The sequence below is a fragment of the Manis pentadactyla genome, chromosome 8 (genome assembly GCF_030020395.1).
Source record: "Manis pentadactyla isolate mManPen7 chromosome 8, mManPen7.hap1, whole genome shotgun sequence".
In the NCBI taxonomy this organism is placed as follows: domain Eukaryota; kingdom Metazoa; phylum Chordata; class Mammalia; order Pholidota; family Manidae; genus Manis; species Manis pentadactyla.
This window is the reverse complement of record NC_080026.1, coordinates 43,423,583-43,562,096: the sequence shown is the minus strand read 5'-3', so window position 1 is coordinate 43,562,096 and position 138,514 is coordinate 43,423,583. Positions and strand designations below refer to the sequence as shown.

Here is a 138,514-nt window from a genome sequence, read left to right as displayed (position 1 = left end):
TTGTCCTTTCGGTCTTTTTAATCAGTAGATTCTCCTTCATATCTTTCTGTTGTTGCAATGTATTCATTGAAGAAACTGTTTTGTCCTGATACTGTTATTTAGGGGCTATAAACCATGACACTGTGCTTCCACAGACAGCTCAGGCTCTTCCCAGGAGCTGTGCTTGTCTCACTCCTTCCTCATGTGACTTGACACTTGCTTGATGTTATTTATAGCTTCGTGTCCGTAAGAGATGAATAGTAGTAATCCAACAGAAATACCTGCCTTTCCCACATCCACATCACTTGTGCTGTATGTGGTTTTCCTTCCCCTACTTCTGGTGGAATGTTCATATTTTCCATCTTCCCATTCTCTGATCCCTTTCTCCTGCCTACCATCCTCACTGATTCCCTGTCTTTAAGGGTTAGCACTGAAGATGTTATAGCTTCCACCCTCCCCATAACCCTTCAGGCGTGAAGGACTGTTTCCTTCCTCCGGGCTTCCATACACCTTGTTTTAAGTACCTCATTTTTGGTACTTATCTTTTCATATGCTACACCCATTAGTATTTGTGTATCTTAAACTGTAGAATTCTTAGTAGGAGGGGATTGTGCCTTATCTTTGAATCTCCCACAGCCCTTGACACAGATCTTTGTTCATAGTGATTGCCCCGTAGCTGCTGGCCAACTGGGTAAAAAATTCATTTGCTTTTACAGTAGGTTGCTTTAGTCCTTTTTGTTTTGTTGCCCCAACAAGGTTGTAGATTTCAGAATAAATACTATTATTTTCCATAATTCCAGGCTTTTACACACCAGTTCAAATCATCAAATGCTTTTTTTTAATACACTTTAGAATGGATATTGGGTAACACTTTTTAATTTGTCCTTAATTTTTTCTTAGGAAAATTGCCAAAATCCTTATATGTAAAGATAGATTTTACTATCAGTTAACCAAACAGTGGACACTGTAGTGGACACTGCTGGGTGTCTCCCCATTTCTTACGAACAGAACCCCAGTTTTGCCCAAGTTTCTCCCCAGGCCCCAGATCCTCACAGCAGGAGATACTGATTAATCTACACCAGTCATGGAATTCCCAATCCTCCTGCCCACAGCTGATGTACTGTTGAGAATGTAACCCATTCTGGCCACAGAGATAATAAGGAAAGGCTTCTGGGGGACCTCTGGAAAAGGCTTCCTCTCTCCTAAGAAAGAGAGGTACATAGATACAGTATCTTTCTCTTTCTGGTCCGGAAGTGTCCCAAAGTGATTCCTTGGAACTTTAGCAGCCATCACAGGTCATGAGGGGCCCTAAGTGTTAAGGTGAAGCTGGTGAGGCGGATAGCAAGAGCAGGGAGATAGGAGCAAGACCCTGGACCCCCAGGGGTGATATCACTTCACCTCTGACTGTTCGATAGCTGGTCCCATTATCTCTTTCTTTTAGCTGAGCATACTCTGATGTACAATTATTTCTAAACACTCAGTACTCAAAGTGTGACCTGTAGCACAGGAGCTTGTCAGAAATGCAGAATGTCAGGTCACCTCAGAACTTCTGAATCAGAATTTGCCCCAGGAGATTCAAAGATACAATAAGTTTGAGAATCATTGAACTGATGCCATACAATTGTTTAGACAATAAACTGTTTTAAAGAATCTATTATTTGATCAATTCATTTATGTATTTTACATTTCTTTCACTCAGAATTTGCAATGAGAAAAATACAAAGGTATCCCAGCCTATGCCAAATTAATGCAGTGAAATGGCACATCAGCTATAAACTATAAGCTTTGGTAGCACTGGGGAAACAGTTCATGTCCTTGCTTAAAAGCTCCTCACTGGCTTCACATTATATAGGAAATACAATTCAAAATCCTTAACACAATTTTAAAGACTGCAGGACCCAACTTCTGGCTTCTCCTTCCACCTTCTGCTCACCCCATTCCACTGTGCCTCTCCTACCCCCACTTTGCCTGGTGTGGTGGGTTAAAGCTGGCTGAAAATTCTTTGGCACTCCTCCCATGGAAAGGTGGGGTCCTTGTGTCTTCCTTTTGAATCTAGGTGGGGCTGTAACTGCTTTAACTGCCCCGTCCAGTCCTGCCCTGGTGTCTGACCCCAAAATTCATGAGAAATAATAAAATGATTGTTGTTTCAAGCCTGCAAGCTTTGAGATAAATGTAGCTGCAGCAATAAATAACCAGAAACTTGGCTAATTCCTACTCAGCCTAAGGATCCCTTTGAGGGGCTTTCCTGTCTTCCTTTTCTGTAACAGGTCCTACTCATTATCCTCTCTCCCAGCACCGGGTTCTCTCCCTTCCATGCTTATCGAGGGTGCAATTTTATGTTTACCTCTTTGATGTCTGTCTTCATGGACTGTAAGTTTAGTGAAGTCTGACTTGTTCATCACTGTGTATTTGATGCCGGGGTTCTTGTTTGTGGAGCCGAAGAATGAGCTTCACAAACAGTCAAGGTAGGAGAGCAAGGTATAGGCTTTTATTTAGAAATAAAGTGAAAGGACAGAGCTCCTGGCTCACGACAGGAGGGGACAAGAGAGCCCATAGTGGTGCATTGTCTAGGGGGCTTTATAGGCAGTTGAGGATGTTGAGAACATGAAAAAACTTAGGGGTGGGGACTTGTTAAGTGGTCCCTGAATATTAAAAATTAACTTAACTGTAAGGAATTTCCTGCCTTGATTTCTCTCTGGGACACCAGTGCCTTGGTCCGGGAGCACAACAAAAGGCTTCCTGCTCAGCCCCCAAAGTGGGCTGAGGTATTGTCTATTTGCTAAAGAATCCTGCCTCTGGAACTTCCTGGGTGTTAAAATGCAATCTTATCTTTAAGATGGAATCCTTCCTGCCTTTTACCATATCATCTACAACTGGGTCTGCATGCTAAGTTAGTTGCTCAGTTTGCAAAATCACATTGTCAGATCTGAAGGAGGAAAGACAGCACATAGGCCTGGGCCTTTTAGCATGCTAAAGTGAATCTTACACATGGTTACAAATGATTAGCATAATAAAACATGTGCTACTCTTCTTTATCTGGGGAACATTAACTGATCTCACTGAAGAATGATTCTAGAGCTCAATGTTTAACATAGAGTTATAGTAGGGGGGTTTCCTTACATGTAGTTATATTGCTCTGACTGCAAATATCCCACCCTGCCCCCTCCGGAGGCCCTCACCCTACTCTGACCACATCTATGGTCCCTGTCTCATATTCATCACCTCATACACTGCCTGGCACAAGAAGGGACCTCCAAAATATTTGTAGAATTAAGCCAATGAATTATGCCATGGGTATATTTGGAATATTGACAATACATTTGTTAGGCTGGAGGAAGGAAAAACAAGGACATGCAAACAGAACAGAGAGATGCCATAGGGGGAGAACAGACCAGAACCCAAGGTCCATGCTTTATATGCAAAGGAGACAGCTTTTCCTGAATTCCATCCTTCTGATGTGCCAACTAAGACCTGGATGTCAGCCTCCTCCCTCTTGGAAGGAAAAAAAAAGTTTCTAGTTATCTATTATGTCATCTTTAGCCAATCATACCTCTCCACACCCCCTAGGATAGCTTGCCCACTCCTCCCCCTCCTAATCTCTTATAAGCCCCCACCTCCCTGACCAGGTGTGACTTCCCCGGCCTGTAGTACCCAGACCGTGGAACATCACCCAGGAGTGGCATTCAAATAAACTACCTGGCCCTTTGTTGCCTCTCTTTGCCTGCTTATTTTGGCTAAAATTTATCTTACATTTGGTGCCAAAACCCAGGAAGGAGCGTGAGTGCGGGGCCCCGACCGGCCATCGGTGGCCCTACCCCCTCCTTCCCTGACCTGGGACCTCAGCCTGCTCTCCGCTACATGGACTATTTTCCGGTGAGTCCCTCAGTTTCCCCCGGTCTCTTTCCCTTCCTAACTCCATTTCACCTGGTCTGTTAGAAATCGTGCATATGTCCAGGTGGGGCATCCGGCCCCTGGGCATTAGGCCCACCTCCTGCAGGCATCCGGCCTGCCCCTGGCCCTGTAGTGGGGGAGACGTCCCTCACCCAGGCTCCCAGGACATCTCCCCTGACTTGGCGCACTTGGGATGCTGGGCGCTCCTCTCAGCGGGATTAGTTGGGGAGTGGCGCAGACAAGGGGAACCAGCCCTCAAAAGCAGAGGCTCAGATCCCACTGTGGTGTCTCATTTCTAATTTGGCTACTCTATATTTGTCCTGGGAAGTTCACAAATAGAAGCTAGTCTTTCTTTGCTCTGAGGCCGGGCCTCAGTATCCCTTGGACAATCAATCTCACTGAACCGCTGAGGGAACTTTCAATTTTAGCCTCCTCACCACCTTGATTAATTATTGCCACTGGAGTGGAGAGTAGAGTGAAAACCCATATGTGCAGGCTTTTTGGACTTTACACTTCCGTCCCGACCTTTATGTTAAATGTTCAATGACCCAGGTTCTCCCAGCCCGATCTCCAATTAAAGATTGTCAGCCTCTTACTCTGCTGAGTCCTTCTTCCTTTTCAGATCCGCCAGAAGACCTCAGTCACCCGCCTCCCTCAGCTTGCGATCCCATCCTCCTCTCTCCACCATCATCTTTAAGTCCTTTGTCTTAACACATGTCACCGCCATCTTAAAGTCCTACATTCTCAACCATGCCGTCGTCCTGCTCTCCCCTTCTGGTGGCTGCACCACCCTTCCCCCTCTCCTTCCACCTTCACCGCCCTCTTCCCCCACCAGAACACACTCCTCCCGCCCTCTGGTTCCAGAAGCCACGGACTAGAAGCTGAAGAGAGGGAAGGCAATTGGATATCAGTGACCCAAGTCTTTATATCGGTTTGTCTGTCTGTGTATATGTTTTTGTGTAGAGGGTGTTGCTGACTGCAGTTGTTGTATCTCAGTTTGTACGTTTATGTGTCTAGGTGTATAGATGAAAAATATTTTATTTAAAAACAAGCGCTTATGAAAATTGGGCATTCTAAAACTTTCAGAAAATCTGATAAAAATGTTAAGCATTAATGCTAATTTAGGTTTAGCTGAGGCAGGCATGTCCTTGTTGTTATCAGCTGCCTAAGTTTACCTAAGGTCATTTAAGTCGATGTTATCTGCTAAATCTTTTAAGAATAAAATGCTTAAAGGCTTGGCTTTGTCTAATATTCAGTAAAGGTTTTGTAAGTAATTTAGCATAATTGCCAAAAATAAGTAAACAAGCCTAGCAAATAAATCTCTTAATAATAATACTGTATTAATATATAACAGTGTATATATATATATATATATATATGCAAACAACCTGAGAATTTTTGTAGTAACCAAAATTCTTAAAGTTTGCTAAGTTATATAGACATATTTTGTGCCTAATAAGAAATTCTGGAAACCACAGGGCTGGATCATGGGAAGATGGCAGCGTGAGTAGTTCAGAGGAAGTCTCCTCCCCAAAACATATATATTTATGAAAATACAATAAATACAACTATTCCTAAAAGAGACACCAGTGGATGCAGTACAACACCCAGGAAACATCTACATCTGTGAGAACTCAGCATCACTCGAAGGGGTTAAGATACAAGCTGTGGCCAGGCGGGACATGAACGCTCCCCCACCCCAAAACCTGGCGGGAAGAAAGGAGTCAGAACGGGGAGGGAGCGAAAGCCCAGGACTTCTAAACAACCAGTTCTAGAAATCCACACCCGGAATGCAGACACAAGGTGCATGGGGTGCTGGATATTAAAAAAACGGAAAAGCAAAACCTGTGGGCAGGTCCCCGCAACTGGAGCCCCTGAGACAAAAGAAAAGTGAGTGCTTTCTACAAGTCTTAAAGAGACAGGGAACCCATAGCTGGATGAAGTTGTCCCAGCAGCTGGGAATACCAGGGAAACTTAGGCACCCTAAAAGGAGGCAGTGCAGCTCTGAAGCCCCTCATGACACTAAGCAGCCTGCCAGTCATTCCTCCAACTGGCGCGGACCCCGACACACAGGCCCAGTAGCAGGAGAGTGGCAGTGCACGCCGGGGACGGCAGCGCCAGAAGGAACCGAGAGCAGATCTGTGCGCTGCAGGAGAGGCTTGTGCTAGCCCACAGTGGCACGACCGAACGGCCCGGGCATGGCTCACGCGCACCGGCGGCAGTGAAGCCAGAGCCCAGTAGAAGCCTGCGCGGAAGAGCCCTGCGCACACCTGCAGCAGAGCCAGAGGAAGCAGGAGCGCTCCCAGCAGCCGACCAGAATCCCAGCCCAATGCACAGCCACCTGGGCCAGACCCAAAGGCTGCTGCTGCCACACAGCTGCCCGGCAGGGTCACTGCTAGCATGGAGGAGCACACCCGGTATGCCTGCCACTTCTGCAGGGCTCTGCGCTGCTCTGACGGACACCCTGCCCACAGCAGCTTAGGGTACTAACCCGGTGGCTGCTCCAGGAGTGCAGGTAACCATCACAGGCAGTGGAGAAGGGCAAGGTATCCAGCAAGTAGGAAAGGACTTTCTTCTCCCAGCTGACACACCTGCCTACAGCCACCACTATCACCATGAAAAGGCAAAAAAGTCTGGTCCAGTGCAAGATAGTTACACCTGAGAAAGGATCTGCAGAGGCAGACCTAACCAGTCTCCCTGAAAAATAATTCAAAATAAAAATCACAAACATGCTGACAGAGCTGCAGAGAAATATGCAAAAGCTAAGGGATGAAGTCCGGAGGGAGATTACAGACATCCAGAGGGAGATTACAGAAGTGAAACAAACTCTGGAAGGATTTATAAGCACAATGGATGAGATGCAAGAGGCCATTGATGGGATAGAAACCAGAGAACAGGAACGCATAGAAGCTGATGCAGAGAGAGATAAAAGGATCTCCAGGAATGAAACAATATTAAGAGAACTGTGTGACCAATCCAAAAGGAACAATATCCGCATTATAGGGGTACCAGAGGAAGAAGAGAAAGAAAAAGGGACAGAAAGTATCTTTGAAGAAATAATTGCTGAAAAGTTCCCCAAACTGGGGGAGGAAATAGTTGCTCAGACTACGGAGGCACACAGAACTAGCGAGAGATGGGAACCAAAGAGGACAACACCAAGACATATAATAATTAAAATGGCAAAGATCAAGGACAAAGACAGAGTATTAAAGGCAGCCAGAGAGAGTAAAAAGGTCACCTACAAAGGAAAACCCATCAGGCTATCATCAGACTTCTCAACAGAAACCATACAGGCCAAAAGAGAATGGCATGATATATTTAATGCAATGAAACAGAAGGGCCTTCAACCAAGGATACTGTATCCAGCACGATTATCATTTAAATATGAAGGAAGGATTAAACAATTCCCAGACAAGCAAAAGTTGAGGGAATTCGCCTCCCACAAACCACCTCTACAGGGTATCTTAGAGGGACTGCTCTAGATGGGAGCACTCCTAAAAAGAGCACAGAACAAAACACCCAACATATGAAGAATGGAGGAGGAGGAAAAAGAAGGGAAAGAAATAATAATCAGACTGTGTTTACAACAGCTCAATAAGCGAGTGAGGTCAGACTATAAGGTAGTAAACAAGCTAACCTTGAACCTTTGGTAACCACAAATCTAAAGCCTGCAATGGCAATAAGTACATATCTTTCAATAATCACCCTAAATGTAAATGGACTGAATGCACCAATCAAAAGACACAGAGTAATAGAATGGATAAAAAAGCAAGACCCATCTATATGCTGCTTACAAGAGACTCACCTTAAACCCAAAGACATGCACAGATTAAAAGTCAAGGGATGGAGAAAGATCTTTCATTCAAACAACAAAGAGAAAAAAGCAGGTGTTGCAATACTAGTATCAGACAAAATAGACCTCAAAATAAAGAAAGTAACAAGAGATAAAGAAGGACAATACATAATGATAAAAGGCTCAGTCCAACAAGAGGATATAACCATTATAAACATGTATGCACCCAATACAGGAGCACTAATATATGTGAAACAAATACTAACAGAATTAAAGGAGGAAATAGAATGCAATGCATTCACTTTGGGAGACTTTAACACGCCACTCACTCCAAAGGACAGATCCACCAGACAGAAAATAAGTAAGGACACAGAGGCACTGAACAACACGCTAGAACAGATGGACCTAATAGACATCTATAGAACTCTGCATCCAAAAGCAACAGGATACACATTCTTCTCAAGTGCACATGGAACATTCTCCAGAATAGACCACTTACTAGGCCACAGAAAGAACCTCAGTAAATTCCAAAAGACTGAAATCCTACCAGCCAACTTTCCAGACCACAAAGGTATAAAACTAGAAATAAATTGTACAAAGAAAGCAAAAAGGCTCACAAACACATGGAGGCTTAACAACATGCTCCTAAATAACCAATGGATCAATGACCAAATTAAAATGGAGATCCAGCAATATATGGAAACAAATGACAACAACAACACAAAGCCCCAACTTCTGTGGGACGCAGCAAAAGCAGTCTTAAGAGGAAAGCATATAGCAATCCAGGCATATTTAAAGAAGGAAGAACAATCCCAAATGAATAGTCTAATGTCACAATTATCAAAATTGGAAAAAGAAGAACAAATGAGGCGTAAGGTCAGCAGACGGAGGAACATAATAAAGATCAGAGAAGAAATAAATAAAATTAAGAAGAATAAAACAATAGAAAAAATCAATGAAACCAAGAGCTGGTTCTTTGAGAAAATAAACAAAACAGATAAGCCTCTAGCCAGACTTATTAAGAGAAAAAGAGAGTCAGCACACATCAACAGAATCAGAAATGAGAAAGGAAAAATCACGACGGATCCCACAGAAATACAAAGAATTATTAGAGAATACTATGAAAACCTATATGCTAACAAGATGGAAAACCTAGGAGAAGTGGACAACTTCCTAGAAAAATACAACCTTCCAAGACTGACCCAGAAAGAAACAGAAAATCTAAACAGATCAATTACCAGCAAAGAAATTGAATCAGTAATCAAAAAACTACCCAAGAACAAAACCCGCGGGCCAGATGGATTTACCTAGGAATTTTATCAGACATACAGAGAAGACATAACACCCATTCTCCTTAAAGTTTTCCAAAAAAGAGAAGAGGAGGGAATACTCCCAAACTCATTCTATGAAGCCAACATCACCCTAATACCAAAACCAGGCAAAGACCCACCAAAAAAGAAAACTACAGACCAATATCCCTGATGAAGATAGATGCAAAAATACTCAACAAAATATTAGCAAACCGAATTCAAAAATACATCAAGAGGATCATACACCATGACCAAGTGGGATTCATCCCAGGGATGCAAGGATAGCACAACATTTGAAAATCCATCAACATCATCGACCACATCAACAAAAAGAAAGAAAAAGACCACATATTCATCTCCACAGATGCTGAAAAAGCAATCGACAAAGTTCAACAAAATTCATGATAAAAACTCTCAACAAAATGGGCAAAGAGGGCAAGTACCTCAACATAATAAAGGCCATATATGATCAACCCACAGCTAACATCATACTGAACAGCAAGAGGCTGAAACCTTTTCCTCTGAGATCGGGAACAAGACAGGGATGCCCACTCTCCCCACTGTTATTCAATGTGGTACTGGAGGTCCTAGCCACAGCAATCAGACAAAACAAAGAAATACAAGGGATCCAGATTGGTAAAAAAGAAGTCAAACTGTCACTATTTGCAGATGACATGATATTGTACATAAAAAACCCTAAAGACTCCACTGCAAAACTGCTAGAACTAATATCAGAATTCAGCAAAGTTGCAGGATACAAAATTAACACACAGAAATCTGTGGCTTTCCTATACACTAACAATGAACTAATAGAAAGAGAGATCAGGAAAAAAATTCCATTCACAATAGCATCATAAAGAATAAAATACCTAGTTATAAACCTAACCAAGGAAGTGAAAGACCTGTACTCTGAAAACTATAAGACACTCTTAAGAGAAATTAACGAGGTCACTAACAAATGGAAACTCATCCCATGCTCCTGGCTAGGAAGAATTAATATCGTCAAAATGGCCATCCTGCCCAAAGCAATATACAGATTCGATGCAATCCCTATCAAATTACCAATAGCATTCTTAAATGAACTGGAACAAATAGTTCAAAAATTCATATGGAACTGTCAAAGACCCTGAATAGCCAAAGCAATCCTGAGAAGGAAGAATAAAGTTGGGGGGATCTCGCTCCCCAACTTCAAGCTCTACTACAAAGCCACAGTAATCAAGAAAATTTGGTACTGGCACAAGAACAGAGCTACAGACCAGTGGAACAGAATGGAGACTCCAGACATTAACCCAAACATATATGGCCAATTAATATTTGATAAAGGAGCCATGGACATACAATGGGGAAATGACAGTCTCTTCAATAGATGGTGCTGGCAAAACTGGACACCTACATGTAAGAGAATGAAACTGGACCACTGTCTAACCCCATACACAAAAGTAAACTCCGAATGGATCAAAGATCTGAATGTAAGTCATGAAACCATAAAACTCTTAGAAAAAAACATAGGCAAAAATCTCATGGACATAAACATGAGTGACTTCTTCATGAACGTATCTCCCCAGGCAAGGGAAATAAAAGCAAAAATGAACAAGTGGGACTATATCAAGCTAAAAGCTTCTGTACAGCAAAGGACACCATCAATAGAACAAAGAGATATCCTACAGTATGGGAGAACATATTCATAAATGACCAATCCGATAAAGGATTGACATCCAAAATATATAAAGAGCTCACGCACCTCAACAAACAAAAAGCAAATAATCCAATTAAAAAATGGGCAGAGAAGCTGAATAGACAGTTCTCTAAAGAAGAAATCCAGATGGCCAACAGGCACATGAAAAGATGCTCCACATCACTAATCATCAGAGAAATGCAGATCAAAACCACAATGAGATATCACCTCACACCAGTAAGGATCGTCATCATCAAAAAGACAAACAACAACAAATGTTGGCGAGGTTGTGGAGAAAGGGGCACCCTCCTACACTGCTGGTGGGAATGTAAACTAGTTCAACCATTGTATGGAGGTTCCTCAGAATGCTCAAAGTAGAAATACCATTTGACTGAGGAATTCCACTTCTAGGAATTTACCCTAAGAATGCAGCACTCCAGTTTGAAAAAGACAGATGCACCCCTATGTTTATCGCTGCACTGTTTACAATAGCCAAGATATGGAAGCAACATAAGTGTCCATCAGTAGATGAATGGATAAAGAAGAAGTGGTACATATACACAATGGAATATTAAGCAGCCATAAGAAAAAAACAGATCCTACCATTCACAACAACATGGATGGAGCTAGAGGGTATTATGCTCAGTGAAATAAGGCAGGTGGGGAAGGACAAGTACCAAATGATTTCACTCATATGTGGAGTATAAGAACAAAGGAAAACTGAAGGAACAAAACAGCAGCAGAATCACAGAACCCAAGAATGGACTAATAGTTGCCAAGGGGAAAGGGACTGGGGACGATGGGTGGGAAGGGAGGGATAAGGGCAGGGAAAAAGGAAGAGGGCATTACGATTAGTGGGTATAATGTGTGGGGGGCACGGGGAGGGCTGTGCAACACAGTGAAGACAAGTAGTGATTTTACAGCATCTTACTATGTTGATGGACAGTGACTGTGAAGGTGTATGTGGCGGGGGACTTGGTGAAGGGGGGAACCTAGTAAACATAATGTTCTTTCTGTAATTGTAGATTAATGATACCAAAAAAAGAAAAGAAATTGTGCTATAAAGCACATTTCCAAAAATGATAATATATGTTCATAGATATATCAATCTGAAGAATGCTAGTGTAACAGTTTACAATAGCCTGCTTCTCAGTGTTCACTAAAAATTTAGGTACCTAATGGTTTTAAGTTCTGATTAAAACTACTTAAAATAAAAAGGAAAACATTTCTGCATACTAAAGAATGTGTCTTTTGATAAAAGAAAGTAACTTTATTCTAAAGTACAGCTGTTTATTTGGAGAAAGAAATCTAAATGTGAAAAGGTTGTAGAAAGTTTGTGGAAGAATTTAATATGGTCATGCTATATAAAATTAAAGCAAAAGAGTCTTGGTATCAAGTACACAGCAAAATTAGAATTTTGTTTTCAATTAAAAAGACAAAGTTTTCTTAACTGTTAGTCTGCTCTTAATATTGAAAAATTGCAAAAAATTCTCTAATTGTTTTATCAAAGCAGTTTCTCATGTTTAAAGTCTCAATGAGTTGTCAGAGTATTTAAGAAAATGAGATCTTAATATTAAAAGGACTAAAAGCTAAAGTTTGCGAACAACTGTGTAACCTTATTTGCCTTTGAGATATTTTATTGTCATTTTAGTTAAATAGATAAGTATTGCTTCGTAGCAACCTATAATCCTATATAAGCAAGTGCCTTAAAACTTTTAACAGCTTCCCAAAATCAAATTCAAAAAGGTACTTTACCTCTAGTTAACTCTGATATTTTCCAGAGGGCCCCTGGAACATGTCAGAAGAACTTTTTTTCATTGGAGAAAGTATTTGGCTAATTTAACTTATTTATCTGATACATAATTACCTGCTTAATTACCTAGAAAGCACTGTCAAAAAGAATAATGCTAAACTTTGTTACTGAATGTTTTGTGTTACAGAAATATCAGAATGTCCTTATGTCAATGGTCTTACAGTAAGCTCTCATCAAATCTTTAGCCATTGTCATTTGTAAGTCTTTTATTATTTATAGTCACTGTTTTATTACTCTTAAGCTAGTAAAGAACTAGATTTCAGTAGAACAAGTATTAATTACATAAGATTAAGTAAACTAAAGAAGATGATTTTGTAGTTTTTTGTTTCAAATGTTGCTGATAAAGTGTTTTAAGCTTTTTCTCTTAAGCTGACAACAGTTTACTAAATGACTGCCTTTATAAGCAGAATTGAAACTTTATCTTTCTCTCTACCTGATCCCTCCAGAATTTAAAAACTCTCAGTGACTATTTTTATATTTCATGGCAGTATGTTTATTTCCACAAGTTCAATAAGAATCTGCTTTCCTTGTAAGAGGACCAATTAAAAACACTAGTTATATTACCAAGGCTTTGGCTGGAACGTGTTACCTGAGAGACACATGTGTAAACTCAGATATGAGCAGACAGCTTTAAGGAACAGGTTGACTTTATAAAGCCAACAAAGCCCCTTAGAAGAACTAGTCTAGTACCTTGCTTACAGAGTTCCCAGCAGCCTTACCAGGTGAGTAAAGAAGGTCACTGCCTGGCAGGTGCAGGAACCTCAAGAATGTCTTGGAAACCTCAGAGAAGAGTGGAATTCACCCCAATGTACAGGTACTGCAGACACAACCTGATAGCAAGTCCGGCTTGGCTTTCTAGCCTCAAGAAGCCTTTAAAAGTCCAATCTGAAATTCCTTATAAAAAGTTCCAGCAAAGCATATTTAAAAGAGCCTATGTAATCAATTGCTATTCTTGCTGCACTTATGCAAATAATCAAGCCAACTGTTAATTATTTTCTTAATCTGGCTACTTCTAATAAAAATAAGGGTGATTTTAGAGAAAAGTATTGTTTCAATAATGCAGTCTTATCTATACTAAATCCTAATACTAGTCATTGAGATGTAAACTCGATCCAGAATTCCAGTTCCCCATAATGACCTGGCTAATGTCCCTACTGGGCCCCTTAATAACAGTTTGTGGTTTACTCTTAGTTGCCCCTGTGTCCTCAGGTTCCTCCAACAGCAGCTTACCCAGATGACCCGGGTCACCACCAACCAGATGTTACTTCACCATTAAGCACCTTTTCCCACTAAACCCCCTCCTTTGGCCTAATACCAGCCTCAAACCCCCACAATGCCCCTTGTCAGCTGGAAGTAGCCAGATCGAGTCATCGCCCATTATGACCAAAAGGCTGGAATGTTAGGCTGGAGGAAGGAAAAACAAGGACATGCAAACAGAACAGAGAGATGCCATAGGGGGAGAACAGACCAGACCCCAAGGTCCATGTTTTATATGCAAAGGAGATGGCTCTTCCTGAATTCCATCCTTCTGATTTGCCAACTAAGACCTGGATGTCAGCCTGAATTCAGGAAGAGCTGTCTCCTTTCCATATAAGGCACAGACCTTGGGGTCTGGTCTGTTCTCCCCCTATGGCATCTCTCTGTTCTGTTTGCATGTCCTTGTTTTTCCTTCCTCCAGCCTAACAAATATATTGTCTATATTCCAAATATACCCATGGTATAACTCATTGGCTTAATTCTACAAATATTTTGGAGGTCCCTTCTTGTGCCAGGCAGTGTATGAGGTGATGAATATGAGACAGGGACCATAGATGTGGTCAGAGTAGGGTGAGGGCCTCCGGAGGGGGCAGGGTGGGATATTTGCAGTCAGAGCAATATAACTACATGTAAGGAAACCCCCCTACTATAACTCTATGTTAAACATTGAGCTCTAGAATCATTCTTCAGTGAGATCAGTTAATGTTCCCCAGATAAAGAAGAGTAGCACATGTTTTATTATGCTATTCATTTGTAACCATGTGTAAGATTCACTTTAGCATGCTAAGACCCGGATGTCAGCCTCCTCCCTCTTGGAAGGAAAAAAAGTTTCTAGTTGTCTGTTATGTCACCTTTAGCCAATCATACCTCTCCACACCCCCTAGGATAGCTTGCCCACTCCTCCCCCTCCTAATCTCTTATAAGCCCCCACCTCCCTGACCAGGTGTGACTTCCCCGGCCTGTAGTACCCAGACCATGGAACATCACCCGGGAGTGGCATTCAAGTAAACTACCTGGCCCTTTGTTGCCTCTCTTCGCCTGCTTATTTCGGCTAAAATTTATCTTACAATATTCATGTGATTGAAAAAATCTCCCTTACCCCTGTCCTTAAGTCACCACATTCCCTTTCTCAGGGATATGTAACCCATGTTACCAGATTCATATTTATCTTTCCAGGGATATGTTATACATATACCAGCAAACATATGTACACTTGTATTTGTAAGAAGTTCACCTCATGTTTAAAAGCCTAAATAGCTCCCTCTTCCATCTCTTCTTTTTTTCACTAAAAAATGTATCTGGGTGATCATTCCATAGCTGTGCATGAAGTACCTCCTCATTCATGTTTATGTCTGCAAATATTCCATAATCATGTAACCAGTCCCTATTGTTGGATATTCCTGATCTTTTGCCATTATAAATACTGTTGTAATGATTTTTACAATGCGTACTATCATTTCTACAAATTTGTATATCCATCTACCTATATGGCTGTGAATGTATCTGTAAGAAAAGTCCTCAAAGTAAAAGTGCCAGGTCAAAGGGTCTATTCCAAATATACCCATGGCATAACTCATTGGCTTAATTCTACAAAATTTCTTTCCCAGCTTGTTATTTGACTTTGCTGTTAAGGTTTTGGCCTTATAGAATTTTACCAAAAAATTTCATCTTGTATTCATTGTGTATTGTTCCATAACAAATTACCCCCAAATTTCATGGCCTATAACAGCTATAATAATTTGCTGTCTCTCAGTTTCTATGGGACAGAAATTCAGGTAGGGTGCAGCAGAGATGGCTTGTTTCTGCTTTGTAATGTCTGGGGCTTCTGGTGGGTTACCTGAAAGCTGGGTGTGGAGCCATCTGAAGGTGTCATGTGCTGACTGATGCTAAAGCTGTGACCCCCAAAATGAGGCTCTCCAACAAAGGACTCACATGTGGCCTGGATTCCAAGGACAAGTGTCCCAAGAGAGAGCCAGGCTTAAGCTGTATTTCCTTTATGACCTAGTCTTGAAAGTTGTACAGCATCACTTCCTCCTCAGTCTGGTGCTTGAGGCCAATTCAGAGATCCACCAGGATATAAGAAGAGGGAATATGGACTCTACCTATCTGTGGAGAAGTGTCAGCATCTTCAGAGAGTACCATATTCTCTGTTCCTGTGGCACTGATTGTAGATGTGTGGCTATGGAACAGCCATAGTCATCTTGCTTCCTGCTTGAGGTTCTCCATCTCTGAGGAAGGCAGAGCCAAGAAAACCATGGCAAATAAAGCCTGAGTTATGCATTAGTCCACCCTGAAGCATGCTCTGTCTCTGGATTCTCAGTCTTGTGAACCAATACTCATCATTACTGCTGCTTCAGCCAGTCTGAGCTCGTTTGTCTATGATCTGCAGTCAAGTACATTTTAATTTATATAGCCAGACAGTTTTTTTTTAAATTAAAGTATCATTGATATACAGTCTTACAAAGGTTTCACATGGGCAACATTGTGGTTTCAACATTCATCCATATTATCAAGTACCCCCCCAACATCCCATTATAAACACTGTCCATGGGCGTAGTAAGATGCTATAGGGTCATTACTTGTCTTCTCCGTGCTATACTGCCTTCCCCATGACTTACTGATATTGTGTATGCTAATTATAATGCCACTTAATGCCCTTCTCCCTCCCTCCCCACCCCCCTTCCCCAACCCTTCCCTTTGATAGCCGCTAGTGCCTTCTTAGACTCTGTGAGTCAGCTGCTGTTTTGTTCTTTCATTGTTATACTCCACAAATGAGTGAAATCATTTGGACTTGCCTTTCTCCGCCTGGCTTATTTCACTGAGCATATTACCCTCTAGCTCCATCCAGGTTGTTGCAAATGGTAGGATTTGTTTTCTTCTTATGGCTGCATTGTGTATATGTACCACCTCTTTATCCATTCATCTACTGATAGACACTTAGATTGCTTCCATATCTTGGCTATTGTACATAGCACTTTGATAAACATAGGGGTGCATATGTCTTTTTGAATCTGGGATTTTTTTCTTCGGATAAATTCCTAGGAGTGGAATTCCTGGTCAAATGGTATTTCTATTTTTAGTTTTTTTGGGAACCTCCATATTGCTTTCCACAATGGTTGAACTAATTTACATTCCCACCAGCAGTGTAGGAGGGTTCCCTTTTCTCTGCATCCTCACCAGCATTTGTTGTTCCTTGTCTTTTGGGTGTTGGCCATGCTACCTGTTGTGAGGTGATAGCTCATTGTGTTTTTGATTTGCATTTCCCTGATAATTAGTAATGTGGAGCATCCTTTCATGTGTCTGTTGGTCATCTGAATTTCTTCTTTTAGCCAGACAGTTTAATTGCACAAATTATTTTCAGCCTCATGGCAATGCTGAAAGATTGGTATTCTTTTCCCCATTATAAGATGAGGATATTGAGGTTTAGAATGCTAAGTAACTTGCCCGAGGTCACATAGCCAAATGATGACTAAGTCAGGATTTGGCTCTGGGTTTGTCTGTTGCCAACATTCTTTTCTGTATGCCAAGTCAAATTGCCTTATCAGACAGAAATGTGGGGAGCCTCTGGGAGGTTGGGGTGTACCTGATCTTTTGTCTGCTCCAAGTGAAGATAAGGCCTTGAAGCACTAGCAACGTTGTCTTGCAGAATGATGTTATTTGCTCTCTTTTATTTAATCTCTTTAAACAATAATATTTCATATAAATATTGAAAACGATGCTGACAAATGGAAGAGGAAAGTAAGAGCCATAAAGGAAAAACTGCTTTCCTGAGAAATCCAGCTCACATTTGTGGAGTGTAAACAGTGAGCCTGGACCATAAACACCTCATTAAAATGTCAGTGTTATTCCTTTGTACTTCAGCACTGAATAGGGAATCATACTTGCCCCATTATTTATGGCTCATCAATAATACATTAGCTTAGCTCCCAGAAAAGCTTACATTCAGGAGAGGACAGACCTCTTTGTTTGGTTTATTGAGCTGCTGAAGGGGTAGGGCAAGTTCATTTCATTGGGATAGTCATTTGGTGGAAGCTTCAGATCTGGACATCCAGGGATAGTCAACCTTCACCCCCAACTCCCAAACCAGCCCCTTTAGCTCAAATGTCACTTTCCAGGGAAGCCTTCCTTAAATGCAAGCCAGGGCTGTTTCTGTTACAAGTGACAGAAATGGATTCAAAAGTTAAAAAAAAATTTTTTTTAATTATCTATCCATGTATCATCTATCAAGAGGGGCCTCACTTACAGCTGCATCTAGGTGCCTAAGGATGGGGCCAGGACTTTGTCTGCCATCCCTTGGTTCTCCCCACTGCATGTAGACTTCATTCTCAGCCAGGATCTCTCCATGATGTGGAAAGGCTGCCGTCTTGCGACTAACTTGAGCATAATGCCGATACACGGGTTTAATGGGGCCACTCCTACTGCCCCAGTTTCAGTCATGTGCCCAACCCTGAACCAGTCAGTGTGATTAGTTGGTGGGGTGCCTCTCCTCACCCAGGCCTGGATCACTTTCTACACCTGGGCTGCTGTTGGTGAAAGCCCTGCCACCCCCAAGTCACGTGGTCTGAGACTGAGGAAGGAAGAGATATTCTTCAGGGATAGAGGCTGGCCAGACACAAACAACCGATGTCTATTGGGTTGAACCTTATAAAATTATCAATATTGAAATGTATCAAAAATGGTGACTGATATGACTTAACACATTAACCCACAAGGCTTGGTCTGGTCCCTTAATATATGCTACCATAGAATTTATCACCATTTACAGTATCATCCACCCCACATCCTACAGTTTTGCTTACTTGAGCCAACCAATAGGTTTGTTAAATGTGTGGCCTTGCAAGCCTCCGAAGTCTTGAGTACCAGCCATAGCCATCTTACCAGGCCTCCTGGGAGGGGATGTGATCATAGCACCCAAAAATTTGTGTATGAGGCTGAGGTTGCCACAGGCAATTTCCCCAGGCCTCTGTCATTCTGGCACAGCACTTGAAACAGAGTATGTGCTCAATAAATATTCATTAAATGAATGTGCTTAATTAGTTCACCAGAAAGTGTATATTGCTATTGGAAAAATGCAAAATAGTAATAAAAATATGATTTCTTGTTGCAGAAGTAATTAAAAATAACATCTCCAGCCAGCCAGGCAAATCTTCTGCACAAAATGAAGGAAAGGATGAAACTGAGTTTCACTACTGAGTAAGCACCAGACTGTGATGTGCATCACTGGCAAGCCTCAAGGAGATGGCAAAGGGCAAGCAGAAATCATACCTTGGTAGAAAGCCAGGCAGGTACCATCCACTACACACATGCTAATTGTCTTTATCCAAAGGAAAAATAAAACTTCTTGTTTCTTCCCAACAAACAGGAAATCACAATTTAGAGCCAAGTGCCTGGATTAATCTCCCAGAGTGACAAGGAAGCAGGGCACCATCTTCTTTTATGTTCACATTTCAAAGAGAAGACTCTGTTGGGGAAGAAAAATGTTCCTCTACCCTTCAGGGTTCTTCTAGCTGGTTTAAGAATTTGGTTGACATGAGATTGATTAACAGGAGAAAAAACAAAGTTTAATTACATGCACATGGATTACATGCACATCAAGGAACTGAGGCCTAAAGAAATGACCAAGGCAGGCAGTTCTTACACTTTTAAACAAAGAGACAGTGAATCTCTGTGGAATTGACAGGACAAAGAAAACTCTTGTCAGGGAGCCTCAGTGATGAGTAAGGAATTCTAAATAGCATTTAGGCTGGGGTAGCAAATTCATAAAAGTAACAGGTTTGTTTATACAGCCTTCTCAGCTCTGAATTCCCTTTCTCTGATAAGGATGCCTCTTTATTTGCTGGTATAAGGGGGTACCTTTCACATGGGAGGCTTATTTCCTGCTTTCTGGAGACAAAAGGGGATCAGGCTGTTCTTGCATCAACTGTTTCTTAAGTAACTTTTAATTCAAAATAATCAAAATGCCAGAGAGGCACATTTTGTGGAAACCTGCCCTTGGACCCTAAAGCAACGAGGTTTTCAAGAAAGACATTCCCAGCATGCAAAAGTGGCAATAGGCTTATTTAGCTTTTTAAAGATTTACATATATCTCAAAGAGACAGAGAAGATTAATAAGTTTTCTAAAGGAAATGCTGAAAGAAATGGAAGTGAAGATCTCTTTCCCTTTTGGTACCAGGGAAATTTTAAACTGTACCATAAAGGAGGAAAAATCTCCCCCATCCCCTACATTCAATGGCTGAAGCTTTTGTATCAATCTGACAAAAGACATTAACAAGAGAAGAAAGTTTTAATTACCACACATGCATGGGAGTTTCTCAAGGAAATGAGATTCAAGGAGGCTGCCAGATGACTGAGACTCATATACCATTTTAGGTTAAACAGTAAATAAGCAGGGTTGGGGCTTGGGTGGGGGAGGCAAGTCACGAGAAAGGGAGGAAATGTATGGCAAACAGGGTTGTCTTGTTATGCATAAAGGTCTCTCAGGTGATAAAAATTGTCATCAGACATAGCTTTCTTCCTGGTACAGAGACTTTTTCTACAAATGGAAATTTCCTTTATCAAAAGGCACATTTATACTTTATTATTACACAGTTAAGGAGGCAAAGAGCTTTCCTTGTGGCTGCTGGTTCTCAGGTGCCTTTAGCTCAGAATAATCCTTATACCAAAGTGACATATTTTAGAGTGACATACTCTGGTACTCTTCAGTATTTACCCTTACATTCTGCCTCACAGGAATGATAAGAATGTCTGTAGGAAACCAATGGAGAACAAATTACCACAGAATCAGATACAGGGTCTCCCATCCCCAGGGTAACTTGCAAATTACTGTTAAGAGAGCGTGAATCTCTTGGGTTTGGGATGGTCCTGCCATAGGTTTCTATGCCCAACTCTACCTCTGCAGTGGTGCCAGAAGAAAGGGATTAGAATCAAGATCTGGAAAGCCCTCAAATTGAAGAGATGGCCCTTCTCTGTCACAACTCACGCAGGTTATAATGAAGTTTACAGGGTGTATAGTAGAGAATTTCCCCATAATTGCTGTAACAGTATTTATGGTCACACATACTCATCCGGAATCTTCTCACTCTCCCATCAAGACATGGAGTTTATGTTGCCGCCCTTTCACCTTGTCCAGGTTTTTGTGATTGCCTTGAAAACAGAAGACAGCAAAAGTAGCACTGTGTCACTTCTGAGGCTGGGTCATAAGTCACAATACAGTTTCTACCTGCTCTTTCTTGGGTTCCACATCTTTGGGACCATAAGCCATTCAGTACAAAGTCCAGGCACCCTGAAGCACCTCATGGAGAGAGCACATAGAGACAGAGGGGCCCCAGCTCTCCAGCCACAGCCATCCAAGTAAGCACATCCTAGAGTGACTCTGATCCTAGCGTGACTCTGATCCTAGCCACTGTCTGATTGCTACCTTTTGAGAGACCCTGAATGAGAACTGCCTGGCTGAGCCCAGAATTATGAAATGATAATAGATCATACTGGGGCTTTCCATCACTACATCTGGATATTATGGGGATAAGGGTGATGGAAATGATTCAGGGCTGGAAATCAAAAGACCTGAGTTTCAAGACCAGCAATCGTACTTCCCAACTGTGAGATATTGAGTTTTCCTCATCAAATCTCCATTTCTCCATCTGGTGAATGGGTGTGAAGTCATATCCAAGTGGGGTTATTCTCCTTTGGCCTCATCCCTCCAAAATCCATTTTCTACCTTCCCCATCCAGGAGATTAAACTCCATGGACAGTTTCTCCCCCATCTGTGTACCTTATCTCTGTGTTTGGGCTGAGGACAGCCAATGAGGGACATCACAAGAGATAGGTGGACAGGAGAAGACAGGTCAAGGTGTTTATCCCAACAGCCAATCCCCTTGCCAGGCCCCAGTGTTGACAGTGGCTGCATTCCTCTATGGTTATGGTCCTCTGGATAGCTCCCCTCTCAAGGATAGCTCTTGCCAGTTCTGGGAACACTGTTTGCCCCTTGTTAAAAAAAAATTATTCTGACACTTGTTAAAATGCAAAGAAAACTTTTTTCAAGACTGTTGCAATGGGTTATTGTGATAGGGGAGAGAGATCAAGCTCAACTTGGAATACAATGAGATCAAGTGGGGATTTATGGCCAAGCAGCAGGGTGAGGGGGCCAGTGGATGGAAGGTTACTAAGAGGGGACATCCAGATAGGGGGATTCTTGCTAAACCAACTAACAGGATTCTTGCTGAAGACAGGCAAGATATCAAAGGTGGGAGATGAGGAACTTGATCAGACATGATAAGATATCAAGAGTCAGTGGGATTCTCACTAAACTGAGGACAGGATTCTTGCTGAGACTGGGCTGGGCTGGCCAAAGACAGATGGGGCCAAGGTTGAGGCCTACCCAAGAAGAAAGCTTAGAAGAGCCTGACTAAAGTTTGGCAATGAGAGAATTTTTGCCATTCTTCAGGCCCTCTGTTGATAATCCCGGGCACTTCACTGTTTCCACTGGTTCCCTTAACCCTGCCTGCACCTTTGCACATAATCCCTTCATTGAACTCTCTTCAATGAGACCATTCGAGCATCAGGTTCTCCCTGTCCTGCCAGGCCATGAGTGCTGGTCCTACTTACCCCACAGAGTTGTTTTGAGCATCAGGTGAAATGATGCATGCAAGAGAGTTTCATCCACATATAAATCAAGTTTAAAAATCAAATGAATATTCATATTTGAACTGACTGTGTATAGTTCATAATGCATGAACAAAACCGAAAGCTTCTGTGATGACTGCCCTTGCACTGTTCACCATGTAACTTATTCACTCTGTAAGAATTTGTACTCCATGTAAGAATTTGTTCGTTATGCATCAGAAGATTGGAGACTGACGAAAATTAGGCTTGGGGTGGATTAATGATTGTGCATTGAGTACTGACCCCCCTATACAGAAATTTATTGTTGTTAACAACTATTTGATCAATAAATATGAGAGATGCCCTCACACACACACACACACAAAATATATATATATATAAACACACTTCCAATTGTAAAATAAATAAGTAACCGGGATGTAATGTATAGCATAAGGAATATAGTCAAAATATTGTAACAACTTGGTATGGTGATAGCTGGTACCTAGAATTATCATGTATATAAATGTTGAATCACTGTGTTGTACACCTGAAACTAATGTAATGTAATACTGTTGTCAACTACCCTTCAATAAAAAAATAAAAATAAATAAATAAATAAAAAAAGAGAGTTTCAGAAGCCCCACAGGCAAGGAAGTTATCTTCATGACGGACAGGAATCTTAGTACAGTGCAAAGGGCACAGGTCATGGGCTTCGGGTTCAGTCTGGGTTAAAATCCTGGCCCCAGCCCTTGTTTGTTGTGTTATTGGGGGCATGTGCTTACCTTCCCTAAGCCTCAATTTCCCATCCTATTAATCAACAGCAAATATCTCTCATATTGTCTTGGAGGATTGGCTACTAACACTCTAATTCCAAAAGACTTCCTAGACATGACAGGTATTAAATATATTGCTAGTTCTCCACCCCTTTAAGAATTTGTTTTCTCAAGCAGGTTTTACAAAGCTACTAATTATATCCATGGCCTGTAAAAGGGCTTCTCACAGACCACTTCAGACCTTTTCCTCAATGCTGTGAGAAGCAGAGCCCCCATTTAAGGAGAGTGACTTGCCACAGGCCAGAAATATATTGAATTGCCCAGAACAAATGCTATTTTGCTTTTTCACTAGAGGTCATGAGGCTCTGGTATTGAGCACAGATTGCATTTTTATATTGTTTTCTTTTTATTTCTTTCCAGCAAAAAGGCAGTACAGACAGTGGTTACAGGAAATATTGAAGCAACATGGAAGTCTACACAGTGAAGATGGCAAAACTTACCTCATGCTCTTGTTGATGCACATTTAGGGCATTGGGTTTGTGGGGCCCAGGAAATAACATTTTTCTTTCCAACCTGAATCTTGAACCCATTGAGAAATAAGATTAAGACAGATGAGGCTGAATATCACTTTCATTAGTGAAAAAGTTGATCTTGGAAAATGTAATTTATACTTGTGGGCAAGTAGGTTTTCTAACACTGAACTCCAAAATTCGATAGATCACCACCCTGCCACTTGCGATACTGAATCAGCAAGGGCAGAGCTTTGACCACCAATGACAATTCAGTTACAGGCTCTTTGCAGGTGGGAGTGCTGTCAAAGGCAGGGGAGAGTTGGGGGGCAGAACCTCAGGGCAGTCCTGATCCCAAATGCATCAGTCATGTAGAGCTTGCCTCGTGTGTGTGTGTGTGTGTGTGTGTGTGTGTGTGTGTGTGTGTGTGTTGGGGGGAGTGGGGATTTAAGGAGGGGGTAGAGAGAGGTCAGGAATATACTAATGATTGCATTCCAGGAGGAAGGAATATCAAAGGTAGGACTAAATGTCCCCCTTCCACGTATGTTATCTCCAGTTTTCTGCCACTGTCATAGTATTTCCACAAACATCCTTACATGCATTTCACGGGGTCTTTGGGTGAATATTTTTGTAGCAAAAGTTCCTAAAATCCAGCTCATGGTTATATATACTTTAGGTTGATATATACTACCTTATCAATAGCCTCTTCAGGCAGGAAGGCTGCTGAGGGCTGGGACATGTCCTGTTAACAGCAGATGTCAATCACAGAGAATCAGGGTCAGCCGCAGAAGTGCAGCAGGCCCAGGCTTTCCCATCTGACCTGAGATACATGTACCTGGAAACATCAGTCCTCCTCCACCTTCGATGCCCTCCTCTGTCAAAGTGGCATCATATTCCACAGGGTTTGGGGGGAATTCATTGAGCTGATGTACTTACAGTGCCTGGGCAAAAGGTCAACATAGAAGGAGAGACAGGAGGGAAGGGAGTGCACATCAGTGCTGAGGAAGAAAAAAACTGGGTCTGTTAGAGCCATCCGGGGGTACCTGGAACTGAGAGGCTATTATAGCACTCAGACGGGTTGAGCAGGCTGCTGGGAGGTCTGCCTGGTTCTACTAGCTTCCAGGGACACCAGGAAGCCCAAAGCCTCCAGGCGGTTCATCTCTAAACGCCTGGTGTGCTGGGTGGTCCTCCTTGGTCTCCCGGATCATCAAGGCTTCCTTGTGTGATGGTGCTCATGGGAGTGAACTTCATGGATCAGGCATTATGATATGGCTTCAATAACACATATAAAGTGAAAATCAGAGACAAAGTTCAAGGCAGCTGTCCCCAGAAGGGATGCAATAGCATCTACCTAGCACTCACTATGTCCTGGGGCACTAGCTCGGCCTTCCTTCAACCCTAAAATGGGTAATCTTAGACGTGTCATTAAAGATGAGAACAGGCTCAAAAGCGCATACGTTGCCCATTGCTTGAAGAAAGATGTAGCAGGGCTGACCCAGAACTCAGGGCTTTTCCCGGCCTTGGGGGAGAGGCAGCGTGGAAAGCTAAGCCAGCTGGCCCTCCCCTGGCCTCCTCCGCCCCAGGGACGAGCCAGCGGGAGCCGGCCAGGTCTTGCGCCTCCCTCCGCTCCTCCCCTGCCAGCTCTGCGCCAGCCCCCTGCCTGCCGGGGCTGGGTGGAGTCGCGCGGATAGCTCCGCGTCCTAATCAACGGGCTGGGCGGCTAGGCGTCCAAGGAGGAGCAGTCCCGGGCCCACCGCGGCGTAGGGTCCAGCCATGGCTCCCCTGGTCGCGGCAGCCGGCGGGGGTCTGGGCCCCCTCGGGACGCGCTGAGCTCCTGAGCCGCAGGTGCACCCGGGCGGGTGCCGTCCAGGCTCCCGCGGAGAGCGCGCGGGGCACCATGCGCCCCAGCCTGCAGCCGCTGGTGCTACTGCTTGCCTGCGCCGCGCATTCCGTGAGTACTGCGCCCCTGGGCGTGAAGGGTTCCTTCGGGTTCCACGCGGGATGGGCTTGGCGGGGGCTCCCAGATCTTCCGCGGAAGAGTGGGAACTCTCACCCCTGTGCCCTCAACAGTGTCTGCCCAGCTTCCCCGAAAAAAAAAAAAAAACAGTGTGTGCGCCAAGCGGAGGCAGCCCTGGTCCTCCAGCCCACACCTTCCTCCGTGCTGCGCCGGGACGAAAATCCTGGAGCCGCGTCTGGCAGTGCCTGTTGTGCTGGGTGGGCACTTTGCCTCCACTGGAACCTCATAATAGCCTATCCAGGCTGATATTCTCACCCTTCTTTATGGACAAGGAAACCAAAGTTCGGAGAGGCCAAAAATCTTGCCCCAGGAGAGGACCGTTGGAACCTGCATCCGTCTGCCCCAAAGCCTTGGTGTTTCCACACACACCCGGTTGCAGATGGGAAACCCCGGACCGCTCTGGCCGGCCTCTGGGTCTGCGATGGAACCGTTTGCAGCTCCCTCCCGCCTCTCTCTTACGGGATTTGGCCCCTAAAGTCTGCGTGTCTGGGGGCTCCTGGGAGCAGCCAGTCCCCGCAAACCAGCTCCGCGCAGGAGTGGGAAAAGAAAAGGGAAGGAGGCAGAAGGGGCGGCTTTTTTCCTTTCCCACAGAAACTCCTGGGAATCCCGGGCCGCTCCCACCGGGATTCGTGAATGAGAATGACTGTAGCCCTTCTGCCTGGACGGAAGGGACAGGGAAGGGTGACCGGAAAGGGAGTGAGGCTCAGGTGCCACTCCTCCTCCTCAGCGTTCCCAAGGGTCCGGAGGCTCTGTCCTAAGAATTCCGGAAAAGCGCTTTGGCACCCAATTCTGAGTTCCAGTCCCTGTCCTGGGCAATTCCTTCCTACTGTCCAGTGGCCTTTGTGTTGTCCTGTCCTGTTTGATTTTAAGAAAAACCTCTTCTGGAGCTGATGGGATGACGCTCAGGAGATGCCCATCCTTCTGGCAGCTAGTGACATTCCAGCTGCAGTAGTCTGAAAGAGTGGAATCTGGGGCTGTCATTCCTGGCTCCTTGTTACCTTGGAGCCCTTCTCAGTGGCAGTGCTGGCGCTGGAAGGTGCTAAAGCAGCAGTACCCACTCATTAGTCTGAACTCCCAATTTGGGAAAATGCCACCTGGGGCACTGGGGACAATTCCAAGCCAAATACAGCTTAGAGGTGTATTGTTGTTCAGTGCCTAGGGATGGGAGAGGCAATAGCTCCCTCCTTCTGACCCTTCTAGCCTCCTTTTTAAGTATTTTCAGTAACCCTGAAGTTATCATCAGAAAGCAACAGGTGTCTGGGTTTCAAGACTGAGGTTCAAGTCCTACATTTTCATCTCAAGGGGATCCCCAGGCTATTTTAGGAAGAAGCAGAAGGGTAAATGAGGGTTCAAGTCTTCAATGTGCCTGGGAAGAATGCTTCATTATACCCTGGTCCAATCCCCTTATTTTACAGGTGAGCAAACTGAGACCTATAGAGAGAAGGGACCTGCCCCAAATCAGCAAGTTAGTCATAGAGCTGGAACCAGAACCCAGACCTCTTGATTCCCAGCCACCAAGACAAAGTTACATCCTTTGTCTTTCGTGTCATTTTCACACTCTCCTGTACTGCCTTCTATTATTACATGATAATTTCCTGTGTATGAGTAGTGGTCCTCTGGTTATTTTATGGGCTCTTCTGGACCTGAGGTCTCACACTTCTTGGCAGAGAACTCCCTTGACAAACAGGAATGAAACTGACCTACTTTGGTTGGAGTGTTTCCAAGGCTATAAAGCTTTCCTTCTGTTTACTTTATTCTGAGAGGTCAGACATTTGATTTAAAATTCAATTCCCTTGAGGGAGATCATAGGCATCTTCCTAATGGGACATTGTTAGGCCAAATTGCTTATTACCATTTCCCATCTTGTCTTTCCATACAGGGAGGTGTCAGAAGGGTCTCTCGCAAGTGAGAATCAAAAAGTGATGATGGTTGATGGGGCCAGTTTCTGAGCCCGCAAAGGAAATACTGACCACACCTTCCTTTGCTACTCCCACCCCCGTGTATCCCATAAGGACTTGTACCTGGAATGATACTGTGATTATTTACTAGTACATCTGTCTTCCCCCTCTCCCCAATGCATACTTTTAGTTTGAATGTCAAGCTTCCATCTTGTCACCCTCTGTCCCTACAGCCAGTCATAGTGTAAAAGGGAGCTCAGTGAAGTGTGTATTGGTTGAATGAATGAATGAATGAAATGATGATGATATCCATAGGGAGTGTCTTGAGCTGCAGTGGTTTCATAGAGCAATGAGTAATTAAGAATGACATCTTGGAAGCAGTCATTGCTTACAAAATTTTACATAAATGTGTCAAGCAAAGGAAAACTAGGGATCTATTCAAAGTAGGGCTTTTTAATCCCTGGCATCTGGCAGACTGCCAACTTGATCACCTTAGTGAGTTAAGCAGGGTATGTGGGCTGCTTTTTCCTTAAAGCAGGGTTTCTTAACTTTGACACCCTTATCCTGGGTATATTAAATTTGAGGTTTCAACAAGGGGTGCCAGGGAGAGAGCTGCGCTCTCCTTTGGCATGGGTGGAAGTGATGGGGTGGGGGGATAATGAGGATGGAGTGAGGGAGGGGAGCTGGATAATTCTTTGTTGTGGGGGCTGCCCTGTGCATTGTATGGTGTCGAGTGTCATCCCTGCCCTCTACCCACTAGAAGCCAGTAGCTTCTCTCCAAGCTGTGCCAACAGAAAATGCCTCCAGAGTTGCCTGGTGTCCTCTGGAAGGAGGGAGGGCAAAACTGCCTATGACTGAGAACCATTGCCTTAAAGCTTGTCATATTTCAAGGGAAATGCATTCACAGGGCTAATCATAGGTGTTCACCACATGATGGGCTTAAGGCAAGGGGGCCAGTGACAGGGAATTTGAGCCTGAAGACAGAGCAAGTGCACCTGATGAAAACCCATTTCCAGACAAGACGACTTCTGCAAGGAATGGCCTCCCTGATCTTCTCACCCTCCCTCCCACTCCCCCTCCTCTCTCCATCCCTCCTCAGACTGCTCAGAAGCATACAAAAGTCCTGGTACAGGGTCTGGCACACAGAAGCACATGGTGGCTCCTACCCATCTCTGAGGTGCACCTGGACCCAGAGGCCAAAAAGCTCCGTGGTGCCTCAGTGAGTGGAATTTTAGGAAGGCCTGCAAGGGTCCCCAGAGGAGCTGACCACTGATAACTCTTCAGAGAAGAGTCCCTGGGATTTATGTATACCTGAAAAATCACTTTCTAATCCTCTGAGGAAGCATTTGTGGGTTTCTTTTGAAATTCTTACTGCCTCTAAGATTAATGTGGTTGATGACAATGATGACGGAGATAGAGGCTTCTCTTCCTGAGTACTTACTTCACACCAGGTGCTCTGTTGAGTCCTGCAGCACTATCTGATTTGATTCTCACACCAACAGTCATTACCCTCGTTGTGCAAATGAAGAAACTGTGGCTCAGAAAGAGGTGAAGCCATCTGTCAAGGTCACCCAGCTGGACATGGCAGTGTGAAGATACAAACCCATGTGTCCTTAACCAGCGCCTGCATCTGCTCCCATAAAGAGACATGCTCTGATTTCTGGTGCCAAATGGGCTGTCCTAAAATCCCTTCCCAAATGTCAAAATGACATTAATTTCAGTTTAATCTAGTTGCTTTATAAAACACAAAACAAATACTGAATTACAGCGTTTTATTGAGGGGCCCAGAAATGAATGTGGGGTCATAAACTCAAATGGGAGATACATTTCCCAGACTGCTTAGGAGACTCCTTTTCTTAGCTTTGCTATCACCTTCGAGCATTCCTGCAGAGCTTGCCTCCCTCTACCTTGTCCCTGTCATCCCCACCCTGTGGTTTCCTCCCATGCCAGGGAGGGTATGGTGGTCTTCCTGGCACCCTTTGCTGAAAGCCCAGATTAGTAATCAGGATTAGAGCTCTACCATCAGAGCAGCCTCCTCCAGTGGCCCCTGATTTGGCCCCTGCCCTTAGTAAGCTGAGGTTCCCCACCACTGACCTTCACTGGGCTCTGGGACAACCTGCTGCCCTAGGTAAACCCACAACACTCAGATCCTATCCACTTGCTTACAGTACAAACAGGACCACTCAGCATTCATGAAGACTTGAGAACATAAGAATGTCCTGAGGTCCACCCAGCTGCAATACTCCGTGTCTGTCAGATTCCAAGGGGCATCTGGGGAAGGGCCGTCCCTGGTTGATCATGTCCTGCAGCTCCAGCCTGTAATGCTGCCAGGGTTCCTGAGTTGCCCAGTCTTCTCCAGAATCCCCAGATGTCTGGTGGCTGTCCCCTCCCTTGTGGCTCTCAGAGGCTCTCTCTAAAGTGTGAGTGTTTTTTCAAATTTCTGATCTTCTCAACACACAGGTTTACTCCCACTTCTTGAGCATCAGGGAAAGAGCCTCCTCTGACCAACATCTTGTCCTTAGGGATGTGTCTAAATTGTACCCTCCTGTTCCCTCCTTCCCAGAGGTCTTAGTCCCCTCAGGTTGCCATAACAAAGCACCACAGACCGGGTGGCTTAAACAGCAGACACTTACTTTCTCACAGTTCTGGAGGCCGGAAGTCCCAGCTCAGGGGCCAGCAGGTCTGGCTCTGGTGGGGTCCCTCTGCCTGGCTCGCTGTGGATGCTTTCCTCACATGGCCTTTGGGCAGCACAGAGAGATGGAGAGTGATCTCTCTGGTTTCTCTTTAAAGGACTCCAGTCCTATCAGATCAAGGCCCCACCCTTATGTCCTCATTTAACCTTAATCACCTCATTATAGGCCCTATTTCTACACATGCCACACTGGGGGCTAGGGCTTCAATACACGAATTTGATGGGGAGGAAAAATTCAGTCCATAATACCAGCTGAGTGGAAGAGAGGCTCTCCTCCTGCCCGTGGCCAGGCCCTACTTGAGATGACACAATGCAGCCATCAGGGCCAGTCTTCACCATTTTCCTCTTGACTGACTTTTCCCACCAGCTGGCTAGCTTTCCATTGTCTGTCCAGCCCAAGCAGTAAAGAGCCCTTCCTCTGCACCTTGGCCATTCTGGCCACAGTCGCACCTCTGAGCCTCCGTGCCCAGTTTCTAGGAAGAAGCATCATGATCATTGCCTCCATTTCCACTCACGTCCCAGCTTGCTGCACCCTGGCTCCTGCCCAGCACCTGCTGAAGTCTGTCCTATGTGTGGCCTTCATTTTGCCACATGCACTGTGCTTTTCAGTCCTGGTTCTACTTGTGGTGACCACATAGTTTGTGAGAGACTAGGTGCTCTGAGTAATGATGTGGAGATAGCAGGCATACCCTCGGACTGTCCTGGGCACAGTGGGCATGGCACCTGGCCTCTTAGAAGCAGTCTGTGCAGGGACACCCCTCCTTTCCACTCTCCCCTCCATTGGTTTCTGCTCTGTACAGACTCCCAAATCCACCCCACCTCCCCTGCTGTTCCTCCTCACATCCCATGAGCCCAGTGAGGGTCACTTCCCCAGGCTCTGACTTCAGCCCTTGCTCTCCTCACTCTGCTCACTTACCCTGTGATTTCCCGGGCAGTCCTCCCATGCCATAGATCCAACCTTCCTAACTTGCCCATGTCGTAGATCCAACCTTCCTAACTCGTCTTACTCCAGCAATCAAGCACCCAAACCAGATGCGCAGGAGCCACACTGTCCCCTGCCCTCACCCCCACACACAGTCCACTGCCTGCCCTTACAGAGTGCTCTGCTCCTGTTACACCTGGGCCCTCTTCCTGTGCAATGAGCAACCCTCACTTCGGCCTGAATGGTAGAGCCACACCCCAGGGCCCTGCAACCACACGGATCCATCGTGGTCTCCAGCCACTGGCCTTGGTGGACTGCCTTGGAGACCACAAACCTTAAGATCAGGAACCGTGTTCCAGAGGCAGGCCTTTCTGGCTGAGCTTCAGGAATGGCTGGTAAACACTTCTTGGCCAGATGGGAGAATGGTTTTTGTAGGAAAATAATACTTAGAAATAAAGGCAAAATCCTTAATTGTGCCACTGCCTCACCCAACACAGATACCCAGAAGATGTTGCTTTAAAGACCTAGAGAGGAAAAGAGTTTTTAAACTTGGAGAGAAGACCTCTGGTGTCCATAGCAAGCTCCCAGTAGCAAAAAAGCAAAGCTGCTCAGATTCCAGCAGGTACAGACCTTCAACGACCATCTCATGTAACCATGCAAGAAATCTGCTATCATCTTTTGGGGCTCCAGGGAGCAGACTCTGAAGTGGAGTTAAATGACAGGACGTCTTATCAGGGAGCACTCATGGAAGCAACGCCTATGGGTGAAAGGGAAGAAGTGAACTGGAGTTGGCAAAGGCCCCAGAGGTGAAGGACTCAGTCCCACATGATGGCCCCTACTTCACACACCACTGCAAGTGGGGCCACCTGTACTGACTGACAGCTATGAACTGGGAGTTCCCACAACCCTGTTCTTGGATTGGATAACTTGCTAGAATGGCTCACAGAACTCAAGAAAGCACTTTACTTACTATTACTGGTTTATTATAAAGGATACAACTCAGGGACAGCCAAATGGAAGGAATGCACAGGGGGAGGAAGGGGGCACATGGAGTTCCCATGCTCCCTGTTGGGTGCATGGCCCCTGCAGCACCTTGATGTGTTCACCAACCTAGACATTCTCCAAACCCTGTTGTTTAGGGTATTTATGGATGTTTCATTACCTAGGCATAACAGACAAAATCATTGTGCATTGGGGATTAACTCAACTCCAGCGTCTCTCTCCTCTCCAGTGGTCAGAAGGGTTGTGCTGGAAGTTCCAACTTCCTGGTGACCAGTCCCCACACTAAAGCTGTTCAGGGGTCTCCAGCCAACACTCATCATATTAGCATATTTAAAAAGTCACTCATAATTTTGGAGATTCCAAGAGTCTTAGAGGTTCTTGTCTTAGGAACAGGGAACTAAGACCAAATACTATAATGGAAGAGGATCCTCTTCCCTCTATCACTCAGGAAATGATGAAGGTTTTAGGAGTACTGTGCCAGGAACTAGACATGAAGACTAAATATGTCCATCTTATTATTATCATGGCATTACATTAAGACATACAGTTAAAAATGGCAGATTAACCACATGTGTTTACCTACTTTGTCCGAAAACTCCTTTAAAATGACCTTAAACAAATCAAAAGTGTATAAACTCACCAAGTCAAAGAAAACAAGATAAGAGACAACAATGAAATGGAGAATTCAAGAAATCTTTTGGGAATGGAAGGCAAATGAAGCAGAGGTAGCAGAGCAGGAAAAATAACAACCTGAATGCCTAGAATGGGTGGAGGAGGCCTTGATGAGAAACTGTCCAGTTGGCCTGCAGCACCATGGAGAGGTCCAAACTGGCCTGCAGCACCATGGAAAAGCCCAAACACAGAGGAGAAACTCCCAGGGATACTGACTATGGATCTGTCAGCTTGATTATTTTACGGTGAAGGCCACCAGTCAACAAACCGTTCAGGCCCACAGCAGGTTCAAGGACTACTTTTGGGCTTCAAGTTTAGATATGGCATGAGGATGGCTTCCAGTGGGGAAGCAAACCTGCAGGAGAAAGAAACTTCAGGGAAACACAGACCATGCAGAGAGGAGAAAAAAAATTAAAAGACATGACTGCAACTAATGTCCTGAAATACAGAGCTTTAAGAAAGATGCCAGGGCCAAAAAGAGGAAGTGTGGGTAAGAGGATGCAATGGAAAAAGAATCATCAGAGAATAAAAAAGGCTGTTTGGAAACTAAGTGAGTGATGACAAAACATTCATTAGAAAACCCAACAGATAGTGTCAAGAACACACCCCAAGAAGATCATGGAGACAGAGTGGCTGAAGAAGAGTAGAGAAAGGCAAAAACCTTAGGAGATGGATCCAGGTTGTCCATTATTCAACTAACATGAGTTCCAGGAAGACAAAATAGAGAAGATAAAGGGAGGAAATAATAAGATAAGTGACATAAGAATTTTAAATTCCCAGAAATGAAGAACACAAATCTTCAGAGAGAAATGACACTGAGTATCTAACCAATGAATTAAAAAAGAACCATTTCCTCAAGGAATTGAAAAATAACTAAAAACACAAAAATCATAAATATTTGTAGAGAGAACACAGAAAGACTGTGCAAAAGGTTTGGAATCACAATTGGATTTCTTATCAATAGGAAGAGAGAAGGAGAAACACCTTCAAAATTTGGAAGGAAAATTATTTTTCACCTAGAGTTCTCTACCCCAATTATTAATTAATTTGATAATTAGTAGAATAAATAGAAGCTTTCTCATGTATGCTTTCTTAGGAAGTTACTAGGGAATGCACTTCTGCAAAACAAGGAAGGAACTAAAGCTAGGAAAAAGATATGGAACCTAGGAAACAGAACTCTAGCCAGGAGAGCTGGGGAGAGGGTAACCGGAACTTCAGTGGACATCAGGCCCAGATTGGAGCAAGAGGAAGGAGGACTGTGGCAAAGAGTCTCCAATGGCAAAACAAATAGAACTGGTGATAGATGTCTAACAGCTGTTGGAGCACTTAGAAAAATTAGCCATATGTACACAGTAAATTAATCAAATGAGAAAACAAAGTAATTACTGACTTCAGGAGAAACAAAATGTACAAGAGACATAATCATTTTGTATGACTAGACTAAGCGGTGAGCAATATTTCATAGTCAAAATAAGTCATTATAAATACAGACCATTCATTTAACTAAAAAGTCAAAAGAAGTATATGTGACATATAGGGTTGGGGGAGAAGTATATGCAGGGAGATTTAAAAACATCTAAATCTTTATCATCCATATAATAGAGAATGTATATGATAGATAATGTCTAAAATTAACAAACCAACAGGGAGCGTTATAAGAATATAATTTTAAAATACGGAGATAAAAATGAAAATAAACAGATAAAAAGAATTGAAAGTGCTTGCCCTGGAGAGCAAATAAAGGTTAGGCATGGGAACTGATGTTTTTCATTATAAACTCTTTGGTATTAGTACAAGTAAAAGAAAATAACCCATGTTTCTCTTTCTTCAATCCCACAGTGCAAATCGCCACCAATCTGGGGGAAACTTCCCTCCCTATGGGCACATTGATGCTGCTCTAGAATCTGTTTTCTATGCTGTGTCAGCTATGCTGCATAACAGTTGCAAAAATCTCAGTGGCATGCAGCAGAAAGTACTTCTTTCTTTCTTAGTGTTTGCAAGTGAGCTAGGGTTTGACTGATCCAGGCTGGGATCCAGGCTTGGCTCCAGCCTCTGGGTCAGATTTGGGTCTGCTACACATGCTATTCATTCTTCTAAGACCAGCAGGATAACACAGGTGGCAAAAAAGCAAGAGAGTAAGCACAGCTGTGCAAGTGTATTCCAAGTCTCTCTTCATAGAAATCTACTAATACTTTGCTGACCAGTCACATGGCCAACCCCAAGCAAGGAGTACACTCTATTCACCATGAGGTCATAGGTATAAACTCCAATAAGGAATTGGTACCAATAATTCTAACTGCAATATGTCCTTTTCTCTTTTGTTGGTAGTAAATCTCCTGAATCTGAGTTCCTTTGTCTATGTTAACATCAAAAAAATGTGATGGAATGGGGAAGTTCAGAAGCACAATCCAGGATGGGTTTTGTCCTCTGAATCCAGCAGAAGTCAAGCCTGACGTGTTGCCCTCATCCCCATGATTGAATGTGGCTCATTATCATATCCACACATGGAAGAGGAAGACATGTCCCTTTCTTTATATGGGCATAAGATAGCATTTGCACATGTGTCTTTTGCTCCAGTACATTGCTAGAACCTAGTTACCTAGGCACACTTCAGTTGCAGGGAAATTAGAAGCTCTAGTCTCCAGATGGGCAACCATATATGCTCAGCTGAATTTGATTACAAAAGAAGGGATGAATGATTATTGCAGAGACAAAGAGAAGTCTCTGCTAGAAGAGGTTATCACTGGAGGTAAGAATGGAAACAAGGAGATGGAATGAGGACTTATATTTCATACATTATGCTTGTAGCAAATCTGACTCAGTTCATTAACCTTTAAAGATGAAAAGAAATAGTGTCTTTTTTACACTAATAAATTAACTCCCTCTGAGACCCAACCCCCCTTTACTAGTGACTCTCATTGATACTTTCTTCTGTTTCCCAAACAAGTGGCAACTCTTTTGACATGCTCACTTAGTGATAGCTGGGATATGTACACATTGGTTAAGTAGGCTACCTTCCTATATATATTTACATATTATTTTTGAAGCTTAGTATAATTTTCATAATACTTTCATATATTCTCTTCCAAATTTTTCTCTAAAAATATGGTACATTTTATATCATCACAATCATACATATACAATTCTGTGCCTTGCTTTTCTCATTTAATATCATGTGGCTGAAAATATTTCATCAAGTATTATTTCAACATTATAGTATTATATATTACTTTAAATGTTAACTGAGTATTCCCTTAGATATTTTAATTGCCTTTTTAAAATTTAAACTTTCAATTTTTACATAATTGTAGATTGTAAGAAACAATGCAAAGATCCTGCATATACTTTTCCCAGTTTCTCCCAATGATAAAGTCTTACACAACTATGTATAGTACAATATTACAACCATGATATTAATATTGATACAGTCAAGGTACAGAACATTTCAGTTACTCCAAAGACATGGTGCCCTGTTATAGTTACCACTTCTCCCCAAGCCCACCCTTTCTTTAACTCTTGACAGCCACTAATCTGTTCTCCATTTCTATAATTTTGTCATTTGTCTCATTGTTCTATCAACTCTTGAGAATGGGGTGAGAGGCCTCCAACTATAGTTGCAGATTTGTCTATTTCTCCTGTCAGTTCTATTAGTTTTTGCTTAGCCTATTTTGCAACTTTGTTGTCTGGTGTATACATATTTAGGATTGATATGTCTTTTTTGATGGATGTCCCTTTTATTATTATGTAATGTCCCTCTCTTTCTCTAGTCATTGTTTTTACTTTACAGTCTGCTTTATCTTATATTAATATAATCACTTGTTAAATTAATCTTTGCATGATATATCTTTTCCATCTTTTTAACTTTCAATTTGCCCAAATCATTATATTTAAAGTGAGTTTCTTATAGACAGCCTATGGTTTAGTTGTGTTTTAAAATACAATACACCAAAATCTATTTTAATTGGTATTTTAGACCACTTACATTTAATGAAATTTTTGGTACATGACTACTTAAGTCTGTCATTTTATTTCCTCTTTTCTAGTTGCTCAGTTTTCATTTCTATGTTTACTTTTTTCTGTCTTTCTGTAGGTTACTTGAACAATTTTTAAAATTCCATTTTTGTTAATCTTAGTGTTTTTTGAATAAATCCCTTTAAACAGCTTTTTCAGTGGTTGCTCTAGGTATTATATTATCTATACATAACCTATCAAAGTCTACTGGTGTTGTTATTTTACCAGTTCAGGTGACATACAGACATCTTAACTTCCTACTCTATATGTTCCTTTACCATCCACCATTTATAATAATTGTCTTAAATATTTCCTCTGCATTCATTTAGAACCACATCAAATTGTGCTACAATTTTTGCTTTAACCATTCACATTATTTAGAAAACAGAGGAAAGGAAAGCCTACTGTATCTACCCACATTTTCCTATGTTTTCTTCCTTCTCAATATTCCAAGTCTCTTTTTATTTTTTCCTTTCTGTTTAAAGAATTTCCTTTAGGTATTATTTTAAAGCAAAAATTCTTTTGGTTTTTCTTCTCTGAGAATGTCTCAATTTCCCTTTCATTTTGGTAAGCTATCATTTCAGTATAGGATTCTGGGTTGACAGTTCTTTCATCACCTGAAAGATATTGTACAACTTTCTTCTGGCTTCCACAGTTTCTGGTGAGAAATCAGTTGCCATTATAATAGTTTTTCCCTAGTAGGTAAAATGTAGTTTTTATCTGTTTTTCAGATTCTTTTGCCTTCAGCTTTCAAAAATGTGTTATGATATATCTAGGTGAGGATTTCCTTAGATCTCTCCTTCTTGGGATTTGTTCATCTTCTTGGATTTATAAGTGCATGTCTCTTGTCAAAGTTGGGAAGTTTTCAGCCCCAACTTCTTTCTTTTCTGAAACTCCTATAAAATGAATGTGGATATTTGGTATAGCCTCACAGGTTCCTGAAGTTCTGTTCATTTTCATTTTCAGCTTACTTTATGTCTGTTCTTCAGATTGAGTAATTTTTACTCTATCTTCTAGCTCACTGATTCTTTCCTCTACCCCTCCCACTACACCAGCACCATTCTACTGTTGAGCCTTCCCACTGAACTTTTTATTTCAGTCCTTGTCTTTTCCATTCTTATGGGTAAAATTGTAACATTTCCAGAGTATCTCGCCTGGCTTTAGTGCATTTGCACATCCTCAGGGGTGGAGAGAAGTTTATCTCCATGTTAATGGAAAATTACTTGGACAACCGAGAGCATGTCCGAAACTGAGACTTTAAAGGGAGGGACCTGCTTGATTGCTTGCTTCTTCCAGAGCAGGGGAGAGAAACGGCCCTGGAGTGCAGTTTGTAAGCAATAAACAGGTTTTAAACTTTATTTCTCCCTTTGACTGATTTTGGATTTTAGAAGTATTTTGCCCCAGGATTTCTTCTCCCTGGACTTACAATTCTAAAATATACATTTAATTTTTCTTAAGTTTTCTTTTTCTTTGTGGAGGCCTTATTTTTTGCTGATGATTGTATTTCCATATTTGTTTCAAACATATTCATAATTGTTTATTTTATGATGCCTACTTTAAAATCTTTGTCAGATCATTCCAACATCTTTACCTTCTCAGTGTTGGCATTTATTGATTATATTTTTTTATTTAGTTGATGTCTCCTTGGTTCTCAGTATGATGAGTGATGGTTAATTGAAAGTTGGACATTTTTGTTTTGCTATAAGACTTTCTTTTTCAGTTTTCTTTTTTTCTGATGGAGGGCAAGGGGTGAGTGTTGTCTCATTTCTGTCAGTTAAAAGTAGAAGCCCAGCTTCCCCACTCCACCTTATTTGACACTGGCAAAGGGTAGAGGGTCCACTCCATACTGATGAGTTAGGGGTGGGAGTATCTGGCCTCTGCCAACACTGCAGTGTCAGTGGCTGCATTACCAGTAGGTGACAGTGAAAGTCCTCAGTCTCCATTAGGCCTTCTTTCTGTTGAGGGAAATTCCTGTAGTTATTCTTTTACAGTAGGACCACTGGCAACAAATTCTTTTAGTTTATCTTACCTGAGAATGTCTTGATATCCCTTTCATTACTTGAAGATTTTTTTTACTAAGCATAGGATTCTGGATTGACAATTCTTTTATTTCAGCACTTCTGATACCTCTCCAGTAGGCAAACAGAGGAGCACCTCATTACTTCTGCGTTGGGGTGGAAGTCGAGTCTCTACAGATGTCATGCGCTAGCGGAATTTTTGTTACCATGTAGCAGGGATGAAAGTTCCAGACCTCTACTTTGCCTTCTCTGATACCACCCTGGCAGGGAGGTTGGGGTGCTGTGCTAGAGCCTGGAGAATGTGGAAGTGTAGGCTCCCCACTTGATATTTCCTGGGGTGGGGGTGGGGCCACAGTGTTTCCTGCAGTGTTTGGCTGTAGTGGAGTGGTTACTCTGTATAAGTTTTCTGTCTAAACTTCCTCTTTCCTGGTCCTTGACTAAAGAGAGCAGGTTATTGTTGGGGCTTTTTGATCTGCATCTGGTTGCATTTCCTTATTGCTGACTTCTTCAGCTCCAGTAACGGAATATATGAGGTGAAAAGAAACTCTGGGGGAGGAGCCAAGATGGCTGTGTGAGTAGGGCAGTGGAAATCTTCTCCCAAAACCATATTTATTTTTGAAAATACAACAAATACAACTATGCCTAACAGAGAGACCAGAAGATACAGTACAACAGCCAGGCTACATCAACTTCTGCAAGAACTCAGCATCTCACAAAAAGGGTAAGATACAAAGCCATGACCCAGAGGGACCTGAGCAGCCCCCGCTCCACCCAGCTCACAGGTGGAAGGAAAAGAACCAGAGCAGAGAGGGAGTGGAAGCACAGGACTGCTAAATACCCAGCCCTAGTATTCTGCACCAGGAGCACAGACACACATTGCATGGTGTACTGGATATTAGAGAAATGGGAAAGTAAAATCTGCGAGCAGATCCAAACAGTTGGCTCCCCTGGGACAAAAGAAAAGTGAGTGCTTTTTGAAAGTCTTAAAGGGATAAGGGCTTAACAGCTGGAATTGTCCTGGCACACTCAGCCAGCAGTCTGGGAATCCTGAGGAACTTCAGGCACCCTAACCCCCTGGGTGGCAATGCAGCTTTGAAGCCCCTCACAGCGATAAGAAGCCTGACATTCATTCCCCCATGCTGGTGCTGCCTGGTCACAGTGGCGGAGGAGCTGGAGAGCACCCCGCCCACAGCAACCACACAGAGTCTCCTCCCAGCACGCAGGTACACAGGCCAGACCCAGAGGCTGCTGCCAGCGCACAGCTGCCCTGTGCAGACAGAGGAAGTTAGGGCAAGGTTGGAAGGGGTGCCGTTCTCACAGGAGAACACACCTGGCACACCTGCCACTCCCTGCAGGGCTGTGGGCTACCCGGAGGGCTGCCCCGTCCACAGCAGCTCAGGGGATTAACCCAGAGGCTGCTCCTGGCGTGCTGCTAACTGACACAAGCAGCGGAGAAAGGCAAGGCTACCAGCAAGCAGGAAGGGACTTTGTTCTCTCAGCTGACACACACACCACCTGCCTACGACTACCTCTATTGCCATGAAAAGGCAGAAGAATTTGGTCCAGTCGAGAATCACCCAGACAACCCCAGAGAGAGGGTCTGGGGAGGTAGATATAACCAACCTTCCTGAAAAAGAATTCAAAATAAAGGTCATAACCATGCTGATGGATGTGCACAGAAATATGCAAGGGCTAAAGGATCAAGTAGGGAGGGAGATAACAGAAAAGAAACAATCTCTGGAAGGACTGGATGAGGTGCAAGAGACTATTAATGGAATAGTAATCAGAGAACAGGAATACAGAGACACTGAGGCAGAGAAAGATAAAAGGATCTCCAGGAATGAAAGAATATTAAGAGAACTGTGTGACCAATTCAAACGGAACAATATTTGCATTATAGGGGTACCAGAATAAGAAGAGAGAGAAAAAGGGATAGAAAGTGTGTTTGAAGAAATAACTGCTGAAAACTTCCCCAAACTGGGGGAGGAAATAGTCCCTCAGATCGTGGAAGCCCACAGATCCCTCAGCACAAGGGACCCAAGGAGGACAACACCAAGGCACATAATAATTAAAATGGCAAAGATCAAAGACAAGGAAAGAGTACTAAAGGCAGCCAGAGAGAGAAAAAAGATCATCTACAAAGGAAAACCCATCAGGCTATCATCAGACTTCTCAACAGAAACCTTACAGGCCAGAAGAGAATGGCATGATATATTTAATGCCATTATAAAGTTTTCTGTCTGACTAAACTTTATAATGAAAACATTATAAAGTTTTCTGTCTGACAGGAACTGAAACAGAAGTGCCTTGAACCGAGAATACTTTATCCAGCACTATTATCATTTAAATATAAAGGAGGGATTAAATAATTCCCAGACAAGCAAAAGTTCAGGGAATTTGCCTCCCACAAATCACTTCTACAGGATATTTTAAAGGGACTGATCTAGATGGAAGCACTCCTAAAGCTAAATAGATGTAACCAGAGAAAATAAAATCACACCAAAGAAAGAAGACCAACCAAACACTAACTAAAGGCAAAAAATAAAATCAACTATTCACAAAAGCAGTCAAAGGAAACAGAAAAGAGTGCAGAATAAAACCCCCAACATATAAAGAAAGGAGGAGGAAGAATAAGAACAGAGAGAAATAGAGAATCATCACACTGTGTTTATAATAGCTTAATAAGTGAGTTAAGTTAGACAGTAAGATAGTAAAGAAGCTAACCTTGAACCTTTGGTAATCATGAATCTAAAGCCTGCAATGGTAATAAGTACATATCTTTCAGTAATCACCCTAAATTTAAATGGATTGAATGCACCCATCAAAAGACACAGAGTAATAGAATGGATAAAAAAGCAAGACCCATATATATGCTGCCTACAAGAGACGTACCTCAAACCCAAACATATATACAGACTAAAAGTGAAGGGCTGGAAAAAGATACTTCATGCAAGCCAAAGGGAGAAAAAAGCAGGTGTTACAGAACTTGTATCAGACAAAATAGACTTCAAAACAAAGAAACATGAACAAAAGAAGTCATTACATAATGATAAAGGGGTCATTCTAACAACAGGATATAACCATTATAAATATATATGCAACTAATACAGGAGCACCAACATATGTGAAAGAAATACTAACAGAATCAAAGGAGGAAATAGAATGCAATGCATTCATTCTAGGAGACTTCAACATACCACTCACTTAAAAGGACAGATCCACCAGACAGAAAATAAGTAAGGACACAGAGGCACTGAACAACACATTAGAATAGATGGACCTAACAGACATCTACAGAACTCTACATCCAAAAGCAGCAGGATACACATTCTTCTCAAGTGCACATGGAACATTTTCCAGAATAGACCACATACTAGGCCACAAAAAGAGCCTCAGTAAATTAAAAAACATTGAAATTCTACCAACCAACTTCTCAGACCACAAAGGCATAAAACTAGAAATAAATTGTACAAAGGAAACAAAAAGACTCACAAACACATGGAGGCTTAACAACATGCTCCTAAATAATCAATGGATCAATGACCAAATTAAAACAGAGATCAAGCACTATATATGGAGACAAATGACAACAACAGCACAAAGCCCCAACTTCTGTGGGATGCAGCAAAGGTAGTTCTAAGAGGAAAGTATATAGCAAGCCAGGCCCATTTAAAGAAGGAAGAACAATACCAAATGAATAGTCTGAAGTTACAATTATTGAAACTAGAAAAAGAAGAACAAATGAGGCCCAAAGTCAGCAGAAAGAGGGACATAATAAAGTTCAGAGAATAAATAAATAAAATTGAGAAGAATAAAAGAATAGAAAAAAATCAGTGAAACCAACAAAATAGATAAGCCCCTAGCCAGACTTATTAAGAGAAAAAGAGAATCTACACACATCAACAGAATCAGAAATGAGAAAGGAAAAATCATGATGGACCTCACAGAAATACAAAGAATTACTAGAGAACACTATGAAAAATTATGTGCTAAGAAATTCGATAACCAAGAAGAAATGGACAACTTCCTAGGAAAATACAGCCTTCCAAGAATGACCCAGGAAGAAACAGAAAATCTGAACAGACCAATTACCAGCAATGATATTGAACTGGTAATCAAAAACATACCTACGAACAAAATGCTGGCCCAGATGGCTTCACTGCTGAATTTTATCAAACATTTAGAGAAGACATAACACCCATCCTCCTTAAAGTTTTACAGAAAGCAGAAGAGGAGGGAATACTCCCAAACTCATTCTATGAAGCCAACATCACCCTAATACCAAAACCAGGCAAAGACCCTGCCAAAAAAGAAAATTACAGACCAATATCCCTGATGAACATAGATGCAAAAATACTCAACAAAATATTAGCAAACCAAATTCAAAAATACATCAAGAGAATCATACACCGTGATCAAGTGGGATTCATCTCAGGGATGCAAGGATGGTACAGCATTCAAAAATCCATGAACATCATCCACCACATCAACAAAAGGAAGGACAAAAAACATATAATCATCTCCATAGACGCTGAAAATGCATTCGACAAAATTCAACATCAATTCATGATAAACACTCTCAACAAAATGGGTATAGAGGGCAAGTACCTCAACATTAATAAAGGCCATATATGACAAACCCACAGCCACCATCATACTTAACAGTGAGAAGCTGAAAGCTTTTCCTCAAAGATCAGGAACAAGACAGGGATGCCCACTCTCCCCACTGTTATTCAACGTAGTACTAGAGGTACTCGCCATGGCAATCAGACAACACAAAGAAATACAAGGCATCCAGATTGGTAAAGAAGAAGTCAAACTGTCACTATTTGCAGATGACATGATATTGTACATAAAAAACCCTAAAGAATCCACTTCAAAACTACTGGAACTAATATCTGAATTCAGCATAGTTGCAGGATACAAAATTAATACACACAAATCTGTTGCTTTCCTATACGCTAAGGATGAACTAGCAGAAAGAGAAATCAGGAAAAGAATTGCATTCACAATTGCATCAAAAAGAATAAAATACCTAGGAATAAACCTAACCAAGGAAGTGAAAGACCTATACCCTGAAAACTACAAGGCACTCTTAAGAGAAATTAAAGAGGACACTAAAAATGGAAACTCAACCCATGCCCTTGGGTAAGAAGAATTAATATTGTCAAAATGGCCATCCTGCCTAAAGCAATTTATACATTCAATGAAATCCCTATCAAAATACCAACAGCATTCTTCAACGAACTGCAACAAATAGTTCTAAAATTCATATGGAACCACAAAAGACCCTGAATAGCCAAAGCAATCCTGAGAAGGAAGGATAAAGCATGGGAGATCTCGCTTCCCAACTTGAAGCTCTACTACGTAGCCACAGTAATCAAGAAAATTTGGTACTGGCACAAGAACAGAGCCACAGACCAGTGGAACAGGATAGAGAGTCTAGATATTAACCCAAACATATATGGTCAATTCATATATGATAAAGGAGCCATGGACATACAATGGGGAAAATGACAGCCTCTTTAACAGCTGGTGTTGGCAAAACTGGACAGCTACATGTAAGAGAATGAAACTGGATCATTGTCTAACCCCATACACAAAAGTAAACTTGAAATGGATCAAAGACCTGAATGTAAGTCATGAAACCATAAAACTCTTAGAAAAAAACATAGGCAAAAATCTCTTGAACATAAACATGAGCAACTTCATGAACATATCTCCCTGGGCAAGGGAAACAAAAGCAAAGATGAACAAGTGGGACTATATCAAGCTGAAGAGCTTCTGTACAGCAAAGGACACCATCAATAGAACAAAAAGGTATCCTACAGTATGGGAGAATATATTCATAAATGACAGATCCGATAAAGGGTTGACATCCAAAATATATAAAGAGCTCATGCACCTCAACAAACAAAAAGCAAATAACACAATTTAAAAATGGGCAGAGGATCTGAACAGACACTTCTCCAAAGAAGAAATTCAGATGGCCAACAGACACATGAAAAGATGCTCCACATCGCTTGTCATCAGAGAAATGCAAATTAAAACCACAATGAGATATCACCTCACACCAGTAAGGATGGCACCATCCAAAAGACAAACAACAACAAATGTTGGCAAGGTTGTGGAGAAAGGGGCACCCTCCTACACTGCTGGTAGGAAATTAAATTAGTTCAACCATTGTGGAAAGCAGTATGGAGGTTCCTCAAAAAACTCAAAATAGAAATACCCTTTAACCAAGGAATTCCACCCCTAGGAATTTATCCTAAGAATGTAGTAGCCCAGTTTGAAAAAGACATATGCACCCCTATGTTTATTGCTGCACTATTTACAATAGTCAAGAAATGGAAGCAACCTAAGTGTCCATGAGTAGATGAATGGATAAAGAAGATGTGGTACATATGCACAGTGGAATATTGTTCCGCCATAAGAAAAAAATAAATCCTACCATTTGAAACAACATGGATGGAGCTAGAGGGTATTATGCTCAGTGAAATAAGCCAGGTGGAGAAAGACAAGTATCACATGATTTCAGTCATCTGTGGAGTATGAAAACAAAGAGAAAAACAAAACAAAACAGCAGCAGACTCACAGAACCCAAGAATGGAGTAACAGTTACTAAAGGGACAGGTACTAGGGAGGATAGGGTGAAGAGAGGGATAAGGGGTAAAAAGAGGGGGTAATTACTGTTAGCAGACATAATGTGGTGGGGGGGCCCGGGGAGGGCTCTACAGCACAGAGAAGACAAGTTATGTTTCTATAGCATCTTACTTTGCTGATGGACAGTGACTGCAATGGGGTATGTAGGGGAGACTTGGTGATGGGGGGAGTCTAGCAAACATAATGTTCCTCATGTAATTGTTGATTACTGATACCAAAATTAAAAAAAGAAAGAAAGAAACTCTGGGAACCAGCTGCTGTGTCTTCCTTGAGTCCCAGGTGATTAGTCACTTTGCCTTCTTGCAATCTTCAGTCTTCTTATGCTTGTTTTAATAGATAATGTCCAGGATTTTCACTGTACTTACTGGAAGCAATGGGGAAAAGCATGTTTATTCCATCTTCCTGGAATCAAATTCATCTCTTTTTTTTCCTATTAGATACAAAGTTGGAACAGAATCTTCCTATAGAAAGCTTTTCCCACATGGATGGATTCCTAAAAGTAGAGTCAGTTGGCGAAAGGGTCTGAACATTTTTAGCATCGTTAATATACAATTACATGAGCAACATTGTGGTTACTAGATTTCCCCCATTATCAAGTCCCCACCACATACCCCGTTATAGTCACTGTCCATCAGCATAGTAAGATGCTATAGAATCACTACTTGCCTTCTTTGTGCTATACAGCATTCCCCGTGCCCCCCCTACATTATGTGTGCTAATCATAATGCCCCTTATTCCCCTTCTCCCTCCCTTCCTACCCACCTCACCCCCAGTCCCTTTCCCTTTGGCAACTGTTAGTCCATTCTTGGGTTCTGTGAGTCTGCTGCTGTTTTGTTCCTTCAGTTTTTGCTTTGTTCTTATGCTTAGGGTCTGAACGTTTTTGTGACACAATATTTGATGAAATTATTTAAAATATTGTACCTATTTATATCCATCAATTTCTCACCTTTCTCACTAACAAAGTATTGGTAGTTTTGAAATGGCACTGAACAGAATGTGTGTCTATTTGAGATCTTTAGTGAACTAAAAGCAGTGCCTGTAAATCTGAAGGTAGATATTTCTGTTCAACCTCTTCTGCTGCCTCCACTGAAAATCTAGAGGTTACTGGAGACTATGGGTTTCAGTGAGGACCATACAGGAACCCCACAATAGGACTAGGGCATGAGTGTGTGGGGCTTCATGCCATTGCCAGTTCCTTGGACAAATACTATATTCTTAGGGAAACTGTGTGTTTCAGTGTAAATGTCTAAATAAACAAGTAATGTGATGAAGTCATTTGCTATGTTGTGTAAGGAGTGAGAAGGAAATGAGGGGTAAAGAATGGGGAAGGAATGAGCATAATATGAGCTGAGAGCTGGACAGCCCCAGGCATTTCTGCAGCAGCTCTGCTATGACTGATTATAGGTTCTGGGCCAAGGGAGGTGATGTGTGTGTTTTGTGGGGACCACAAGCCCAGCCAGTTGGTGTCAGGGAGTGGGGGGATAAGAACAGCTGCTGATGATTGATCTTTTCTGATTGCATTAGTGGAGGGCCATAAGATGTGGAAGCTTCAAAATAGGAGGTAATCAGGAGATTATTTACATTTGCCTTTGGAATCACTTGAATAGAGTGCTACCTTAGCTGCCCTTCTCTGGCCCAGAGCTTTTGTTTTTTATTTTGGCCATTTTGGAGTGTCACCTTGTCCCTGGGGACATCTCCTCCTGCTCTATTATGTTGGAATTTCCGTCTATGAAGCATTAGTGTACAATTGACAAGAAAGCGTAAAATTTGGTCTTTGGCCTCTCAGAAGGCTGTTTTCTGAAATCAGGATCCCCGGACAGGACCTTGGTCACCCTTATTGGTGTGTTTCCTTTTCTGGCTATCTTTACAGGTTAGTTTGGAGAATTGAGTAAGTTAATGTATGTGAGAAGATTCTGTAATATTAAAATTCCATTCTCTGTACAAAGTAAAATAAGAGTCTAAGTCACTGAGCTTTTCAGTTGTTCATTCATTCATTCACTCATTCATTCATTCACTTCTTTATCAAGTCTCAGGCACAAAAGAAAGAATGGAGCTGTGCTCTGGAAATCTTCTGTAGAAAGATCTAGGAAGTCAGGACTGTGTGCCAGTCTCTCTGTCACTCTCCTGTCCAGCCCCTCTCTGCTGTCCTGTTTGCCTGGTTTGGGCATGTGATCTCTTCTCTAGGACAGGGAAAGGGTAATGGGTACATTTCAAAGACCTTTTCTGAACCAAAATTAGGCTTGTAAAACCTGAGAAATAAACACTGTTGGAGTGGAATAAATGAATTTCTACAGACTAATAGTAAGGTGCCCAGAAAGCAAGTAACTCATTTGGACTTGGGAGTCTTGATAAACTTAAGAATAAGATTTTCAGTGGATGAGCATCATAGCTGCCTCAGCTGTATTCTGAATTCCCTCCCAGGAGTGGCTGCTTCCACCTCACTGTGGACTAGGAGCTCCTTGCAGGCAAGGCTTTGCCTTCCTCATTTTGATCCTCACTGTCTAGCCCCCATTGTTGCTCACAGGAAGTTCTGCTGCAGTGATGAGCATTCTTTGTTTTGGACTTGCAGGTTGGAGCCCTCCCCCGACTGTGTGATGTGCTGAGGGTGCTGCAAGAGGAACAGGACCAATGCCTGCAGCAACTCCCCAAAGAGGGGACAGGAGACCTTGGTACAGAGCATCCAGCCCCAGGTATGTGGTCTACCCCAATCCACTTTTGGACATGGATCATGTCTAGTCCCACTGGGTCAAGGTAGGGATGTAAGGGTATGGACCAGCTGTATACATTTAGATAATCAGCTGGGGGAAAGGTCTGGAGGGATCTTGGTGAGGCGTCTACATACACCAAAAAAGCCAAATCATTACCACTATTCCTTTCTCTATGCTTGTGGGCTTAGTGATTTCATACCACTAGATTCTGCATGATGACTACATCGTCAAGAGTTTGGTGAGAATTATTTGTCAAGGCAGTATACCTCCCATCCATTCTCTCACCTTCACTCCTTAGTTTGATGAATGAGGTGGTCAGAAAGGTAGCATGGAATCAGAAAAACCTGGGACCTGATGTTGTCTGACATTCACTGGCTGTGTAATATGGACAAGTTATTTAACTGTCTAAGCCTCTGTTTCCTGATCTGTACAGTGGAGGTGATAAAGTCTACTTTAGGATTATAATGGCAAATGAGATAAAATGTTAAATACAGATTCTTCTTAAATATTATTAATTTAAACAGTATTATTACTAGTCAAATCTTTAAATGTTATTAATTTGATATTTAAATGTTAATTTTATTTTTCCTCCCTTACTTCCCCTTATCTAAGAACAGGAAGGATATAGCATTAAGAAAATAATCCATTAAACAAAGACTTGCACAGCATATTCACAGCAGCCTTAGTCATAGTAGCCAAGAGGTGGCAGCAATGAAAGTTGTCAAACAACTGATAACTGGATAAACAAAAGGTAGTATGTCCGTACAATGGAACATTATTCAGTCTTAAAAAAATGAAGTACTCTTACATGAGACAACATGAAAACATTAAGTGAAAGGAACCAGTACAAAAGCCGTGTATTATATGATTTCATTTATATGAAATGTCCAGATTAGGCAAATCCATAGAGAGAGAAATGAGATTAGTAGTTGTCAGGGGCTAAGGGGAGGGAGAATGGGGAGTAACTGCTTAGGGGTTTCCTTTTGGTCATAGTGAAATGTCTTAGAACTAGTAAGGGAGAATGGTGAGAATGAAGGATACAATGAAGAGAATAAAGGAAAATAAGCTCCTGTCTTATTATTTAGGAATGTGTTTTGCTGCATGTGGCAGAAGCTTTGTATAGTAGCTTCACCAGGTGGGAGTTGGCATTTTCACATCACAAAAAGTCCAAAACTGGTGCAAAGTTCCAGGACATCATCAGATCCCAGATTCGTTCTGTCTTTCAGTTTAATGTGTGGCATTTGCCTCGTGGTCATAAGATGGCTGCTGCACCTCAGGGAGGAGAGGAGAATACCTGTGTTTCTGGCAGGAAGAAAAAGAAAGTCATGAGAAGGAAGGGTGAGATATACTGGGAAGCCAACTTCCCTAAAACTCTGCAGGTGATCTCTGCTTACACTTCATCAGCCAGGACATGACCGCATAGCACCTGTGGCTGGGGACTAAGATTTTTAGGTTGTATATGTGGCCACCTTGAACAAAGTCATGTTCTGTTAACGAGAAAGAATAACAGGCAAAGGGCAGTCTCTTCCATGGCCACTATATCTCTGGTGAGGGAGACTTTAATCAAATAATCACAAATTAATGTAAAATGGCGATGAGAGAGTGGAGTGCAGTGAGTGGCTCTGTGTATGTAAGGACAGGTCTTGGCCTGGCCTGCTACTCTGGGGAGGCTTACCTGAGGAAATGATCTTTGGGCCAGAACCCAAGAATGCAAATAGTTATGCAGAAAAGAGCACTGGAGCACTGCTATGGCACAAGAGAGGACAGCGTGATCAAGGAAAGCCGTAGTGAGAGGTGAGAGGGGGCCTGCTGCCAAATGAGCACATGGGGACTTTCATCCCCACCCTAAGAGCAATGGAAAACTCTAGAGAGTCTTGAGGGAAGTGATATGATCATCTGCGCTATGAACAGATCAGTGTTGTTGCAATGTGGAAGGTGGATTGCAGGACAGGAGTGAGTTCAGAGACCTGCTGGAGCCTCATTGTGTGGGCAGGACATAATGGTCACTGGGACTACGCAGGGTATCTTTGTTTGGGTTCCACAGAAGCAGGCCCTGGGACAAGGATTCAAATGCAAGTGACTTATTTGGCAGGTATTCCAGGAAGGGCCCGGATGCAGGGAACTAAGACAGAGGAGGGAGGGAGGGAGGCCAGTCAAGGAGGTGCTCCCATTGTGGGCTTAGGGGGCTTAATTCCCCAGAGCACTTCAGGAGCCAGGGCAGGATACCCATCTGGAGTCCTCTCTTAGTCAGAGATGGCTGCTCCTGGGGAGGGAGCACTTGCCTGCAGAAAACGACTGAGTGCAGACACTTGGCAGAGGGCAGGGACAGAAGAGAAGACAAAGGACAGCCGGCCCAAGGGCAGGGAGGTAGATGAGGCAGACAGAGCATGTGGAGGGCCCCCACATGCCCAACCTGTCACAGACTAGCTGAGGGGAGCAGCATGACCACATCACGCATGGAGGGATGCTCTCCGGAGCTTGACCTGGGAGCAGAGAGGCCAGCCACTTGTCCTCCAGGGTCCTCCCATGAGGAGCATGGGCCGGTTCTGCCTGCCCCACTCAGGCCCTGACTTGCTCCATTGGCTGGGGCCTCCTGCTCAACCTTCTGGCTGTCCCAGCATTCCTGTCAGACTCCCACAGTGCAAGGGCAGAGTCACTCCTGTAATGGTGGGCAAAAGTGGTTGGCTGTAAGGCCACTGTCAGGCTGGATCCGGGAAAGAAAGGGTGGCCATGCCGGCCCCGCTCCCACCACAAACCACTGGGCTCAGGCCACCTGGATCTGTTTTGCATGTTGGCCTTCTGCAATTTTCATTCAGGAAAGGAATCTGTTACTTTGTAAATCTGGCTTCAAACCCCTGAGGCAGAGGACGTCTGAGGACCCTGCCTGCTGGGAAACTCTGAAAAGTGGTCAGGTTTGCTCTGCTGAGAGGCTGAGAAAGCAGAGCCAAAGGACCCGTTGTGGAGGTTATGATGGATGTGGTGACCCAGGGGAAACCCCCTTACAGACTGGAAAGACAGACTCACCAAGGGGGTGGGCTCACAGTCACTGGGGGTGGGCTCAGCCCGTGGCCCACATCAGAAGCAGGTGGTGGAGGGGCCAAGGTGGAGGCTGAGGCTGGGGCTGTCTGGATTCAGGCCCGCCCCAGAGCCCACATCCAGCCCTGTTCGCCACAGCAGCAACCCTGAGGAGCGTGGCTCCCAAAGTCCCTGCAGGACCTCCATCCCCACCAGGGCTCTGTTCTGGCATCTGAGGCAGGGAGGGGCTGCAGACTCTGCTGGGGGCCCAGGGTTAATGGTCAAGCTGCCTGCTCCTTTCCACAGAGGAGGTTAATGTTTGAACCTCAGGTGAGTCATAGGAAACACCCCTCATGGAGCTGTCACCTGTTCTGCACACTCATCACAAATAAAAAATTAACCTTTCAGTTACTCCGTGTTAGGTGGCGAGGCCTTCCCAGTGTTTTGTGGCAGTGTGTCAGGGTCACCCTGCTAGATGTGTGGCCTGCTCTTCCGGGCTATTTACTGCTGTTTGCAGAAGCTGATGCCCCCTCAGAGCTGGCTGTGGAAAGGCTTTGGCTCTCCCTAGAGAAGAATGTTCGGAGAGATGGTGTGGCAGCAGGGAAGGTGTGGGCCTGGAAGTCAGACAGACCTGGGCATGGGTGCTGCTCTGTCACCTAGGGGCTACGTGGCCCTGAGCAAGACAACAATCCTTTCTGGGCCTTCACAGTGGAGACATGCCATCCTCTTCATCTTCTTGTCCGTGCCAGCTGGTTGCCCACTTCCAAAGAACACAGGCAGGGGGAGTGGGCTGGCTTCCTTTTGGCATGGAGACTTTTTTTGTTAATGTGAAATTCATGTGATATTGACTTAACCATTTTAGAGTGACTAATTTAATAGCACTTAGCATATTCCCAGTGCTGTGCAGCCACTACCTCTATTTAGTTCCAAAACATTTTCATTGCCCCAAAGTAAAACCCCGTACCCCTTAAGTAATCACTCCTTGTCCTCTCCTCTCCCCTCTGGCCACCACCAATCTACTATCTATTTCTATGGGTTTTGTGACTGTGGGCAGTTCATAGAAATGGAATCACATAGTATGTGACCTTCTGTCTGACTTTCCCTGAGTGTCATGTTTTTAAGGATCATCCATGTTGTAGCATGTTTTGGGGTTTCATACCTGCTGGATTTTAATGCAGTTTTCTCTAAAAAACATTCTCAGGGCCTTTTCTGGATTCCCCTCCTTGTTCCTGATGGCCTTTAGCAGTCAAACGCCTTCCCTGTGTCCTGGGACAAACCCCACCTCACCCACAGCTCACCTCTTCCCATCCTTTACTTGACACACAACTCTTGGCTCATTTTTAATAAACAAGTAGCTTATATTTATTTAACATTTGAGACTCTTTTAGTTCTTAACACACTCTATGCAGTAAGTACCATTATTAAACCCACTTCATGAAATTAGGCTTGGGGTGGATTAATGATTGTGCATTGAGCATTGACCCCCCATACAGAATTTTATTGTTGTTAACAACCATTTGATCAATAAATATGAGAGATGCTCTCACACACACAAAATATATATATATATATATATATATATATATACACACACACTTCCAATTGTAAAATAAATAAGTAACCGGGATGTAATGTATAGCATAAGGAATATAGTCAAAATATTGTAACAACTTGGTATGGTGATAGCTGGTACCTAGAATTATCATGTATATAAATGTTGAATCACCGTGTTGTACACCTGAAACTAATGTAATACTGTGTGTCAACTACCCTTCAATAAAAAATAATTATCTAAAAAAAAAACCCACTTCATGGATGAGGAAATTGAGCCTCCAAGAAGTCCAGGATCACCCAGAGCTGAAACAGGACTCTCAGACCAAATCTTTTGGCCCTGAATCCTAAGGATATTCTAGCTTGCAATCCAGATTGTGCTGTGAATGACTGATATCCTTCACCCTCCCAAGGAGAAATTTGCATTAGAAAAAATAGAGAAAGAGAGAGACTGTCGATGCCAATTAATTAATCTTTAATGAGTGTAAGAGGCGGCATGAAACAAGAGCTTTAGGCCAGGTGTGGAAGAGTTCCTGGGGTGTGTGAGGAAAATTCTGCAAGGCTAGCACAGTTTGTACAGTTCTGGGAATGGAAGGACTGAGCATACAGTGCTCAGGAGCTGGCAGGGCATGTGCCAACCTGCTCAGGGAAAAAGGGCTCAGCCTCAAGTTCAAAGGGTCATTAATCTCATCTGATGCAGCCTCCATTCAACATTTGAAACATTTCCGAGCCTCCTAAGTTTGTGGTGCAGAACTCATTACTCTCAAAACAGTTCATCCCATGGAACAGCCTGTGCTTCTTTTTTTTTTTTTTTTTTTTTTTTAGAGGGCATATCTTATATTTATTGATCAAATGGTTGTTAACAACAATAAAATTCTGTATAGGGGACTCAATGCACAATCATTAATCAACCCCAAGCCTAATTCTCAACAGTCACCAATCTTCTGAAGTATAACGAACAAGTTCTTACATGGTGAACAAATTCTTACATAGTGAATAAGTTCTTACATGGTGAACAGTACAAGGGCAGTCATCACAGAAACTTTCGGTTTTGATCACGCATTATGAACTATAAACAATCAGGTCAAATACGAATATTCGTTTGATTTTTATACTTGATTTATATGTGGATCCCACATTTCTCCCTTTATTAATATTATTATTATTATTATTTTAAATAAAATGCTGAAGTGGTAGGTAGATGTAAGATAAAGGTAGAAAATTTAGTTTAGTGTTGTAAGAGAGCAAATGTAGATGATCAGGTGTGTGCCTGTAGACTAATCCAAGCTAGACAATAAAAACATCCACGGATGCAGAAGATTTCTCTTAAAACAGGGGGGGTGAGGTTCTAAGCCTCACCTCTGTTGATCCCCAATTTCTCACCTAATGGCCCCCCTGCGACTGTGCCTGTCTTAGGTTGTTCCTCCCTTGAGGAATCTTACCCGTCTCTGGCTAACCAGTCATCTTCCAGGGCCATACAGGGAGATATAAAGTTGGTAAGTGAGAGAGAAGCCATATTGTTTGAAAAGGTTAGCTTTTTACTTCTTTGCAGACTTATGCCCTGTGGCTTCTATGCCCAGCATTTGTCTTGAGGTATCTTTAGCACTTGGAGGAATTATGATACTCGGTAAATTCGATATGAGGCACGAATTCTATTTAAGGGTTGTAATTAGGAAGGAAGAAGAAAAGCTATAGAGATAGCAGATGGAAGAAAACATGGGAAGATTGATTATTTCTTTGACATATCTTCTTGTCAGCCTGTGCTTCTTGATCTAAAGAGCAACATTGCCAGACTGTTAGTTGCTCCTCCTGTGCTGTGCTTTTAGACAGCTTTGCCATTCTGGGACTTCATTCAGTTCCTCTAACCCCTCCTGACCATGTAGGGTCTGGCCATTACGAGCAGGGCAACACCTTTCCTGACCTGAAAATTACATATAGCCAAGGAAGCCTCACCAGATTGCCCCTTAGATGGCCGAGGGAACAGGCTGCTGCAGGAGCTCCTCCTGATACGGCTGTGGAGCCCTGGGAGTAGAAAGGGGGAATGAAGGTGAGCAGGGTCACCGAGGTGCTCAGGAGATGGATCTGGCAGCCCCAAGCAGGAGGAAAGAGTTAACACTGACAAGAGCAGAAGCTAGAAGAGGACATGTAAGGGCAACCCATGGCGTGTCTTGGATTTCCTGGTGACCCCATTAGCACACACTGAGCATGGGGGGGTGGTGCTGGGGGGCGTGGAGGTGCAAGGATCCACTGCCCAATCCCGCATGCCCTGGGGGGGTTGGCTCCATGTCACTGCAGCCTGACACATTGTTCCTGAAATAGTCCTAGGTTATCATCAGACCATATCTGAATTTATTTATAAATAAATTGAGGGCTGTAAGATGGACACTCTTTGTTGGGTGGATGTGGGCACCTGTGTAGTTAGCAGAGGGCTGGCTGTGTGCCAGGCACCATGCTGGGTGGGGAATCTAGAGATTCCCAAGGCCCTGTCCTGCTCAGACCATGTTCCCCTTATTCCAGCCCCCTCCCCACTGCCAGATTGGCCCTTATCAGAAAAGTGTGTGGGGAGCAGGACAGAGGGAGCTAATGGGTCTGCTATGGGTCTGGCCCAGCACTGGGGACTTTGTAAGTATAGAGGCCAATCTTTATGCTCAAACTCCAGCAGCAAAAATATAACTTTACTGTAACGTTTTCTACAACTTTTATGTGGTTCCATTGTCCTGGGATGGCAGGAACCTAAACCCCAGTATTTTCTGGATCTTCCCTGCAGCTTACCCAGGGATTTACATGACACATGGTGTTTGGGGGAGTCCATTTGGTCTTGAGCTTTGCTCCACAGAAGAGCGGCAGATGGACCCCCGTTTGGGGCCATACGGCACCCCCTGTGCTTTGGTGGGGACGTGGGTTCTGCCAGTCTGTCCATGGTCCCACCCCTCTAGACATGCCCCGTAGCCACTTCTCCTCTGGGCAACGAGGTCTTTGTGCCTTTTTCTGGAACCTTGGATGTCCCTGCTCATCGTCGCCCCTCCTCATCTCCCCAGTCCGAGCAGTCTTGCTCCTTGCCTGTTTTCTCCCAAGCATTTAGGTTATACCAGAGTTCCTCTTTGTCCCTCCAGGGGCCTTTGGAAACCCAAGACTGGGAGGCTCTAAGTTTTCCCTGCCCTCCCCTGAGACTGTGCCAGTAATCTGAGGGGGAAGGACAGAAAAAAGGAAAAAATACCAGGAGGAAAAAACAGAAGAACAGAAACTAATACATCAGAAAATATTCCACTGCATACACAAGTCATTTAATTCGCATTCGAATCTGGGGGAGATGACTATGCCCATTTTATAGATGAGGAGACAGGCTCATAGAGGTGAATGGCTCGCCTACTTTAGATTTGGGTCTGCAGCTCCCTCTGTCTCCACCACACCACTGCTTCAACCCAGTATCATGTGCTGTCCTCTCAGGCCGTGGCATTCAGCGGGCACCTGCTACCCCCCCCCCAGGGGGCATTTGGGGTCTGATAGTGTCTTTTCTTGTTTCCCTACTTAAACTTCCCCAAGTTTCATCCTACCTCCTCCAGCTGGGCAGTCTGAGTGACAGGTGCCCGTCAGAGCCTTGCTCGCCCAGGCAGCAGCAGACCAGTGTGCATCTCAGCTCTGCCTTTCCAGAGGCAGTGAGCCCTTCCCAGTGGCTCAGGGACATGGCCCTGTTTACATAGCTCCCCACCCATTGTCTCATTGGATCCTCCTCATCCCCAGCTTGGGCAGCAGCCTCTGCTGCTTTGTATCTAATACTCCCAGGGTCCCACAGCAGTCCAAGTTCTGAGCTTTGTCCAAGACCTGCCAGAGCTCCAGGGGGAGGCCAGGGCCTGGATGCCACCTTTCCCTCCCATTCCTGTTTCACCTTATAGACTTTTCCCCAACTCAGAGCAGGAGCCTGGTGGGGAGTGGGGTCTGAGGCCCTCCACTCATACTGTGGAGCTGCACAAAGGGGTTTCCTAGAAGCAGTGGGGAGGCTGCACAGACCACCCTGTCCCCATAGCCACAGTCCCTCCAGCCTAGCTGCAGACAGGCATCACATGTACTGTGATTTCCTTAGTATTGTTTACTTTAAATCAATTGTTTTTTTCATCATGCTGTGTATTAGATTATAGACTTGTTCATGCCACATAACTGTAATTATGTTTTTTCCCCATATTTTATTTTACTTTTTTTATTGAAATGTAGTTGACATACAATATTATATTGGTTTCAGATGTATGACACAGTAATTCAATAATTATACACATTACTAAATGCTCACCACAGTAAGTGTTGCTACCCCCAGTTACCATACCAAAATATTATAATATTATTGGTTAAATCTCTACACTGTCCATTCCTATTGACTATTTTATAACTTGAACCACCTAACTGCAACTTTGTACCCTTTGACCAACCTCTTGCATTTCTCCCAAACTCAGCCCCTGGCAACTACCACTGTACTCTTTCTATGAGTTTGACATTTTTAGATTCCACCTATGAATGAGATCATGCCGTATTGTCTTTCTGTGTGAGGCTTATTTCACTTAGCGCAATATGCTCCAGGTTCATCCATGTTGTTGCAAGTGGCAGAATTCCCATCTTTTTCGTGACTGAATAATATTCACTGTATACCACCTCTTCATCAGTTCATCCATGGACAAACACTTAGGTTGTTTCCATGCTTAGCTATTTATTGTAAATAAGGCTCCAGTGAACATGGGTGTGCAGAAATCATTTCGAGATACGGATTTCTTTTTCTTTGGATATATACCCAGAAATGGGATTGATGGATCATACAGTAGTTCTATTTTTGATTTTTGGAGCAAACCCCCTACTGTTTTCCATAGTGGCTATACCAGTTTACATTCCCACCAACAGTGCACAAGGGTTCCCTTCACTTCAATTGAGTTTTTTAAAAAACGCAGTCTCATACTAAATAATAGTAGCTATAAGATCACAGGTATGATATGCTAGCTCTGTGACTTTTTAATACTTGTTAACTCCTCTGCATGAAAACATGTAACCATTAAAATTGAAGGTGTTCAAGCACCCAGGTCGTGCACACCACCTGGGATGTGCTCCTTGGATGCCAGGAACCCTAGGTTTGTTCCAGCGGCTTCCACGTCCAATGACACTGAGGCTGGGAGAGAGTGTGGCCATGTCACAGTGCTCAGGACATGAGCAACACTGTGGAGTTAGCATCCAGTTCTGCGGCTACTAAGGGTCAGCCTGGTAGGTGGGATTGCAGCTCTAACATCCTACACATGTCACTTGGCTTTCCTGTGTCCTGGGTTCCTCATCCCTGCTGTGGGGCAGTGACTCTACCTGACCTCTGTGGGCTCCAAAATGTCTGATTCGTGTCCAGCCTAGGCCTTTTCTCTCTGCATGGCTGGTATGAAGGGCATGGACTGAACCAGCCGGTTGGAGGCCCCACTCACCATTAGCTCCCTTCTTGCTCTCATCCCTCACCAGCAGCCACTCCCACCCTGCCTTCTGTCAGCACCAGGCCAGTGTCCTGTGGCTCAGCCTGACATGGCCCAGATTGGGGAGCCTGCCAGATATCCTGGCACACTCCCCGTCTGTCTGGCCAGCCGGACCATAGGTCATCTGGCCTCAGGTACTGGAGCCACAGGTGAGTGTCCTAACTAACCAGGCCCCAGTCCAGCTCCATCTCTCCCAAACTGAGGAATTAAACTTGGGTGGTTTTCCACAGTCAGAAAGTGCCCCCACTGCTTCCAATACAAGAGCAATGTCAGCTGACAGGGAGGCTGCATTGTTAGCGAGGCACCCCTGAGACTTCGCAGAAGGAAGAAGGACATGGGGTCAGCTTCATCCTCCAGATGCCGGAAGGCAGAGAGAAGCATGTGCAAAGGGCCCTCCCAGGATGTGTCACTGTTCCAAGGGCATCCAGGTAGCCAGAGTCACCTGGGGCCTGGAAGCAGCAAGAGGCTGTGCTCAGGCCTGGCTGGAATCTGGAGGCCAGCTTCTGGGACAGTTGCGGAACCCTGCCTCGTTGCCCTGGGGAAGCTCTAGACAAACAGAACTTCGAACTTCTCCTCTTTCAGGGCTCGCTGTGAGAGTCAGGGTGAAGGTTCAGGACTACCCAAGGGGTTTCTCATCCCCATACTCTCTGAAGGACACACACACTGGCCCTTGGTCCCACACACTTGACCACTTTCCTGTGGGACCCCATCCAAACCCTGTCCTCTGTGTCCACGGTCTCTCCCATTCCCCACCTCCTTGCTTCCCCAGGACCACAGCCTGTCCTGCTACTCCTGGGGCTGCCCCACCTCCAGAGCCCCAGCCAGGCATCCTGACCTCAGGCCTGGCCTCTTCCAGGGCCCTCCCACTTCCTCCCTTCTGTGCTCCCTCCAGGGTGGGTCCTACTGCCAGGGGAGAGTCCTCGGCTTCGCACCTCTCCTGTGGTGCTCCCTTGCTCCTGCTGGCCCAGCCCCACACCCTGCGCTTCCTGGCTCCTCCACAGCTCCCCCAGCCTGGCTCCTGAAGGAGGGCTCTGTGAAGCTGAGGTTCATGCCACCTGGAGACAGGGCAGGTAGGTGGGGCTTGTGAGGTGGCACCAAGCAGTGTGGCTGGACAGTCACCTCCCAGCCCCTCCATTTCTCGACTGCGACTCCAGGAACCCACCTCTCCTCGCTGCTTTATCACTTCATTGTGAACCAAGGACAGAGCCAGCTGCCTTGGAGCACAGCTGTGGATTAAATGAACTCATGTGTGCAAAGTGTAGGATGACTCCCATAGCACCAATGCAGGCAGACTGAGAGGCCAGGACCTTAGCATGGCGTTTAGAAGTCAAGTGGGCAACAAAGTGAGGGCCATTTGTAATGGATGTGTAATGGAGAGTGGTAGAGGAGCCAGGGGCTCACCATGCATATATTCCTGTGTACATGTGACATGTGGGTTGAGTCCCTACACGGTGCCTGGCCCATGCAGGCCAAGGCCTCCAGCAGTGGTTCCTGCTCTTATGAGTATTTTGCCCCTGTGGGGAGCCATCTGTACCCAGGCACCAGGTGAAGCCACTGACAGGCAGCAACCTCCCTGGATGGTGTCCTCCCCTGAGAACCACGGTGGGCCTGAGCCCAGAAATTTGGGCCCTCTGCCAAGGGGAAGAGGGAGGTGCAGGATGCCGATTCTGAAAGCAGCATCTCTAGGGAGTTCTTAAAATGCAGATTCCCGGGTCTCACAGTGGCTGAATCAGAATGTCTTGGGATGGGGCCCAGAGAGCTGCATGGCTGGCATGCTTTCAGGTAATTCTGATATTGCAGGAGAATCAGAACCCGAGGTGGGACAGGTCACCAGGGGACTCCACTTGGAGAGGACAATGATGTCAGGAAGGATACTGATGCTTTGAACCTGGTTCTGGTCATACCGGGAAAGAGACTCCAGCTCTTTACAAAAGCTGTACTTTTGCCTTCTGAATAGTCCAAGGGCCCTCTTCGGACCACACCCATCTCCCAGTCACTGGAGCTAAAAATTGCCCTGCATTTCAGAGACTCAAGAACCCAGCCTCTCTGTGAAGGTTGCTGGCATTGGGGTGCTGTGGTCTGTGCTGTGTTCCCCAAACTGGATGAGAGATGACTGCTGCTCACCTCGTGGGTATCATCTTGGCCCTGTTTCCAGCCCCTCCAAACCTGTCCCCAGTGATGTCCTTCTAGGTAGCATGTGTCCCCAGAAGCCTGTCTCAGGGAGCAATTCCCCTGGTTTCTTCCCTTGGGGTCAGCTGTGGGGAAATCAGTGTGTAGCTATGTTAAATAATAATTTTTAAGAGAGTATAATCACAACTTGCACATAAATATAAAATGAATAGCTGCCAGAAAGGAGTGTCATGATGTATTTAATGCAATGAAGCAGAAGGGCCTGGAACCAAAATTACTTTATACGGCAAGATTATCATTTAAATTTGAAGAAGGGATTAAACAATTTCCAGATAAGCAAAAGCTGAGAGAATTTACCTCCCACAAACCATCTTTACAGCCTATTTTGGAGGGACTGCTATAGATGGAAGTGTTCCTAAGGTTTAATAGCTGTCACCAGAGGTAATAAAACCACAGTAAAGAAAGTAGAACAGCTAATTACTAAGCAAATACAAAATTAAATTAACTATCCCCAAAGTCAATCAAGGGATAGACAAAGAGTAAAGAATGTGATACTTAATATATAAAGAATAGAGGAGGAAGAAAAAGGAGGAGAAAAAGAAAAGAATCCTTAGATTGTGTTTGTAATAGCATATTAAGTGAGTTAAGTTAGATTCTTAGATAGTAAGGAAGTTAACCTTGAACTTTGGTAACCACGAATCTAAAGCCTGCAATGGCAATAAGTACATACCTATCGATAATCACCCTAAATGTAAATGGACTGAATGCACCAATCAAAAGACATAGAGTCACTGAAAGGATAAAAAAACAAGACCCATCTATATGCTGCCTACAAGAGACTCACCTCAAACCCAAAGACATACACAGACTGAAAGTGAAGGGATGGAAAAAGATATTCCATGCAACAAATAGAGAGAAAAAAGCAGGTGTTGCAGTACTTGGATCAGACAAAATATACTTCAAAACAAAGAAAGTCACAAGAGACAAAGAAGGACATTACATAATGGTAAAGTGGTCAATCCCCATGACCCCCATTACCCCTGCCACGCTGGCCTTGGAGAGCTCTGGGATCATGCTGCAGCTGCAAAATATTGTATCTACAGTGAATCTTGGCTGTAAACTTGACCTAAAGACCATTTCACTTCGTGCCTGAAATGCTGAATATAATCCCAAGCAGTTTGCTGCTGTCATCATGAGAATCAGAGAGCCCCGGACCACTGCACTGATATTCAATTCTGGGAAAATGATATGCACAGGAGCCAAGAGTGAAGAACAGTCCAGACTAGCTGCAAGAAAATATGCCTGAGTTGTACAAAAGTTGGGTTTTCCAGCTAAGTTCTTAGACTTCAAGATCCAGAACATGGTGGGGAGCTATGATATGAAGTTCCCCGTAAGGTTAGAAGGTCTTATGCTGACCCACCAACAGTTTAGTAGTTATGAGCCAGAGTTATTTCCTGGTTTAATCTACAGAATGATCAAACCCAGAATTGTTCTCCTTATTTTTGTTTCTGGAAAAGTGGTATTAACAGGTGCTAAAGTCAGAGCAGAGATTTATGAAGCATTTGAAAACATCTACCCAATTCTGAAGGGTTTCAGGAAGACGACACAATGGCTGTTGTGTATCCCTTCCTCTCCTACCCAACTTCGTTTTTGCTTTTGTTTTTGTTTTTTTAATAACAAATCAGTTTTGGTACATTTATGTGGTGGTGTTGTGAATGGCCCTGATTTGGTGAGAAGATGGACTCTCAGTTGTGGGTCACAGCAGCAGGTGAAGCTCTCCTGCACGTGTCTCCTCAGGAGGCCAGGAAGGTCACCTCTGCAGAGAACACCCAGTGTTTCATCAGTTGCAGGCATGGTGCTGCTATTTGGGCATCACTGCCCATTTATTTATATAGATTTTAAACACTTACTGCTCTGGAGAAGTTGGTTTAAGGGACAAAACTTTAAGTGTTAAAGCCACCTCTACAATTGATGGGACTTTTAAATTTCTTCCCCATAAACCTGCTTTTATATTTATACCAGAAAAGTAAAAATGTTTTTAAGAGTGTTGTTTTTCTAATTTGTAACTCCTAGGGATTGTTTTTGTGCCAGACACATTCTGCCTTTTCAGTATTGCAGAACAGATGTATGAATGAAAATGAACAGCTGTATATATTTTCTTCCTTCAGAATACTCTTTACAATAAATGCTGTTTATAAAGTGTTAAAAAAATTTTATACATTATAAATATCTATGCTCCCAACAGAGGAGCACCTACATATGTGAAACAAATACTAACTGAATTAAAAGGGGAAATAGAATGCAATGCACTCATTCTAGGACACTTCAACATTCCACTCACTCTGAAGGACAGATCAACCAGACAGAAAATTAGTATGGACACAGAGGCACTGAACAACACATTAGGACAGATGGATCTAACAGACATCTACAGAACTCTACACCCAAAAGCAAAAGAATACACATTCTTCTCAAGTGCAAACGGAACATTTTCAAGAATAGATCATATACTAGACCACAAAAAGAGCCTCAGTAAATTCAAAAAGATTAAATTGTACCAACCAGTTCCTCAGACCACAAAGGTATGAACTAGAAATAAACTACATAAAGAAAATGAAAAATCCTACAAACACATGGAGGCTTCACAACATGCTCCTAAATAACCAATGGACCAATGACCAAATAAAAACAGAGATCAAGCAATATATGGAGACAAATGACAACAATAATTCAACACTGCAAAATCTGTGGGACACAGCCAAGGTCATGCTAAGAGGAAAGTTATTGCAATACAGGTCTACCTTAGGAAAGAAGAACCATCCCATATAAGCAGTCTAAACTCACAATTGATGAAACTAGAAAAAGAAGAACAAATGCAGAGGCCTAAAGTCAGTAGAAGAAGGGACATAATAAAAATTAGAGCAGAAATAAATAAAATCAAGAAGAATAAAACAATAGAAAGAATCAATGAAAGTAAAAGTGGGTTCTTCAAGAAAATAAACAAAATAGATAACCCCTAGCTAGACTTGTCAAGAAAAAAAGAGAGTCTACATACATAAAAAGAATTAGAAATGAGAAAGGGAAAATGACTATGGACACCACAGAAATACAAATAGTTATTAGAGAATACTATGACAAATTATATGCTAATAAACTGGATAACCTAGGAGAAATGGACAACTTTCTAGAAAAATAAAACCTTCCAAGGATGACCAAGGAAGAAACAAAATCTAAACAGACCAATAACCAGCAAAGAAATTGAACTGGTAATCAAAAAACTTCCTAAGAACAAAACACCTGAATCAGATGGCTTCACCACTGAATTTTATCAAACATTTAGTGAAGATATAATACCCATCCTCCTTAAAGTTTTCCGAAGAGAAGAAGAAGAGGGAATACTTCCAAACTCATTCTATGAGACCAGCATCACTCTAATACCAAAACCAGGCAAAGACACCACAAAAAAAGAAAATTACACACCAATATCCCTGATGAACATAGATGCAAAAATAACTCAACAAAATATTAGCAAACTGAATTAAAAAATACATCAAAAAGATCATCCATCATGATCAAGTAGGATTTATTCCAGGGATGCAAGGATGCTACAACATTCGAAAATCCATCAACATCATCCACCACATCAACAAAAAGAAGGACAAAAACCACATGATGCTGAAAAAGCATTTGACAAAGTTCAACAAAATTCATGATAAAAACTCTCAACAAAATGGGTATAGAGGGCAAGTACCTCAACATAATAAAGGCCATATATGACAAACCCACAGCCAACATCATACTTAACAGCGAGAAGCTGAAAGCTTTTCCTTTAAGATCGGGAATAAAACAAGGATGCCCACTTTCCCCACTTCTATTCAACATAGTACTGGAAGTCCTAGCCATGGCAATCAGACAACACAAAGAAATAAAATGCATCCAGATTGGTAACAAAGAAGTTAAACTCTCCCTGTTTGCAGATGACATGATATTGTATATAAAAAACCCTAAAGAACTCACTTCAAAACTACTAGAACTAATATCTGAATTGAGCAAAGTTGCACGATACAAAAGTAATACACAGAAAGCTGTTGCATTCCTACACACTAACAATGAATTAGCAGAGAGAAATCAGGAAAACAATTCCATTCACAGTTGCATCAAAAAGAATAAAATACCTAGGAATAAACTTAACCTTCAAGGAAGTGAAAGACCTATACCCTGTAAACTACAAAACACTCAAGAGAAATTAAAGAAGCTACCAATAAGTGGAAACTCATCCCATGCTCATGGTTAGGAAGAATTAATATTGTTAAAATGGCCATCCTGCCTAAATCAATCTATAGATTCAATGCAATTGCTATCAAAATACCAACAGCATTCTTCAATGAACTGCAACAAATAGTTCTAAAATTCATATGGAACTACAAAGACTTTGAATAACCAAAGCAATTCTGAGAAGGAAGAATAAAGCTGGGGACATTACGCTCCCCAACTTCAAACTCTACTACAAAGTCACAGTAATCAAGACAATTTGGTACTGGCACAAGGACAGACACATAGACCAATGGAACAGGCTAGAGAGCCCACATATAAACCGAAGCATATATGGTCAATTAATATACGATATGGGAGCCATGGATATACAATGGGGAAATGAAGCCTCTTCAACAGCTGGTGTTGGCAAAACTGGACAGCTACCTGCAGGAGAATGAAACTGGATTATTGTTTAACCCAATACGCAACAGTAAACTTGAAATGGATCAAAGACTTGAATATAAGTCATGAAACCATTAAACTCTTAGAAGACAACATAGGCAAATATCTCCTGAATATAAGGAGGAGCAACTTCTTCCTGAACGCATCTCCTCGAGCAAGGGAAACAAAAGCAAAAATGAACTCCTGGGACTACATCAAACTAAAAAGTTTCTGTACGGCAAAGGACACCATCAACAACAAAAAGGCATCCGACAGTATGGAAGAATATATTTGTAAATGACATATCTGACAAGGGGTTAACATCCACAATATATAAAGAACTTACACGCCTCAACACCCAAAAAGCAAATAACCCTATTAACAAATGGGCAGAGGATATGAAGAGACAGTTCTCCAAAGAAGAAATTAAGATGGCCAACAGACACATGAAAAGATGCTCCACATTGCTAATCATCAGAGAAATGCAAATTAAAACCACAATGAGATATCACCTCACACCAGTAAGGATCGCCAGCATTGAAAAGACTAAGAACAACAAATGCTGGTGAGGATGTGGAGAAAGGGGAACCCTCCTACACTGCTGGTGGGAATGTAAGCTAGTTCAACCATTGTGGAAAGCAATATGGAGGTTCCTCAAAAACTAAAAATAGAAATACCATTTGACCCGGATATCCCACTCCTTGGAATTTACCCAAAGAATATAACTTCTCAGATTCAAAAAGACAGATGCACCCCTATGTTTATCGCAGCACTTTTTACAATAGCCAAGAAATGGAAGCAACCTAAGTGTGCATCAGTAGATGAATGGATAAAGAAGAGGTTGTACATATACACAATGGAATATTATTCAGCCATAAGAAAGAAACAAATCCTACCATTTGCAACAACATGGATGGAGCTGGAGGACATTATGCTCAGTGAAATAAGCCAGGCGGAGAAAGACAAGTGCCAAATGATTTCCCTCATTTGTGGAGTATAACAATGAAGTAAAACTAAAGGAACAAAATAGCAGCAGACTCAGAGACTCCAAGAATGAATTAGTGGTTACCAAAGGGGAGGGGTGTGGGAAGGCGGGTGGGGAGGGAGGGAGAAGGGGACTGAGGGGTATTATGTTTAGTACGCATGGTGTGGGGGATCACAGGGAGAACAGTGTAGCACAGAGAAGGCACATATTGGATCTGTGGCATCTTACTACACTGATCGACAGTGACTGCATTGGGGTGTGGGTAGGGACTTGATAATATGGGTAAATGTAGTAACCACATTGTTTTTTCACTCTATCAATCATACCTTAATAAAAAAAATTTAAAAAATAATGAATACCTGCCAAACATTGTATTTAATTAATGAAAGAATCAGTTAAGATATTGCCAGTAGTTCATAGGAAAATTCCAAGAACCAAAGATACATATATTTATTAATTAAAAAAAAATTACCACAGCTTTAACAGAGCTATGAAGAGTGCTGGGAGGACCCACAGGGAAACCAGTTATGGAAAAGGAACATTCAAGTGCTTGACGGTTGAGCTGTAACTTGAACAGTAAGCCAGATTTCACTAGAAGTGAGCAGGGGTAAAATGAATTTACAAGTGATGCGAAACTGGCTGGATACAATTTATCCAGTTGAAATACAATTAATCATGCAAAATTCACTTGCATGCCTTTGTAGATACTTGCATTCTATCAGTTATCTACAATTTATAGAGTTGCAAATAGCTCAAAGACAATAAATGGCCAGAGTACCCATGGAATCAGATAATCCAGAAGGCTCTGTTGGCAATGTCTCATTAGGTGTTGAAGACACCTAACAATCCTTTTTATTCATTTCAGTCTTTCAGTTACCAGAAATAGGCCATAGATCTGTTTCTGAGCTTCCTAGCAGCCAAATCAAATAGGAAACAACCTCAAGATTCAGTGTCTATAAAGACAGACACGTACTAGTAGTTCACCAGAAGTTCAGCTTCTCATTGCATTGAGCCAGGTTCTCTTTCAGAGAGGAGCCTGATCAGGGAACCCAGTTAAGTGGAAAGCAACCTCTTCCACAATATCCCTACTACAAGTGCAGTGATGACTCTGGTGTAGCTGCTTCCATAAGCCAGGGTAGTGGTTCTCAAAATGTGGCCCCAGACCAGCAGCATCAGCCTCACCTGGGAACTAGTCAGAAATGTGAACTATTAGGCTCCACTGACACTCCGGGTGGTGCTCAGATCTCTGTGTTTTTACAAGTCTTCTGGATGAATCTGACGCTGAAGTTTTTGAATCATGAGACAAGGGTTCTCAACCCTGCCATCATGTTAGAATTACCTGGAAAACTTTTAACACAATATCATGCCTGGGCCCCACCTAAGACCAGTTATATCAGGACCCCTGTGTAGGGCCAAGTTATGTATGTTTTTAAAGCTCCCCAGATGTTTTACTGGGGAAAGATGTAGAGCAGGATGGAGGCCCACTGCTGTGCAGTCCTTTCATGCAAGGAGAGGCCAACAGATGTTCCATCTTTTGCTCTAGAGAAATCCAGACTTGTACTTGTAAGGCTTATATAAGGTAATGTATCTTCCTTCCCTCCTTCCTCCCTCCCTCCCTGTCTCCCTCTCTCTCTTCCTTCCTTGTGATCTCCCCTCCTCTCTTCCTTCCCCCTCCCTCCCTCCCTTCCTGCCTTCAGCACTGAGCGTTTACTATGTAGATTGGCAGAGTCCAAGTCCCCATAGATGAAAAAGCACATTAGGCACCATTGGTTCCTGATCTCAAGGAGTCAGTACCTAAATGGGGACTGATGGCAGGCAAGGCGTGTTGGGAATGGGAACAGCGGGTGGGGGGAAGGCCCTCCTCCCATGCTCCATCCCTGTCTGAGGCTGCTGCTCTTCTTGGCAGGCTGTCTGGGGCTGTGGGACAACGTGAGCTGCTGGCCCTCCTCTGCTCTGGGACAGACTGTGGAAACGGAGTGCCCCCGATTCCTCCGGATGCTCACAGGCAGGAAAGGTAACCACTCAGCCCCGAGAGATCTGGCTAAGGGGCTGTGGGGTAGCTCTCTGTGTCGGGCCTGGCCTGGAGGCATGAAGCCAAGAAAGCTTCTTTGGGTACAAGTAGTGAGTGAAATGATTGGGGGGAGGAGTGTTTGTTGGGAATTGGAAGCCTTGCTTGAGGGTGTAGGGTGGGCTTGATTCTAAGGGTCAGGCAACGGGTCAGGAGATGATAGACTGGGGAGGTGATAAGGGAGGTTGGGTTTGCTCCTTTCTACCCCACACCTCCATTTAGGGGCTCCCCTCCTCCCTTCCATGTCTCTGTCCCCTGCACAATGAGGCCCTTGCTCTAGCCCTTGTGTCTGGGTCCCACCCCTGCCACAGCCTGGCCTTCCAGAACATTTACCTTCTCTGTGTCCATTATGCTAGGCCCTGCAGATAAACTCTGCCCTCCCCAGAAGCCCCTGGCCTCCTGTAGCCCGAGGAAGGCTGCAGTTCACAAAGACTTCCTCAATTTCAGGGAGAGAAGTGAGATTTTCTCAGACAGGGAACTAACATTGGCTGAAGCTCCATTATGTGCCACACATTTATATATAAGTGAGCTCATTTAGTCATCACAAACCCCCTGCAAATCACAGACCTTTTCTCCCCAACTTGATCCAGTTAAGAGTAATAATAACAGGGACTAAGAGGGGCTTAGCAGTTTGCCTAAGGTTCACAGCTAGGAGATGGAAAGAGCAGGGCACAGACTCAGATTTCTGGCTTCAAAACTGGCGCTCTGTCCTTGAGGCCATGGTCAAGGTGGGCCTCCGGCCTTTGTAGGCAGGGGGCGACACTGGGTGAGAGCAAGGTGGTTTTGTGGCCTTTGGCCCCTGCCTGCAGTGGGGTCCCTTAATGTCTAAAGCCTGGCTTAGCCCTGCTGCCCCTCCCTTCACCCATGTGGGTCAGGAAGGCTGTCTGATGAGGCCCTAAATAAGAATGAACCAAAAAAGATGACTTAACACTAAAATCCACCAGTCTTCCAAAGCCAGGTGGGAAAAGATGACTGGCACAGAAATGAAGACCATGCAGTGTGGGAGAGGAGTGCAAATTCTTCACCCTGAAACTCTCCAGTACACACAGGCACACATACTCGTACAGGCACATGCAAACACACGTACACACAGAGATTTGGGGATCATAGTGCTGTAGCTCACTGTCCCTCTTGGCTTCACTTAAAGCTCCATGCATGATATAGGAATTGGAGAGGGCCTGGGGAGACCAGTTTGAACCCCACTCCTCCACTTACTGCTAGATAATGCTAGCTGCTGGAAAAGACAAGCCCCCCAAATCCCAGAGCCTTCATACAGTCCCTGCCTGCCTAAGGACCAAAACAGGCATTCTTGATGAGCAGGAAACTCTTCTCTATGTGGTGATTCTGGTATCCCCCCACATCTCTCTGCTTGTGATTTTAACACACAGCGTTCAGGCTGACTGGCAAAGGGAGAAGGACCCAGAGCATCACACAGAGGGATTTTGAAGGACCAGGACTGCAAGTGATACCACTTCTGCCCACATTGCCTCTAGCAGACTCAGTCAGACTCAGACTTAGGTGCCAGGGACAAGGGGAAATGTGATCCAGCTGGGTGCCAGTCTCTGCCTCAGGGCCCAAGTTATTCATCTTCTCTGAGCCTCGATTTTCTCACCTGTAAAATAGGGAGAATAAATAATGCCAGTCCTGTAAGGCCATGCTTGGAAATAAATTTCCAGTATCTTCCTTTGTCTTTCCTCCCCTCCCCAAAATCCCTCCATATGCACACACATGCCACACACTTACCAACAGTCATTATCCTCTGGCATCATCCCTCCATGTCTGTATCTGAGTCCGTGAAGTTCAGGACACAGATTAATCCAGTGTCCTAGATAGTCCAGTGTCCTGTAGCAACATACCGGTCAGGGGCAAGGCCAGGAATGGACCTGGTCTCGGGCTCCCCATCCAGTGCTCCTCCCTGGCTGGCCAGGTTCCCCTGATGGAGAGAATGAAGCTCTCCTCCTTTTCCAACCCTCTCTTTGCATGCTTTCCAGAGCTAGTGCCCCCACATCCCCCATTACCCTCCCTCCTACCATTATGTAGAGGGGCCAGACAGATCCTTGCTCATTGCCACATCCCTCCACAGTCAATTGCTTGAACTCCTGCCTTCCTCATAAACTAGAAGCCCACTGTCTCCTTGAGACTCTCTTAACACTTTAATTGCTCAAGACCCACTGGGAATCACCCAGGGGTGCAGTTCCAGGTCTGAACGCTGTCCAGAGGGAAGCTGGGGACCTTTGCCTACCTCCGCTGCAGTTCTCCATACTGCCACTTGGTGTTGCTGTGGGGCTGCAGGACCCGTCTTCCTGAGAGGAGACGAAGGGGCTGGAATCTACACAGCCGCCTTGTTCACACAGAGGCCCAGCCGCAGAAGTTCTCTGCATAACCCCTGGTGGGGCAGAGGAGACACTCTGCTCCCTTGCAGTGGGGGGTAAAGGGGGTAAAAGGCACGCTGCTCACTCCCAGCCCCAGGGCCAGGGCACTGGCCAGCCCAGGAGCACAGATGAGGACTGGTCCAGCTTCAGTCAGTCACCAAGAATCATCTTGCCCCACCACTTTCCCAGCCCCATAGATCCAAGTGGGTGTGGGTGAGGTCTAATTAGATTCCAGCCCCTTCTTCTCCTCTCAGGAAGGAAGGCTTCCCTTAGTGAGATCCCACAGAATTACAGGGTTCCCCACCCCAAGCCAAGGAGGAGCACCTAGTGAGGACAAGCTGGTGTTCTGGGCCCTTCCTTTTAAAAGAAAATAATAATAATAAGTTAATTTTTTCTCAGGGCACCCCAGACAGGATGGGTACCATGTGACTAAAGAAACTGCAGGCTGGATTCTGCCCCAGATAGTTCTCTGCTTGTGTGTGCCAGGGCCTAGAATGTTCCCTCTAAGATGCATTCCTTTGATTCTAAAAGGGCACTGGTCCTCCAGAGTTCCTTATTAAAAACACACGTCCCAGGCAGGGTCAGGCCTTGGCCTTGTTTCCCTCCTATTCTTGTGGGGATTGGAGCCTTAAAGCAGTAGAATCTTTTGAGAGTCAGATAAAAGCTTTGTACTGGTGTTTCCCCAAACTGCACATATGTATAAGCACAAAAATTCTGTCTGTACGTCAGGATCCTTGAGGTATACGTTGACCTGAACCTGGGTAAGGAAACTTGCCTATTAGGAACTGGGCCCAGAGGAAGTGGGTGGTGTTGAAGGGACTCCAGAGAGAGCCCAACCCTTGTTCCTCTGCACGTCTGCACCTGGCCTGGGTCACCTGCAGTGTCTCTCTTGGGAACCCCGTGGGTCAGTGAGAAGGCCCTAAAAACAGGCAGCTCAGGCTCTAGGTTTGTGCTGTCTAATGACCAGTTCTGGGGTCTGGAGAGTGTGTGTTCTCTTAATTCAGCTTCCCATCCAACTAACCTAAATTTGACCACGTCTTTCTTGCCTGACAACCTAGCTCCCTGGACTGACTTACAGAAATCCTCTTCCCCTCTCCAAAATTCCAAGACTCCAGCCCCACAACTCCTGGTCTTTTTTAGGAAGGCCAGAAAGAGAAGGTGGAGTAACTGTGACTGCTTCACACCTGACAGCAGCCTGGGCATTCAGTGAGCTATGGTTTCGTGCTCAGTCCTGCAGTGTGGGCTGTCATTCCCACATGGCACAGAAACGTGACATACCTGAGGTCACATGGTGACCAAGAGGCACTCCTGGGTTTTGAACTCAGATACAGCTTGTTCTAAATCTGTTTTCTAGGCCTTGTGAGCTGCCATAGGCCAGGCATGCCTAGAGCCCAAAGGCCATGGTCTTTTGCTGAGACAGGGACTGTGGGTGTAGGGTGAGGGCCTCTGGAAAAAGCAAGGCAGGATATTTGCAGTCAGAACAATGTAACTGCATGCAAGGAAACTCCCTACCAAAACTCTGTGCTAAACATTAAGCTCTAGAGTCATTCTTCAGTGAGATCAGTTAATATTTCCCAGATAAAGAAGAGTAGCACATGTTTTTATTACGCTAATCACTTATAATCATGTTGTAAGATTCAACTTTACTGTGCGAAAAGGCCCAGGCCTCTGTACTGTCTTTCCTCCTTCATATCTGATGAGGTGATTTTGCAAATTGGAGAGCTAATTTAGCAAGTAAGCCCAGGCATAAACAACATAGTAAAAGGCAAGAAGGATTCTACCTTAAATATAAGATTGCATTTTAATACCCAGGAAGTTAAGAAGCAGGATTCTTAACTTACTCTTTAGCAAACAATACCTCAGCCCACCTTGGGAGCTGGGCAGGCAGCCTTGTTTAATATGCTCCCAGACCAAGATGCTAGTATCTCAGAGAAAAATCATCAGAGCAGAAAGGTGCTTATGTTAAGTTAATTCTAAACATTCAAGGACCATTTAACAAGTCCACACCCCTAAGGTTTTTTTCATGTTCCCAAAAATCCTCAACTGCCTATAAAACCCCTAGACAATGCACCACCCTGGAGTCTTTTGTCCCCTCCTGGCATGAGCCAGGAGCTCTGTCCTTTCACTTTATCTCTAAATAAAAGCCTGTACCTTGCTCTCCTACCTTGAGTGTTTGTGAAGCTCATTCTTCGACTTTGTGAACAAGAACCCTGGCATCATTGCTAGAAGCTGTCCCTGGGACCACAGGGAGAGGATTGGGCTAGAGGGCAGTACAGAGATGGGACATGTCCTGGCTGGGCTTTGTTGCCCAATTCTAGGCCTTGGTTTTCTCATCTATAAAATAGGCCAGCAGCCTTCCACTCACTGGGGCACTGTGATTAGATCAAAATCTGTACATTAGCATAGTGGCTGGTTCTGGAATTGTCAGCCATGTTTCTCCAGCTCAATGGAAACTGTTTGACACTAAACCCTGTGGGCCAGACCCTGGGGACTGTTGGAGAGGAGCATGTCAGGCCCAGCTGGGGTGGTTAAAGGATCCCTGGACAGGCTGTGATGAATTAGAGCAGAAGGGGCCAGCTCCTGTCTCCAGGCCAGGATCAGCTCCAGGCAGCCCTGCAGCACCCACAGCAGCCAGACCTGGGGACCAGAGCTTGGCCCTCCTCGGCACCCCAGGATAGAGGATTCAGCTGGGACAGTCAGTCCAAGCTGGGAAGTTTTTCCTGATAGCTTTCCAACACATCCTTTTTGGATGGCAGCAACCCTTCCCCAGTCTTGGGCTCCTGCTCTAAAAGCTCCTCGTAAAAGAGCTCCCAGCAGGCTCCTCATCCCTACTCATTTGCTTTTCTGGGTGGGCACCAGGGAGCCTCTGGAACTCATCACCTGCTAGGCAGGAAACCATAGCCACCCTCCCACCACCTTGTGGAGGGTGGGGGCTGCAGCCATGCGCTGGAGGTGTGGGGTGGAGCCAGGAGCTCTGGGGAGTACTGGAGTTGGCTTGTAGTTTATAATGCAGAGGTGTGGCCTCATCATCCTGGCTAATGGACTAGTAATTCCTTCCTTTCTGTGAGGGTGGTTGCCTAGAAGGCATTATCTCAGTACCACTCTGGGAAGCCAGGCATGAAGCTAGATACAAAATAGAACTTCTTTGGTGCAGGAATAGTACCAGGAACCTGGGAAAAGTTCATTATGGGAGTGGCCAGGCCCTTGCCAACCACGCCAGGTTCTCAGGGGATCCACCCACCCACCCATTAAATGGCAGCAGGATCTGGGAGCAGGAAAAGAAAGAGTAAGAAAGGGGAGTAGAGTGTAGTGTCTGGCTAAGCATAAGGGCCGGAGTCCCCAGGGTGCAGATCCTATCTCCCCCATTTACTTGGTGTGGTCTTGAGCGATTCATTTACTCCCAGCTGTAAAGTGGTTGTAGTATTTACATGTTAAAATATATTTTACTATAAAATAACAGCACCTACCTCATGGCCCAATTAGTATTAAATGAGTTAATACCTGTCACATGCTTAGAACACTGCCAGGCATATAGTAATTACTGTATTATTACAGTAGAGGATGAAATTTTATAATTGAGTAAATACACAATCATGAGAGTATGAGACATTTTTTTTTGTTAGGGGTATGTAATCAAAATCACTTGCGGCTACTTTTTTTTTTTGAAGCAAAGTAAAGTTTTATTTAAAGTTACTTAAAGAGAGAAAAAGTGCAGCAAGCATGCTCAGAGAGGAGAGGCGCCCTGAAAGGTTGGAGAGAAAGAGTTTAAGATTAAAAGATTACACACTTAGAAAGTGTGGGCGACCTCAGAAAGAGGAGCACCCCGAAAGGCTGGGGATTCCCCCTTTTAAGGATTCTTCAGGAATGTGACTAAGGCCTGGGGGTGCAGACCTGTTAAGTGGTCTTTGAATACCTAGAATTAACTTAACACAAGTAACTTCCTGCTCTGATTTCTCCCTGGGATACCCGGGTTCTTGGTCGGGGAGCATATCAAACAGACTGCCTGCCCAGCCCCAAAAGTGGGCTGAGTTATTGTATGCTAAAGAGTAAGTTAGGAATCTTACTTCTTAACTTCCTAAAATACAGTCTTTAAGATGGACGATTCCTGCCTTTTACATGTTGTTTACAGCTGGAACTGCATGCTAAATTAGTTGCCTAGGTTACACACTACTTGATTAGGGCTGGAAGGAGAAAAAAAACCAGCATTTAGGTAAAGTTAAATAAACTGGGCCTGTATGAGTAACATAATAAAGACACGGGGTACGCTGAGGTATTCTCCTTTATCTGAATATTCAAACATTCCAGGCCAAGATGCTCCTGGCTTTTTTTTTTTTTTTGAGAGGGCATCTCTCATATTTATTGATCAAATGGTTGTTAACAACAATAAAATTCTGTATAGGGGACTCAATGCACAGTCATTAATCAACGCCAAGCCTATTTCTCAACAGTCTCCAATCTTCTGAAGCATAACAAACAAGTTCTTACATGGTGAACAAGGTCTTACATAGTGAATAAGTTCTTACATGGTGAACAGTGCAAGGGCAGTCATATCACAGAAACTTTCGGTTTTGATCACGCATCATGAACTATAAACAATCAAGTCAGATATGATTATTCATTTGATTTTTATACTTGGTTTATATGTGAATCCCACATTTCTCCCTTATTATTATTATTATTTTTTAATAAAATGCTGAAGTGGTAGGTAGATGCAAGATAAAGGTAGAAAACATAATTTAGTGCTGTAAGAGGGCAAATGTAGATGATCAGGTGTGTGCCTATAGACTAAGTATTAATCCAAGCTAGACAAGGGCAACAAAACATCCACGGATGCAGATTTCTCTCAAAACAGGGGGGGTGAGGTTCTAAGCCTCACCTCTGTTGATCCCCAATTTCTCTCCTGATGGCCCCCCTGCGACTGTGCCTGTCTTAGGTTGTTCCTCCCTTGAGGAATCTTACCTGTCTCTGGCTAACCAGTCATCTTCTGGGGCCATACAGGGAAATATAAAGTTGGTAAGTGAGAGAGAAGCCATATTGTTTGAAAAGGTTAGCTTTTTACTTCTTTGCAGATTTATGCCCTGTGGCTTCTATGCCCAGCATTTGTCTTGAGGTATCTTTAGCACTTGGAGGAATTATGATACTCGGTAAATCCGATATGAGGCATGAATTCTATTTAAGGGTTGTAATTAGGAAGGAAGAAGAAAAGCTATAGAGGTAGCAGATGGAAGAAAACATGGGAAGATTGATTATTTCTTTGACATATCTTCTTGTAGAGTAACTTAAGCATGTATAGGTTTTAAACTACTAATTAAATTGCACACACACATTAACATAATAGGAATACAGTTACATAACCAAAGCGGATCTATAATTACCAGCCATCTCCCATGAAAGCAAGAAAACCAGTTAGGCACCCTAGGCATTTGTGAAAATTTGTCTATGATATGATGGATATTGTCCAACTGTACTTGAACAGTCTGAGAGAAATCAGACAAATTAAAGCAGCCCATTCCTGGGAACTGTTCACATCCCATATGTTCTTTTAACAATAGATAGTCTGTAGTTGTAAGATTTTGGAGCGCTACAACTTGCACTTCTCCTAATTCTTGGTTGAGTTCCAACAGTGTAGATACAGTCAAATTTGTTGTTTTACTGTATGCACAGGCCAGCTTAAATATCTCCTTCTTCATTCCAATGGCAAGTCCAGGAACTGGTGGGATGAATGCAGCTACAATTGCAGCATCACCTGGATCTTTGTTGAGGTTTTTTGATGATCATCTTCTGGTATGACTCTTCCAGAGAGTGCTGATGTTGGAAGTTCTTCTTCATATCATATCTTAGTTCATTTTCTGGGTAGCCAAATTAGGCTTTGATCCTCTGTATAAACACAAACAGACCCTTTGCGCACACTTTGATCTGCCCTTTATACCATTGTGTAGAACTCACTGGAGGTCACCACACAGGAACTGCTTTTTTTTTTCTTTTTTTTAAGAGAAAAGAATACTATCAGAAAAGTGTACCTCCATAGCCGATCATCTGACACCCTTTAAGTGATCAAAATTAAGGATATTTAAAGGATGCATTAATCGTTGATTACAGTTAGTTTTATCCTATCAGGGAGTAATCCCCCTTTTCTTTCTTTCTATTTTTTTTTTGTTATCTTCAATCTACACTTACATGAAGAATATTATGTTTACTAGGCTCTCCCCTATACCAGGTCCCCACTATAAACCCCGTTACAGTCACTGTCCATCAGCATAGCTAAATATTGTAGTCACTACTTGTCTTCTCTGTGTTGTACAGCCCTCCCCTTTCTCCCACCCACCATGCATGCTGATCTTAATACCCCCCTTCTTTCTCCCCCCCCTTATCCCTCCCTACCCATCCATCCTCCCCAGTCCCTTTCCCTTTGGTACCTGTTAGTCCATTCTTGGGTTCTGTGATTCTGCTGCTGTTTTGTTCCTTCAGTTTTTCCTTTGTTCTTATACTCCACAGATGAGTGAAATCATTTGGTATTTCTCTTTCTCTGCTTGGCTTATTTCACTGAGCATAATACCCTCCAGCTCCATCCATGTTGCTGCAAATGGTAGGATTTGCCCTCTTCTTATTTCTGAGTAGTATTCCATTGTGTATATTTACCACATCTTCTTTATCCATTCATCTACTGATGGACATTTAGGTTGCTTCCAATTCTTGGCTATTGTAAATAGTGCTGCGATAAACATAGGGGTGCATCTGTCTTTCTCAAACTTGATTGCTGTGCTCTTAGGGTAAATTCCTAGGAGTGGAATTCCTGGGTCAAATGGTAAGTCTGTTTTGAGCATTTTGATGAACCTCCATACTGCTTTCCACAATGGTTGAACTAGTTTACATTCCCACCAGCAGTGTAGGAGGGTTCCCCTTTCTCCACAGCCTCGCCAACATTTGTTGTTGTTTGTCTTTTGGATGGCAGCCATCCTTACTGGTGTGAGGTGATACCTCATTGTAGTTTTAATTTGCATTTCTCTGATAATTAGCGATGTGGAGCATCTTTTCATGTGTCTGTTGGCCATCTGTATTTCTTTTTTGGAGAACTGTCTGTTCATTTCCTCTGCCCATTTTTTAATTGGATTATTTGATTTTTGATTGTTGAGGCGTGTGAGCTCTTTATATATTCTGGACGTCAAGCCTTTATCGGATGTGTCATTTTCAAAGATATTCTCCCATACTGTAGGGTTCCTTTTTGTTCTATTGATGGTGTCTTTTGCTGTACAGAAGCTTTTCAGCTTAATATAGTCCCACTTGTTCATTTTTGCTGTTGTTTTCCTTGCCCTGGGTGATATGTTCAAGAAGAGGTCACTCATGTTTATGTCTAAGAGGTTTTTGCCTATGTTTTTTTCCATGAGTTTAATCGTTTCATGGCTTACATTCAGGTCTTTGATCCATTTTGAATTTGCTTTTTTTTTTTAGATAATTATTTTTTATTGAAGGGTAGTTGACACACAGTATTACATTACATTAGTTTCAGGTGTACAACATAGTGATTCAACATTTATATACATGATAATTCTAGGTACCAGCTATCACCATACCAAGTTGTTACAATATTTTGACTATATTCCTTATGCTATACATTACATCCCGGTTACTTATTTATTTTACAATTGGAAGTGTGTACTTTTTTTTGGTTGTTGTTGTTAGGGCATCTCTCATATTTATTGATCAAATGGTTGTTAACAACAATAAAATTCTGTATAGGGGAGTCAATGCTCAATGCACAATCATTAATCCACCCCAAGCCTAATTTTCGTCAGTCTCCAATCTTCTGAAGCATAACGAACAAGTTCTTACATGGGGAACAAATTCTTACATAGTGAATAAGTTACATGGTGAACAGTACAAGGGCAGTCATCACAGAAACTTTTGGTTTTGCTCATGCATTATGAACTATAAACAGTCAGTTCAAATATGAATACACATTTGATTTTTATACTTGATTTATATGTGGATACCACATTTCTCTCTTTATTATTTTTAATAAAATGCTGAAGTGGTAGGTAGATACAAGATAAAGGTAGAAAACATAGTTTAGTGTTGTAAGAGAGCAAATGTAGATGATCAGGTGTGTGCCTGTAGACTATGTGTTAATCCAAGCTAGACCAGGGCAATAAAACATCCACGTATGCAGAAGATTTCTCTCAGAACAGGGAGGGTGAGGTTCTAAGCCTCACCTCTGTTGATCCCCAATTTCTCACCTGATGACCCCCCTGCGACTGTGCCTGTCTTAGGTTGTTCCTCCCTTGAGGAATCTTGCCCGTCTCTGGCTAACCAGTCATCTTCCGGGGCCATACAGGGAAATGTTAAGTTGGTAAGTGAGAGAGAAGCCTTATTGTTTGAAATGGTTAGCTTTTTATTTCTTTGCATATTTATGCCCTGTGGCTTCTATGCCCAGCATTTGTCTTGAGGTATCTTTACCACTTGGAGGAGTTATGATACTCGGTAAATTTGATATGAGGCACGAATTCTATTTAAGGGTTGTAATTAGGAAGGAAGAAGAAAAGCTGTAGAAGTAGCAGGCGGGAGAAAACATGGGAAGATTGATTATTTCTTTGACATATCTTCTTGTAGAGTAACTTCAGCATGTATAGGTTTTAAGCTACTACTTAAATTGCACACACACATTAACATAATAGGAGTATAGTTACATAACCAAAGCATACCTGTAATTACCAGCCATCTCCAGTGAAACCAAGAAAACCAGTTAGGCACCCTAGGCATTTGTGAAAATTTATCAATGATATGATGGTTATTATCTAACTGAATTTGAATAGTTTGAGAAAAACCAGACAAATTAAAACAACCCATTCCTGGGCACTGTTCACATCCCATATGTTCTTTTAACAGTAAATAGTCTGTAGTTGTAAGATTTTGGAGGGCTACAATTTGCACTTCTCCTAATTCTTGGTTGAGTTCCAACAGTATAGATCCAGTCAAATTTGTTGTTTTACTGTATGCACAGGCCAGCTTAGATATCTCTTTCATTCCCATGGCAAGTCCAGGAACTGGTGGGATGAGTGCATCTACAGCTGTAGCAGTGTGTGGATCTTTGTTGGGGTTTTTTGATGATCATCTTCTGGCATGAGTCTTCCCGAGAGTGCTGATGTTGGAAGTTCTCTTTCATATCGTATCTTAGTTCATTTTCGGGGTAGTCAAATTAGGCTTTGATCCTCTGTATAAACACAAACAGACCCTTTGCCTACACTTTTATATGTCCATTATATCATTGTGTAGAACTCATTAGAGGTCACCACATAGGAACTGCATTTTTTTTTTAATCATTAATCTACACTTACATGACGAATACTTTGTTTACTAGGCTCTCCCCTATACCAGGTCCCCCCTATATACTCCTTTACAGTCACTGTCCATCAGCGTAGCAACCTGTTGTAGAATCACTACTTGTCTTCTCTGTGTTGTACAGACCTCCCCTTTCTCCCACCCCGCTATGGATGCTATTCTTAATACCCCCCTACTTCTCCCCCCCTTATCCCTCCCTAATCACCCATCCTCCCCAGTCCCTTTCCCTTTGGTACCTGTTAGTCCATTCTTGAGTTCTGTGATTCTGCTGCTGTTTTGTTCCTTCAGTTTTTCCTTTGTTCTTATATTCCACAGATGAGTGAAATCATTTGGTATTTCTCTTTCTCTGCTTGGCTTGTTTCACTGAGCAAAATACCCTCCAGCTCCATCCATGTTGCTGCAAATGGTTGGATTTGCCCTTTTCTTATGGCTGAGTAGTATTCCATTGTGTATATGTACCACATCTTCTTTATCCATTCATCTATCGATGGACATTTAGGTTGCTTCCAATTCTTGGCTATTGTAAATAGTGCTGCGATAAACATAGGGGTGCACTGATCTTTCTCATACTTGATTGCTGCATTCTTAGGGTAAATTCCTAGGAGTGCAATTCCTGGGTCAAATGGTAAGTCTGTTTTGAGCATTTTGATGTACCTCCATACTGCTTTCCACAATGGTTGAACAAGTTTACATTCCCACCAGCAGTGTAGGAGGGTTCCCCTTTCTCCACAGCCTCGCCAACATTTGTTGTTGTTTGTCTTTTGGATGGCAGCCATCCTTACTGGTGTGAGGTGATACCTCATTGTAGTTTTAATTTGCATTTCTCTGATAATTAGCGATGTGGAGCATCTTTTCATGTGTCTGTTGTCCATCTGTATTTCTTTTTTGGAGAACCGTCTGTTCAGTTCCTTTGCCCATTTTTTAATTGGGTTATTTGTTTTTTTGTTTGTTGAGGCGTGTGAGCTCTTTATATATTCTGGACGTCAAGCCTTTATCGGATGTGTCATTTTCAAAGATATTCTCCCATACTGTAGGGTTCCTTTTTGTTCTATTGATGGTGTCTTTTGCTGTACAGAAGCTTTTCAGCTTAATATAGTCCCACTTGTTCATTTTTGCTGTTGTTTTCCTTGCCCGGGGAGATATGTTCAAGAAGAGGTCACTCATGTTTATGTCTAAGAGGTTTGTGCCTATGTTTTCTTCCAAGAGTTTAATGGTTTCATGACTTACATTCAGGTCTTTGATCCATTTTGAGTTTACTTTTGTATATGGGGTTAGACGATGGTCCAGTTTCATTCTCCTACATGTAGCTGTCCAGTTTTGCCAGCACCATCTGTTGAAGAGACTGTCATTTCGCCATTGTATGTCCATGGCTCCTTTATCAAATATTAATTGACCATATATGTCTGAGTTAATGTCTGGATTGTCTAGTCTGTTCCATTGGTCTGTGGCTCTGTTCTTGTGCCAGTACCAAATTGTCTTGATTACTATGGCTTTATAATAGAGCTTGAAGTTGGGGAGTGAGATCCCCCCTACTTTATTCTTCTTTCTCAGGATTGCTTTGGCTATTCGGGGTCTTTGGTGGTTCCATATGAATTTTTGAATTATTTGTTCCAGTTCATTGAAGAATGTTGCTGGTAGTTTCATAGGGATTGCATCAAATCTGTATATTGCTTTGGGCAGGATGGCCATTTTGACGATACTAATTCTTCCTAGCCATGAGCATGGGATGCGTTTCCATCTGTTAGTGTCCCCTTTAATTTCTTTTAAGAGTGACTTGTAGTTTTCAGAATATAAGTCTTTCACTTCTTTGGTTAGATTTATTCCTAGGTATTTTATTTTTTTTGATGCAATTGTGAATGGAGTTGTTTTCCTGATTTCTCTTTCTGTTGGTTCATTGTTGGTATATAGGAAAGCCACAGATTTCTGTGTGTTGATTTTGTATCCTGCAACTTTGCTGTATTCCGATATCAGTTCTAGTAGTTCTGGGGTGGAGTCTTTAGGGTTTTTTATGTACAGTATCATGTCATCTGCAAATAGTGACAGTTTGACTTCTTCTTTGCCAATCTGGATTCCTTGTATTTTTTTGTTTTGTCTGATTGCCGTGGCTAGGACCTCTAGTACAATGTTAAATAACAGTGGGGAGAGTGGGCATCCCTGTCTAGTTCCCGATCTCAGCGGAAATGCTTTCAGCTTCTCGCTATTCAATATAATGTTGGCTGTGGGTTTTTCATAGATGGCCTTTATTATGTTGAGGTACTTGCCCTCTATTCCCATTTTGCTGAGAGTTTTTATCATGAATGGATGTTGAACTTTGTCAAATGCTTTTTCAGCATCTATGGAGATGATCATGTGGTTTTTGTCTTTCTTTTTGTTGATGTGGTGGATGATATTGATGGACTTTCGAATGTTGTGCCATCCTTGCATCCCTGGGATGAATCCCACTTGGTCATGGTGTACGATGGTTTTGATGTATTTTTGAATTCGGTTTGCTAAAATTTTGTTGAGTATTTTTGCGTCTACGTTCATCAGGGATATTGGTCTGTAGTTTTCTTTTTTGGTGGTGTCTTTGCCTGGTTTTGGTATTAGGGTGATGTTAGCTTCATAGAATGAGTTTTGAATTTACTTTTGTATATGGAGTTAGACAATGGTCCAGTTTCATTCTCCTACATGTAGCTGTCCAGTTTTGCCAGCACCATCTGTTGAAGAGACTGTCATTTTGCCATTGTATGTCCATGGCTCCTTTATTGAATATTAATTGACCATATATGTTTGGGTTAATGTCTGGAGTCTCTAGTCTGTTCCACCAGTCTGTGGCTCTGTTCTTGTGCCAGTACCAAATTGTCTTGATTACTATGGCTTTGTAGTAGAGCTTGAAATTGGGAGTGAGATCCCCCCTACTTTATTCTTCTTTCTCAGGATTGCTTTGGCTATTCGGGGTCTTTGGTGTTTCCATATGAATTTTTGAATTATTTGTTTCAGTTCATTGAAGAATGTTGCTGGTAATTTGATAGGGATTGCATCAAATCTGTATATTGCTTTGGGCAGGATAGCCATTTTGACGATATTAATTCTTTCTAGCCATGAGCATGGGATGAGTTTCCATTTGTTAGTGTCCCCTTTAATTTCTCTTAAGAGTGACTTGTAGTTTTCAGAGTATAGGTCATTCACTTCTTTGGTTAGATTTATTCCTAGGTATTTTATTATTTTTGATGCAATTGTGAATGGAATTGCTTTCCTGATTTCTCTTTCTATTGGTTCATTGTTAATGTGTAGAAAAGCTACAGACTTCCGTGTGTTAATTTTGTATCCTGCAACTTTGCTGTATTCTGATATCAGTTCTAGTAGTTTTGGGGTGGAGTCTTTAGGGTTTTTTATGTACAATATCATATCATCTGCAAATACTGACAGTTTAACTTCTTCTTTACCAATCTGGATTCCTTGTATTTCTTTGTTTTGTCTGATTGCCGTGGCTAGGACCTCCAGTACTATGTTAAATAGCAGTGGGGAGAGTGGGCATCCCTGTCTAGTTCCCAATCTCAGAGGAAAAGCTTTCAGCTTCTCGCTGTTCAGTATAATGTTGACTGTGGGTTTATGATATATGGCCTTTATTATGTTGAGGTACTTGCCCTCTATTCCCATTTTGCTGAGAGTTTTTATCATGAATGGATGTTGAATTTTGTCAAGTGCTTTTTCAGCATCTATGGAGATGATCATGTGGTTTTTGTCTTTCTTTTTGTTGATGTGGTGGATGATGTTGATGGGTTTTCGATTGTTGTACCATCCTTGCATCCCTGGGATGTATCCCACTTGGTCATGGTATATGATCCTTTTGGTATACTTTTGTATTCGGTTTGCTAATATTTTATTAAGTATTTTTGCATCTACATTCATCAGGGATATTGGTCTGTAATTTTCTTTTTTGGCGGGGTCTTTGCCTGGTTTTGGTATTAGGGTGATGATGGCTTCATAGAATGAGTTTGGGAGTATTTCCTCCTCTTCTATTATTTGGAAAACTTTAAGGAGAATGGGTATTATGTCTTCTCTGTGTGTCTGATAAAATTCCGAGGTAAATCCATCCGGCCCGGGTGTTTTGTTCTTGGGTAGTTTTTTGATTACCGTTTCAATTTCTTTGCTCGTAATTGGTTTGTTTAACTTTTGTGTTTCTTCCTTAGTCAGTCTTGGAAGGTTGTATTTTTCTAGGAAGTTGTCCATTTCTTCTAGGTTTTCCAGCTTGTTGGCATATATGTTTTCATAGTAGTCTTTAATAATTCTTTGTATTTCTGTGGAGTCAGTCTTGATTTTTCCGTTCTCATTTCTGATTCCGTTGATTTGTGTTGATTCTCTTTTTCTCTTAATAAGTTTGGGTAGAAGCTTATCTATTTTGTTAATTTTCTCAAAGAACAAGCTCTTGGTTTCATTGATTTTTGCTATTGTTTTATTCTTCTCAATTTTGTTTATTTCTTCTCTGATCTTTATTATGTCCCTCCTTCTGCTGACTTTAGGCCTCATTTGTTCTTCTTTTTCCAATTTCGATGATTGTGATGTTAGACTATTAATTTGGGATTGTTCTTGCTTCTTTAAGTGTGCCTGGATCGCTATATACTTTCCTCTTAAGACTGCTTTCGCTGTGTCCCACAGAAGTTGGGGCTTTGTGTTATTGTCATTTGTTTCTATATATTCCTTGATCTCTATTTTCATTTGTTCATTGATCCATTGATTATTTAGGAGCATGTTGTTAAGCCTCCATGTGTTTGTGAGCCTTTTTGTTTTCTTTGTAGAATTTATTTCTAGTTTTATACCTTTGTGGTCTGAAAAATTGGTTGGTAGAATTTCAATATTTTGGATTTTGCTGAGGCTCTTTTTGTGGGCTAATACGTGGTCTCTTCTGGAGAATGTTCCATGTGCACTTGAGAAGAATGTATATCCTGTTGCTTTTGGATGTAGAGTTCTATAGATGTCTATTAGGTCCATCTGCTCTACTGTGTTGTTCAGTGCTTCCGTGTCCTTACTTATTTTCTGCCCAGTGGATCTATCCTTTGGGGTGAGTGGTGTGTTGAAGTGTCCTAGAATGAATGCATTGCAGTCTATTTCCCCCTTTAGTTCTGTTAGTATTTGTTTCACATATGCTGGTGCTCCTGTGTTGGGTGCATGTATATTTTGAATGGTTATATCCTCTTGTTTGACTGAGCCCTTTATCATTATGTAGTGTCCTTCTTTATCCCTTGTTACTTTCTTTGTTTTGAAGTCTATTTTGTCTGATATTAGTACTGCAACCCCTGCTTTCTTCTCGCTGTTGTTTGCCTGAAATATGTTTTTCCATCCCTTGACTTTTAGTCTGTACATGTCTTTGGGTTTGAGCTGAGTCTCTTGTAGGCAGCATATAGATGGGTCTTGCTTTTTTATCCATTCTATTACTCTGTGTCTTTTGATTGGTGCATTCGGTCCATTTACATTTAGGGTGACTATTGAAAGATATGTACTTACTGCCATTGCAGGCTTTAAATTCATATTAACAAAGGTTCAAGGTTAGCCTCTTTAGTATCTTACTGCCTAAATTAGCTCGATTATTGAGCTGTTATATACACTGTCTGGAGATTCTTTTCTTCTCTCCCTTCTTATTCCTCCTCCTCCATTCTTCATATGTTGGGTGTTTTGTTCTGTGCTCTTTCTAGGAGTGCTCCCATCTAGATCAGTCCCTGTAAGATGTCCTGTAGAGGTGGTTTGTGGGAAGCAAATTCCCTCAGCTTTTGCTTGTCTGGGAATTGTTTAATCCCGCCATCATATTTAAATGATTGTCGTGCTGGATACAGTATCCTTGGTTCAAGGCCCTTCTGTTTCATTGCATTAAATATATCATGCCATTCTCTTCTGGCCTGTAGGGTTTCTGTCGAGAAGTCTGATGTTAGCCTGATGGTTTTCCTTTATAGGTGACCTTTTTCTCTCTAGCTGCCTTTAAAACTCTTTCCTTGTCCTTGATCTTTGCCATTTTAATTATTATGTGTCTTGGTGTTGTCCTCCTTGGATCCTTTCTGTTGGGGGTTCTGTGTATTTCCGTGGTCTGTTCGATTATTTCCTCCCCCAGTTTGGGGAAGTTTTCAGCAATTATTTCTTCCAAGATAATTCCCATCCCTTTTCCTCTCTCTTCTTCTTCTGGTACCCCTATAATACAGATATTGTTCCTTTTGTATTGGTCACACAGTTCTCTTAATACTGTTTCATTCCTGGAGATTCTTTTATCTCTCTCTATGTCAGCTTCTATGCGTTCTTGTTCTCTGGTTTCAATTCCATCAATGGCCTCTTGCATCTTGTCCATTCTGCTTATAAATCCTTCCAGAGTTTGTTTCATTTCTGTAATCTCCTTTCTGGCATCTGTGATCTCCCTCCGGACTTCATCCCATTTCTCTTGCGTATTTCTCTGCATCTCTGTCAGCATCTTTATGATTTTTATTTTGAATTCTTTGTCAGGAAGACTGGTTAGGTCTGTCTCCTTCTCTGGTGTCTCTGTGATCTTGGTTTGCCTGAAATTTTGTCTTTTCATGGTGATAGGAATAGTCTGCAGAGCTGGGACGAGTGACGGCTGGAAGAACTTCCCTTCTTGTTGGTTTGTGGCCCTCCTCTCCTGGGAGAACAGCGACCTCTAGTGGCTTGTGCTGGGTAGCTGTGCACAGACAGGGCTTCTGCTTCTTGTCCGGCTGCTATGGAGTTAATCTCCGCTGTTGCTGTGGGCGTGGCCTGGCTCAGGCAGCTGCTCCAAAGTGGTGGAGTCGCGTTGGAGGGGGAGCATCCGGGAGGCTATTTATCTCCGTAAGGGGCCTCCGTGCTCCCTGAAGCCCAGGGGATTAGAGTGCCCAGAGATCCCCAGATTCCCTACCTCTGGATTAAGTGTCCCGCCCTGACCCTTTAAGACTTCCAAAAAGCACCCACCAAAACAAAACAACGACCACAAAAAAATTAAAAATAAAATAAATTAAATAAATTTAAAAAATGAAAAAATAAAAATAAATAAAAAATGGCCGCTCATTTTTCTTTATTTTCCGGCGCCAGCCTCAGGCACCCACTCACCGGTCTTGTTGCCCTGTTTCCCTAGTATTGGGGTCCGTATCCCTTTAAGACTTCCAAAAAGCGCTCACCTAAACCAAACAACAACAACAACAACAAAAACGGCCACTCTCTTTTCTTTTGTTCTCTGGCGCCGGCCTCCGATACCCACTTGCCGGTCTTGCTGCCTTGTTTCCCTAGTATTGGGGTCCCTGTCCCTTTAAGACTTCCAAAAGCACTCACCTCAACAAAACAACAACAACAACAACAACAACAAAAAATGGCCGCTCGCTTTTCTTATGTCCTCCGACGCCAGTCCACTGGTACCCGCTCACCGTTCTTGCTGCCCTGTTTCCCTAGTATCTAGGGCCCCGTGCATGCACTGTGTCTGCACTCTGGTCCGGATGGCTAGGGCTGGGTGTTCAGCAGTCCTGGGCTCCCTCTCCCTCCCACTCTGCCTCCTCTTCTCCCGCCGGGAGCTGGGGAGAGGAGCGCTCGGGTCCCACTGGGCAGGAGCTTGTATCTTACCCCCTTCACGAGGCACTGAGTTCTCGCAGGTGTGGATGTGGTCTGGATGTTGTCCTGTGTCCTCTGGTCTTTATTCTAGGGAGAGTTGTGTTTGTTATATTTTCATAGGTATATGTGGTTTTGGGAGGAGATTTCCACTGCTCTATTCACACCGCCATCTTGGCTCCGCCTCTCCTTTTTTATGTATTTTTGAATTTGGTTTGCTAATATTTTGTTGAGTATTTTTGCATCTATTTCATCAGGAGTATTGGTCTGTAATTTTCATTTAGTGGTGTCTTTGCTTGGTTTGGTATTAGAGTGATGCTGCCCTCATAGAATGAGTTCGGAAGTATTCCCTCCTCTTCTATTTTTTGGAAAACTTTAAGGGGAATGGGTATTAGGTCTTCACTAAATGTTTGATAAAATTCACCGATGAAGTCTTCTGGTCCAGGTGTTTTGTTCTTAGGTAGGTTTTTTATTACCAGTTCAATTTCATTGCTGGTAATTGGTCTGTTCAGATTTTTCTGTTTCTTCCTTGGTCGTCCTTGGAAGGTTGTATTTTTCTAGAAAGTTGCCCATTTCTTCTCGGTTATCTAGTTTGCTAGCATATAATTTTTCACAGTATTCTCTAATAATTCTTTGTATTTCTGTGGTGTCCGTAGTGATTTTTCCTTTCCCATTTCTGATTCTGTTTATGTATGTACACTCTCTTTTTTTCTTGATAAGTCTGGCTAGGGGTTTATCTATTTTGTTAATTTTCTCGAAGAACCTGCTCTTGCTTTCATTGATTCTTTCTGTTGTTTTATTCTTTTCAATTTTATTTTTTTCTGCTCTTATCTTTATTATGTCCCTCCTTCTACTGACTTTGGGCCTCATTTGTTGTTCTTTTTCTACTTTCATTAATTGTGAGTTTAGACTGCTTATATGGGATTGTTCTTCTTTTCTGAGGTAGGCCTGTATTGCAATATACTTTCCTCTTAGCACAGCCTTGGCTGTGTCCCACAGATTTTGTGGTGTTGAATTATTGTCATTTGTCTCCATATATTGCTTGATCTCTGTTTTTATTTGGTCATTGATCCATTGGTTATTTAGGAGCATGTTGTGAAGCCTCCATGTGTTTGTGGGTTTTTTCATTTTCTTTGCATAATTTATTTCTTGTTTCATACCTTTGTGGTCTGAGGAACTGGTTGGTACAATTTCAATCTTTTTTAATACACTGAGGCTCTTTTTGTGGCCTAGTATATGATCTATTCTTCAAAATGTTCCATGTGCACTTGAGAAGAATGTGTATTCTTCTGCTTTTGAGTGTAGAGTTCTGTAGAAGTCTGTTAGGTCTGTCTGTTCTAATGTGTTGTTCAGTGCCTCTGTCTTCTTTCTTATTTTCTGTCTGGTTGATCTGTCCTTCAGAGTGAGTGGAATGTTGACGTCTCCTAGAGTGAATGCATTGCATTCTATTTCCCCTTTCAATTCAGTTAGTATTTGTTTCACATATGTAGGTGCTCCTACGTGTTGGGAGCATAAATATTTATAATGGTTATATCTTCTTGTTGGATTGACCCCTTTATCATTATGTAGTGTTCTTCTTCTCTCTTGTGACTTTCTTTGTTTTGAAGTCTATTTTGTCTGATACAAGTACTGCAAAACCTGCTTTTTTCTCTCTCTTAGTTGCATGAAATATCTTTTTCCATCCCTTCACTTTTAGTTTGTGTGTGTCTTTGGGTTTAAAGTGAGTCTCTTGTAGGCAGCATATAGATGGGTCTTGTTTTTTTATCCATTCAGTGACTCTATGTCTTTTGATTGGTGCATTCAGTCAATTTACATTTAGGGTGATTATTGATAGGTATGTACTTATTCCCACTGCAGACTTTAGATTTGTAGTTATCAAAGGTTCAAGGTTAATTTCCTTACTATCTAAGAGTCTAACTTAACTCACTTACTATGCTATTACACAGTCTAAATGTTCTTTTCTTTTTTCCTCCTTTTTCTTCCTCCTCCATTCTTTATATATTAGGTACCATATTCTGTACTCTTTGTCTATCCCTTGATTGACTTTGTGGATAGTTAATTTAATTTTGCATTTCCTTAGAAATTAGCTGTTCTACTTTCTTTACTGTGGTTTTATTGCCTCTGGTGACAGCTATTAAATCTTAGGAACACTTCCATCTATAGCAGTCCCTCCAAAATAGGCTGTATAGATGGTTTGTGGGAGGTAAATTCTCTCAGCTTTTGCTTATCTGGAAATTGTTTAATCCCTCCTTCAAATTTAAATGATAATCTTGCCGTATAAAGTAATTTTGGTTCCAGGCCCTTCTGCTTCATGGCATTAAATACATCATGCCACTCCCTTCTGGCCTGTAAGGTTTCTGCTGAGAAATCTGATGTTAGCCTGATGGACTTTCCTTTGTATTTCTTAGTTCTCTCTCTGGCTGCTTTTAATCGCCTGTCCTTATCCTTGATCTTTGCCAATTTTATTACTATGTGTCTTGGTGTTGTCTTCCTTGGGTCCCTTGTGTTGGGAGATTTGTGGATCTCCATGACCTGACAGACTATCTCCTTCCCCAGATTGGGGAAGTTTTCAGCAATTACCTCCTAAAAGGCACTTTATATCCCTTTCTCTCTTCTTCTTGTAGTATTCCTATAATGTGAATATTGTTCCATGTGGATTGGTCACACAGTTCTCTCAATGTTCTTTCATTCTTAGAGATCCTTTTTTCTCTCTGTGCCTCATCTTCTTTGTATTCCTCTTCTCTAGTTTCTATTTCATTTATTGTCTCCTTCACCATATCCAACCTGCCTTTAATACCCTCCATTGTGCTCTTCAATGATTGGATCTCCCACTGGAATTCATTCTTGTGTTCTTGGATATCTTTCCATACCTCCATGAGTATGGTAATGATTTTTATTTTGAATTTCCTTTCAGGAAGAGTCATAAGATCCATGTCATTTAAATCTTTCTCCGGAGTTATATTAATTTTACTCTGGACCAGGTTCCCTGTTGTAAACTGTTGTAAACTGTTATACTAGCATGTCCTAATGCACAGTAGGAAGAGGTTTCTTCCCACAGAGCATTTTTGTTATTATAATTTCCATTTGGGCCTACTGAGCAAACAGCAGTTCAATGGTAAACTGTATCGGACAAGTGAAGGCTGCTAGTAAACTTAAAAGCCTCTTTAATAACTTTTATGCTCAGCTAAGGTCAGTTTTAAGCTGATTGGGGCAAAAGTAAAGTAGGGAGAGGAGCAAAGAGAGGATTGTATCAAGTATTCCTGGTTGCCCATCCAAGAAGGAATAAATGGGTTAGAGAGCCCAGCGTCCCAGGGTCTAGTCCGGAGGTCTCAGCATCCCAAGACCTGAAAAGGGAGATCTGTTTTCAGATGTCTCCGATAATAGGGAGGGGACAGAAGTCCTGTCGTGGCTTCCTAGCTTAGGGCTGAGGAATAAGCAGGCGAGAGACAGGCTTATGAGAGGAGAACAGTGGAGGTGCAAGTGCAGAGGAAATGGGAGAATAGGATTCTAGGGTAGAGATTTTTCAGGGAAACTTCCATCTCTGTATTTGCTGAGTTTTAATTGGTTAAGGTTTTGGCAGTAACTAAAGGTGCCAGGGTAAAGGTGGAAGAAGGGAAGAGAGGCGGCTTTTAACTGAGCTCTTAGAGTCACATAAAGGGAGTGGTCTGGCCAGGCAAGCCTCCCGGAGATCTGGGAGCCTCATCAGGGGACACTAGGAGGTTAAGGTCCCTGGGGAGCATCTCTGGTTGCCTGGGCTGAGGGAGGCAGCTGTGAGGGGAAAAAAATGCTCTGCTGAGAAAGAGGTTTTGGCCCTAAGTTATGGTGCTCCTGCAGGCTGCAGGCTAGGCTAGAGAGGTGAGTTCTCAGTGGGAGGTCAGAGTTAAGTGGGAACTGCAGATCCCAGAGTAAAAGTCTGTTTCCTTCTAAATGGAAAATAGAGAAAATAGAGCAGACACGATGATAGAAAGAACTTAGTGCAAAAGAGACAAAGGGTCATAGAATAAAGGCGAGTGAGAAGGCTTTTATCTCCTGCAGGGAGCTGTTGGAGAAGAGGTGACATTCCCCAGGACCTAATCTTGACCTGCCTCCTAGGGAGGGGTTCCCTGCAAGGCAGGCACATGTGGGTGCTGCCTCCAGCCCAGTCTAGTGGACATCTCATGGCCAAGGAGATCATGAGATGGGGGTCCCTGGGGTTTGCCCCAATTAGCTGACCAGCAGATAACACAAAAAGCTTGAAGGAGGAAAGAAAAGAAATGCAGCAAGTGGGAGACATCTGAGAATACAGAAAAGGAAGTCTCTGTGTGGACATATTAAACCCTGCGTGGGGACTTGCTGCAGGATGGGAAGTGGGTGTTTTACAGTGTGTCTCCGTTGCGTGGACATTGTCTTGTGGTCGGCAGGGTGCCTAATACAATCTTCCCGGTCCACGACCAACTTATCCTGTCACTGGAGTCTTCCAGCGAGCACCCTGTGGACTTTCCTGCTCGACCCATGCCCAGAGTGCTGCTGTTTTAGCCCGCGAGAGACAGAGAAGGAAGGGAAGGATTCTAAGAGAAGAGGTAGATAGTGAGTGAGGGAGGGCCTCCAGCCAGGGGGCGAGGCACACGCGGCTCACCAGGGGTGGAAACCCATCGGACTCAAGGAGTCACACAGCACCAAATATGTTGGTGATGATGCCGGGTTTCTTGTTTGCTGAGTCAAAGAATGAACTTAGCAAACAGGCAAGGTAGGAGAGCCAGGGAGAGGCTTTTATTTAGAGATACAGTGAGAGAGTAGAGCTCCTGGCTCATGCCAGGAGGGGACAAGAGAGTCCGTCTGCAGTGGTGCATTGTCTAGGGGATTTATTTATAGGTAGTTGAGAGACAGCTTGGGATGCAGACCCGCCAAATGGTCTCTAAGTGTTTATCTTTGAAGAGACACTAAGTTTCTTAACAGTTTTCTAGACTATTTTTCAGAGTTAACATAAGAAATTTACTTGCTTTGATTCTTTCCCAAAATAGCAGTTTCTTGGTTCGGGAGCATATCAATCAAGGCTGCTTTTCTTGCTCTCACGGTGGGCTGAGTTATTGTCTGTTCGTTAAAAGTAAGTTAAGAATCTTACTTCTTAACTTCTTGGGTGTTAAAATGCAATCTTACCTTTAAGATGAAATCCTTCCTGCCCTTCACTATGTTGTTTATGCTTGGGCCTGCCTGCTATATTAATTGCCCAGGTTATATATGACTTGATTAGGGCTGGAGGAGGAAAAGCAGCATCTGGGCAAAGTTAAAGATAAATCGGGCTTTTTAGCTGCTAAAGTAAATTTTACAATAGCCTCATTTCATTGACACAAATAAGACACAGCCTATGCTGAGGCATTTTCTTATCTGCGGGATGTTCAAACATTCCAGGCCAAGTTATTCCTGGCTTTTTCGTTTTAACTAATCTTCACTGAAGAATGCTTATATTCCTAGTTTGATATTTTACTTTAGAGAATTAATGTGACTCTGTCTTTGCTTAATTGTTTAATACGAAGTTTTGGTAGGGGTCTTTTTCCAGAGGCCCTCCCTTCTCTGACTTCACCTATGGTCCCTGTCTCAGTGAGAGAGATTGGTTCTGCTTACTGGGGATGGAAATCCATCCGAGGCGTGGCACCAAATATATTGGGGGAGTGTTGTGTATTTTCCTCGGTCCTTGTCCCTGCCGTAACAAAGAATTGAAGAGCAGAGACACAGCAGTGAAGGAGAGTGAAGCTTTATTTAAAGCTACTTAAAGTGAGAAAAAGTGCAGCAGGCATCCTCAGCAAGGAGAGGTGCCCTGAAAGGTTGGAGAGAAAGAGTTTAAGATTAAAAGGTTACACACTTAGAAAGTGTGGGTGACCTCAGAGAGAGGAGCACCAGGGCTACTTTCTAAAGTGCTACATTCAGCCTCTCTAATCATCTGTGATGCTGCAATCCTTGAAAAAGTAATGCTGTCCTGGCAGCATGCAGGTTTATTATTATTCTTTGGTGAGCACCCAGGTGGTTGGGAGCAGCCCCGCCGATTTGAGAAAACCCTCAAAAGCCAGAAGTAGCACCTCAGCAAGCAGGAGTGGAGGACAGGGAAGGGAATTCCCTCCCGTAGCACCAAGGGACTTTGATGGGACATGGAAGTGTGGGATGTAGGTAGTGAGGTGGGGAGGGGGACCCTGGGAGGAAGACAAGAGGTGTCAGGAGACTGGGAGGGGGCATTCATACAGGGTTTGTAGGTCAGCTTACTGTCTCACATGCACACGTGCACGCACACGCACACACACACACACACGCACACACACACACATCTGGGTCTTGGCCCCTTCTATGGCCATCTGCCTGTAATACCTTTCCCATCACTTTTCCTGACTGACTCTTACATAATCTCCAGGGATCAGCTGGGCCAATTGGGAGCTGATTATATTGTCCAGAGAAAGGCAGCTGGGGACAGGGTAAGAGCAACACCAGGCTGCCCCTATGGTACCCAGGAGACCCGGCCATTGGTCCCCAGTCCCCACTACTCACGGACAGGATGCTTGACACCCACAGGTAACATGTTTCGAAACTGCACACAGCATGGCTGGTCGGAAACCTTCCCCAGGCCTGACGTGGCCTGTGGGGTCAACGTGAATGACTCGTCCAATGAGAAGCGGGTAAGCCTGTCGCCCCTCCCCTTGCTTGGGTGGGGCCTGCAGGGTGAGAAGTCCCTGGGAGAGGACAAAATGGAGCCAGCCCAGGCCAAGGTCAGGGGACCTGGGAGCTACCTCTCCCACCCTCCGTCCCCTCCTCATCACCTGGGCTTCGGTGGCCTGCATCCCTGCCCTGGCCCATCAACCCAGAGATGATGGTCATGAAGAACTGCCATGTGCCACCATGACGCTGGGGGGATTTAGCCACGAGACAGAAAGAAAAATGACGTGGTGGCTTAATAGCCAGAGCCAGGCTGGTGAGTCTGAACCCTGACTGCTGACCTTGGTGGGGGTGGGGAGGGCTTAGCTTTTCTTCATCAGGGCAATGGGGTTAATAATAGTTCTGACCTCATAGGTGTGTTAAGAGAACCAAACAGTTAATCCGTGGAGGTGTGAGAAGAGTGCCTGGCCAGAGAAAGTGCTCAGTAAATGGATGCTTTCTAAGGAGTCTCAGGCTCTGAGAGGCAGGAGCTCCCGGCAGGCTGCAGGGCAGGACTGGTTTGGGAGAGCACACTGTGAGCTGTGAGCTGAGCTTCTCTGGGTGCCTCCAGCAGCCCTCCCCAAGTGGCCGTCAGTTTCTGAGAGCCCTGCTGTCCTCACTGTTCCTGACTGATTCGCATGCACCCTTCAGGACTGCTCCCGCCCATCAACTCCAGAAAGCCCTTTTTGCCTGTCTGCCAGGAAGGGTTTCCGTTAATATGCTGTGTTGGTCTTCAACTATTGCCAGTCATATTATAATAATCATCAGCACATGCCATCTGCCTCCCTCTCTCTCACTAAAATATGAACTCCTCAAAGGCTTTGATTCATTCAACAAACATTTATTGAGCACCTGCTGTGGGTCTGGCATAAGTCTAGGTGTGGGATACAGCAGTGACAAATCAGAAAGAGTCTTATTCATTTCCAGTCCCCAGTGCCCAGCAATTGCCTGGCACCCCTCTGGGTGCCTCATAAATGTTTGTAGTTGTACTGAACATCTACCATGTACTGACTGGTTAATGCATAATTGCATTAAACCCTCAAAAAAGGTTCACTATAAGTTCACTATTTTCTCCATTTTTTAGTTGAGGAAACTGAGGCTCAGAGGGGTTAAGGAACATGCTTAGAAAGTCGTGGAGGCAGAACTTTGACCTATTCTTATGACAGGTGCCAGGATGGAAGTTCAAAAGGATGCTTTGGGCTGCAATTAACAGAAATTTCCAACTGGCTTAATAAGCAAATGTGGCTCACATAACTGGGGGTGCAGACAACAGGCTCTTTAGTGAAGCAGCACAGAGAAGCCACCGAGGACCAGGTTCTTTCTGTCTCTCCTGCCGTGCTGGCAGCTTCCTCCGGAAGCTAACACCTTTTCCATTGTAAGATGACTGCCATTGGCAACTGCAGTCCAGACTTCCTCCTCATGTCTGCTTGTCCACAGGGAGAGACAGCCTGACTCCCTAAGAGACAGAAAGTTTCTCTATCCAACCCCCCAGCAGCCTGTCTTCACATCTCATTGGCCCAAAGTGACTGAGCCTGCCCATGCTGGGCCATCCCTGGCAGAGGAGTGGGATATGAGATTGGTGTAGGCCAGTGGTTCTCAAACTTATTGGCCATGGGATACTTTTATACTCTTAAGAATTATTGAGGATCCAAAAAAACTTCTATTTTTGTGAGTTATAGCTATTGAAACCATACAGGAGAACTGTTGGCTGGCATAGACTAATCAGCTAGGGGAGAAGGGAGCCCTGGACCTTAGCTGTGATATTCATGGTAGGGCTGAAAGTAAAATCCCAAAACAAGGAAATGCAATTTAACAGAAATAAATGTTAGTTTGAACTTAACTCAGAAATTAATTGTCCAAAAACAGTGGAAAGGAGACCCACTTTGGCTTTAGCTCACTCACACAAAAAAAATCTTAAAATTAAAGTCCCTAAGATTAGAAGGGTTTCCAGACCATATGATCCACTGGTCCACAAACTGGCGCAAACTTTGTTTACAATTCTGAGATTTGACTCACTCTATTTCTTATCGCTTAAATGCCTTTTTCTTCTTTTAATCAAGTGATAGTGAAAGTATGTATTTGTGGCTTGTCTTTTTCAACTTCCTCACTTGACACACACCACTCTATTATTGCCAAATGTCAATAGTGGGCACAGATTAACAGAAAGACCAGGCAGAGCTGCCACTTGGGTCAATAAAATGGGGTTTGCTTACCTAGAGCAGAGTTTTTAAACTACAGCCCTTGGGCTGAATCTCTCACTACCTGCTTTTGCAAATAAAGCTTTACTGAAATACAGTCATGCCCATTTGCACTACAAGGGGAGAGTTGGTTAGTTACAAAAGAGACCAAAAGGCATTCAAAGGCTAAGGTATTTACTGTCTGTCCATTTTTGGAGAAAGTCCGCTGACCCTGATCTAGAGGATAGAGAAGGAAGGTAGCCCAGGGAGGATAAATAGCAGAGAGAGAGGCAACCTGATGGGGACAGAGAGCAGTGAGGCTTTGTGACCCCAAGCCCTCTGGTGGGTAGTGCACAATTGCAGATGTCAAAGCCTGGGGCACTGAGGTCATATGAGGCCTCCTGGGAGTAGGGCTCCTTCTGGGTCAGACCTGAAAGACGTGAGGCAGTAAGCAGGAAGACATCTGCCTGAATGCTGGCCAGGCTATGCTGAGGTCACTTGGCAGACAGTAACCCCAGCCACAGAACTGTACAGAATATTCAGCCTGCACACTCCACCCTGGTCACCCCATGCCTCCTCATGCTGCCAAAGGTGGCCCAAGTCTGCTCCTGAGCTGAGGGCTGCAAACCGGGCATCCCCGGGAGTGAGGCTAACACCCTTAGCAATGGGGCTTATCCTGCAGTGGCAAGACTACAGGTTGCCATGTTAGTCCTCCATTTTTGACATTTCACTGCACTTTTTGTCCCAAAGTCAAGGGACCATTAATTGAAAGCAGCATACTGCCCTTTGGCTCTCCTCCTCAGCCATGAGAGGTGGCTCCTGCCCTCTGGGGTTGCAGGCACATCAGCGGGGGCGGGGCAGCTCAAAGCCACATGGCAGTCATTCCACCACAGGTCGCCTCCTGCTGTCAGGAAATCTGTGGTCCCTCTGAGTCAAATGTCTGGTAACTGCCTCCCACTAAAAATTCACACGTTGTTTTATGTCTTCCTCTTCTACATGTCAGTCATCCTAATACGCTTCTTCTCCAAGATTGTTTCCCTCAGGGTGTAACGTACCTAGTTTTTGCTTGCAGTCTTATGATAACCCAATCACTGTCCTCCAGAAATGTTCCAGTGTATTAATGCGCCTCTTAAAAATAACATGCCCACAGCTGGACAAGCCCTCCAAACATTCCCATGCTACCTCCTGCTCCGCTCCAGTAATGTAATGAGAATAGGCCTGTTTGTTTTAGCAGCTCCCTCCTACCTCTTCCTTCATATGGCAGTCTCTGGCCCTTTGGCTTATGTTCATGACTGATGGGGGTCATGAACAGAGGTGGAGGAAATTTAATAGCCACTGAGTGTCTTCTAAGTGCCAGGCATTGTATAGATACTCTACCTGATACCTTATTTGTTTTTCCAACAAGCCTGCAAGGTAGATATTATCCCCATTTTGCAGATGAGGAATCTGAGGCTCAGAGAAGTTAAGTAGTTTTCCCAAGGTCACACAGCTGGTGAGTAACAGTCCTGGGCTTGGAACCCTTGTTTCTCGGCTGTGAAGCCTGTGTTCTTCCTCTGCAGTATACTTCCTTAACACCACGGAGCTTAGGCCGGCAGACCTCAAGGTCATTTTCTTATGAACAACTGTCCGATTTCTCCAATTCTATTCTTGTGTCTGTTTTATTTTTTAAATTATCCTTTTCTTCTGTCTCTAAAATGCTACTTACCCACTGAAGAAAAATGGAAAGTGTAGAAAAAATACAAATGAAAATAACAACTCTATTCACAAACTTACCATCCAAGGTTACCCATATTAAAATATAACACAATTTTGTTTTCTATGCATGTATGAGATTGAACTTCATGAAAAGGCCCATATTCAATAATTTTTGATCTACAAAAAAGGGTCATTTTATATAATCCTTTTTGAACATACAATGAGAATCACACTGTTCATGTAAACTTTGTATTCTGCCTTTCACTTAATGTTACATTCTTAGCATGTCCTGACATCTTTTAAAACTCTTGGTAAGCAGCATTTTAATGATGGTATAACATTAAAGTAATTTGGTTTTAAATAATTTAGTTAACTATTCTTCTCTTGTTGGACATTTGCGTGTTTTTCATTACAAATAGTTCTGAGATAAACATTTTTATACATTAATTTGCTTTTATATTTCTGATTATTTCATAGAATTAACTCCTATAGGTCAAAAAAATGCATATTTCAAAGGTCCTTGATACATGCTACTTTCCAGAGAGAGTGAACCAATTTTCATTCTCACTATACCCTCACCTGCATAGATATTATTACTGTTAAATATTTGTTAATCTGGCTGATAAAAAATGGTATGGCATTATTGTTTTTTCATTTCCTTGATTATTTTTAAGGCTATTGTGCAATTTATTTTTTTCAACCTGAAAATGCAGGTCTTTACATTTATCTCTTTATGTCACATTGTTCCATTCCACTGAGATCTTTTTGCATCAAAGATGAGCCAATATGTGGAACGGCTACTTGATTTAGGTAAATGTCTGCTTGGTTGCATTAATATGAATACAGTGTCTAGATCAGGGGAAATGATGGTCCACTGTACGTCTTCCTGGTCAGAGAATACATCTGGAGCTTCTCAACTATCTAGTTCTGGGTGTCTTATTTAAGAGGGACATTGAAAAACTGGAGCATATTTATTGAGTAGACTGGTGAAGGCCTGGCAATAGAGATTAAAGACACAGAGAACCTTTAATGCTGAGCAGGTAAGTGGGGGACAGATGGGCAGAAGGTCTGTATTAAGAATTGACAGGCCTATCCATCTCATTTTCATAACTCTCATGGAAGTCTAAAGCATTTCTCAAATGCAAAGTTTATTTTTAAAATAATGAGAGGCCTTAGGTATAAGGCAAATTCAGTTTCTTTTAAGTGACTTGAGAAGCAGAAAAATGACCAATAGATGCAGTTTTGAAAGTAATAGATTTTTAGCCTCACATGAGATAAAAATCTAATATTTTGCACAAATGTATCCAGAATCACTATGTCAAGAAGCAGTGAGCACTGAATCCCTGGAGGTATTCAAGCAAGTCTTGAATTCAGGGTGATGGCAAAACGCTCCACACCTGGGACAGAAAACTTGCATTGTCGTCAGATGATCCCCATACCTTTTCCAAAGGCAAGATGTTAGGAGTCTGTGAATCAGTACCTGGGGGCATGAACAGCATAGCAGTCAGAGTTGAAACCATTCAAGCATCTGGAAGCAGGTACACCCTGAGGCAGAAAAAGACAGAGCCAGCCAAGGTGGGCAGGTGGGGCTGACACATGCCTCTCTCTGCAGCACGAGTACCTGCTGAAGCTGAAGGTCATGTACACTGTGGGCTATAGCTCCTCCCTGGTGATGCTCCTGGTTGCTCTCAGCATCCTCTGTGGTTTCCGGTGAGAACACACTCCAGCTTGCCATCTCCCCAGCCTTCCCCAGGCGTGGACTTTGGGTCTCTTTTAATAGCTCAGGCCAAAGAGCAGGTCACTTTGTTACATCTGGGTCTAAAGCTTACCTGTGACAAAACAGTGAAGTTCTTGTGACCTAATTCATTCCATTATTCTTTCAACAATTACTGAGCATCACTAAGAACTTACTACACCAGTTATTTCACATGTATTATTTCTAATTTTCACACAATGCTATGAGATAGGTATCATTACCCCCATTTCACAGGTGTATTAGCCAGATTCTTGTTTGCAAAAAACAGAAATCCACCTTCAACCAGCTTAAGAAGAACAAAGGTGACCTGACTCACATCACTGACAAGTTCAGGGACAACTGGCTTTAGGTATGGCTAGATCTAGGTGCTCAAAGGCATCAGCAGAGCTAAGTCTGTCTCCCTCCGTGTCTGTGCTCTGCATTGGCCTCATCCTCAGGCAGGCTTTCTGCAGGGGTGGCAGAGACAACCACCAGTAACCACAGGAGTACATCCTACCAGCTCAGCAACACCAGGGCCAAGAGAGCTGCTTCCCCATTCACTTCAAGGAAAGGTCTGGGGGAGTTCTCATAGGGCCTGCTTGGGTCACATGCCCACCCCTGACCCATCACTGCAGCCAGGGATGGAGTGCTCTGATTGGACAGGCCTGTTACAAGGGTGGGAGGGTGGAGTCATTCCTTACCCAGTGCCCAGAATGGGTTCCCCATAGGAAAGCCTGGTACCGGAAGACAGGGCACCAGCCACAGACTTCTGACCCCTATAGCAGAGGAGGAAGCCCAGGCTCTGGGAGGTGAAAAGGCTTGCCAAGTTCATGTAGCTAATGAGTACCAGAGCCAGGGTCTGATTTCAACCCCCAGTCTGTGTTCTACCAGTGCTGTTGGTCCCTTCCCTTCTGGTTGCCTGCCTCCTGCACCACCCACCCTTTTGAAGAATTCTGGGAGCTGGAGATGGTGGTAGATCAGGGCAGAACATAATCTTGCCCCTATCCCCCCAGCTGCTGTTGTCACAGCATGAGACAAAGTAGACCGGGCACCTAGGGGCCTGGATTCTCCTTCAGCTTCTGCTAACAGAGATGTGCAACCTGGAAAGTGCCCAGGACCTGGGCCTGGGTTTCCCCAGGACACTGGGGGAGGTGTATGCCTGGCCGATCCCCAGACCCTCTGGTGCTGGCCCCTGCAGCCCCACATTCTCTCCCTCCAGGAGGCTCCACTGCACCCGCAACTACATCCACATGCACCTGTTCGTGTCCTTCATCCTGCGAGCCTTGTCCAACTTCATCAAGGATGCGGTCCTCTTCTCCTCAGATGAGGCGGCCTACTGTGATGTCCACAGGGTAACATACCTGCTATTCCAGGGCCTGGCTGGGCCTGCCTGCCTTACCCCGTCTAACTGTGGACTTGGGTGGGCCTTCTGGGAAGTCCTCAGTGAGCCTGCACTTAATGCCCAGGGTAAAGGAGCCAGTTCTGGGGCTGAGACAGGAGGGTCAGGGAGGGACCCATATCCCCACATCAACAGTCTGAGGCAAGCATGGGAGCAGTTTGTCAGGAAGCTGATGGGGGCTGCTATTCAACTCCTGGTGTCCAGGAGAGGACTGCCTGCTCGGGGACCTAGATGCATGGCAAGGGTCCTTTTTCCTTCTGCCATGTCCCAGATGTGGACAGATGGCCAAGTGTAGAGAGAGGGTTGAGGTTAGTTGTAGCAAGACAAGGGTGAGCATATGTCTGTATGCCTGCATAAGCTCACATATGCACAGTCATGTTTTGTTAAACCTAACCCTCTTCCTCCTTCTGAATGCTCAGATGAGTCTAATTCATTGCAACATCACTTTGTGTATTGGTTGGGAATCCCTTTCGCAGCACATGACAGAAAACCACATATCAGTGGCTTCAACAGATGAGAGTAGTTTCCCACATGAGCAGTCCACAGATGAGCAGTCCCGAGATGGCACGGTGGCTCCGTGATGCCGTAATAGTCATTTTCTCTTTCTGGTCTGCCCTCCCTGGATTCCATGCTCTACACTGCATGTTTGCAGTATGGCTGCTGCAACCCCAGGCCAAACATCCATGTCCCAGACAAGGAGAAGGAAAGTCAAGATTAAACATATTTTCTCTTTGGGACGCTTTGCCTTTCATTTTGGGAAAGAATGCTTGAGGCACCTATCTGTATTTCATTGGTTAGAATTGTGTCATGTGACCACACAAACTGTAAAAGAAGCTGGAAATTCCATTTTTTTACTATCATAGTCTCCATAGCAGAGGCAAGCAAGGGAGAAAGGGATCAGAAATGAGACTGGGTCAGTCAGCCTGCTTGCCTCTTCCCACCACTCACAGCTCTGATTTTCTACAGATCTGTTAGTTTTTGTTTATAGTTTTCTGCATGTGTATGTGTGTTTTCTGACTCAGACTGAGAGGTCCCTCAAGTAGGGTCCATGTCTCTCAGGGAGATTTCCAGGAGGAAATAAAGGTACCAGACTGGTAGTCAGGAGACCTCAATTCAGGCTAACCCTTGCTGACCAGAGGTGGAAAAGTCCACAGTGCTCAGCAGGGAACCTTCTCGGGTTCTACTAAACACCAGACTCACGAGCCAACTCATGGGCTGCGCCTGGAATCAGAGTCTCTGGGAGCCATAGGGTGGAAGCCACCCCTGGCCAGCAGGGCAGCACCAGGCCTCCTCTGAGGTGTGACCTCACAGCAGTGCCCACAGCAGCCCTCAGGCCGTTCCAGGAGTTGTCTCCCTAGGGAACAGCTCAGTGAAAGGAAGGACACCCTCTTAGGGTGGATATGGGAGCTATAGAAGCCTCATGTCTCATAATCCCCAGGGTTCCCAGCCCGTGGCCTCCCCATCAGTATTTAGAGATCAGTTCAGATGCAGTGTCCCAGGCAGGGGACATATTTTGCTCCAATCAGTGTTGCCTCCTCACACAGTCTGTCCCTTCTTCATCTGTGTATAGGGAAACTGAGTGTGGATTTAGTTAAGCCTTTGCTCAGAACTCCCTTTCCCTCTCTAGGCCTCAGTTTCCTCATTTGAAATACAGAGGAGCTGGGAGCTGGGCAATAGCTGACACAGTTTTATAACTGGATGCCAACACCAGAACTTGAATACAGTTCCTGCTTCTGTAGTGGCCCATTAACTCTGACAGAGCCTGCTGGCTTGTGGATGTCCACTCTCTAGAGAACTCTGAGGGCCTGGTCTTCTGACAGTGGGAGGCCAGTGGGGATGGCCTGGTCCTTGACCCCTAATACACCTGTCACTTCCACTGGGGCTGGTGGCCAGAAGGGAAACCCACAGCTGCCTGGCCTGAGGCTCACCTACCTCTCTCTGTCCAGGCAAGCTGTAAGCTGGTCATGGTCTTCTTCCAGTACTGCATCATGGCCAACTACACCTGGCTGCTGGTGGAAGGCCTCTATCTTCACACGCTGCTTGTCATCTCCTTCTTCTCAGAGAGGAAGTACCTCTGGGGGTTTGTCTGCCTCGGCTGGGGTATGTCTCTGCACAGGTGTAAGGGCTGTGTGGCAGGTGGGAAAGGGTGCGGGCTCAGAGGCTTTGGTTTCTAGTTCTAGCTCCATACTTAGTTAAATTAAATAACTGTGCAATCTTAGACAAATTGCTTGATGTTTAACTCTTTGGCCTCAGTTTATATATCTGCCAAATTGGAAATAATAGCTAAAATGTAGACCTGATTTCTGGCATTCAAAGCCTTTTACAATTTGATAGCACCCAACATTTGTTGCCTCATCTTCTTTAGACATTCTGTTTCATATTCACTCATTCTTGCTTCCTTTCTGTATCAGTTAGGTTGCCTTTGACTGTAGTTATCAGAAAATCTGCCTTAGACAGGCTTTAAACATAAAAGATATTAATTGGCTCATATAAGTGAAAAGTCCAGGGATTACTGACCTCAGGTGAGGCTGAATCCAGGTGCGGCTTGACAACGTTTCTTTCTGTCTTTCAACTTTGCCCTCTGTAGAAAGTACCAGCTTTATTGTTAGGCTGGTGTTCCCAATGTGACTGCCAGCAGCTTCTGAGAAACAAGCTATGTCCCAGCATTCCCAGGAAATATTCTGAGGTTCAGCTGATTGGCCCAGCTTAAGTCTCTTAGGAAACTGGAACCCATCACTGAGACCTGAGAGAATGGAATACACTAATTGGCTTAAGCTACTCAAAGCACATGGCCTCCCAAAGGAAATTCAGGATTCAGTTTCTACGAAGGAGGGGAAAAGGCAGCAAGACAGCCAACTGCAGGCCCTGTTACATCTCTTCTCCCTTTTTTTCCTGGTCAATGAAGATGATATGAACCCCCATTTCTTGAGCACTTGCTGTTTATATCCAGGCATTGTGCTCAGCACTTTGCACACATTATTCAGTCATCACAACATCCGTAGCCGTTCAGAGGAACCGTGGCTCAGAGATGTGACATAACTACTCAACAAGGCAGACCCAGTATTCAAAGCAAGGCCTATTTCCAAAGCCCCTTAACTCTTATTCTGCCATTAACAAACACACATCCTTCCATTCATCAAGTGTTCATTTGATAAGTGTATATGTAAACCTACTGGGTTCTAGAAAGAGAGCCAGGTTCCTGTGAGTGACTCAGATTACAGGGATAGCCTGTGTACCAGCTGTTGGGCTCATTTGCTTTCTTCTTGGTGCCTTTAATTAAGAAGTGCCTCTGCCAAGAAAGCCCTTGCTCTCTTCTGCTTGTCTAAATCCTTACATGCAAGGACCCTATCTCCTCACCTGACCATCAGGGGTGTCACCTGAGCTGGCTGAGCTTGCTGAGCCCTCTTGCTTCTGAACTTTGGCAGCCTGATTAGCACATGACCCTTGGCTGGCAGGAGCTGTAGGGCTCACAGATCTCAGGATTTCTGCATAGGCCTGTGTCCCAGAGTACTGCGGGATGCAGGACTTGCTCTCTGCTGCTGACTCTGCCCAGACCAACCAGTTTGGAGCCCAAGGCACTGAGCCCTGACTCCCAGGTCAGCCAGCATTTTGCTGTATGAATATGGAGAGTTTCATCATGAATAATATCAGATCATAATTTACTCAGCTTTCTTTGAGCACTTGTTTGTGCTCAGAGGGGCTAGTTGAAATTACAAAAACAAAAATAAAGAGTTCCGTCCTTCAAAGGGTATGTAGTCTCATCAGGGGCAGAGTTGCACAGTGATATCTCTTTCACTGGATTTTAGGAGGTTTAAATAAGACAATGAGAGATTTCCTTTATTCTTTAATTATTTATTGAGCAACTACTAGATGCCAGGAGCTTGTGGGTAGAATAGTACATAACCTAGCAGCTGTTCCTTGCCTCTGGGCCTCTTTGCCTACACAGCCCAGGAGATCAGGAAGGGGCTCAGGAAGATCTAGTCTTCCATCTGAGAGAAACCTTTCCCTTGTAAAATCAGAGGCCCCTCCTCCTGCCTTTGTACTCACCTTGTCTCCCCAGAGATAGGTTGCTTGAATGAGTATGCACCCACTGTAAAACTTTGCAAAAAAAATTTTTTTTCAGTAGGAAAAAAAAATTACCCTAGTACATCTATTGACCATTTTCTGGGGTTTTCTTCCAAGCATTTTTTTCCTATTCAGTTCTTCCCCACATAGCTGTGGTCATTCTGTATGTGGAATTTTGAATCTTGCTTCTTTTCATTAACACATAAGTATACTCTGTATTCTTTCAACTCTTCTGTAAACATTTTTAACTACTCTGTGGTTGTATTTAACCAAATACCTGTCATTTAGACATTTAGGTTGTTCCTAGTATTTCACTGTTATAAGTAACACACTGATGAATACTTTTATGGGCAAAGCTTAGTCTGTGTGTAATACAGAATCCTAGAATTGGGATCACTGAGTTAGAAGGAGTGAACACTTTTAACGTTTATAATACACAGCCGAAGCTTTCATTTTTTCAGAGTAGCTGGGGTGTTAGTCTGTGTGCAGAAAAAGGTGATAATACCGCTGGCTTTTATGGGGCTGAGCGAAGCTCCTGCTCACTGAGTGAATTTCAATTGGTGGTTCTCCAAGTGGAACCACCATCGGATCACAAGAAGGGTGTGTCAAACCCAGCTGGCTGGGCCCCACCCCCAGAGTCTTGGAGCCAGGGATGGGGCCAGAAACTCTGCAATTCTATTAAGGCCCCAAGTGACCCCAAAACTTATGGTCCAGGGACCACACTGAGACCCTGACTCAAGCCATTATCACTTTTTCACACTTGCCCATGAACTCCCTGTTAAAAGATGAAAAACAATGAACTGGTGGCCTTCAGGATCCACGTTCTTTGCCCAAAGTACCCAAAATTGAGGCAGGGAATCTTTTAAAATATTGTTATTTTTATCACAGTCATGCATATACTGGTTAAAAGAATTAACTAGGACTGCAAGGCTTATAATGAAGTAAAGTAATCTCCTGCCCCACTTCTGCTCCCCAGAGGTAAAACCCTTCAGTTCGTTAGCTGTTCCTCCTAATATTTACTCTCATGTTCCTAAGTAATATTCTACTATTGCTTGATTTATCCATCTGAGGCATTATTTGTTGAGTCCTCATGGTGGGAGATAAGGATATAAAATTCTTTATTACCTCCATCCTCCCACCAGAGTTTTCCACAATTTTTGGTTAAATCATATTTAACATATACATCATTATGTCTATGTAAGTATTGTTTACTGCTGAGCCAAGTGGTGTATAATGATTTTACTTCCAATATTTAACTCCTTATTTTTCATGGAGTCATTTTTAATTATTAATTTTTTTTATATTGCTGTCATCAATTTTCCCAAATTCTCCAAGAGAACTGGAAAACCCTCCAATACTATATATTTTTAAATTTTGGTATCATTAATCTACAATTACATGAACAACATTATGGATACTATACTCCCCCTACAATGCTATTTTCATATATCATCAAATCATCAAATGCAACAGGAAATCTATTTGTTTCTATTCATTTGGGTCTTTCTGCTGTATTCCTTTCCTAGGGCTGCCAGAACAAACTGTCACAAACTTGGTGGCTTAAACAACAGAAATTCATACTCTCACAGTTCTGGAGGCCAGATGTTCAAAATCAAAGTTCTGGCAGGGACGATTCCTCCTGAGGGCTCTGAGGGACACTATGTCCCACACCTCTCTCCTAGCTTCTGGTGGTCGCTGGCAGTTCTTGGGTTCTTGGGGTTCTTTGCTTGTGACTGCATCGTTCCAGTTTCTGTCTCTGTCTTTACATGGCTTTCTTCCCTCTAAGTCTCCTCTCTGTGTCTCTCGTGGCCTTCTTCAAAGGATGCCAGTCATATCAGATTCAGGTCCCAATAGACTGGCATCCTTCAAAGTATGGCCTCATCTTAACTAATCACACCTGCAAAGACTCTATTTCCATGTAAGGGTCACATTCTAAGGTTCTGAGTAGGATACTGTTCAACCTAACATACCCACCAATGTTCTTTCCAGAGCCTTCTGCCCTCCTTTTCTAGTTGGGCTGGTTGTTCTCTAAGACTTGCTCAACTCGCTTTGCTGAGAATTGCCTTCATTCTCCCCCACAAATCCTACTTCTGGGTTTCTTATCTCCCTCTAGTTTACTCTCAAGTTGTGTTGGAGCATATCCTCCTGCAGCTAACAAAGAGTGCATGAAAGGTAGATTTTTTTGCATTGTATATCTGCAAATATCTTTGTTCAACTTTTACACCAAATTTATAGTTTTTCTGGGCATAGAAATTAGGTTGAAAAATCATTTTCCTCCAGAATTTTGAAGGCCTTCTGTTTTGGCATCTAGTAGTATGGGATGAACCATATTATTTTGCTTTTTCAGCCATTTCACTCTTGTCTGCATAAGCAGCAGGATCTTCTATCTCCTGTTTCGAAATGTCTCAGGGATGTGCTCTCATGCAAGCTGTTTTCATCCTTTCTTGCTGGCATCTGGTGGCCCTTTCATCTGGAAACTCACATCCTTCATTTCTTGGACAAAGTTCTTATCTATTCAGTCATTTCTTTCCCTCTGGCTTTTATCTACTCTTTCTGAAACTATTAATCAGATGGTGCACAACCTAGAATTGACCTCTAATTTTCTCACTTCTTTCTTTGTGTTTTTCATTCCATTCTTTGTGTTCTGCTTCTGGATGATCCCTAGCCTTTATCTTACAACCCATCTGTGGAATATTTTATTTTGGTTATCATGCATTCAATTTCTAAGCACTCTTCCTTGTTCTCTGAATGCTCTCTGTTTTCAGCATCCTGTTTACTTCTTGCCCATGTAATCTTTCAATTCTCTGAGGTTATTCTTTAAAGAGATGTTTTGTTCTCCTATAGCCTGTATGGTCTATTTCCTTTGAGTTGCTTTTCTTTGATTGTTTTGCTCTTTGTCTTTCATGTAATCAACTTCCCTCAGATGTTGGTGACCTTGACTGTTCATATTTAAGAATAAGTCACTTCACAACTGACTGAAGGCCCAGTGTGGGGGGACAGGGCATGCCTCTCGAGGGAAACTGGGAGGGAAGGGGCTGCTGTGTGTGGGGTCCCCGGTGTTGCTGCCTGTGGGCCTTCTGCCTGCGACCGTTTGTTTAATCTCCTGCCTGGGGTGGGGAGTGGGGGGGCTGCAGCAAGGGTGGAAACCTGGCTGATAGGGCCCCGGAAACTGAGCGGCCTGGGGGTGGGGCTCTTACCATTCAGCATATAGATGAGCACTTCTGTTGGAAATAGAATCTGGGCCACATATATGACTTAAAATTTTCTGATAGCCACAGTAAACACGGTAAAAAGAAACAGGTGAAGTTAATTTCAGTAATATATTTAAACCAATATAACAAAAATTATCTTTTCAACATATAAATAATAAGAATATTGTTAACATATTTTACATTATTTTATTACCACTAAATCTTCAAAATCTGGGCTCCACCTTGCATTTACATCACATCCCCTTGGGACCAGCCACATATCAAGTACTCAGTGGGCACATATGACAAGTGGCTGCCCTATTGGTAGCACAAGCACAAGTGCAGACCATGTTACCCCTTCTCTGCTCTGCAGAGCTCCTCTGGAGTCTGGCCCAGGCTCCCAGGAGACCTCCAGTTCCTAGGGGCCTTCAGGATCTGTCTGATCCTGCCTCAGTTCCCAGAGCGTCCCTGGCACCCTTAAAGCACAAGGCTGCACGTTTCACCCAGGATTTACAAGGGGGTTTCCACAGCACCTGCCCACTCCCTGGGCTGGGGAGCTGATCGTTCTATTTCTCATAGGGTGTTGAGAATTGAGTCTTCTCACCCTGCCCCTCCTTTTATTTTTAACCCTCAGGTTCCCCAGCCATTTTTGTTGTTTCGTGGGCTCTCACCAGGTACTTTCTGGAAGATGTTGGGTAAGCTGTTTGGAGTAGAGGTAACATAAGTGTGTTTTATATTATCCAGTTCTTCAAACAGGATGGACACTACTTTGGCATTTTCTGGGAGAGGCCTGTTTCTCACAATGGGGGACACAGGCTACTTCTCTGGAGCACCCAGTGCTCCCTGGGTGTAGGTTTGCTGGTGGGCCAAGGCCCCCACCATGCCTGTCTGCTCCTTCTCTGGCTGCCCTCTCAGCTCTGTGTCAGCTCAGGAGCCAGAGGAGCTGTGAAATGCCAGCCAGGTGCTACTCAGCGAGGAAGCTCTAGGGCCCACTCAGGTTTCCTTCCTCCTGGGTTCTCCTGCTCAGTATCTCCTTCTGCCCTGGAGTTTCAGAGGCCCCTGCAGCCAGTCGCAGGAGAGCAGCAGCCCGTTCTCTGTCCTGATGGAACAGAGACCTAGTCTTACTCTCTAAAATGGGAAGAGGATGGAGGTAAGCCCAGGGGGCCTCCTGGGAGGAGGCATGTGAAAGAAAGCTTGAAAGAAGCCGGGGAGGAAGTGAGACAACAAACACAGCGTCAGGCCATTTCTCATCTGCACAGACACGACCAGTAAGTGGACTAGGTTGGGTGAGGCTCACAAGTGTCTTGCAGTCCAAATTCAGCCCAGAATATTTTTTCAAAATAATGTTTTTAATTGGGTGAATTCAGTTTTTGTTTTTAATCTGGATTTTCATCTTCTCCAGAAAAAATGGAAAGTTCTACCAACATTTCCCATTTTCCCTGACTCCATGCTGGCCTGAAATTCCACCTTTATTGTTCAGATCTTTGGGCTTGATCATTTTTCTTGACATCTTCTTGTTAAACTAGGAAGAATCATAGGAGTCAGGCTGGGGAGTGCTGAGTGAGGCTGTGTTTCTGGGCCTTTGTAGCGCCATGAGTGGGGGTAGGCCTGGGTGGGTGGCCCCTAGGGAAAAGATACAGGGAAAAGAAAAGAAAAAGTGGGCGGGGAGCAGAGGGTCTCAACCGTGGCTGCCCTTTAGAATCCCCTGGAGCTTTAAAAATACTGTAGACAAAATCGGCTGGAGTGAAGTTGGGGCTGAATTAGACCAGGCACATGCTCTGCTCTTTGCCAAGTACCTGCCATGCCCCATGTCCCAGGGGTCCTGAGGTCACATGTCAGTCACCTAGCCACTTGCTCACTGATGCCACCTGTCTGGCTGCTGTTGGCAACTGAGTTTGCTGCTGGGCTACCTTTGGGATCTGGGATTTTTCTGGTTCTCAGATTCCCATGCCGGCTCCCCCAGAAGCTCATGGAGCATGCATGGAGACAGGGGGCCTCTCCCTATGCCCCAGCAGTGCCCCTGGGCGGCAAGAGAGGGTTGGCTCTAGTGGTGCTGAGCACATAGCCCCAGGGTTCAGGACCACATCATGGGGCCTTCATACTAAGGACTTCTCAGGGGACTAGTCTTTCTGGCCATCCCAGCTCTCTGCTCCTAACCATGCCTGGCTGTTCCTCCATAGGTGCTGGGACATCAATGCCAACGTGTCTGTCTGGTGGGTCATCCGAGGGCCTGTGATCCTCTCCATCCTCGTGAGTGGCTGTCCTTCCCTGAGCTGGATCCCAGGGGAAGAGATGGAACAGTGACTGGCCTGTAGGGACAGGGAGCCAAGGAACAGGGCTGGCATTCTTCCCTCTAGGTGCGGGAAGGGATAGACCACAGAGCTTCCAGAGTCCGGCCCATCCACCAATGACAGGTGGAGGGAAGTGAGGTGAGGAGCAGGCAGGAGGCAAGTGTTAGGCTGGGGAAAGGAAAAACAAGGACATTCAAACAGAGCAGAGAGATGACATAGGGGAAGAACAGACCAGACCCCAAAGTCCGTGCCATATATGGAAAGGGGACAGCTCTTCCTGAATTCCATCCTGATGTGCCAAGACCTGGATGTCAGCCTCCTCCCTCTTGGAAGGAAAAAAGTTTCTAGTTGACTATTATGTCACCTTTAGCCAATCATACCTCTCAACACCCCTTAGGATAGCTTGCCCACTCCTAATCCCTTATAAGCGCCCCACCTCCCTAACCAGGCGTGACTTCAGGCCAGGAGAACATCACCCGGGGGTATTTAAATAAAGTACCTGGCCCTTTGTTGCCTCTCTTTGCCTGCTTATTCCGGCTAGAATTTATCTTACAGCAAGAGCTTACATAACTTGCTCTTGTCTATGAGTAGCAGTGAAATGTGGTGAGCAGAGCTCCTTGTCCTAAACTGGCTGACTCCATGCTGGTCTGAAATTCCACCTTTATTGTTCAGATCTTTGGGCTTGATCATTTTTCTAGACATCGTCTTGTTAAACTAGGAAGAATCATAGGAGTCAGGCTGGGGAATGCTGAGTGAGGCTGTGTTCCTGGGCCTTTGTAGCGCCATGAGTGGAGGTAGGCCGGGGTAGGTGGCTGGCCCCCAGGGAAAAGATACAGGAGTGACTCTTGTGGGCAGGGAGCAGAGGGTCTCAACCATGGCTGCCCTTTAGAATCACCTGGAGCTTTAAAAATACTGTTAGCCAGAGATTTGGGGATTGGCCTGGGTACTTGTTGTATTTTTAAGTTCTCAGGTGCTTCTACTTTGCAGTCAGGGCTGGGAGCCCCATGGCTGAGCCTGTGGGTATGGATAAGAAGAAGGGAGGCAGAGGAAGGAAGGAACACTGGGGTTGTCTCATGGATGGAATCCACCCTCAGTTCTGCACAGGGCAGCCTGCAGGACCAGCCGACAGCAAATGCCCTTCATGGGCTCGCTGAAGAGCGCTGGACTCAGGCCAGGGCAGTAGCCCCTGCACACCCACTGGCTGATTGGGGGACTGGCCTTCTGGGGCCAGTTGTGGGGAGGGGACCATCCCATGACCTTTTATGGTAATAAAATTAATGTAAAAAATTGAAAGGTACAAAATGTGTTTTTTAAAAGGGAATAAAATCATCCATACTTCTGGCACGGAGATACACATGTGTACTTTCCTTCCCGTCTTTTTCTTGACCATGCATACTTTTTTATTCAAAAGCTTAATGTAGTTTTGTGTCCTGGTTTGTTTTCTTGTTTCACTTAGTAATAGATGTGAACCTTTCCATGTCATTTGAAAATATTTGACCAACTGCAGTGTTATGGCTGCATAATATTCCCACAGGGGATATTTCCTCAGTTCCTTAAGCCAGTGTCCTTGTTGTAATTCTGGGACTCTGACAGCCCAGCTGGAGGAGCCCTGGCTGAGGGAAAACCAGCCCGTGTCTAGGCTGGTTTCACGGGACTGGGGCCTATCTAGTGATTGAGGGAATTGTTTAGTGGGCACTCTTGATGGAAAATATCTCCCTTCCAGTCTGTTCCAGAGCCTAGAATTCCCCTAGTAAAGATCTCATTCTTGGGATCTTAAAGATTTTTTGTTTTTCTGTCAAGTGACCCCTATTAAATTAAATATAACTCAAAGACAAAATATGAATAGCTTTTATTAGGCTATACCATGCACTGCCACCACAGAGCAAGATGCCTAAACAAAAGCTGAGAAGCGATGCTCTCAAGGAAGCAGCACGAGGGTCCTAGACTGGCCACTAATCTTGTCCTTTTGCCAAATGTCCCCATGCCACAGACTATTTGTATGAACAATGAAGGTGCCCAGCTGATCCTTGCTTCTGTAAATGGTGCTGGAAAGGAGAGGAGAAGAGCTGCCATGTGGGTGGCATTGTAATGTTCTCGCACTGGGCTCTGGGGTTGGGGGAGGGAACACCAAAAGAGAGACTCCATTTCTGTCCTTTATGAAGTTATGATTGAATTGGCAGATAAGTGGACACACATGCAAGTTTGACAAATGCATGCATCTGGCCCCTTTCAAGTGCTCCTACACAGTAACATCATCGCTAAGTACATTAAATCAGGAAAGGGAGGTAATCAAGGCTGGCTTCCTGGAGCTGGTGACTGAGCTGTAAAGTGACTCTATAAGGCTCTGCAGTGGTGGTTCTCAAAGTGTGGTCCCCAGACCAGCAGCTTCAGCATCACTTGGGAACTTGTTAAACATGCAAATTCCTGGGCCCCACCCCAAATTTACTGACCTGTAACCCTTGAGGGGAGGGAGCCCAGCAATCTGCACCCTAAATTTGAGAACCTCTGCTGTAAAACCTCTATATTCAAAGTGTAGTCCAAGCTTTGGCCTGCCACAGACCTGCATTTTAACAAGTGCATTGTAACTGGGGGATTCCAGTGCATTCCAAGCATGAGTAATCTGAGCTGCAACTGAGCAGACCTTAGAGCTCCTGAAGCCCAGGGATAGGAGGGGGTGCTGTGTCAGCTATCATCTCCAGACAATTGTTTCACCAGGATTATGGGGTGTGGGTAGGTGGGGGGAGCAGCAATGTGCGATCCTGGGTGTATGGTCTACAGTGCCTTCTCTGCCCTCAGGCCCAGGGCCCAGGGGAGGGGGCTGGAAGGACAGATCCCCTTTAGCCCCACCACTGCCTTGTGTTTTACAGGTTAATTTCATCCTTTTTATAAACATTCTGAGAATCCTGATGAGAAAACTTAGAACCCGAGAAACAAGAGGAAATGAAGTGGACCATTATAAGTAAGTGAAGTGCAAAGACCTAAGCATGCTCAATCAGTCCATAAACCTTTACTGAGCCCCTGCTGTTTACCAACCTGTGCTAGACACTTGAGATGGAGGGAAAGGAGAAACCATAACCCAGTTCCAAGGACTTTACCATGTAAATAGTGGGAGGGGGTCCACTGTGACGCTCAGGCACTCACTGCCCTGGGGGTGGGACATAAGAAGACTCGGTAGGACCAGGAAACAGAGACTTACCCTTGGGGCAAGGCTGGGGGTTCAGGGACCCCAGCTTAGACAGATTTGTATAGGTGTGTGTACTTTTCATGTGAGAATCACTTTAGCTTTCATGAGGTTTTCAAGGAGATGTGTGGTCCAGAAGTGCTTTAAAACGTTTAAAATGTTAAAGACAGATGCTGTATTCGTTTGCTAAGGCTGCCATAACAAAAAACTGCAGATGGGTGACTTGGCTTAAATAAGACAAATATTTTCTCACTGTCCTGGAGGCTGGAAGTCCAGCATCAAAGTGTCAGCAGGGCTGGTTTCTCCTAGGCCTCCCTCCTTGGTTTGTAGATGGTAGCCTCTGGCTGCATCCTCACATCACATGACCGTTTCTCTGTGTTAGGGCATTCCTGGTGTTTCTTCTTATAAGGACACCAGTTGATTGGTCCAAGGCCCCATTCCCCCTAAAGACCTCCCTTAACGTAGTCAGTCTTTAAGGCCCTATCTGCAAATACCTGCACGTTCTGAGGTCTTGCAGCTTAGAGCTTCAACTTGTGAATTGGGTTAGCGGGGGCATAATTGTAACAAATGTAACTGTAACAAATGTTAAAGACAAATCAGTGTCTGTCAGACGCTTTCTCCATGATGTTCTGAGGTTCAAGAATCTGGCAATGGCCTGAGTTACTTGGTGACAGAGTCCCTGGGACATCTTTAATGCAGTGGGCTCCAAAGAAAAGTAAAGCTGGGGATCCAGGATAGACTTGCCAGATAAAACACAGGATGCCCAGTTCAATTTGAATTTTGGATGAACAAGAGTTTTTTACTACTTGCTTCAAAAAAAATCCCCACTCTCCATTGTTTACCTTAAATTCAAATTGAATTGAGCATCCTGCGCAAATTTGCTAAATTTGGCAACCTTAATAAGGGAAGAAAGCAATTCTCATTTTTTAATCAAACAATAATGCTGGCTTTGCTATTAATAGGTTGGACATAGAGTGGCAATAATATATGTACATAACTTACAAATAAAGTTATTCAGGTAGATATGTGGTCAAAGTTTTTTACTAATGGAGTGCATGATCAGCAAGTTTTGGGACTGACTATGGGGATAAGGGTTGTATTTGGATGGTGGGTATATTCCAACGTATGAGTTGGAGATTTCCCCAAAAAACTCTGGGGACATATCAGGCAAGATGGGGGGTGCACAGCTGTGTGCCTGGGTGGGTGGGGTTGGGGGCAGGAGATGGCAGCATATTTGTGTCTGCAGGCGCCTGGCTAAGTCCACTCTCCTGCTGATTCCCCTCTTTGGGATACACTACATCATCTTTGCCTTCTCCTCAGAGGATGCCATGGAGATCCAGCTGTTTTTTGAATTGGCCCTTGGCTCATTTCAGGTAAGCTTCAGGGATGTGACTTTAAGGTGAAAAGAGGCATTCTCGTTTAGAGAATAATGGAAGCTGTGGAGGGACTGTGGAGCAAGCCAGATCTTCCCAGATGCCTCATCTAGCTGAGACCCAAGAGAAGCTGGGCAGCACCTCACTGTGCTGTGGTACCCAAATTCCCTGCCAGTCAACTGGGGATGAGAGATAAAACTAAAGAGAGAGACTGACTCCAGGGAAAACAAAGGGAAAAGTAACCTGAACACACTACCTTGCACATCCCCCAGTAGTATGTGCACAGTCAAAACCAAGTAAATGTTGAGAACTATGGCTGAGCCAGCAAGTGGGGCAGAAAGATGGGCATTGTGGGAGGGTGGGAGTGAGGTGGTAGGGTATTTGAAAGAGAATAACATCCTCATCTTCAGATTGGGAAGTCCATAAAAATGCCCCAAACTGAAAAATCCAGAAGTAGCAACATCAGCATATTTTTCAGAATCTGTTGAGAGTTCCAAGTAGTTGCCTCTGAGGAACAGGAAATGGGGGCAGGGCTGCCAGGAGGCTTGTTTTGTGACAAGAATCATTTGACTCTTGCATATTCAACTTATTAAAAATAAAAAACAATTCAAAAAAGAGTGAGGGGAGAAATCACCTATTACTAACTCAACAAGATGTGATGAGTTTGAAACAAAAAAATAGTAAACATGTTTGGACAGAAAGGGACTCTTAACATGAATCCCAAACTTCACCACATTATTTGTTTACTTATACCTAGCTCCTTCCAGAAATAATATGATGTAGCTTTCAGGAAAAACGTACAGAGTCACAGAGAAGGGACATAGTGGATCTCTGGCAACTTGCTGCACTGATGGACAGTGACTGCACTGGGGTATGGGTGGGGACTTGATAATATGGGTAAATGTAGTCACCACATTGTTTTTTCATGTGGAGCCTTCATAAGAGTGTATATCAATCATACCTTAATAAAAAAATTTTTTTAAAACGTACAGAGGACAAAAAATAAGTAGATGAGGGATCAGTGAAAAAAAGAAAACCAAAATTGAGTTCATACACAGAAGCAAATTTGATGAAGTCCTGTGATTTCTGGAGAAATAGGTTATAAATTTGCTTTGGAGTGTCCCAGTGGCCAAAGCAAAGATAGAAATTCAATCTGTTTTCGAGATTCATGATATCCATAGATGGAAACAATGTAGTTCTCAGGAAAAGCCTAGTGATTTTAGACTTTGGACCTTGAGAGAAATTGCTCCCAGTGGATTTTCCTTAAGAAGCCTTCCTGCCCTCAACACCACTGATCATCCTGAAGAGTCCTCACCAGGGGAGGCGTTGGCCTCAGGGTAGGGACTTGGAGCCTCCCACATTCCCTAAGTTCTGTTCAGAGTGGGTCTGGGCAGGGACACCCTCCTGTCACTTTCAGGTTCCAGGGAAGACACATCACTGGGAATACATTACAGAGGGGAGTCAGGTCTTGTCTAACCCACACCTTCAGACCCCACTCCAGGGCTGTCCCCTCTGCCCTCTTCTTAGACTCTTCTCTGTCCAGGGCCCACTGCCAGTGCCCCAGACCTCCAGAGAACCCAGCCTCTTGTGTAATCCATATTTCTCTTCTCTGGGCTAGAGAGCTTTCACGGCCACCGCTGGTTTAACATGCGGGCAGGCTGGGCTTACAGGGGTCCGTTTAGCAGGTTGGGGATTCCAGGTTTCAGTGGAGGAGGGCATTGACCGGGCCAGCAGAAAGGGCTAGTGAGCTTGCCGAGAGCACAGAGACCCAGGTCTGCCTCCGGTGTGGACTGAGCCTGCCTATCCCTCGGAGCTGGAGCTTGCGGGTGGGGCTGTACACTTCCCCAGAGAAGGCCCTCTGGCCTCTTTTTAGGGAAATGGATTGTTGAGAGAAAACTGAAACTGTGTCAATTATGTTGACACAGAAAAGTCTATGGAGAAAAAGAATCTTCAAGAGTTTTCTTTAAAAAGAAACTTTGTTCACATATAAACATCATTTTATTATATATTATACATTTGTAAATTTTGTATTATGGAAAATTTTTTCCTTACCGAAAAGTCTAATGAACCTCCATGTAGCCGTCAGGCACTCGTGGCCCGTCCTGTGTCACCACTGCCCTGTCCCCGTCCACTGGCCCATCAAAACCTTTGTTTATTTCAAATGTGAATATTTTAGTATGTATTTCTAAAAGACAGGAGCTTAAAGAAGAACACACACAGAACCACAATACCATTACCACTGTCATATACTTTTAAAAACTGAAGTCTATTAGCTCTTTCTGATTGTAGAAACAATACTTGTATACTATACAAATTTTGGAAAATAAGGACAATTTTAAAGAAAAAGAAAAAACCATCCGTAGTCTCATAACTCTGAAATAACCTGTTAAAATATGCAGGAAGACACACACAGATCTACAAACATGCCCATATAATTGTTATCATGTGTGTGGTATTGTATCCTGCTATTTCTGTGTAATTCTCTGTTCTGTCCATTGTGAACATTTTTCCATGTCATTAAAATTCCTCAAAGACTTCATTTTTAATGATTGTAAAAGAACTGGAATTTCTTACAGTTGCTGGCTCTGTGAGGCCCGTCCTATCTATACTTGGGGCACATCTATCTTTCTCTCACCCAGGCCTCCTGCCCTCACCTGAACAGTGACAACGTGTCCCTGGATCCTTGAGGCCTAGATGCGTGAGCCTCAGGAAACCCTTGGCCCAATGAGCTGGGCAGGAGCCTTGGCTGGCAGCCTGACCACCAGGTCTGGGCTCAGCACATATAATGCTAGAGTCCTGCCTAAACCCCTGTAACTCAGTTTCCTCACCTGTAAAATGGGAATCCTCCCATCTACCTCCTAGAGCTTTGGCAAGGATTAAATGAAACATCAGGAACCCAGAATCCCACCGTTACACAGGCCAAGCTGTGTCCCAAATCCAGTTCTGTTTCATTTCAAAGCTTGCTCTTCTCGCCCTCTGACTGGGTTCTGATAGGTAATGTCTATTCAAACCACCTGGGAATCTTTCAAAGCTTCTGATGCGTCCACCCCCAGACATTCAGATTTGGGGTACAGAGTGCAACTTGGGCAAAAGTTCCCAAGTACTTCTAATGTGCAGCAAAATTTGGCAACCACTGCCTTGAGTAAGTGTTCCTCCCTCCTCCTCCAAAGCCCTGATTCTGTGTAGCAGTCATTGCTGCCTGGAGTTCTAAAGCAAATCCTTCTATTCTGTCAACAACTTTGTTAAAATGCCAATAGCTCTGAGCAGTCAGACATACTGCACTTACCATAGATGGGCTGCCTTACCGCTCTTTGGGGTCCTTTCCCATGCAGTAAGTGGCAAAGGGCAGGCCTGGATGGGATCTAGGGAGGAGAAGTTGGGCCATCCGAGGTCAGAGCTGTGGCACCTGGACCTCTGAAGGACATGCAGACTGGACCCCAGAGGAGGTAAGCTGCGAGGGCATATGCATGACGTAGAGCCTGCTCGCAGCTCATAGTTCTGTGCAGACCTCTTAGACTCAAATCCTGCATCTCAGGCTGGAGTCCTTGCTCTGAGACTCCATACTAGGGTGGGTTGAGAGAAGGGCACCACTGGGAAAACAGCAGCTCCTGATAACAGGGAAGGAGGGTCCTGATAGGCATAGGCCCCACCATGCCAGAGAATACAAAGTGTATGCAACCTGGAGGCCCCTGCCCATGGAGACACAAGCAGGGGTGTCATGCCCACCGTTGGCCTACCAGGACCTGCACACAGGCTTCCTTCTGACCAACACACTTCCTTTTGGTTTTCGATTTGAATATTTATTCATGTTTACACATCTAAAGATTTCCAGCTTATCTTGAAAAGAGGACCCAGGAAGCCTGGTTCTACCCTCTGCCGGTGGGATGGGTGGGGTTAAGGTGCCACCTCTCCCTGTGTCTCCCAGATGGGTCACCTTCCTAATTCAGGTGACTTGCCTGGTCCCCATGGGCCCAAGTTAGCAGCCTCAGCTTTAATGTCACTGATACATGTAGGCTGGTTGATGCCCGCACAGCCAGGGGCACCGTGGAGGGCCCAGAAGAGGCAGCCCCACCCCTCTCACAGGTGAGAGGTGTGGGAAGGTTCTAAAACATGACCTAGGGAAGGGAGCCTGGGGCTGGGGATTAAAGGTGGGAAGAAGTTGCTGGAACAAGGCTGAGCTGGGGCAAACCTGCAGTGATCCAGCTGGCTCTGTTCCCTCCACAGGGCCTGGTGGTGGCTGTCCTCTACTGCTTCCTCAATGGGGAGGTAAGCATTCTAGGGGCACCTGGATGCCTGGACCAGCTCCCCAGCCACTGGATTCCAGTTCCAAAGTTGCTGCCTGGAAATGGTGGTGGGGATAGAGGGGTAGGGTGGGGAAGCCTGGGCCTCCTGGCTTGAGCCTGTCTCTAGGAGTCTGAGCTCACTTCATGGCAGTACCAGAACCACCCAGAGGCCTTGCTAAAACTATTGCTGGGCCCTAGTCCATTTCTACTTCATCAAAAATGGATTCCTGGGTCTGGGCTGGAGCCTGAGAGTATTTCTCAAACAAGCATTCCAAGTGATTTTTATCCTTGGGGAAGTTCAGGAAATGGAGGAAAGCGCTGGCACTCAGCCAGTCTCTTGGCTGCTCTGCTGCTTGCTTGACGGGTGATCTCCAGCACTGCCCTTCTTTGGGTCTCAGTCTTGCCCCCTGTGAAGTGAGTGACTTGGGGGCTGCACCTTGGCCTAAGGTCTCTGCCCTTGCCCAGAGCATTTGGGTCAGCATACCAGCCTCCTGGCATGCAGCAGCTGGGCAGTCCTTAGTTGCATCTGGTATTTCACACATGTAAGGCTTTCCTGTGATGGCCCCCCTATTGATTTTTAGCACACTTGAATGGGAACAACCTCTAATATTTTCCAAAACACAAGCATCAAGCCTAACCTCAAAAGTTTTGCTGCTAAAACTGGGGACCATGAAGAAAATATCCAAAGAGCAATCATGGCCCCCATATAAGTCCTGAGCTGGGGTGGCTCCATGGGAATGCTTCATCATCCCATGTGATGGTCTGGATGTTGAATTCTGAGTTTGTGGAACAACCACAGCCCCTTTTCCGGGTTGCATGTAGAGACACAGCAGGTCCAGGAGCAGGGACCTCAGTACCTACTGGGTGTGGGGGCTGGAAACGGTCAGTGTGGCCTGCAGGGGAGGGGAAGGCATGACTGCTGGGCAGGAGTGAGTGGGACTCAGCACATGGGGCTCTGCTCCCTGGTTGACAGCTGTTCTCCGGGGACAGGTGCAGCTGGAGGTTCAGAAGAAGTGGAGGCAGTGGCACTTCCGTGGGCTCCCCCTGTGCCCTGTGGCCCTCGGCTCCTCCTCCAGCAATGGCATCAGCGGCCTCACCCACAGTACCAAGGCCAGCCCCTCAGAGCAGAGCCGGGGCTCCTGCAGGACCAGTGTCATCTGAGAGGATGGAGGCCAGGACAGGTCCGGGGAGGGGTAACGCTGCTGGATGGCCTGTCTGCCCACAGGCTTCTTCCTGTGGCTGAGGCCCTTTTCCAGGCCTTGGCTTTGGGGGTGAGGTGGAGATAATTCCTCAGAACAAGGAACTTGGGGCACCACAGGGCGGGAAGAGGGCCTGGGACTTGGGTCTGTTGTGTTCTGGGAAGGGCAGTTTGGGGGCCCAGACGGGGCAGGGAAATATATGGTAGCTGGGTGAGATTTTGTCTGTATTTGTCACTCTTCTCGACCTTGAAACACAGAGTGAAAGAGGTTGCTCTGGTTCAGTTTCCTACCCCTTTCTAGAGGAGGATGGGGCTTTCCTGACCCCCTGCTAGGGTCCTAGGAGGACCCTCCCCTCCCATCGCTGCAATTCCCTGTCCAGTAGCTCTCACCCGAGCCTTCAAGACAACAGCTGAATTAATCTGATCAAGTCAGAGGCAGTCAGGACAGCCCAAGAGCCCCAGCTGCCTTTTGGTAACCCTAACACAGTATGAGGCACCCCTCTGTTCTTACTGCTTTTTCTCTGTTAGCTGCAGCCCTAGAAGCAGGTAAGGAGGAAATGAGACATGATCCCATTTGATGGAACAATGATAAGTTCACCAAGGTCCTGTGACTTTCCCAAGGAAGGAAATGGCAGAATTTCAGTCCAGAGCTTTGGTTTCAAATCCCCATGCTCCCAAGCAGTGTCTGTGTTATGGGGACTGCCTTTCCCCTTGCCCCAGTGGGGATTTTAACCCCACCCTTTAATCTCAGTTCCCTTGAAAATCACTACTCCCTCCCTGCCAGCCACATGAGGATTAAAGAGAACTAAATATTTGAATCCTTTTGTAAAACAGAGCCTACTAGTGCTCTGGTGAAAGCATCCTAGACAACAGAAACAGAGATGTCTCTTCCCCCAGCATAGAGGAAAGGGCACCTCGCTGGTGGGTGGGCCCAGCTCTAGTCATGGCTTTCTGTGACACTGGACAAGTACTGTCCCTCTCTGGGCCCCGCCTCTGCACCTCCCCCTGCAGAGACAGGAGGCCTCCCCTTTACAGCTTGTATACTCTGGAGTGAAAGACCAGGTGCCCACTTTCCAGGGCTAGGAACCCAGCCTGTGTGGTTGATGAGCTCTGTTCTCTGAAAAACTGACTGGTCCACACCTTTCTCAAGTGATCCCCATGGACTCCACACAGCTTGGAATAAGTCTTTAAAAAAACACAAGAGGTAGGTATAGGCACCCAGCCCAGGAAGGGGACCTACAGTGATAGGGCACAGCAGAGACCAAAAACCCATGTGCTCAGCAGCAGCCAGAATGAAGGCCAGAATTCATCAGTTGGGGGAGGGCGAAGGGGCTAGGGTAGAATGAGATGTGCTGAGGACAACTTCACCTTACTGGGCAGAAAAGGGGCTGCAAAGGGGGCAATTTCATGTATGAAAATGCAGATATCCTGGTAAGGATGGAAATCTCCACTGGTTACTGGTCCCCTTCACCTGCATCCATCCCCAGGATGGTTGTTAATCATCACCCAAGGTCCACCCTTTACCCCCTGGAGTCTAGCAGGTCCAATTTTGTGCTCTTTGAAATGTGTTCTAGGATCAAAAATGGTACCTTAAGGCCATCTGACCCTTTCCAAAGAAGGACATGCAAACACCCAAACATGCTCACCTAAGGGAGCATTTTGTGTTAGAAGGCAGGTGGGCCCCCTGGAGGCTTGCTCAAAAACTCTTCAAGAGTTAAGGCAAGTCCCTAAAGGGACAAGCAGCTACTGGAACCTGGGGTTATCCAGGGGTTAGAGAGTCTGTAAATGGCAGGCATCAAGTCACATAAAATTGTTTATACCTACTATGTGCAAAAAATTTTGAAGGAAGCCTGAACTCTGCCCACCCCACCGACCCCACCACCAGCATGACTGTAGGGAAAGCAGGTCAATGTGGACAAAGGTCTCCTGAGCTGGTGGAAGTTCTAGACACTGACTGCACTCTTAGCTGGAAGAACAACCCAGTCAGCAACCCTAGGAGGCCCAGGAACCCTACAGCCCATATGCCAGCTGAGTCAATAAAACAGGTGTGAACCTCAACTTGGCTGTGCAACCGTCCTGGGCATCAGTTACTCAAGCTGCTTCTAAGTCTATTCCCTTCCTGGGAAGAAGGACTCAAGAAGAAGTTTTAAAATTGTTTCTTCTTCTAAAATCAACATCCTAATAAACTTGGCTAAGTCTGCGCAGCTGGTAGCACTGAAGCACTCTCTTGGTGTCTGGCCCAGCAGACCAGCTGCAAAGGGCCCTGTACCATTTCTGGACAACCACCCAAAGATTATTGGCTAAGAGGCAACAGTTTCAAGGTCATTGTCCCACCCCTTCCCCCACCAGAAGTCACATTTGGAAAAGTCCCATGCTGATCTTGTAGAATCTGAGTTCCTTGGGGTGAGGGGGGGTGTTTAAAATTTCCTTGGTTGGCCCCAGGGATGGGTGATGCTGTTGATGTGGAGGCCGCTGATGGCATTCAGGAAGAAGAGAAAGCAGGAGGTGAACTCACACCAGAACATCAAGGTGAGGCCAGTGAGCATGATCTGGTTCCTGAGGAGGACCACAAAGCTCAGAAGCCCCCCAGAGGAGAGGACGAACGAGACAAGGAGCAGGACAGAGCCCATGGCCCACTTGCGACGTGCGTGGAGGTCCTCACACACCTGAGACACCATGAGGAGCTCCAGGCCAAAAATGGCGGCCACCACAGCCAAGGCGCCCGTGCTGCGGGCTAGAACCATGCCCGTGGCCAGCCCAGGCACACGGGCCTGACTCAGGTCCCTGAGGCAGAGTAGACCAGTCTGGTTGGAGGTGGTGCAGAAATGCCACAGCCCAAAGAGGCGGTCCTCAGCCAGGAGCCAGTGGCCATCACAGATGGCGATGGAGGAAAGGACCACAGCCAGGGCAGCACACGCGATGATGAGGGTCCGAATGAAGGATTCGAAGAAGGACCGGTGGGGCATCCTATGGGCCAGCAGCCTCTGGGCCTGGAAGACACCATAGCCACAGTATGTCAGGGAGGGCCCTGCCACACTCCTTCCAACCTCTTCGGGAACACCCTGAACATGCCTTCCAGCTTCCCACAGCCTATCTTACGCTCCAGCCTTCCGGGACACCCGGAATGCCATCTTCACAAATAGCTTCCTCCCCAGTCTTTCAGCACAGACCCACCTTCTCTGGGGAATCCTTCCCTCATTCTACTGCTCCCTGTTCTCCATTCAAAACCTATAAGCATAAACTGTCCAGTTATTCAAAAGGCAGAAGAGTTCCCTGACCTTTTATCTTCAATGATCTTTATCATGAGTAAGAAATCAAAATTCCATTGACTGGCAGATAAATCCTAGCCCATTCTGAATTCAGAAAACTTGTCTGGCCTGACTACTGTGACCTTCAGCTTGCAGCTTTGTATGCAAAACTTCCCTCACTCTCCCTAGGACGTCCCTGTACACTTCCAATGTGGAACCACCCAGCTGGTTCTGCACTTACACATTTGGCCCAGGACTGTGTTATTATTACCTTGTTTCCCTCAGTACTTAAAGTAATATTTGCACCTTGCCCTCAGTCTTGCTCAGCCTGCACCCCACCCAGAACTTGCCAACCAAACTATCTGTTCTAGCAGTTTCCCAGTGTGGGGAAACCACGGAGGCTCTCCTTCAGCCCTGGTTTCGGCACTGGAAGAATGCATCCACCTCTCTCCCAGCAAGTGAGGCCAGGGGTCCAGGGGAGGTGTCCCTTATCTCACACCCCCGGCATATCACCCAGGTGACATTTCCAAACCCCCAACCCAGAAAGCAAAAGAAAGAAGTATTTCTAAGAGTAAAACTTCTTGCCACTGACCAAAAACTCTGCATGATCTGACCTGGCTTCCTGTCCAACTTCATCCTCCAGCACTCTCCCTGGCCACCTCCCTCAGGCACAGCAGCCCCTTTGACGCTAGGACAAGCCCAGAACCTTCTTCAGACCCACTGGCCTCTCCAGCCTGCCTCCTTTTCTCCATTCATGTCACAGCTGAATATCACCTCCTCAGAATGCCACCTGCCTATCCAACCCAAACCAGGTCCCCTCTCATCATTTTCCATCAGGCACCTATTTGTTTTCTTCACTGTTCTGACTGCATGCTATCCACTCTTCCAATCTGTAGTTACATATTGTCTATCTCAAGAGACTGTGCTCTCCAATTAGGTGGGTCCTCACATTTAGACACTGCTGTGTCCCTAGTACCTGGCACAGAGCTTGACCTGGGCATTCAGTGGGTGCCCAAGATCAGCCATGGAATATATGATCAGTTGAGTTTGTAACACTGTCACTCCCACCTGAAGGTCCCTTTAAACCAAATCTCCTGCCCATTCATAAGTTAAATTACACTCTTACGGTGTGCATGGAAGCAAGCCAGGTTACTCCCCAGTTTGGAAAGTAAGCCGAACAGCTCACGTGTAACAGTCACTGCCGGGAAACTGAGCAGGGACTATGGGGTGCACCCATTGCCATGTGCAAATTGAGGCTTCCAGATGCACGTCGGCTACACACATCAGTGTGGGACAGACAGCAAAGCTAGGCTCCTGGGAGACTGCTATGGTCAGCACCCCCGCAGAACAGCAGGCTGCTCCCAACTTGCCCACCATGCAGGAGCTATCACTACTTACAGCCCCAGGGATACATAAATAAGGACCCCCACCCACCCCTTTGCTTTTAGCACTTTTGCCTAAGTAGGGTCCTATTTACTTTTTTTCTTACTAATTATTTTACTTAAGTATAGTTGATAAACAGTATTACCCTGGTTCTATTTACTCCTAAAGCGGTGAGGTTGGTAGAGTAGAAAGCTCTGTGAGGGTTATGTGAAGAGGGAAACTGTGTGATGCAGAGGTCAGGTGACTTGCCTAAGATTACTCATCTAAATCACTATAAAGTCTGTGCTGGCTCCTGGACAGTGGATCATCTGCAGGGCATGGGATGCAGTCATAAATACTGAGTTGGGCCTTCCAAGTACAGGGTGTATGTGTTAAGGGCTCAGTATTACTGGCCAGGAAAATGATTACAGCATATGGGAATGCCCATGGGATCAGGACCCCAACTCAGATCCTGAGCCAAAGGCAGCCAGGGATGCTGTAAAGCACACCCAGGTGAAGTCTGGGCTGTGGGTCTCAAACTGTGACCCTTGCTATCTACAGTGGGGAAGCAGGGCGACCAGGGCCCCTTCCTCACTTCAACCACAACAGTTCCCTGTTACCTGCTGGAGATACTGGGAGTCTATGGTCTGTATTACATTTCATTAAAAACAAACCAAGGAAACTATGGAACCTCTAGTGTCTACAAATCACTAATGGTGTTTGTCCATGGATGGTTTCTTAAACTCTTTGGCCCTTATTTTCTTATCTAAAAAATGGCACTGTTGATCCCTTTGGGACAGCAGTAGCCATGAAGGCACTTAGCAGGACTCTAACACCCCTAGAGGTTGATAAGGTCCTAGGATGGGAGAACCCCAGATGCTGGGAACAAGTCACAAGAACAGAGGATCCAGAAACCTTTGACCCCTGACCTCTTGTTGCCTGGGAAACAGGCATGTCCTATTGCTCCTGCAGCCCCACCTGTCCTGGGCACAGACTGGACTTCAATTTACAGGTCCTCAGACACCACACTGGGATCAGAAAGATAAGACAGCTTATGTCATTTATCTTCTCCCTCCCATCCCAAGGCAAGACTTCATTTGAACTCTGACCCCCACCACACCTCCTGAGGATTAAATAAGATTGTGTATATAAAGGTCCTTGGGGAGCTCTTAGTAAAAACAATAATGCACATTGGAGTCTTCCTTCCTCACCACCCTTCACACACTCCAGCTGCAGGAACCTCTGCTGGCTTTCAGTGATCCAGGACTTCAAATCCTCTCCTGGAGGGTGGCCAGGAAGTAGTGTGGTCAGTGCAGGGCACTGGGCAAGAGGGAAGGAGGGCTATCTAGTCCTGCCTCTGACCTGCTGCTCCCAGCTCTGTGACCATGGGCTGGCTACTTTAATCTCTTTAGGGCCTTGACTTCTGCTTTAAAAAAGGTAAGCGTTTTCTTTTTTTCAACTGTAACCCTGGATGATTTCTAGTCGTAGACCAGTGTCACTTGAGCCTCCTGGACCAGAGTCCAATGCCAATGTCTTCTCTTCCTCTACAACCAGGACCCCATCTGCTCCCCTTGGCCCCCAGTCAGGCTGCTCACTACTCATTCTCCACCTCCCAACAAGGGTCCATACCTGCTCTCACCTCCCCCCACTCTGGTGCAGGTCAGGCCCTCACCATCATTAGCCAGAAATTTCTTCAACAGCTCCATAAAGGTGTTAGCCTACCACTGTCCCTGGACCTGCTGCCCAGCCTTGCATGCATAACCCAGTCACTGGTCAGGCAGGCGGCACACAAGCCTGCCAGTCTTCTTTCTAGCCCTTTACCTCTGGCAAGTTACTGAAACCCTCTCTATCTCTTGGTTTCCTCACCTATAAATGGAGGTAACAATAGCTGCCTAGTCCTGTGGAGTAGTGGGCTGAAATAAGCCATCACCTCAAGTGCTTGTAACGTTGGATAGGGGCCTCTAGGCCAAGCTACTTACGTCCTGCAGAAGCAGTGCCTGCCCCCTTGGGGAAGAGAACCCAGGGCTTCACCTCCACTCCCCCTGGCCTCCTCCCTCTTCCTCCCACAACTTGGTCCCCTTTCCTCGTTCTCAGTCTTCCTGCCCCTTCCAGCCAGCAAAAAGCCATCCCTACCCCCCACCCGCAGTTAATCCCACCGACAACTTTTGCATCTCTTAATTTAGCTCTCACTTCCTGGTACTTCTTCCGAATCCTGTTTACAAGTCTCTCTACTCAACTGGACAGCCAGCTCCTAGACAGGGGAGACCACACCCGGTCCCACCCTCCTCACTGCCTGTCCCCTTCCTCCAGGGCCTATCCCAGAAGACCGCCTGTCAGGACTCAAGATTACGCCCCAGAACAGAGGAGAAATTTGCAACAGCCCCTCACACCCTGTCCCCCCTCAAACTACTGGTCCTAGCTGGAAGGGAGTTTGATGGTGGCCTGTGGGTTGGGTTTCTCCTGTTAGGGAAATGCGAAAGGGTGAGTGGGGCTTTCAGCTAACCAGGCCTGGTTTTGTATCTCAGTTCTGTCGCTTAGCTGGTCATGGTCAGGTTACTTAACCTCTGAGCCTCAGTTACCTCATCTGTAAAATGGGCGGGGCAGTATCTACCGGAGTCGCGGTGGTGGGGGTCTGAGTACTAGCAAGCAGTCCGTGAGCCTCTCTAGTGGTCAGGACAGTACAATCGGAAGGCTCTGGAGGAGGCGGGCTGGTGGAAAGCCTCCGCGGAGAGGAAGCTCGCCAGCAGGGTAGCGGTCCCGCCACCGACCGACTTACCTCCGGGGAGCAGCACGCCCGAGGGGAGCGGCAGGCTCCCAGCCAACGTAAACATCTTGCACCGCTCTAAGAAACCAAACCTTCGAGAATGAGGGCCCTCCCCTGCCTTCAGCCTTTTCTCTGAGGTGTCCGCTTGCCCCAGCGAGTCCATCCCAAACCCCAGCACCCCAGACTCAGTTTTGGGGAGGAGAGGTGGTCTTTCTAGCCCCCAACCAAGAAAGTTCTGGCTTTTCCGGAGACGCATCCTCACATTACATACGGCAAGTCTCACTTTGCAAGTGGATTCTGTCTATAATCCACACCAGAGGTGCATCCTTAAAAAAGAGGAGCCCCCTTTGGCGAACCTAATCGGCAGACACTGGTGATCCCAGTGTGAGGCAGAGACGCAGAAAAATCCTCCAAAAGAAATCTGGAAGCCTCAAGTGCTTGCAGAGTGGGCCGCAAGCAGAGTCCAAGCCTCAGGAGCGGCGTCGGGGGACCGGCGCTCCGGGTCACTTCCCGCCCGCCTTCCTCCGAACCCCACGTTTGCGGCGGGGGCGCGCTCGGCAGAGCACTCGCACCCCCGGCCGCTGCTGGACCTCGCTTTATGCGCGGAGCACCTTCCTACTCGGCCCGCCCGCGGAGGGCCGGCGCAGCGCCCCGCGGGGCCCCGGCTACCTGCACCGCGATGGCGGTCATGCTGCGCCCGGCATCGGCCTCGAGCTCCCGCCTGGCGCCCTCCGGCCGTTCGGCTGTGGCAGCCCGTTCCGAGCCGGAGACTTCTCCCCGGGGGCGGGGCGGCAGGGAGGGAGGGGACGTGCCGAGGGAGCAATTAACCCCGGGCGGACTGGCCCGGCCCCGCCGCCCTCGGCGGCTCGGCTTACGCTGAGTCAGCGGAGGCTGCCCGCAGGATACCCTGGGGAGGGAGGAGAGGGGAGGGCCGGGCTCGCGGGGAGGGTGCTAGGTCCCCGCCGACGCGGGAGGCCCCTCCGGGTCCGAGGGCAGAGGATCCACACTAGGGGAGGCCAGACCCTGTCGACTTCGGGGCTCGGGGTCACTCCCTCCCGTGCTCTCGAACCTCGGAGGACGGCCTCGTCTGGGGCTCAAATTCCTCGAGGGTCGAGGTCCGCAGCGGCGCTGGCCGGAGGGCCGGGACTTTGGATCCAGCCCCAGCTGGCCGAGAACACGCCAGGAGGAGGCGCCGAGGTCCTGGGAGCGGAGGCGCGTGCCCGGGCTCTGCTGTCCCACCAACCTCTGTGCAACCCGGGGCTGCTTTTTTAACGTCTCTGAGCCTCAGTTAATAAGTGGGATAATTGTGAAAGGTCGGGGTCTTGCAAGGCCCTCAGTAAGTGTGAACAGAGGCGAACCTTCGGAGGCAGTCCTTCATGGATCAGTTTTCTCAATTCCAAAGAGGGATGTATGAACCTGCCGCCCTCCTGGCCTCCTCAGGTACTATGAAAAAGGCAAATAGGACAAAAGAAAAGTCATTGTTTTTCCTTGACCTTTGACGGGGCCTGAGTTCTCCAGGGGGCAGCACATTAAGTCTTCACACCAAAAAGGAGTGGGGTCGGGGATAGGGTCCAAGGGCAGGAAATGCCAACTAAGACCCTCCCTTTCCTCATTTGCAGGAAGTGTAAGCTTAAAGCCAGACCCCTTTCTCTTTAACGGGGTAAATTATTTGGCTCATGCAGACAGAGCTTTACCTGAGAATATTCAAAACAGCTTCACTTTTCTCTTGCTGCCCCTGCCCACCACCACCAAGAGAAAGGGGAGGGTTAAAAGTTGCCTCTCCATCTCTCGGTTGGATGTTCACAGGTCTACCACTGCTAGAGAGACCTTGTAAAATCCTGAGGCCCACCTGAGGGCCTTGCCCACAGCCAGGCCTTGCCCACAGCCTCCTACATTTGAAGTCCAGTGGCAGACCAGGACTGGATTTAACTGGCAATCCCAATCTGCCACCATTCTGCATCAGAATCACCTGGAAGGCTTGTTAAAACAGATTGCTGGGCCCCACCCTAGAATTTCTGACTGAGTAGATCTGGGGTACGTACCCGCCTATCTGTGTATCTGTAGCAACGGGACGCTCTACTGCTGGTCTGAGGACCATGCTTTCAGAGCCACTGAACCAAGGCCCAGCCAAGTCAGCCCCTTTCTGCTGTGGCTTTCCTCCATGGCTGCTACCTGCTTTTGCCCTAATCAAGGGTCCCAGAAGACAGATTGTCTTCTGTCCACAGTCCTGGACTCCAGATGTGAGATTCACACAGGAAAGGAGGACCTGGCCCTATTGGGGGTCCCTTTTCAGAGCCCTAAAATACTCTGTGGTAGGGACCTTCTGCAGGTCCTGCAGTGTTGCACATGACAAGTAGGGAGTGCCAGGAATTAAACTCAGATCTAACTGTCAGGTTGGGTCATCTGTGCCCACCCTGCCCTGTGCTTCCTGATGCTGTCTGAGATTCCTTGTGTGGTCAGCCACATCTGGGGACATGTTGCCTGTTACACTTTCTTGGTAAGAATAGAAAGTTTTGAATCAGTGGAATTTAGAGCAACATGTTTTGTCAGCAAGATAGCTGGAGAAGCAGAAATAACTTAGGAATAATAAGGAGGAAGTGACTGTCATTGTATGACAACTCAGATAATTTCACAGTCATGAGAAGACCTCACACAGACCTGGGAGTCTGGGTAGAATTTGTGCTGAGGACCAGGGATCAAGTCAATGACCTGGTTGCCTGGGATGGCCCTCTGCATTCTAGGATCCCAGAGTCTCCCAGTTACCCTGGGTGCCCAGGGTTTGGGGGACAGCGGTGTGGCAGCACCCAGAGCACTCCCTTAGTGTACCCAACCCTTAGTGAGATGGCAAGAGTCAGATAACTCATGAGGACGACTGTTCAGACAGGCAAGAGGTTCCCAGTGCCCTAGAGGCCATGGTAGGTGCAGAGTTGGGGATGGGGTGACAGTGGGACCCTCAGGTGTTAGAACCAGAAACAGCATAGGAGTGAGTGGTGGCCTCTGGGACAACACAGAACCCGCCCTATTCCTTGACTTTCTCTGCTTTTTGTCCAGATAGGTGAAATACTCAACTGGATCCCTCCTGGATCTCTACTTCCAGGCCTAGCCAGTATTAGGAAAAGAGGAATAGCATAAAGAAAGGGAGGAAGTGACTCCCACTCCACCCCTCTTGTCTGATGGAAAAGACCCAGACATTTTTCTTAGAAAGTTCCAAGGCAGGGACCCAGGGACTGGTTAATGAATCAACAAGTCCTAGATCGGTAGTCATTCAACAAGCACTCTTCCATTCTCCCACCTTGGAGCCTTTTTATTTACTGCTTCCTTGGTCTGAAATGTACTTCCTCAGGGTATTCACATCTAAGACTTGCCACATCACTACTTGGAGGTCTGGGCTTAGTCAACTCTTCAAAGAAGCCTACTGTGACCACCATATTGTAAACAACCCCATCCATTCTCTTTTCCCTCACACCATCACCACACACTCATACACATGCAAACACACACACTTGTCCCCTCTCCCTCTATAGTGTAAGCTCCAAGAGGTGAAGGACTCTGTGTGTCCACAGGTATATCCCTGGTGACTAGGACAGAGCCAGACACATAGTCGTCTATGTGCTCAGTAAATATAGGTGCTCAGTAAATATCCACTGAATACATGAATGAGTTGCTTTACTATTTATTATGTACCCATCACTCTCCTGGCTAATAAGAGACAAAGAAGAAAAAGACAAAGTCTCTGTAGTGGTAAAATGCTTGGGTGCTAGGGTCAAATCTGCCTGCCCTCATTTCTGATCTCAACCTGGCCTCCCCAGTCCAGGCCCACCTCCCCCATCTTTGTTCCCACCCTGATCCTCTTCATCCTCTCCTCTTCCCATTCTAGGCGCCATCATCTCTAAACCAGATGCCTTTGTAACAGCATCTTGCCTGGCCTCCCAGCCTCCACTCTCACCTGCTCTGTCCCTTCATGCAGCTTCGCATCCCATCTCTTTCCCAAGGCCCATGAAGCTGGAGTTATCTGGCCCCTGCTGGTCCCTTCACACCTAGCTCCTGTCACTCAGCTCCACAAGCCCTCAGCTCCTGCTACCCTTGCCTGCTTGGGCCCTGGGTGGGAAACGAGTTAGGCTTCTGTGCTCCCTAGCTCAACTTCTCTTTGTTTCCTGGGTAGTCTTGTTTCCCTCCCTAAAACATGTAAGTTCCCTGGGAGCTGGAACGGTCTTTCATAAAGTTTGCAAGCTAATGGACCAGACTTCAGATGTATCCTGAGCCAATTACTTCCTCTCTGCAAGCCTGAATTTTCTGTCAAATGGGGAAACAAATCACTCTTGTTGAGGGTTTCAGGAGTCTGGGAATGCCCAGCAGTCTGCTGGCATTGGAGTGATCAGTAACTTAGGATCTTGACCATCCAGTGTCCCTGACCCAAGAGAACCTTAGATCAGAGAGACTGTTTCACCTCAATAGTTAGAGAGCTTCATTCTGAAGGGAAAGATTTTCTGGAGTTTTCTCCTTTGAGGAGTCCAAGTTGCAGGGCAGGAGGTCCAGGTTGAAGACCTAGAGGTGATAACAGGGTCTTCCTTTCTCCTCACCGCTCCTCCCCAGTCCCAGGCTGGTCCCACTCTCCTCTGCACCCAGCCTTCCCCTGCCCTTTGCCTCTTCTGCTTTGAGCTCTAGCCCTGCATTCTGACCTGTCTCCTCCAGGGAGTCCAGATTGCAACACAGCCCTTGTTTACTGCATTCTAGTGTGGCTGGGGGCCAAGGGGCTTCCCTGCGGGGCCCTGTGGGTAGCCTCTGTCAGGCCTTCCCTCCAGGTAGCCTCAGGTGTGATTTTATCCTGCCTACAGTAGCTTTACTAAACCCGAGAACACGGGGGATGTGGGGAGGGGGGTCGGGGCTGCAATGACTGAAGAAGCAAAATTTGGTATCTTTCCTGAATGTCTCTGTATTTCAAAACTTACCCCTCTCCCAAGGTTTTTGAAAGTGATGAGGCGTGATGAGGGTGGCCTTTCTGTAGGGTTCCACTTTCTAGAGTCAAGTCCTAGAGATGGGATCCTTCTAGGGCACCGGGACCCAAAGATTTCTAGGATAACCTTGCACCCATGTGGGGAAGACTTCTGGCACCTTCTCTGCAGGTTTAGACACTGGATTTGTCAACACACAGGCAACCAGTCTCTTAGGATGTTAACCAAACACATCCGGAATAATTGCCTAGAGCAGACTACCAGCCCATCCATTCCTGAAATGGCTCTGTGTTCTTCCCTAGTCAGCACCTTACCCAGGATCAAAGTGCCTGGGAAGCACGTTAGGCACAAGGAATTTGTTGGTGAGCACAGACTGATGACAAGGGAGGTTAAATGGTTCAGAGAGACTTTGCCTAAGCTCTGCAGAAGCCCTCCATGAAGTTCCTGAGATATGATGTTTACAAGGAAAGCAGGATGGGTCAAAGGGTCTGGGAGTGATAAAGGAGACAGGGAACTTCAGGGAAGTCACTGGGAGTGTATGGTTTCCTCAGAAGAGGGGTGGCAGCCTCTGCACACTGGCCACTTACCATCCTTAGTCTGTGGACGTGTTTTATTTTGTCCACAAAGTGTTTTTAATTAAAAGCAAAAAATGTTGTCAATTCAAAAATTGGGAGGTTTTACACTAAACTCAGAATTTCTGGCTTCACCCTTGGAAAGACTACCCTGTTGGCCCCACCAGTCTTTACATGTGGTCAAGTGTGGGTAAAATTGCAGTATTTCCAGAACCTCTCCCCTGGCCTGTGCATCTCCATATCAATAGGTATTTCAAAGGGTGGAGAGAAGTAACCATCTCCATATCAATAGGTGAGTACAAGGGTAGGGGGAGCAAAGGTATAACTGGACCAGAGAAGTTTGGTGGGGTCCCTTTTATGCAGCCAGGTGGTGAGAGACACAGGGTAGCAGAAGTGGATGACTCTATGTAAGCAATAAATGTGTTTCTCCCACTTTATTTCTCCCTTTGACTGATTTCAATTTCAGAGGTAATTTGCCCCAGGCTGGGAGAAAGATTCCCCCACACCCCACCCCTGAAGTTAAACCTGGCGATAGTTGGCAGGACCTCTGAACCCAAAACCTGTCTTCATGGGTGGTACGCTTGGGTGGGCCGCCCCTGTGGACAGTGGGGAGGCCCCAGTGGCTGCAGCAGTGGAGGATGCAGCTTCACCTGAGAGTTCCCTATCCATGGGGGTTCCTCCTGGGGAGCCGCTAGTGGGAAATTGGTCTAAGGTAAAGCACCTCCTAGATGGTGGGGACTTCCATAGAACTGGGAAGGGTGGAGACACCGGAAGCTGTGGAATTAGCCCTCTGTGAGATAGAAGACTGCTTAGAGGCCCTGAGTGTCGGTGTAGCAGCCGGGATTGTGGGATGTTTGTTTGTTGAGATAGTAGAAATCAAAGAGAGGGACACACTTTCAGCAGGAGAGAGAAACACTTCAGCATCACTTGGAGGAGCTGGGTGATGACCTATGGGATGCCCTTAAGAAAGACAGTTATTGAGAAGACAAGTCGAGCTCCTGGAACACACGTTAGCAGTGAGGAAAGAGGCAGCAGGAGGATCTGCATTGCAGGAGGCCATGGGGCGGGGGGAAGGAAAGAGTGGTGCCTCCAGCCCCAGAGATGGTAGATAGACCGCTGCAACATCTATGGGAGAAAGGATGGGCTGTGACAGCATCAAGGTTCAGGGACCTGGTTTGTCAGTAAAGTTCTTGGGGGTTGTCTGGTCAGGTAAAACTAAAGCTATTCTTGAAGCAGTCATAGACAAGGTCCAGGCTTTCCCTACCGCTACTACTGTGGCAGTATTGCAAGAGTTTTTGGGTCTTTTTGGTTGCTGAAGAGTGTTTGTCCTGCACTTGGCACAAATTCTGAAGCTCTTGTACTGTTTGGTACAAAAGGGCATCCGGTGGGACTGGAATGAGACATGTGCAGCTGCTTTTACTAATGCTAAGTGAGCAGTCAAGGCTGTACAGGCCTTGAGTATAATGGACTCATCAAGGCCCTGTGAGCTAGATGTTCATGTAACCGAAGATGGTTATGGATGGGGTCTTTGGCAGCGGCTTGAATGGATGTGCCAACCTATTGTATTCTGGTCACAACTATGGAAAGGAGCAGAGGTTCAGTAAACCTTGATAGAGAAGAAACCTGTTGCTGTGTACCATGCCTTGCTGGCTATGGAGCCCATCACCGGAACAGCTCCAATGAAGGTAATAACCACATATCCCATTGTGAGGTGGGTGTGAACTGGACCCAAAGCCCACAGAGTGGCATAGCACAGATGCCTGCACTGGCCAAATGGGGTGCATATTTACAGCAGCATAGTGCCCTTTCCACTAGCCCCTTAAGTGGATAACTCCCAACACTTCTTGGGGCCAGTGACATATACTAGTGAAAAGCAGGAAGAACTTACTTTAGAACCATTAATAGCCATGAGTCCTTATGAGGAGAGAACAGCTCCTATACCTGAAGATGCTTGGTATACAGATGGCTCCAGTTGTGGGCAGCCCCTGAAGTAAAGGGCTGTGGCTTTCCATCCTAAGACTGAGATGGAGGGGGTAAGAGCAGTCAATGGACTGAGTTGTGGGCAGTATGGCTTATGATCACCCAGGATCCCTCCCCTATAGTTGTCTGCACTGACAGCTGGGCCATTTGTGAGAGCTTGACCCTGTGGCTACCAACATGGTACCATGCCAACTGGTTGGTTGGTCATGGTCACTGGCCCCTTTGGGGGCAAGAGCTGTGGCAAGACCTATGGGCCTCTGGTCAGACTAAGACTGTTACTATATATCATGTGATGGGCCATTTGCCTTTGGCATCCCCAGGGAATGATGAAGCAGACACATTGGCCAGGTGCGTTGGTTAGAAGGAAAGCCTGCCTCTGATGTACCTCAATGTTTACATCAGCATTTATTGCACAGGGGGTAAAAGACAATGTGGGCTGCGGCCCGTCAGTGGGGCTTGCCACTGACCTTTGAAGAAATCAGCAGAGCCCAGAAGGACTGCCTTGTGTACTCTAAGAGGGACTTACACCAAGTCCTGCAGCAACATGGGATAATAGCTAAGGGGCCGATACCCTTTGTCAGGGAGCAGATAGACTATACTGGGTCTCTGCCCATATCAGAAGGATATCGGTATGCCATAACTGTGTGTACACAACTACTGGACTGTTGGTTGCTTTTCCTGCATGTCGTGCAAACCACTGAAAGGGGCCTAGAGCATCTCTTTGTATCCTGTGGCTGGCTGCAGGTGATTGAGAGTGATCAAGGCACCAACTTTTCTGGACATGTATTACAAGAATGGGTGCAGCAATTAGGAATAAAGTGGAAGTTTCATGTACCATATAACCCTACCTGGGCAGGTATGATAGAGAGGTACAATAGTTTGTTGAAATCTGGCCTGAAGTCAGACACCAATAGCCCACGGGCTGGTCAGTTTGCTTATGGATAGTGCTACGGCATTTGAATGAGAAGTTCTGAAAGGGACCCTGAGCCCTATGGATATGCTAATACACATTGCTGCCTCACCTATACAACTGTATGTGCAAACCAAAGAGGAGTTATTGAAGCCTGAATATGGCCAGTAGAGCAACATCCTGCTTCCAGTCTCAACAGCATTAAACCCTGGAGACTCTGTTAAGTGGACTTGGCCCTGGACATTTCAACACATGGCCCAGTGATGGCTGGCCCTTCTGGCACCTTGGGGAAAAGGCCCGGAGCTGGTTTCCTGTGTGTTCCTAGAGTAAGAGCAGTGTGGCCCCCAAAGATCAGAGTAGTGTACCAAAAAGGTCTGGGAGGTAAGAGCATCTCATGGAGAAGTTTTGTTTTATCTTTTTGCCAGTGCATGTACCTCCCATAGCCCTATATATTGACCTATCTGTAACTCCCACAGGGAGGGGAGTGAAAGTCTGGTATACTCAACCAGGACGAGATCCCATTCTTGCCACTGTCCTATCACAGGGCAACTTTCTTGCATGCATCCTACCTGATCGACAAGATTTGCCTATGCTGGTGTCATTAAAACATGCATCTTATTGCCCTTAAGGTTATTTTCTTCTACAGTTCCTGTGGCCTGGACCCACACCCTGGCTGCAGCTGCCGCATAATGATTGCTCTGAACTCCCTACCTGTTCAGCTACTGGTGCCAGTGGAATGGGTAAGCTATGGACTTAATCTGCCTCAGACTTCGAACCTAGCTGAATCCTTCAGCTTGAGTATTATCATGATTTTATTGCTGTTGCTATTGTATGTTATTAGCCTGGTTACAATGCTCCAGTATTCTCACACAGGGGCCATTGCAGAAGATGGGGAACAAGTAGATTGTGAGGTGAGATTTCTGGAGGGGTGGCCTGTGGGTAAAATTGCAATATTTTCAGACTCTCTCGCCTGCCCTTGTGCATCTCCATATCTATAGGTGTTTCCAAGGGTGATGAGAAGTAGCCATCTCCATATCAATAGGTGATTACAAGGGTGGGGGGAGCAAGGGTATAATTGGACCAGAGAAGTTTGGTGGGGTTCCTTTATTGCAGCCAGGTGGTGAAAGACACGGGCAAGTAGAAGTGGATGACTGCTGGTAAGCAATAAATGGGTTTCTAGCACTTTATTTCTCCCTTTGACTGATTTTGGTTTCAAAGGTAATTTGCCCTGGGCTGGGAGAAAGATTTTACCCCCCAAGAGTTACACCCAGTCCCTCCTCTGTGTTGCCTGCTGGACCCTCACAGGATTTCAGTTTGTAAGTACAGCTCTGTGTTGTGCAGGTAGAGTGACCCAGCTGTATGTTCACTGTCTTCATGTTCCCACCCTATCACACTGCCTTGCCCTGCCCTGTTTTGTTCACAGTACCTCAGGCCTGCTGGAGACCAACCCCAGTCTCTCCTGCACAGAGTCATGCCCACCTTCCATGGTGGCCCTTACCCTTATAGCAGTGCTGTCTCACTTCCGGGTTCAAGTTCCTGGGAAAGAATGTTCCTAGTCCAAAAGAGCCGGGCTGCTCAGTTTAAAAGGAACCAGGTAGTCTGAGTACTGGTTATTCTGGGGCTAGGCAGCCAACCCTGTTGAGAAAAGCTGTGACCAAGGGCTGGGGGCAGGGTCACATGGTATATTAAACACATATGCCTGGGCAGCAGAGGAATTATGGCCCAACCCCCAGCCATTCCCTGAGGCTTGCTGGGGTATACTGACAGCTCTGCCTCTCTGACTCCCCTCCTTGTAAGCGTCTTGGCTGACTGCTTCCTTTTCACCTGGCATCCATTATTGGTAAAGGGTCCCTTCCTCCTCTCTTCCAACTTTGCCCTGGATGATAATTTGTCTAACCCTTATGAACCGATTTTATGAATACATCTCAATAATTCTAAATGCAACATTCCCCAGCTCCAAAATTTACATAATTTTCAATTTTTTCCAGCAAGAGACCTGACACCCACTCCATCTGTCTGTTTTATCAGACCTTGACCCTGGTTCAAGGCCCAGTCAACCATTCTGCTCAGATCATGGCACAG

The 138,514-nt window shown here is 44.8% G+C and overlaps 2 protein-coding genes, 1 long non-coding RNA gene and 1 pseudogene across 4 annotated transcripts; 2 read left to right on the top strand and 2 right to left on the bottom strand.

Moving 5' to 3' along the window:
• Nucleotides 1-25,231: 25,231 nt before the first annotated feature.
• Nucleotides 25,232-120,861, top strand: SCTR (secretin receptor). Of its 2 annotated transcripts, none has more exons than XM_057505696.1 (13): nt 25,232-25,555; nt 48,069-48,189; nt 67,979-68,086; nt 93,937-94,040; nt 99,541-99,638; nt 100,883-101,015; nt 103,009-103,162; nt 108,953-108,992; nt 110,499-110,568; nt 113,477-113,568; nt 115,037-115,163; nt 119,388-119,429; nt 120,437-120,861. In XM_057505696.1, the coding sequence occupies exons 1-13, from the start codon at nt 25,502-25,504 to the stop codon at nt 120,605-120,607; spliced, it is 1,314 nt and encodes a 437-aa protein (XP_057361679.1). In that variant the 5' UTR covers nt 25,232-25,501; the 3' UTR covers nt 120,608-120,861. The 2 variants fall into 2 exon arrangements, with proteins under 2 accessions (XP_057361679.1, XP_036742505.1); XM_036886610.2 differs by having other exon boundaries at nt 108,953-109,013.
• Nucleotides 49,260-51,477, bottom strand: LOC118912963 (uncharacterized). Its single transcript, XR_005025017.2, has 2 exons — nt 51,232-51,477; nt 49,260-49,509 (listed from the first exon to the last, which is right to left on the bottom strand). It is a non-coding gene; the product is annotated as an uncharacterized LOC118912963 (long non-coding RNA).
• LOC118912955 (TATA-box-binding protein-like) lies at nt 61,417-62,603 on the top strand (annotated as a pseudogene).
• TMEM37 (transmembrane protein 37) lies at nt 120,835-128,816 on the bottom strand. Its single transcript, XM_036886611.2, has 2 exons — nt 128,688-128,816; nt 120,835-123,634 (listed from the first exon to the last, which is right to left on the bottom strand). The coding sequence occupies exons 1-2, from the start codon at nt 128,706-128,708 to the stop codon at nt 123,062-123,064; spliced, it is 594 nt and encodes a 197-aa protein (XP_036742506.1). The 5' UTR covers nt 128,709-128,816; the 3' UTR covers nt 120,835-123,061.
• Nucleotides 128,817-138,514: the final 9,698 nt, after the last annotated feature.

Bases quoted from the DNA above. Each gene is read 5' to 3' on its own strand.
- SCTR (XM_036886610.2), top strand. From the start codon at position 25,502: ATGCGCCCCAGCCTGCAGCCGCTGGTGCTACTGCTTGCCTGCGCCGCG. The intron at 25,556-48,068 runs GTGAGTACTGCG...TTGGACTTGCAG, and splicing joins TTGCCTGCGCCGCGCATTCC to GTTGGAGCCCTCCCCCGACT. The intron at 115,164-119,387 runs GTAAGCTTCAGG...TTCCCTCCACAG, and splicing joins TGGCCCTTGGCTCATTTCAG to GGCCTGGTGGTGGCTGTCCT.
- TMEM37 (XM_036886611.2), bottom strand. From the start codon at position 128,708: ATGACCGCCATCGCGGTGCAG. The intron at 123,635-128,687 runs GTAGCCGGGGCC...GGTGTCTTCCAG, and splicing joins TGACCGCCATCGCGGTGCAG to GCCCAGAGGCTGCTGGCCCA.